Source organism: Cryptomeria japonica, chromosome 7 (assembly GCF_030272615.1).
Source record: "Cryptomeria japonica chromosome 7, Sugi_1.0, whole genome shotgun sequence".
NCBI lineage: Eukaryota > Viridiplantae > Streptophyta > Pinopsida > Cupressales > Cupressaceae > Cryptomeria > Cryptomeria japonica.
Genome location: NC_081411.1, coordinates 765,734,304 through 765,878,482, shown reverse-complemented (window position 1 = coordinate 765,878,482; position 144,179 = coordinate 765,734,304). Strand labels below are relative to the sequence as shown.

Below are 144,179 nucleotides of genomic sequence, written 5' to 3'. Positions count from 1 at the left end.
CAACTCCTTTCCACCCCTACTTGCCACTTTTGATAAACATTAGGCTTTATAAAATATCATTGATCTTGCCATAAAATTAAACTGCATTTTGGCATCCCACTATGAAGGTAAAATATTTTGCCAAATAGACTTAGGATAAAAAAATTATATCTCTTCTCCAAGTCATCCAAATCTTAATAAAATAAATATAAACCTTAACCATTAAAATATACCTTCTTCAATTACTGGCAACTGCCAATATTGAGCTGAGGCCAAAGTACAAAACTGCATTGCTAAAAATAGTCATCTGAGCTAGAACACAGGAACCTGCCAAAAATAGTACTTAGTATTAATAACATAGTGCTAAAAATAGTAAGTGTTTCCATAGTGATTTTTACCACATTGTTGAGAAACCGTGGCAACTTACTAAAAATAGTAAGTCCGAAAAAGTCTTCAGATTCATTTGCATGTTACACCATCGCGAAGCTCTCTGAAAACCCATAAAAACCTAGAGAAATACGCTGCCTTCGCTTCCATTTACTAAAAATAGTAAGTTTGCCAGTCTCCACTACTTGCAATGCATGTACCATCATTACGAAGCTTTTTGAAAACCCAGAAGGAATCCAAAACCAAAACTGACAAACTCCCACATGCAAGCCACCAAATATTCTAAAACATCCTCCCAAAGGTAGGAAACCCTAATTTATGCTTTCGACTAGCCTAAGGGTCTCCGTAATAGGCTAACGGTCAATTGAGATGATTATTGTTGAGAAGGGTATATTACAAACCTACCCTTGGGTCCAACTAACCACTGGTAAACATGGAAACTAAATTACAACGTGGACAAAGGTATAATCCAACCATAGAAATCATACTTAAGTCATTATTTAAGTCAGGGTGCAAGGTTTATTCATACTAAGACCTGGTTCAGACAAAATCACAACGAGCTTCACACAAAGGCCGAGACTCATAATTATAGAGTAGAGCCTTTCAACATGAATATACAAACTCTCTCTTACTTCCCTTATTACGGTTCATACAAGCTTAACTAGCTGTACATAATTACATTATCTTAGAGGAAAAGATTAAACCAATATAGATTGAACTTCCATTTACAATTGACAACAGTGAAACAACATAACAAAACTAACCAATGGAGTTGGTTTGCTTTAATCAAATATCAAACACTGATATAGAAGGATAGAACCAACAATGGAAATCGGTCTGACTTAACCCACATTTACAATAGAATATCATAACACCACAATAAAGAACACGGACTGTCTCAGTCTTATATCAACAAATATTTGATAGCTCAAGAACAAACAAGAAAATATGGTTACCTTAATCGAATTCATCCAAGATATACAAAACAAAACAAATCTAGTTATATGGTCCGTTTCCAGCTCAATATTAACAAGGTAGGCAAATTCATAAACTTCACAGCTCGATTATCGAGAATGCAGGTCTTCCTAATAGTGATACTATTAATTAGTATGTTGATAGGAAACCTTGCTATTAGATTACCATAAGGCAATATCTCACAACATCAGGCATATTGGAAATATACAACAAATCTAAGCCAACAATAGCTTTGCATTAATAAACATGCAATCTCATTCCTTTTGCTTCAACCACAAAATGCAAATAATAATGTTCTCAAAACATTCAAGAACAGAGACAGAGTAATGTATTTCTTACCTGAGAATTGGCAGAGAAGGGAAGAGAGAGCTCCAAGTCTCCCGTCGATCTTGACTCAATCAGTTTGAGACAATACAAGCAACAAGCTACCAAGCAATACTTCCACACAATCAAGAAACAATAATGCCACCAAATATCTCCAATATCCTAGCAGCATGATACAGAAAGCATAAATTTTTTTGCATAGCAACAATACAAAATCGCATATGATCAAGTCGACAAAATCCCTCAAAACGGGTTCCAAATGCCACATAAATAATCATATTGCTTGCTATCGAAGTGCTAGCTTGGTGAGCTAGCACTGACATTTTTAGCATAATCTCCAGCAGTTACAAAAAAGCCTCCACCATCAAGGTGGTGGCCACCTTGACCAAGGTCAGTGGTCTTAAAACATGGTGCAAGATAATAATGCGATACATCACATTATACACACATCCATCACAAAATGGATATACTCATATCCATACATGAGCGTTATCTATGTATGCATGTGGGTATGAACATCTCTATATACATAAATCCATAAAAATGCCTTTGATGGCAATCTAGAAAAATATAACTATATATATATACATACGTGTATATTACAATATACATATGTATATGCATATATATTTATATTTATATATTAATCCTTTCATATTGAATATAAATAAACACACGTGTGTATATATATATATATTTATATTTATATTTATATATTAATCCATTCATACTGAATATAAATAAACCCACGTATGTATATATATATATTTATATATTAATCCATTCATATTGAATATAAATAAACACACGTATGTATATATATATGTATATGTGTGTGTATATATATATGTGTGCGTGTGTATATATATATATATATAAAGAGAGACATTAAGAAGATAACCACAACATCAAGAGAATAAACTTAGACCAAGGATACCCAACTACCTCACGGTACAAGGGTGACAAACTGACTCTAGGTCAACTTCAGTAGGGTGATACAGACCTTACTCTACCAAGACCGAGATTCTCAAAGTGTACATCCGATTAATTGGACCTAGGACTCATTAGCAATGTTATTTTCTAATATTTGCGACCCTCTCCTTGATGATACTCCCTCCCTCCTGAGGATGTTGTGGTTCTAGAAAACACTTGGTCACAAGAAAATTCAGTTAGTCACATCTTAACAGGTTTGTCAGTTTCGTAAAATATTGCAATTAAATAACTTCATATATCAGTTACTATTCTAGATCCTCCTCAGGGATCTCAAATGTGGAACTTCTTACTCAGATGCAAAGTTCTTTTTCTCCCTTATTTAACATGGTTGGTTCATTATGGGAAAACAAATTTCTTTTCGGAAGACTCATGGAATGGCTTCCCTCAGACATAATTGAGGGTCAGGAATAAATAAAAACAATTTTAAATTCTTCTTGGGGGAAAAAAGTAAGTGATTATTTTTTAATTTCTTATCCACATGGCTTATGAAAAGTTCAATGGAAAGATGTTTGTAGTGTTATTGCTCTGTCTCATCAACAACAAAGACTTTCTCAAGAGCTTAGGAACAAAGTTGTTTACTTCAAGAATGTCAAAGATAAACTTATCTGGACACCTTCAAAAATGGGCTCTTACACTGTGAAACAAGGATATAAGGTTCTAGATGACAATGATGTAGCTCACCATTCTAGAGGTTTCTCTTTTTGCTAGAATGGGGTAGGCATACAAAAAGCAGGTTCTTTTGCTTGTCTTGTTCTTAAAGGGTGAATCTTAACAAGTGACAGATTGTCTCATCTAGGTATAGCTCAGCCTTTTAACTGTATCTTGTGTGATGAAGCTTCAGAATCAAGAGATCCTTTGCTTCTCAATTGCAACTTTGCTAAAAAATGTTGGAAATGGCTTCTTAATAAGCTCCACTAGTATTTGCCCCTTCATTCGGATCTATTCTTAGTTTTTGAAGCCTGGCCTAGACTATTTGTGGACTCTTTTTTTGCATCCATTTGGGAAGTTGCTCCTGCAATTCTAATTTGGAACATTTGGTGGGAGAAAAATAGGAGAATAAGTAGGAAGGAATCTTTTGATGTAGCATTAACTATAAATAAGATTGATTTTTCAATCTTTGAAGTGGTGAAGGCATTAATACTAAACATAAGAAGCTAGATTCCCCTTTTACTTCTTGGGATGACGACATACTAAAGGATTGGAAGTACTTAAACTTTCCCTTCAAAGGAAGTCTCCTTAATAATTCCGCTAAGAGAATCAATAGAAAAAAAATCAGTTGGAAGCTCCCAGAAGAGAATTTTTGTAAGCTAAATTTTGATGGCGCATCAAAGGGAAATCCAGGAGTTTCAGGTATTGGTTGTGTTGTTAGAGACCAAGTAGGTAGGGTTCTTATTGAAGGCCTCACAAGAATCCCTAACAGCACAAATAATGTAGCAAAGGCTTTGGCTTTGTTGTTTGGAATCAGGCTGGCAATCATAGGTAATGTGAAAAATCTGATTATAGATGGTGATTCCATGAACACAATTCTAGCCCTTAAAGGATTTGAGGCTCCAAATTGGAGAATTGATTATATCATCCAAGAAGCCAAAAATAAAGTGAGTAGCATGTATCCATCATTGTTCACTATTACAGAGAAGCCAATAGTTTGTAGACTTATTGGCAAACCAAGGTTGCCATCTTCCTCAAGGGGAAAAAATTCTCTATTAAAGTGACATAAGATCAAATTGAGATTTACTAAGGAGACTTAATGATGATCTGTCCAATGACACCTGATGAATTTCCGCACAAGACATTTCAAGTTATAATATTTTGATGACATCTCATTTATTCCTAATTTGTGTGTGCACTTGTACAATTTTAACATTCCTGTGGCTCATCTATAGTACTTGTCCTTAGCAATTTCACTTCATGTTGTTGTCTACAATCTGTTATGGGCAATGATTCCATTTGTAGTCCTTTTATCATCAACATGATGTGTGCTTCTTATGTGGAAGATGGACACACTGTTTTCAGTGAAGATGTTCTGTTTTTGTACAATGCCCTTGTGCCTTCCATGCCACCTTGCATTTTCTATAACTCCTCGTGTAAGCAAGATGCGTAGACTTTATATCTACACGGTTGCAAGACAGATGGCTCCCTTTGGCCATTTTTCATTCATGCTTGTTCAAAATTCTTCACGGAGGATGGATTACGCACTTTTGCCATATCATTTGCATGTGTAAGCTATGTTAAATAACAATGTTGAACCTAAAGTGGTATCGTTCATTGTTTCATCATGGATTTCAAAGTTTTGATTTAGGGTAAATATGTTGATGTTCAACTTGGGGGTAATATTCCACCTTTCACACTGTCTTTGGCCTTCTCTTTTCCCAGTCTTCGAAGGCAGCTTCAAGGTTTGCATTTGTGGTTATGGACCTCTCTTGGTTCGCGGATATTCCAAAGCTCCTTATTGGCACCTTTGTTCCAACATCATTGTTCACTTGGGAGGGTGTATCAACTGCTTTGGCAAAATATAATATTTTATTAGGTCCTCCTTTGATTGGTGGTTTTCTTGACAAGAATGAGATATTGGAAGAATCGACCCCAAGGTCAATTCTCATTTCCATGATCAATGGATTGAAAGCAAATTCAGCAGGCCCGTTTCTCTTTGTATGTGTAGAGTTGACAGATTCCCTTCTTTTTGGATTTCTTATATCAGTAATTGTATGGGGTGTTTGGTCTGTATATTAACGGTTGACAAATTTCCCATCCTTTTGGTTTTCCTATATCATATATGTAATCAATATTTTATATAATATGTTTAATATTTTAGGCTTCAGCCTTTTGCCCGAAAAAAAATAATAATAAAAAGTTAAATCATTTCCTTTTAGATAACAACTTCATTCATAGAAGAATAAGAAAATGTCGCCGATTAGCCAGGAACAAAGCATAATAAGCATTTTTCCAAAATCAAGAAAGATGGATGTAACATATTCCCCACCTTGTGAATCATTGTACTCGATGATTATTTAACATAGATAAAAATTCCAAATATATAAAGCAAGTTCATTATTTCTCATAGTGATAGTTCAATGGTTTTTAAATAGATGAGGAAGCTTCTAAAGGATTTCTTCATAATCCTCCTAGGTGGGATTGTCTTCTACATATTGGCCCCATTGGACCTTGCATTGCATAACCTCATGGTTACATAGGCACAACTTACGCATCTTGAGTATTCTAAGTGGTTTGATCATGACCACCCCTAGATCCCGCACCTGCAAGGAATTCCAATCAATCATGTACTCAAAATTTGCCACATACTTCTTAAAATATGAAACATCAAAAACATTATGCAATCGGGCGAGAATTGTTCAACAAGTCTATAAGCTACTGGGTTAATGACCTTCAGGATCTTGAATGATCCCACGTATCTCAAGGCTAATTTGGAAGCCTTTCCAAACTTGATGGAATATTTATGTGGTTTAACTCTGAGGAGGACCTTCTCCCCTACTATAAATTTTCTGGGAGTTTGTTTTGGCATCGACGTAACTCTTCTGTTAGTTGTTAGCCTCTGCTAACCTTTTCCTGATCAGCTTCACCCGATCTTCCATTTCCTTAAGCATTTCCGGTCCAAGGGTGATTTTGTCCTCTAGCCTATCCCAACTTATGGGGGTTTTGCATTTCATTCCATACAATGCTTCAAAAGGTGCCATCTTTATGGCAGATTGATATGAGTTGTTATAAGCGAATTCTACTAGAGGGAGGTATTCTTCCCATTTATAAAGCTGGTCCATGCAATACATCCTTAAGAGGTCTTCCAAAACTTGATTCACTCTCTTTGTTTCACCGTTTGTTTCTAGATGATAAGTTGAACTGATGTTTAACCAAAGCTGCAAACAATGTTTGCCTGAATCTAGATGTCATTCTAGCATCCCTATGAGAGATAATTTTTCTCGGGTATTCCATGCAGCCGAAAGATCTCTTGAACAAATTTTCGAGCAACTATATTTGCTCCATCTGTTAAATTTCTTGTTATGAAATGTGCTACCTTGGTAAGCCTATCAACTACCACTAGAATGACTTTATTTCTATTTCTTGTCATGGGTAGACCTTGCACGAAATCCATACTGATAATTTGCCACTTCCATTCTGGTATGGCATGGGATTGTAGCACTCCTGTTGGATGCTGGTGTTCTATTTTTACTTTCTATCACTTGAAACAACCTGCCTTTTATCTTGCAACATCCTTCATACCCTTCCAAAAGTATAGGGGCTTAACATTTGCTAATATCTTTGTCAGAAGAGGATGTCCCGAATTTGGCACCAAATGTACCTCTTTCCTTACTAGTTTCCTTAACTTAGGGGGATTGGGTATGTACTTTCTTCCATGGTACCTCAATAGTCTATCCATCTCAATTTTGTACCCATCATATTTGGGATCTAGGGGATTGCATCGTAAAGCCTCTTGTGCCTAATTACAATTGTCATTCTCTTCGAGATTCTGTAATTTCTCATGCTCTTAAATCTATGTTAACAGTTGCTATGGGTGATAAATGCCTTCGACTACTCAATCATCAACCACTCTATTCTCTTTACCCTTGATATAACTAATTTCAAATCATAATCTGAGATTGGCTCCAACCATTTTCTCTAGCAAGCATCCAAATTAAACTAGGTAAATATGTATTTAGTCCATGGTGATCTATCCTACGCTCAAATGGTTTTTCTTAATAATGTCGTCACATCATAGAGCATGCACAGTTGACTTCCAATTGTGGGTGCATAGTTTTGTTCATAATTCTCCAACTTTTTGGATTCATAGACAATTACTTGCCCATCTTGCATAAGGACCCCATCTAACCCTTCCCTGGATGCTTCCGTAACATCTATAAATGTCATTCAAAATCTAGCACTTTAGAATAGGTATAGTCGTCATCTTCTCTTTCATATATTCAAATATTTCCTGACATTTCTCAGCCTTCTGAAATCTTCTTCCCTTTTCCTAAAGAGTAAGTAATAGGATGAGATATTCATGAAAAGTTCATTACAACTTGTCTAAACAATTTCCTACACACTGTTCATCAAATTCTTAAATGTTGTTAGGTACTGCTGAGCATGGATGATAAAATAGTAAATTCATAGTGTCAATATCTTGTTCTAAATATTGTCTTATGAGTATCCTCTTCTTTCAATCTCAGTTGCTGATAGCCCGATGACCAATCTATTTAGATAATACTATAGCCCTTCTCAACTATTCCCACACCTTCTTCTTCATTATACATGGACTTTTCAACAACACCATATCATCATGATATATAACCTTTATGAATTCATTAATCTCCTCCATCTTGGCTGCAAACACTTGACACCCTTTTTCCTCTTTTTCTTTGCTTTTGCTGCAAGCGAAGATTTTCCGCAATTTAATTTCATGTTGAATTACTTGAATGTGAACTCTATTCCATAGGTTGTCCAAACATAGTCCGCTTGGCTCTATGCTTCCATAACCAATTCATACCTAGGATTGCATCGTAGGAACTTAAGGGTGCCCAATACTAAACAACCTTCATAGTGAATCCCTGAAGTTCTACCCAAACTTTTAACAAGCACTGCATTATCTTGAGCTCTTGACAACAATTTCCTATATACGGCTTTCAGTTATTTTTATTCCTTCCCCAACCTTTTGTTCCTTCCAAGTAGCTGCCTCATCCGACAGTTGATAAGCTTTCCATACAACTTAATATTGATAATGTAGTTCTTGATCGCAAGATACTTTTCCTTTCCTGCTAACCAAGCCTCAACGGTATCTTCTGATACTGAGTTTTCATTTAAGGAGATTTAATCTTCTTGATTCCTCTTTACATTCTAATTTTAGGGCATCCAAGCATTCTCCCTAGACTAGAATTCATAATGACCCACAATCTATCTTATTAGGTTAAGGATCTAATCTAGTTCAACCTTAGGAATATTGGCATCCACAAGTTCTCCATGATTAACTATTCTCTAGCTTTATTCATGATTTAATTAAGTTGTTCTATTTAATTTTCATACTTAACATACTCTACAAAATCTAACTTATATTGCTCAAGCCCAAGTGTGGACATTCTTATTTGCTAGTTATCGCATAGTTATTCTCTTATCTAGGAGTTACCATCATCCCCTGAGATAGGTTCTTGAATTCTTCCTGATCATTAAATCAGAAGGAATGAGACAGTATTCTGTAGTGAGAATCTGAGGGTCATTCTAACCTTCTGTCTCTTTTCTTTCCTTAGTCACTTTCTCAGTTGAGTTTTCAATTGACTCGGTTAAGGTGTACTTTCGATTGTTCCCTAGTTTGATGGGGCCATCCGCACCCCTCTTTCTCGAGTCATCAGATAGCTTCTGCTTAAGTCTCTTTATCGGATGGAAATGAAGAAAAGTAATCATACATGATTTCGATCATCCATAGTCAATTGATAGTCGAGTCATAGACCTTTTTTCGTTTTTTTCGTTTAAAGGTTCGATTCCATTTTCTAGATTCCCAAAATGCTTTGTTTCACATATTCTATTCTTAGAAGAAAATAGATTATGATCTATATAAAGATAAAACTTGAGCATTTCAAATAAAACATAACTACTTCAGCATAATAGGAATCTAATTGATTCATATGAAAGGAAGTTAGTTCTTTAACGATCAAAGCATTTAACATATAACATTATGCTAATCAATATGAAAAAGGTATTCAAATGGAAACTTTGATTTTCAAAGAATAGGTAAACGTTCAGAGATTAAAATCAATAATCTTCCCAATTGGAGATCTTCTGTATCAAGCCTCGACATATCTTGGAAGAGGAAGAGCTTCATCAAGGCCTTTCCTCCCAACCACGGACTTGGCAATCTCCTGCGCCCCTTCCTACTGGAAGCAGCCTAACCCTGCACAAGGGTGCAAACGAAGGATGAAACTTAGTTGCCATTTTGCCATCTAAACCTAGTGTTTAGAACCTACACACTAGTCAGTTTTACACTATGGGTACTCCCCAACTAGTAATGACCCTTTTGACTAGAGATGTATCTGGTTCATGTGAATTGATGGTCGCTTGCATTAAGAAGCACCACCTTGGCCAAGGTTTTAATATTGCAAGCACATTTAACACATTGTCAGTACTGACCACCCTTTCTCGACTTGTACAGACTAGAGTTCAACTAACTCACAAGACACATAACATTTGGGTATAGCTGACCCACTGGCTCTTTATCCATTTAGTTACAAATTGTCTTATGTTATCGACATTAACAGTCTACCACGACCTTCATGGTAACATAACATTAACGGCCAACGTATTGCTGTCTACTGACTCATAACAAACTCAACCATCTCAAGGTATTGTTAGTTGAGTTATTCATTACACTCTACTCTACTAAACAAGAAAATACAATCCCAATTATCAGGTAACTTGGCTCAGTTTTCTATCTAAGTTTCAGGTGGTGAGCCCAAGCTTCAGTGTCAAACCTGGTAGCTTTGATACCATATGTAACAACCAAAAATTCTAAAATGGAAAAATATTTTAACTTTTACTAATTCAAAGAAAAGAAATTGATTTCATTTAGGTTTAGTTGAAATTGAAATTGTTAATAACTAACTTAACTTCAACTAACTAACCATTTCAGCAAAGGAAACATTAACTAACCTCCAACAACTTCAAATCCTAAGGTAAAGAGAGAGAAGAGTTTAAGAGTTTACAGAGTAAAGAACTTTTTGATGAACAAATGCTTATCCCATTACAACTGGAAGAGGGAGAGCATCATCAAGGGCTTTTCCGCCCAACCATGGACATATGTCCCCTATGCCACTTCCTACTAGAAGGGCCCGACCCTTCACGAGGGTAGAAGATAGAGGATAAAACATTTTCCATTAAGCCCCTAAATCCGGTGATTAAAATCTACGTTGTCTAACCGGTCATACACTATAGGTATCCCCTAATTTTCATGACACTCTGGCTAGTGGTCTATCTGACTCTTGTGAACTGATGGACACATGCTAACTATACTGCCACTTTGGTCAAGATTCATAATAAGCACATAGAAGTGCAGTCGTCCACTACCCTTACTCGACATAAGGAAAGGAGTTGCATACTTGCAACCTACCTTTGGGTCCAAGTTTCCAACTGATCACTAGTAAACTTGGAAACTAAATTACAAGGTGGACAAAGGCATAATCCTACCATAGGATTCAAACATAAGTCCTTATTTAAGCCAAGGTGTTGGGTTTTATCATACTAAGACCCGGTTCAGACAAAATCACAACAAGCTTCACACAAAGGCCAAGACTCGGAATTACAGAATAGAGCCATTCAACATGAATATACAAACTCTCTCTTACTTCCCTTATTACGGTTCAGACAAGCTTAACTAGCTGTACATAATTACATTATCTCAAAGGACAAGCTTAAACCAATATAGATTGAACTTTCATTTACAATTGACAACACTAAAACAACAAAACATAACTAACCAATGGAGTTGGTCTACTTTAATCAAATATCAAACATTGATATAGCAGAATAGAACCAACAATGGAAATCAGTCTGCCTTAACCCACATTCACAATAGAATATCGGAACAGCACAACCAAGAACACAGATTGTCTCAGTCTTATATCAACAAATATTTGATATCTTAGGAGAATCAAGAAAATATGATTACCTTAATCGAATTCAACCAAGATATACAAAATAGAACAAATTCAGATATATGGTCCGCTTCCAACTCAATATTAACAAGGTAGGCAGATTCATAAACTTCACAACTTGTTTATTGAGCATGCATGTCTTCCTAATAGTGATACTATTAATTAGTATGCTTGTAGGAAACTCTACTATTACATTGCCTTAAGGTGATATCTCACAACAACATCAAGCATATCGAAAATATACAACAAATCTAAGCCAACAATAGCTTTGCATAAATAAACATGCAATCTCATTCCTTTTGTATCGACCATAGAATAAAAATAATAATGTTTTCCAAATGTTCAAGAAAAGAGATAGAGTAAAGTATTTCTTGCCTAAGAATCGGTAGAGAAGAGAAGAGAGAGCTCCAAGGCTCCCATCGAGCTTGACTCAATTGACTCGACACAATACAAGAAAAACATGCAATCTCATTCCTTTTGCTTCGACCATAGAATGAAAATAATAATGTTTTCAAAATGTTCAAGAACAGAGATAGAGTAATGTATTTCTTGCCTAAGAATCAGTAGAGAAGAGAAGAGAGAGCTCCAAGGCTCCCATCGAGCTTGACTCAATTGACTTGACACAATACAAGAAAAACATGCAATCTCATTCCTTTGCTTCGAGCATAAAATAAAAATAATAATGTTTTCAAAATGTTCAAGAATAGAGACAGAGTAATGTATTTCTTGCCTAAGAATCGGTAGAGAAGAGAAGAGAGAGCTCCAAGGCTTCCATCGACCTTGACTCAATTGACTCGACACAGTACAAGAAACAAGGTACCAAGCAATACTTTTGCACAGCCAAGAAACAATAATGCCACCAAATATCTCCAATATCCCAGCAGCATGATACTGAAAGCTTAAAGGATTTTCCAGAGCAACAATACAAAATTGCATATGATCAAGTCGACAACAATCCTCAAAATGGGTTCCAAATGCCACATAAATAATCATAATGCTTTCTATTGAAGTGCTAGCTCGGTGAGCTAACACCAACATCTTTAGCATAACGTCCATCAGTTACTAGAAATCCTCCGCCATCAAGATGGTGGTCACCTCGATCAAGGTCGGTGGTCTTAAAACATGGTGCAAAATAATAATGCGATACATTGCATATACACAAACCCATCACAAAATGGATATATTCATATCCATACATGTACGTTATCTACATATGTGTGTGGGTATGAATGTACCTCTATATACATAAATCCATAAAAATGTCTTCAAGGGAAATCAAGAAAATATACTCACAAACCACAATCAAATAAGAAAAAGAGAGACATTAACAAGATAACCAGCACATGAAGAGAATAAACTCAAACCAAGGATACTTGACTACCTGACGATACAAGGGTGACAAACTGACTCTATGTCAACTTTAGTAGGGTGATATGGAGCTTACTCTACCAAGACCAAGATGCTCAAAGTGTACGTTCGATTAAACCGGGCCCAGGACTCATTGGCAATGTTCTTTTCTAATATCTGCGACCCTCTCCTTGATGATACTCTCCCCCCCTGAGGGTGTTGTGGTTCCTAAAATCACTTCGTTACAAGAAAATTCAGTTAGTCACATCTTAACTGGTTTGTCAATTTCATAAAATGTCGCAATTAAATAACTTCATCAATTATTTCCTTTTAGATAACAAATTCATTCATAGAAGAATAAAAAAATGTCATTGATTAGCTAGAACAAAGCATAATAAGCATTTTTCTAAAATCAAGAAAGAGGGATACAACACTAGTTGCTTACCACTCTCCATAAATGCCATTACACTTCCTTGACTGTTGGAAACTTTCATTTTTATGGTTATAGGGCATGTGAAAAAGACATGAAACTTCCTAGGGCGTGGGAGAGGTTCTAGGCCCTAAAATTACCACATATTCAATTCATTAATACCTCCTTTATTCTCACATCTTCATCAAATATCATATGCTACAATTGGACCTCTGTTTCAGGAGATTCCTTCACAAAACAGTTCATTGTATTTGTTAACAAAGGCCTTGCCTACTATTATGCTATGTCTCTGCTATCTAAGAACTCTGTTGTTCACCATTTTCTAAACAGACTCGTCATGCACACATCCTTAATACTGCAACTCTTTGTTTACAGTATTAACAATAACCTCACGTTGTATATACAAAAATTTGCAGTATTAAGGATGTGTGCATGACAAGTCTGTTTGGAAAATGGTGAACAATAGAGTTCTTAGAGAGCAGAGACATAGCATTTAAGGATACTGCAACTCTTTGTCAGAGGCTTGAAGCGATGCACCATACTCCCTAGATGACTGTCATTTTGACCCTGTCATTAGGTTTTGTGTTTAGGTCCTTTGACAAGCCTCCGTCTCTTTCACAGTTTTGATCTGTCCTTCAATAACTGGTGCAGGAGCACCTAACCCAAACATACACCAGGAGGTTAAAGATCATGTCATGAATCATTTCACTCATATTTGAGTTTATATGGTCATTTTAATGTATTTTGAGTCATTTTGTGAAGCATTGTAAGACATTTGCTCAAGATGTGTATTTGAGTCCAAATATGGTCTAGGAGGTCACATTGTGCAAATATGCCCATGGAAGGGTAAATAGGATGAAAAAGTTTGTTTTGAGTCCACCTAAATGTATTTCAAGTGCACAAGCAAAGATTAGGGGTCATATTTATCAAAATGTCAAAATTGTCAATTGTGTCAAAAATGTTGTCAAGCACAAATTGCATTATAAAGTTGCAAACCAACAATGTAATTGGTCTTGGGTAGTTGTAACTGCCATATGGATGTGTGGAGGTTATAAAAACCATAATTTGGTCGAATCCAATGGGTGTGTGTAAGATTGGAGGAAGGAAATGAATAACATTTGAAGTTTTTACACACTCCACATTGTTTTCTGGATATTGCAGTCTCATCATTCACGTTTTTATTTATGAAAAATAATTTGTCTCGGTGCAGAGGGAATAACTTTCAAATGAATCGTTGGATCGTTCTCAATTTTTGATATAGTTTTAAAAACCTAGTTTTCTACAGCTTCACCGAAGCGATCTTCACAATGTTCACGGGTTTGAAAGTTATTAATAACTGAGTATGGGTATATCAGGCTGTCATAACTGGGACAACATAATACATTGTTTTGGTCTTGATTAATGTTTAAAGGGTTATAAAATGATATGATGGTTTTGATATTGGATTGGTTGGTTGATATTAATATTTTTAGATGCCTCAAACATATCAAGGTTGCAGATTGATGATTATTTTAGGTAATTGAGCACCCTAGGATTGGGACTCCATGGTTGATTTGGGGTTCTTAGTTGGTTTTTCCTAATGCTCTGCATCAAATTGGTATCAGAGCCCAGCAAAAGATTTGGGCTAGGAAAGTTGTTTATGTTTTGTTTGGTTGCAGGTGTTGGATCCACCTAACTACAGAGGAACAGGTTGAGGAGAGAACCTGGTTGTGGTTGCCAAAAGACTAGGGAGAGAGGAAAAAGAGACTGCTAGGTGAGGCAAAGGAAGTGTGAGTTTGTGTGGATGCCTGAGGAACACCTTGAGTTGCAGCCATTGGATACTCCATGGATGTGAGTATTTGAGAGGATGATTACCTTTTTGAAGTTGGTAGCAGGAGCATGAGGATAATGAGAGAATGATGAAAGGAAGAGGCAGAGATAAAGATGAAGACAAAGACAAAGTTTCAGTCCAAGACACAAAATTTTCTTGCAGGTTGTTTCCAAGGGACTTGGAAAGCTTTCAAGGTTGGTAATATGGTGCAGGAGCACCTAACCCAAACATACACCAGGAGGTTAAAGATCATGTCATGAATCATTTCACTCATATTTGAGTTTATATGGTTATTTTAATGTATTTTGAGTCGTTTTGTGAAGCATTGTAAGACATTTGCTCAAGATGTGTATTTGAGTCCAAATATGGTCTAGGAGGTCACATTGTGCAAATATGCCCATGGAAGGGTAAATAGGATATAAAAAGTTTGTTTTGAGTCCACCTAAATGTATTTCAAGTGCACAAGCAAAGATTAGGGGTCATATTTATCAAAATGTCAAAATTGTCAATTGTGTCAAAAATGTTGTCAAGCACAAATTGCATTATAAAGTTGCAAACCAACAATGTAATTGGTCTTGGGTAGTTGTAACTGCCATATGGATGTGTGGAGGTTCTAAAAACCATAATTTGGTCGAATCCAATGGGTGTGTGTAAGATTGGAGGAAGGAAATGAATAACATTTGAAGTTTTTACACACTCCACATTGTTTTCTGGATATTGCAGTCCGATCATTCACATTTTTATTTATGAAAAATAATTTGTCTCGGTGCAGAGGGAATAAATTTCAAATGAATCGTTGGATCGTTCTCAATTTTTGATATGGTTTTAAAAACCTAGTTTTCTACAGCTTCACCGGAGCGATCTTCACAATGTTCATGGGTTTGAAAGTTATTAATAACTGAGTACGGGTATATCAGGCTGTCATTAACTGGGACAACATAATGCATTGTTTTGGTCTTGATTAATGTTTAAAGGGTTATAAAATGATATGATGGATTTGATATTGGATTGGTTGGTTGATATTAATATTTTTAGATGCCTCAAACATATCAAGGTTGCAGATTGATGATTATTTTGGGTAATTGAGCACCCTAGGATTGGGACTCCATGGTTGATTTGGGGTTCTTGGTTGGTTTTTCCATGACTCGCGGCGAGTCACGTGAGTCATGCGAGTCAGCGGGTCGGGTGACCCCTGCCGGGTCACGGTGACCTTGACCTGGGCTCGGATGGGTCAAGGGGCGTGACTCGCCTGACTCGCCGCGAGTCAGCGAGTCACTCCCTGACTCGCCGAGTCTGAGGGTCGTGACTGGGCTGGGTGATGCATTTTGAGCGGTCATTTGTCATATTTGGATAAGAATTGAATTTTCTAGGCTGATCTCCCTACTCCAGGAAGCCTGTACATCTTGCCTTGGCACATGGGAGTTATAACAGGTCTGAAATCTGCTATTTGGTGGCTTATTGACATCAATCTTGGGTGCCTAATACTGCTGGTTAAGGTTCTATCATTGCTGGAGCAGATTTATATGAGTTTGGAGACTTGGAGGACCTTCATACCAATTGCCCTTATCATTTGAATGCCTAGCAGTGGTGTTTGAAACATTTCTGAGCAATCCTTTCATGTATTTGAAGACTATTCCAGGTCTGATTATGTTTTAAATCTGATTTATAATGCTACGTAAGAGTGTGATAAAGTCATGGATTTTATATACATTGGACAACATTTATAACTCTATATCTATGTTTTCTAATTCCTTCAGCTACAATTTACATTTCTACGCATGTGATGGATGTATGTTTATGTATGTGATCAAATTAGCTTCTATTTGATGATGTTATAGTGTCTTTAAGCTTAATTCAATAATGGGTGTATGAAACAAGTTTTAAATCGTTAAAAATCTCTAAAGTTCAAGGGTTTTCTTATTTTGCCGAGTCGTTGCCAAGTCCGAGCCGAGTCACGAGCCAAGTCAGCCTTGCCAAGTCAGAGCCGAGTCCGAGTCTAGGAACTTTGGTTTTTCCTAATGCTCTGCATCAATAACTGTCTTTTCACCTGTCTGTTTTTGACTCTGTGACTATCTTAGTTGCAATGACATTCAGCTCACGCCTTTTAGGAACTTGTGTAAAGGATATTGGTAGCCAAGGACTTTGTTCCTTCAATAGAATGTCTTCTTGGCACTGCCTATTCATCACAAATTGCCCTCATACACTATATGACTTTTGAAAGACTTGGCTTTAGCTCTATCTATTATCTCTAATATCTGCCACCCTGTCCAGATGATAATATCCATTAACATTGACATAGGCTTTGTATTTTAGCGTGTTCAAGTTCCTATCCTTAGTCTTGGAGTTTGTGACTGTCCTCTTAACACTGTCATTGAGACTGTATTGGGATCCAACTGTTATTTCATACCTTGAAAATATTGTTCCATAAGACCTCTATGAGATTTTGCCAAGATCAAGAGGCAATGGAAAGCACAAATAAGAGAGAACAAAATAGATGATAGAAATAAACTGTATTCTATGAAGATGCAAAATATGATCAACTGGATCATTACAAGATATAGATTGATTGCCCGTACAAACAATGTAGATGAGCCTTCTTATATACGCAAGGCTTATGGATATGTGAGCACACAAACATGACATGTGGCTCAATAAGAAACAAGGGTAGGTAGGAGAAATAATATAATAGTCCACATGAGGTGGATCACCCACTGAATGTGGAGTGTAACAACAAGATCAACACCATAAAAGGTGGAAATTCTCCTACACACACTATCCCAATGTGGCACAAACACCCAAGTGTCTCATACCCAAACTACTATGAAATGCATTTCCTACGTAAACTTAAGTAAGGTGTAATAATATCCAAGATGAATAATTATTTACACCAACACCCCCCCTTAAGTGCAACTTAGGGGAATGCACTAAAGTCTACAATGCAACTAAGCAATGCAAGATGGGTCCCGGCTACGAGGCCATGTTAGGTACCCATGTACAAATGCAAATGCATGCAAACCAATGCAATGAAATCTCTCACAAAGCAGGGAAAGAGAGAAAAACCCAATGGGAAAAAACCCTCCCCCAAAAGAGAGATGAAAACTAGATACAAAGAACTCTCATAGAAGTATGTGAAGGACAAAATCCCATGTGAGGAAAAAGTCCCCCCCATATGAGAGAAGAAGAAGAGAGACTAGGAAGCCCCCCCTCAATGTGGAATCTGCACCAATGATAGAAGCTTGAAGATGAATGAAGAAACTGCTCCATGAACGTCGAACCACATTCCTCCCCTTAGGAAGAAACAAAACCAAAGGTGTATCCAAAGAATCTCCCCAATCATGAAGGGAAGATGTATGAAAAAAACTCACGATGAATGGAATCTCTGAAAACTACCCAAGTGTCCCCATGTCGATGCTGAAAGATACCCTCTCCAAAGGTGGTAAACTGTGCCACACTGCTGAAAAAGGCACTCCAAGATCTAGTGGAGAAGGATGTAGAACATGTCCCGAAAACTCACATGTCTCCTCAAAAGATAAAGAGACCTCCTCCAACTGCTGTACATAAGTATCCACAATCATGTCAAGCTCAAAAGAATGATCATGTAGAGAATGAACAAGAGGGCCAGAGTGTGCCCTCACAACAATCGAAGAAGGATCATCTTCATCAAAGAGAAGATGAATGTCATCAATGATGTCTCCCAAATCTGCAATGTAGGATTCCACAAACAAACTTGCAATGTCTGTCAAGTAATCATCCCATGAATCTGAAGCTGGAAGACAATGAATATCCTGCTGCACTGAATCACTTGAAGGCAAAACTGTCGCACTATCCACATCATCAGGTGCAATAGGTGATGTGATATTAGTATGAGGAGATGAAATACAAGGCTCAAGAATGGGGTCACATGTGAGAATCCCCATGTTCAAGTGCCCAAAGTTCTCCTCAAAATATGAACCATCACAAGAAGTATGATCATCATGTGTAGAATCATCAAATGTGAAATCATCATCATCAACAAAATCTGAAAAGGAGTATAACCGAGATGCATGATCAACCACTCCAGTTGCAATGATAGCTCTCGTCTCCAAGTCTCTAATGAAAACTGACTCAGGTGTGAACTCCACAACTCTCTTAGTTGCGCCATGTGTGATTTGATAGATAGAAAGGAGATTGTTTGTCAAGTGGGGTACACACAACACATCATTGAAGGAGTTATCCCCAATGGCAATAGATCCTTTCCCAATCACATCCATGTATGTATGATTGCCCATCAAAATCTGCGGCATGGTGCAAGGCTCAAATGTAGAGAACATAGATTGCGAAGATGCCATATGATGAGAAGCCCCTGAATCTAGAAGACATCTCTCTAAATCATGACTGGTAGTAGCACATAGAGCTTTTCCTTTTCTCGTCCCAAAAGAGTGAGTCTTCCCACTTGTAGAAGCCATGAATGCTTGCCCTTTTCCTTTTGAATGTGAGGAAGTGGAAGTTGATGAATCACCCTTCTTGTAGACATTAGGCAAATCAATGTTATGCTTTTTGAGGATATGTGTAAGCTCATCAATCTTCTTAGAATGGAAACGACGCTCCTCATGACCAAACTTTTTACAATAGGCACAAGTAGGTCTCTCTCTCTTTGGTGAGTTATCCCTCTTGGAAGAGGATGTATCTCCTTGTTGTGGAGAGGATGATGCTTTGTCCTTAGGCTTTGATTGCCATTTCTTCTTGTTTGAGTTGTCCTTTCCTTGATTTCCTTTGTTCCCTTGATTTGCCACTAATGCTTGAGACTTAGAAGCCTTAAGAATGCCCATGCTTATCAACTTAGTTTGTTCCATCATCAACATTTCAGCGAAAGCATCAAAGGTAGGCATTGTTTAGCTTGAACCCATTGTCATCCTATGGGTTTGGAAACTAGAAACAAATGCTGCATATTCTTGTGGAAGCTTGCCCATCAAGTTGAAGATCAATTGATTATCCTTCTTATCAATGCCACAATCCTTGAGTTGTGCCCTCAACTCATTTGCCTTAGTGACATAATCTTGTATAGTATCAAAGTTCTTGGGATCTAACATGGTGAGATCACTATCAATTTGATATCCCCTAATCTCATCAACTTGACCATACAAGTCTTGAAACTTTTGCCAAGCATCCTTGATTAGAGTACACTTCTCAATATGAAAAATGAGATCTTTTGATACATACTATCTTAAGGTACCAATTGCCATGATATTTTTAGTGAGCCAATCCAAGTGACCAACTGGATCAACCTTAGGATCAGTGGGAGCAACAATAGTTCCATCAATATAATGAGTTAGTCCTTTTTCCATAAGTTTACTCCATGCATCAATTTTCCAAGCAGCATAATTATGAGCAGTTAATAGAGGAAACTTAGAAGAACCCATAGCAGCAAAAAGGAAGGAATACAAGAGCACAAAAGCACAAGAGACACCCCCCAAATTCACTCAATCAAAGTAGCCCCCCCAAAATGATGATTTTGGCACTTTATATGTAGTGCGTGTACAATAGGCCACTTGCAAAAATGGCAAGGTGGACTTCTGATTTTGTTTTACAACTGCACCAATAGGCTGAGAACTTCAAAGCAAAAGATCAGAAAGATAGATCTATGCAATACAAATGCCAAATTGGCCAAATAAGACCATATGATGAAAGTACAATTTCTACCCAAAATTGCTGAAAACTGATAGCAGATTATGAAAGTAGATAAAAAATTATGCACTTTAAAAAAAATGACACTTGAAAAGGAGTCCATATGAGCCCAAATGAAGCCTCCAAAGTTGTAAAAATCGGGATTTCATGATTTTCGAAAAACCTGTATCCGAAAATCGAAAAATCCTGCACCATTGTATAGATCACGAAATTCTACCCCAAAACAAAAAACATTGCTCGAAAAAAGGAGTCCGGATGAGTGAGATATCGCGATTTGAAAATTGCCTGCAAAATTATAATTTCTGGAAAATTTCCGCCGCGGCTTCAAACTTCAAATGCCTCTAGATTTGGCCTCCAAAGTCCTATTTGGATGAAACAAAAGGCAAAACTGACTTTCTTGGACCTCGTCAATCCAATGGTGTCCTCAGATTTGATCCATCAAGCTTCAATAATAACCTGCAATAGAAAGCTCCAAAATGCAAACCTCAAATAGCATCAAATTTCTCTCAATTGGCAAACCAATGACACTCTAATGGCTCTGATACCATGTGAGATTTTGCTAAGATCAAGAGGCAATGGAAAGCACAAATAAGAGAGAACAAAATAGATGATAGAAATAAACTGTATTCTATCAAGATGCAAAATATGATCAACTGGATCATTACAAGATATAAATTGATTGCCCGTACAAACAATGTAGATGAGCCTTCTTATATAGGCAAGGCTTATGGATATGTGAGCACACAAACATGACATGTGGCTCAATAAGAAACAAGGGTAGGTAGGAAATAGGTGGTGGTAGGTAGGAGAAATAATATAATAGTCCACATGAGGTGGATCACCCACTGAATGTGGAGTGTAACAACAAGATCAACACCATAAAAGGTGAAAATTCTCCTACATACACTATCCCAATGTGGCACAAACACCCAAGTGTCTCATACCCAAACTACTATGAAATGCATTTCCTAAGTAAACTTAAGTAAGGTGTAATAATATCCAAGATGAATAATTATTTACACCAACAACCTCTTTGCCTTTGACAGTCACAGTAAACCTACATGTTACTGTGACAGTCTTCATGACCGTCCTTATTCAAGGAATTTGTCTTAGTACTACCTCTGTGTTTTCCAAACTTTGTCTTTATTCAACCTTGCTACTTCATTGACCTTGTTTATATCATGTTCCTCTAGCCCCTATTACATGAAGCTTAAAACATGTGGTTCACATCATATTGAATGTCTGTCGTGCTTTAATCTCATGGTCATGACATTTTCTTGGCCAAGGGACTCTAACAACACCACACCTTTTCTCTTTTGTCCTTGACAGTGCAATAAAAACACAAAAACAGTGGACATATAATTAATTACCATAAACTCATGTTTACTAGCTCATGTGGCCATACAATCTCTTCTAACTAACACAAGAGGACGGTTCATCTTGTTCTTTTATGACTTTCCTTACAACTGCAATCCTGGACCCTTTTACTATTGCAACAAGCTCTGTCATTATGAGAGACCTGTAGCTTTTACTCTCTTCACAATCTATGTATGAAACATAAATATCTTCTGTTACTCTTTACCTTGTCTTTTGCTCTAGTTTCTAACTGGCATCTTGAAACTCTATTTTCTGCTTTTAAGACTGTCATTTAGGGCTTCAACATAAGTGTGACTGTGTCCTCTTTTAAAGTTTGCTATGTCTTCTATCACTGTGTCATGCTCTTGAACCCATGCATAAACAGTCATTATCCATTTGTGTTCGTTGTGATCACATTTGCTTTTGGTCTTTAAAATTTACCAAACTAGATGTAGGCCAATCAAAGGATTTCCTTTAAAATTGTTCATCACTAGTTTCCATTTGTGGCAAAACATTTGATGCCTCAATTTCTGAAGCTTGATATGTTCTTTTTCCAGTAAGATCCTACCCAAGATCCCAAATTTATTCACCTTTCTCTGTCTAGATTCCTCAGTACCTGGAGCATAACCATCTAGAGAAAGCTGCTTTACACCATAATCAGGGAATGTGTCACCTTGTCCTAAGTCCATATCATCCACCCAAGGATCACTCAATAGGCTCTTTGGAGAAACCAACTCAGAAGTATCGGAAGCCTTTAAACTCTGGAAGAGCACCTACATTTTGAGATTTTCAAGTGTTGGATAAAACCCTCAAAGATCCATTTGGGCATACAATTCCAACATATCCTTAAATGTTGACCACTGTGGCTGCCATGAACTTTAATAGTCTTTAATACCATCATACCTTCTTCTATGCTTCAGTCTTACACCTTCTAAATGTCTTTCAGGTAAAACATAACACTTTTCACTGCCATCTTTCCTAATGACTGTTATCATAGTCTCTTCCTTCTATGCATTGTTCCTTTTGGTTCTCATCATGTGGGATTTTTGATGTTAGAATTATTGATGTCAAAGGAAATCTGATTGCTGCAACTAGGACTGCTAAGGCATAATCCAGGGCCAAATGCAAAGTATTCATTTTCCAATGAAGACCTCAATCGTGGTCGATTACCTTATTTAGAGTTTTTCCATTTTCGTGCCCAAAATTAGAGTTTGAATTGCATTTAAATAAATAAATTTATATTTATTTATGTGGGCCAAACCATTTTTCTTATTGTTGGCCGACCCTTGCTGGCTGACCCATGTTTGGGGATTTAAATTTCAAAATTAAATTAATATTAATTTCAAAGGAGCTGACCCCTTAAGGTGAGCACCCAAGTGTGAAAGGGTGCATATAAATGTAATCTTCTCCTCCTTTGTAAATGGCATGTCTTTTCAGCAAGTCGTCCTCCTTCATAAAGATATAAAATATAGTCTGTGGAATGTGGAGAAGTGTGATTGTGGTAGATAAAGAGATATATCATATATTCACCAGAAAATTTGTGTGTGAAGGAAATATAGAAGATTGTCATGGCAGATTTTTTGAAGAAATTATTGCAGTTCTAAGAGGAGAATTATCGCAGACCTGTTAAGGTGACTTTATAGCATATCTAAGAGGAGAATTATAGTAGATTTGCAGAAATCTTTTTAAGGTGATTTTGTAGTATATTTAAGGCAGATTTTAAGGAGATTTATTCTTCAAGAAGAGTAAGATTTGTTGATCAAGAGGTTGGTGCCTCTCCATAGAAGAGATTGATGTCTTTTAATAAGTTGGTACTTAGTTGTGGGGATTGGCTACATATATAAGTAGGGGCTGGTGTCTCCAATGAGTTGGTGCCTACAAATATAAGTAGGGAATGGTGTCTCCGGTACATTGGTGCTTGCAAAATTTGTGAGAGAAGTATTCATATAAGAAAATATTTTTGTGTGGTTTTCTTGCAAAAGGGTTTTCACATTCTTCTTGTGTTCTTAATTGTTGATGTTGTGCAATTGATATTATTGTGGTTATTAATTTGAAAAAGTAAAATATTGTCTTATATTGATTCAACCCCCCCTCAGTATAAGCTTGTACTCATTAATTGGTATTACAGCTCGTTCTTTCAAAGTATAGCTTAATTGCTAGAAGGAAGATCTTAAGAGCACACATGGCTTGCCAAGAACGATTCTTCTACATTAGGGCTCCATTGTTTGATGGAACTGTTACCTATTTTTCACCTCTAGTTGAAAAATATTTAAGATATGCTTGTTTTTACTAAATGGAACAAGTATATGTTATTTCTGCTATATTGCATTCCAAGTGCACCAAGAAGATCAAAAGGAATTACATTATCAGATTGCATTCATCCAGATGAATATAATACAAGAGAGAGTGCAATTAATTTTGAGAAGAGAGTAAAGAAAAAAGTATCTTTATTGACAATATAAATGAATAATGTCTCACACAAGCCGTGAAACTAACCGCTATAATGCACATGAAAAATACATGATACATTTATAGGTGCTACGAAAATAAATTGCACAAGTAATGAAGGGTGACTCGTCATTGCCTGAATGACGAGTCCGGCTTGAGCTGCCCTGCATTGTCTTTAGTCTCCCCGTTTGCCTTGCATCCAGCTATTGCTTGCCTTGCATCCAGCTATTGCTCCATTGCTGCTCCGCATGCCTGCACCTGAAAGAGAGATTGCTGTTAGAGCAATGTCGGGTCATCAAACACTACTCATACACGCATCTATAAACATACAATCTGATCTTCACATGCATCATGGCAGCTAGCTTGTCATAGATGTCCAAGAAAGTAATAATTATCAAACATACTTATCATATGCCCATTTTTATCTAATGTGTTTGTTTCATGTGTAGATACAAGTGTCTTTTCATGCATAACACGTGGGGTCAAATGGGCTCCCACAACGGTTGAGCCCAGCGTGCTACAGGATAGCAAATGAACAAAGGAGGACAGTTCACACATGGTTTTAACAGTCCTAAAGCATTTTAAGAAAGCAGTGATCAACTTGTTGCACTTCAAGGATATCAAACAAGTAGCATGTAGAATGCAGTCCTGAAGCAATAAGGAGGCATCTGAGAGTAACATATGATCATATACTCTTAGATAAAGGTGAAAGATACATCTATATAAATAGGAGCAGCATTCAGATACACCACACATGGTTTTAACAGTCATATAAGCTTAAGGTCACTACAGTCACCATTCATGCTTAGTGGAGAATACGGTAATGCAAGGGTATACAAAAGCAAAGAGCCATTTTTATCACAGTTATATGAGAAATGGAGGAGTATTTGTTAACAAATGGTGAGTTACAACAGTCATATAAGATACTTGTAGCAATCTTCAGCCTCGCGAAGATAGTGAAGTGTCGCAGCAATATCAATAAGCAACAAGTCTATGAGTTATGAGTTGGCACAAAATTGTTTCATAGTGAATAGGTTCCATATTCACACTGAGCAGGGCAGTCATTAAGTATGCTTTCGAGATGATTTATTAGCAAAGGATCTCATGTAAAGAGCAAAAGTTTTCTAAAAGGGGCTGATGTAAGGGGACATTGCATTTAATATATACATTCATAAACTCAGTGAGAGAATATTATAAAGCCAAATACAGTGATTATTGTCCCCAGCCAAATAACCACTTACAGTCATGAATAATAACCCTATAATTCACTGTCAAGAGCAATCTCTGACACTGATAACAGTGCAGAGCATCCATTTAGGGATCAGAGAGGCTACGACATATAAAGCAATGCCAAAAGAGTAGATGGAATGAGTTCCAAAGCTATAATTCATTAAAGAATGATCAACATATATGTGATTGCAGATAACAAACTATAAAAGCTTTATTGCAGCCCATGCAGGGGCTAAGAGCATAGAATACAATGTCATAGTCATGTCATAGTGATAAACATTCAAAGAAGGATTTGCAGAATAGAATACAGCCATATCAGTGCAAGGTTAAGAAATAGGTTTACTGTTAATTACAGAGATAACTATGGATTATGCATTACCAGGTCCTTTCATGCCAAGGAAAGACAATTTTCAAATGAAATACAGAGAGCTTTGCAAGTGGCCGTAGTGTACGGGTTTTCTGCTTTTATAAGCTCATACACAGTCATACATTTAAGCCTGGAGTAATTTGCAATCAAATCATCATCATACTTGAAATTGTTGCGGTTATGATTTAGGAGGCATGGGACAATGCTAAACTCATCAAAACAATGAGCAACATGGTCGCAATAGTTTCAAGGATGGTGTGAACATCATGAAGGAGGTTAAAGATGTTTAAATCTGTCAATATATCTCAAGCCCAAAGATCAAGTTACAGAGAAGACGCTAATTTTTAACAAAAGGTTCATAATCTTCCTTACTCCCATTATGCAGTGAATAGCGACATCACAACCACTTCACAACATTGACAGTGAATTTCAAGCCAACAAAGATAGTCTACAACGGTCCTAGCCACAAAATAGGACAAAAGAAGCAGAAATACGGTAGAGAACTACAGTGTTTCACAAATTTTCAAATCAAGAAAATGTTCGAGTGGTAAAGCCATGTTTTATTTTTTCAAATCCAAGAATCCAGCACTCAGAATCCTGACGCTTGGAGGTCTTCTCTCCTTGTACCACTCTTCATTTTTCAGTGTTCTGCATTTGGCAGGGTTTACATCATACGCTGCTTGCGCTTCATCCATAGTTGTTGCTATAGGGTTGTTCGGGAAGGGGATGTCAAATGCGTCGCCAATGGCCTCAGGAGTGAAGTTAGCGAGGGTCATGTTCTCGAGGAGCACCAATCCGGAGCTTGGTTGGTAGTGTCGGGCAGCCTCTACTACTAGCTCATAATTTTGCACTGCTGGGGGAAATCCTGCTGCCTGGGTAATGCCGCTTTCCTTCATCCGCCTGGGCCTGCCATAGGCATTAGGGGAGAAGACTCGGTTTTTGAAATCTTGAATATCAATATGGCCTAGGTCAGTATCACCGACATTCTCCCAGACACTGAAATTTTGACTCCCTCAGTCCCCCTCTCTGATACTGATACTTCATCCTTTCGACTCTGCGAGGGATATCTGACTTGGATGCTCGTGATGTCTCGGCTGCAGCAGATGTCTTTGATGATTCTACCGCCGATTTAGGCATTTATCCTGCACAGCCAGACACAGATTACGAGGCAATTTATAAAGGAAGTAAAGCGGGTTAGATAAAGGATATGCAAGCATACAAGGATCAATTCGAAAACCGAATTTAAAGAACAACATCACGCCTTAGCTAAAAGCTTGATTGATTTAAACATGAATATTTATGAAGCTTTTCGATTATGAATTTATGCTTAGGCATTTTAGGATCAATTTTCAAAATGGACGATGCTTTAAAATTTTCCTAAGTCTGAAACTGTGTTTTCTAGCTGATTCTTAGGAGCAGACTCTGATTTCAATCGCATTGATGTCTTATACACGGGGAAAAGAGGTGTTTTCAGATTTGATCAGTTTAAATTTATTTTGCATACGCATCTATATGATTTTGCAAATATTTTGAATGATTCCGAGAGAGGCGAAGCACACTTACCTGGCGAAAATGAATGGCGATAATTTGCACAATTTGCCTTGCAAGAATGAATTCCAAATTTTGGATGGGGGAGTCTACGATTTGAATTTTAACAGTTAACTCCTTATTCAAATTTTCGTGCCTACGGTTTGGAAGGAAAATGCAGATTTAAACATTTAGACATAGCTATTCTTACGTTGGGCGAAATGGCGATTGAACTTGGATATTTGAATGGGTTTTGCTTTTTGACCAAACACCAAGCCTCCGCGGCTTTCTCTTCCAGTCGCCAAACTTGGACGTTTTGACCTTCGACGTCTAACCCGCGCTAACAAAAATCGCGGAATGCCCTTGGGTAGCGAACTTCGGAGTTTTGGAGGGTTTTGCGAGCTTTATTTTCTATGCACCTCTCTTCACAATGCGCCTTCGGCAATTTGAAGAGGTTTTAAACTTTTATCTTCCACGCACTTCACCCTTGTATGGTGAATTTCGGACATTTGAAGGAGTTTGCCAATTTCGGTGTTTTTGGGTGCTTTGCCAAGTTCACACTTTAACTTGAAATGTCATTTTCGGGGCTTTGACCCATTTTGAAAACTTCAGTACTTTGGGTGCACTTTCAAAACTTTGCATTTTACCTTTTCGCAACTTATCCTCTAAAATTGTGGTTTTCGGCAAATGGGGGGCTTTTGCGAACTTCAGCGTTTGGAGGTAGATTGTCAACTTCGGCGATTTGGAGAGGTTTTCCAACTTCGCACCTTTTAAACCTTTTTCAAACTTCGACACTTTAGGTGCGTTCACAAACTTCGGACTTTTCACTTTGCAAACTTTGGCGATTTTGAGGCTTTTTAAAACTTTGCTTTAACACTCCCTTTACTTAAAAGTGCGAACTTCGGCACTTTTAGTCTATTTGCAAACTCTTAACTTCAACGCAATTTCGCCTCCTTCGTGATTTTTGGGCTTTAGGGAGGATTTGAAAACTTTTTAAACTTCTCGCATTTGCACCTAAAAGTGCGAACTTCGGCGTTATGAAGGATTTTGCCAGTTTTGGCACTTTAAGAGTTTTTACAAACTTCGGACTTTTCACTTACTTTTGCAAACTTTTATCATTTTGACAATTTACCCCCATATGGTGAATTTCGGGGTTTCTACTCATTTTGCAAACTTTTTAACCTTTTATGCTCACCCTCCAAAATGCGAACCTGGGCGTTTTGAGGTGTTTTCAAACTTAGGCGATTGGAGCCATTGGAGGTAGTTTGAAAGTTTTAACTCTTTGCATTTTGCCCTTCTATATCCTTGACAAAAATCGACACCTTGGGTCTTCATGTAACCTTCAGACGGCCAACATGTAAATTTAGCAGGAGCATTATGAAGAGATTGAAGTCTTAAAGGGTAAGCTGCTTAAACTGGGTAAGGTATGTACAACAGTAGAAACGAAAGCATTTATTAAGCTTTCCCAAGACTTCAATGATGTTTTTGCATGGGAATATACCGACTTAAAAGGATTTGATCCTCACCTTGCCCAACACACTATAGAGCTCGAGCCTAATGCCAAACCTGTCAGGCAGAAGCAAAGGCCATTAAATCCTAAGCTTGAGCCTCTTATGAAGAAAGAATTAAACATGCTGATTGAGAGTAACATAATATTTCCTATCAAACATACCTCATGGGTTTCCAACCTTGTGCTGGTTAGAAAAAGAATGGAGAGATTAGGTTGTGTGTAGATTTTCGGGATCTAAATAGAGCTTCATTGAAAGACCGTCACCCTTTGCCTTCAATGGAGCAGATCCTCCAAGTTGTTTCAGGATCCAAGAGGTTTTCTTCGCTAGATGGTTATTCTGGTTACAATCAGATATTGGTTGAGGAGGAAGATCAGTTTAAGACAACTTTCACCACAAAATGGGGGACTATGGCTTACAAAAAGATGCCTTTTGGTTTGTCTAACGCTGGGGCAATTTTTCAAAAAGCCATGGATATGGCTTTTCAAGGCTTAATGTACAAATCTGTCTTAGTATACCTTGATGACATCACAATTTTTTCCAAAGAAGCTAAAGATCATCTAAACCACTTGAGGCAGGTTCTTGAGAGGTGCAGGGAATTCGGGGTGTCACTTAATCCCAAAAAGTGTGTATTTGTTGTCCATGAGGGCAGATTGCTTGGTTACGTGGTATCCAAACACGGTATTACTATTGATCCTGAGAGGATAAGTGCCATTCTGGCCCTTCCTTTACCAACTCACAAGAAAGGTCTGCAAAGCTTCATAGGAAGGATTAATTTTGTTAGGAGATTTATCCCTGATATTGCAGATTTGCTAAATCCTCTAACTGCTATGTTAAGAAAGAATATATCTTATAGCTGGAACAAGGAGGGCAAGAGAAGTTTTGAGTTGATTAAAGAAGCATTGGCTGCTTCTCCTACCCTTCTGAATCCTGATTTTTCTAAGGATTTCACTCTGTATGCTTATGGTAATGTTGATTCTATTTCAGCTATGTTGGTACAGCAAAACGATGAAGGCTCGGAACAACCTTTAGCTTTCTTCAGCCAAGCATTGAAATATTACGAGCTAAGGTACACTTTTGTAGAAAAACATGTACTTGTTGTTATCAGGAGTTTGAAGAAGTTCAAACACATGATGTCTAACAATAGCATTAATCTAATGGTTGCTCATCCGAGTGTAAAGGAGTTTCTGTTGAGCAAGGATCTCAATGTTAAGAGGGCTGGTTGGGTAACCAAGGTAATGGAATATGACGTCAAAATTCAGGTTACCAAGTTGGTTAGAGGCAAAGGTTTGTGTGAATAGCTTGCTGATGGCGTTTCTAGCACACCAAAGCATGTACAAGAAGTTGTTCTAACACTGCAAGATGACAAGCAAGAGGAGGTTTTAACTCCTACTACTGATTGGGTGCAGGAAATGGCACATTTTCTACGAACTGGTGAGTGTCCTAAGCTCCTGGACAGAGCTAAAAGAAGGTATTTCAGACTGCAGTCCATACCTTATGTGCTTCTTAATGATGTTCTGTTTCGTAAGGATTTTAATGGTGTGTTGCTAAGGTGTATCGGGCCTAACCAAGTAGAGAAAGTGCTGCATGATTTTCATGAGGGATCAGCTGGAGGCCATTTTTCACCAAGAGCAATAGCTCTTAAGGTGATGAAGGGTGGCTATTATTGGCCCACATTATTTAGAGATGCGCACATATAGGTTAGAAAGTGCCTTGTTCGCCGACAAAATGGGATTGGCAGCTTTACCTTTGTAGCCAATCCAGGTGGAACAACCCTTCATGAGGTGGGGTTTGGACTTTATTGGGGTGATAAAACCTTCATCCAGTGTTGGCCATAAGTGGATACTTACAGCCACTGACTATTTCACCAAATGGACTAAAGCAGTAGCACTCAAGGAGGCAAATGAGACTGCTGCTCTAAATTTTTATTAAGATCTGGTTGCCAGATTTGGGGTTCCTGAGTCCATCATTTTAGACAATGGCCTTGCTTTTGTTGGTCTTAAAATCTCTGATTGGGCTGTCAAGAAAGGGATCTACTTAAATACATCCTCCAACTACAATCTGCAAGGCAATGGCTAGGCAGAATCAACCAATAAAAATTTGATCAAGATCATAAAGAAGACCATGCAAGGTAACCAACGGATTTGGCATACTCTGTTAAAGTCAGCCTTATGGGTTGATAGGATCACCCCAAAAAGGTCCACAGGACAGTCACTTTTTGTGCTGGTGTATGGTAGGGAAGCAAGGCTTCCTATCTCATTCGAGCTTCCAGCACTTGACTACACTGGAGGAAGGCCCTCTAGCAGTGAGATTAGCTCAGTTATTTGAGCTCGAAGAGACTAGGAATGATGCTATGAACAAGATGGAGTAGCATTAGGCTCAGATGAAGTGATCTTTTGACAAAAGAGCATCTCCAAGAAACTTCTAGGAAGGAGACGTAGTGCTGAAATGGGACACCCTCAAAAGCAAGCCTAGAAAGCATTCCAAGTTCGATGCATTTCGGAGTGGGCCTTACATTATTTCTGAATGTAAACAACACAACGCTTTCCAGCTTTCCAAGCTGGATGGCAATATGGAGCCAATATCGGTCAACAGGATTCACCTCAAGCATTGCTTTTGAGGTATGATCAACAGCTTGTATATAATAGAGTAGGTTTTTGGTGCTAATAAGTGCTGCTGCACAATAGATTAGTTGCTGTTCTGTTTTCCCTACGCGCTTCGTGGGCAGTTCATTGTTAGTTGTTTCTGTTTTTACGGTGGTAAACTGCTATAAGGTGCTACGGTTCCGTAAAGTAGGCACCCATCATATGAAAGAGTGAATCAAATAATCACTATCACATAATGCATGTCTGCCTCACAAAACATTAACACTCTCAGCAGTTTCTAGGTGTTTTTCGAGAGGTATTTTGTGGTTGACCTGTCCTAATCTATCAATTACACATGTAGGATTCATGACAGTAAGGTGTCAAGCTAACTACCATAAACCACACACCTATACTCAATAGGTTAGGACATTTTTGGAAGGAGACTTTTTGTAAGTGCTGTGAACGTGTTTTTTTTAGTTTTCAGCAGTTTTTAGTGACTCTGTGCCCAATGGATAGTTTAAGGCAGCTAGTCAGCATGTTTAGCATGCAAACATATAGTAGATGTCGCCAAAAATGTTACCTATTTTTCACCTCTAGTTGAAAAATATTTAAGATATGCTTGTTTTTACTAAATGGAACAAGTATATGTTATTTCTGCTATATTGCATTCCAAGTGCACTAAGAAAATCAAAAGGAATTACATTATCAGATTTCATTCATCCAGATGCATATAATACAAGAGAGAGTGCAATTAATTTTGAGAAGAGAGTAAAGAAAAAAGTATCTTTATTGACAATATAAATGAATAATGTCTCACACAAGCCGTGAAACTAACCGCTATAATGCACATGAAAAACACATGATACATTTTTAGGTGCTATGAAAATAAAATGCACAAGTAATGAAGGGTGACTTGTCATTGCTTGAATGACGAGTCCGGCTTGAGCTGCCCTGCATCGTCTTTAGTCTCCCCGTTTGCCTTGCATCCAGCTATTGCTCCATTGCTGCTCCACATGCCTGCACTTGAAAGAGAGATTGTTGTTAGAGCAATGTCGGGTCATCAAACACTACTCATACACGCATCTATAAACATACAATCTGATCTTCACATGCATCATGGCAGCTAGCTTGTCACAGATGTCCAAGAAAGTAATAATTATCAAACACACTTATCATATGCCCATTTTTATCTAATGTGTTTGTTTCATGTGTAGATACAAGTGTCTTTTCATGCATAACACGTGGGGTCAAATGGGCTCCCACAAGGGTTGAGCCCAGCGTGCTACAAGATAGCAAATGAACAAAGGAGGACAATTCACACATGGTTTTAACAGTCCTAAAGCATTTTAAGAAGGCAGCGATCAGCTTGCAACACTTCAAGGATATCAAACAAGTAGCATGTAGAACGCAGTCCTGAAACAATAAGGAGGCATCTGAGAGTAACATATGATCATATACTCTGGGATAAAGGTGAAAGATACATCTATATAAATAGGAGCAGCATTCAGATACACCACACATGGTTTTAACAGTCATATAAGCTTAAGGTCACTATAGTCACCATTCATGCTTAGTGGAGAATAGGGTAATGCAAGGGTATACAGCAGCAAAGAGCCATTTTATCACAGTTATATGAGAAATGGAGGAGTATTTGTTAACAAATGGTGAGTTACAACAGTCATATAAGATACTTGTAGTAGTCTGTTGACGTGTCTAAAGTCGCATCGCTGCAAACTCCATCCGGCCAACGCAGAATAGAATGATCTCGCTGAGTATCCTATCCTCTCTTGAGATAAGGAAATCCCTAATGCTGTTTTTGCGTTTGATCAAAGGGGACGTCCTCAAGGTTTTGATTGTCAGGTCCTGACGACGGGATTGCTCAGTGGTTTGATGTGTGTTGCTGGAAACACAAAGGGGACTTACGGTGATATGGATAATTGTTGGATGAGTTCCCTAAAACTTTGACAGTCTCATTATCGATTGGTTTCAGTTGCATGATACTACTTCAGCAGGACTGCGGATTCTTGTCGGTAAAAAAAAGAAAAAAAAGGAGGGATAGGGAAAGAGAGGTACAGAAAGTCTAAATTATTTAACTAAGATAGCAGATTAAGAAAACAGACAGACACCTCCAAATAACTAGATTAAACATTACCAGCCATTTAAGCACAATATTTGTATGAATCTAGTGCGATCTTCAAGGGAAAAATGAATTTTCATGCTATTAAACACAACATCAGAACTTTAACATTCATTCCGTGAGTATTCAATAACCGAACTAAGCATATGAAAGGTTCATATTAAGCATGCAGAAGGAAAGACAATCAATCAGTCCCTAATGGTATGAACAACGAGGATTCTATCAGATGTTTATCTAGAAAATGCTATATAAATGAAAGAAACATAACTAAAAATTTCAAGTTAATCAAGAAGGAGACCATGCACTCACAAGGAAACTTGAAACAGTCTTAACTTTGCATTATATCCTGTAAATTTCGCCAGAGCTTCAGCAACAATTCGTTAACTTCTTACAAAATGAGGGAAAACCAGTCCCTTTAAATAGGCCTCAAAAAATGGATAAATGACCAAGATCTAATCTAAACAAGAAGCCCAGATTCATCCTTACAAAAAGGGTACCCATAGCCATAAATGGGGGGCAAATATCAGCAACTACCCCAAAGGGAGTAATAACTACCAAAAAGGTAATTAAAACTTATCCAAAATAATTCAAAAAGTGCACACACAAAAAGTTTTACATTTAGAGTTGACTTGAAAGTCAAATATGACCCTTTGGCCAAAAAGTGCACTTTTAAAAAAAAAATTAAAAAAAAAAGGAAAAAGCACATTAAGAAAGCCTATTTCCTTTGGGTGGAATAAATTGTTAACACTATAAGAGGCCTTGGTGAAACAGTTTAAGACTCAACAATTGTGCAAAGAGTTCTAAGATCTTTTCCTTTGAGATTTGATGTCAAAGTCTTCGCTATCAAAGAAATAAAATATTTAGATACTGTAACAATGCATGAGTTGCATGGGATCCCCATAGCATATGAAATGAGGATTGAAAAGGAGAAACTGTGTGTGAAGGAAATATAGAAGATTGTCATGGCAGATTTTGTGAAGAACTAATTGTAGATATAAGAGGAGAATTATCGCAGACCTTTTAAGGTGACTTTATAGCATATCTAAGAGGAGAATTATAGTAGGTGTGCAGAAATCCTTTTAAGATAATTTTGTAGTAGATTTAAGGCAGATTTTAAGGAGATTTATTCTTCAAGAAGATTAAGATTTGTTGATCAAGAGGTTGGTGCCTCTCCATAAAAGAGATTGATATCTTTTAATAAGTTAGTACTTAGTTGTGGGGATTGGCTACAAATATAAGTAGGTTTTGGTGTCTCCAATGGGTTGGTGCCTACAAATATAAGTAGGGATTGGTGTCTCCGGTAGATTGGTGCTTGCAAAATTTGTAAGAGAAGTATTTATATAAGAAAATATTTTTGTGTGGTTTTCTTGCGAAAGGGTTTTCACATTCTTCTCGTGTTCTTAATTGTTGATGTTGTGCAATTGATATTCTTGTGGTTATTAATTTGAAAAAGTAAAAAATTGCCTTATATTGATTCAATCCCCCCCCCTTAGTATAAGCTTGTACTCATCAATTGGTATTACAACTAGTTCTTTCAAAGTATAGCTTAATTGCAAGAAGGAAGTGTTGACGAGCGTTTTGACACACCCACCAACAGTCAGGAAGTTTATGCAAACACTCACCACCTCTCCTGAAAAGTAACGGGTTCGGAAGAACTCACTACCCCAAGGTCTCTGTAGTCGGGTCTCGACGGTGATGGACAACTCAATGGCTAATATGGTTATACCTGTAAAGGGGCCTGCTGGTTAGAACTAAATCCGGCTGGTTTAAGAACAATGGTACTTCCATTTTTTTTTGTATTTTACGATTTAAGATTCTCTGGGGAAATAAAATGCGAAGCGTAAGGGAAACAAGAAAGTAATAATGAAAATCAATATAATGACAACTCAATAAACTTATTCAATTAGTTCCTTGCAATTTGAGCAATTATCAAATATTATCCAAGTTAGCATCCAACACGAACTTCCATAAAACCTGCAAAACCATCAATTTCACAGACCTGTGGACATAGAATCATCAACAATATGGCCTCTCACAATAATTCCCATACACCACTAAAGTGCGCAATATGGTTCATATCAGGCTTGCAAAACTCGGCGAGCCATTAGAAAACTCGTGAGTAATCGCGATCCCTAATGGCGCGCGAGTTAATCGCGGAAAAACTCGCTGCGATTTTTCCATATAGTCGCTGCGATTTTATTGACAAATACTCGCCGTTAATCGCCAAAACCTGCCCGAAAACGCGGCACAAAACGTGAGAAAAATGCGACTTAAGTCGCAAGCAAAAAAAAAACCTAAGTCTTTATTCCATTTCACGCGACTCCGAAAGGCAAAAAACACAGGCAAAAAATGCCACGCGATTTCCAGTAGGGTTTGCATTTGCACGCGCGACCAGGTTTTTACTTGTTTATTCGTGATCTTTTTGTATTGTTTTATTTTGAATTCACAGTCATTTTAAATTTTAATCGACTATGTATTCACAGTCAATTAAAATGAGTCAAATGACTATGTTTTAAAATTTTAAATGACTGTGAATACATAGTCAATTAAAATGACTGTGTAATACACAGTCATTACAGTCATTTCAAATGACTGATGACTGTGTATGAAATGACTGTGTAATACACAATCATTTTCAAATGACTGTGTATTACACAGTCATCATTACACAGTCACAGTCATTTGAAAATGACTGTGTATTACACAGTCACAGTCATTTGAAATGACTGTGTAATACACAGTCATTTCAAATGACTGTGTATTACACAGTCATCAGTCATTTGAAATGACTGTGTAATACACAGTCATTTGAAATGACTGTGTAATACATAGTCACAGTCATTTGAAAATGACTGTGTATTACACAGTCACAGTCATTTCAAATGACTGTGTAATACACAGTCATTTCAAATGACTGTGTATTACACAGTCACAGTCATTTGAAAATGACTGTGTATTACACAATCACAGTCATTTCAAATGACTGTGTAATACACAATCACAGTCATTTCAAACGACTGTGTAATACACAGTCATTACACAGTCATTTCAAATGACTGTGTATTACACAGTCATTAGTCATTTCAAATGACTATGTAATACACAGTCATTTTCAAACTGTGTATTACACAGTCATTTCAAATGACTGATGACTGTGTAATACACAATCATTTTCAAATGACTGATGACTGTGTAATACACGGTCATTTGAAATGACTGTGTAATACACAGTCATTTTCAAATGACTGATGACTGTGTAATACATTAATGTACATTGTAATTAATGATTGTGTATTACACAGTCAATTGTGAAATGACTATGTAATACATACTCATAGTCATTTGAAATGACTGTCAACTGTGTAATGTCAATGTGTATTAAAGTATTTCATTTAAATTTAAATTTGAAGTTAAAAACTTAAAAAAATACACAACCAATTAAAAATTTTAATTTTAGATAGTCATCTATTAATAGATGACTGTAAATAAAATACAGTTATACAGTCGTTGTAATTTTTGGATGTTCGTGATTTTTTTTGTTAACAATGTTATTGATCTCTAAATGTTGTCTCTCTTTTGCTAGGTTCTTTTCCACATCTTTTTGAAAGAAAATGGATTCAGCTTCTACAGTTAAAGTTGGTGGCAAAAAGAGAGACCCTTGTTGGAAACATGGGAGACCATGTCCAAAACGAGGAGATGTTTTTTGCAACCATTGCAAAAAAATTGTAAAAGGTGGCATTAATAGGTTCAAATATCACCTTGCAAAAATTCAATGTCGAGATACCACAAGCTGTACGGAATGTACTGAAGAGGCTACGAGAGATGCAATAGTAGCGCTTGAAGCATATGATCAAAGGAAGGCAACAAAAAAGAGAACAGCAGAGGCAATGGCAGCTCCAAGGGCAGATTTGAGTTCCATAGGGTCACATACAGATGTGGGGACATCTGGTTCTTCCCTTGGGCCACGGATACGAGCAAAGGGAACTTTGGACAGCAACATGGAAAACTTCTTTATTCCACGTAACACTCCTGGTGCACAACCTAGATTGCTTGGCACTGCATGGAATAAAGAGGCTCACCAACAAGCCAAGGTGGCGTGTGCTAGATTTTTTATCTACAACGATGTTCCGTTCAATGCTATTTCTAGTCCATCTTGGGACCAATTGGTCACCGCGTTGACTGTGGCAGGTAAGGGGTTCAAGTCCCCAAGCCGTTATGAGGTAAGTGGACCGTTATTGCAGGATGAGGTCCAAAACACTCATGCATTAGTGGAAGAGCAAAGGACTATTTGGGAAAAGAATGGCTGCACCATTCTTTCTGATGGATGGACAGATGGTAGGAATAGGACACTCATCAACTTTCTAGTTGCTTCAGGAGGACAGTTAGTATTTTTAAAATCAATTGATGCCTCCAATGAAGTGAAGAATGTGGAGACCTTGTGCAACATGTTGGATGAGGTGGTGATGGATGTGGGAGTGCAGAATGTCATCCAAGTTGTGACTGATAATGCAGCTGCATATGTGGCTACCAACAGACTTCTAATGGCTAGACATCCGACATTATTTTGGAGCCCTTGTGCTGCCCATTGTCTTGACTTGCTCCTTGAGGACATAGGGAAACTAAGTTGGGTAAAGAAAGTGGTTGAAGATGGAAGGAATATCACCAAATACATCTACAATCACACATGGGTCCTGAATCTTATGAGAGAGCACACTGAAGGTAAGGATCTTGTGCGATCGGGGGTCACACGCTTTGCTACCAATTTCCTCACCTTGCAGAGCATACTTGCTACATTGCCCAACCTGAAGCGGATGTTCATGAGTGAAAGATGGTTGGGGAGTCCTTATGCTACAAAGCTTGAAGCAGAGAAGGTTGTGATTGCCATTTTTGATACTAATTTTGCCAAGATAGTGGAGGAGATCATCAATGTAAGTTTTGAAACTTTAATTGATGATTTATTATTTAATTTTCTAATATTTCAATCTGCTGATTTTGTTAGATTTTTTATATCTAGGTGTCGGAACCGTTGGTGAGGGTGCTACGAATGGTGGATGGGGATCATAACTCCATGGGATATCTATACGAGGCCATGGATAAGGCCAAAGAGGCAATTCAACACTTGTATGGGTCAAACAAGACCAAGTATGAACCCATATGGCGCATAATTGATCGGAGGTGGAACCATCAACTCCACCAACATATTCATGCTGCTGCCTACTTCTTGAATCCCAAGTTTTTTTACTCTCCGAGTTTCAGAGCAGATGCAGAGGTTAGAGTTGGCCTTGACACATGCATTCGGAGATTAGTTGATGATGAGATCCTTCGAGACCTGATACTTGATGAGTTGCAGAGCTATAAGAAGGCCTTAGGGGAATTGTTTTCTTCACCTGATTGCAAACGTAGGAGAGCCACCTTACGACCAGGTAAAAAAAAACATATGTTTAATTTTTACCATTTATTTCTCTCTTTAAGATTATTGAAATCTTTACAAGTTATAAATCACATTTTGTATCCTTGCAGATTTGTGGTGGGAAGATTATGGTGCCACAACGCCTAATCTTCAAAAGCTTGCCATCTGCATATTATCACAGCCTTGTAGTGCTTCTGGTTGTGAGCACAACTGGAGTGTTTTTGAGAACATCCACACAAAAAAGCGCAATAGGTTGACTCAACAACACTTGAATGATCTTGTCTATGTGTGGTACAACATTCGATTACATGAGAAGAAGGTGCTAGGGCAAGATTCACATGAAGCACTTGACTTGGATGACATTGATCCATATGCAGCAGAATGGGTTGCTTCTCCTGATGATGTTGATAATGATTTGGATCCATTCCTTACTAATGAGCAGCTGAGTGAGTTGGAGAGGGCAGGAGAGGAATGGGATGTGGAAGTGGCAGCACGTGAGGAGGAGCAGGAGGTTGATAATGCAGTAGAGGCACTTGTTAGTGTTGAGGATGTTGCCACTACTTCAGCACCACCCACCTAGCGGCTACAATCTGTTTTGAGCTTTAGTCGTAGACACAATTTATGATTTCTTATTTTCATTGATACCAAACTTTGAACTTGATATGTAATCAGAATTTATGAGGTTCTTGTTTTGTGGTCTATGACTCTATGACTCTATGAGTCTGTCACTATGATACGTTGATATGTATTGAACTCTTATTCATATGTTGCACTTGGTTTTTGGTTTATGCTATGATACTTGCATTTGTTGCTATGTATTACCAAAAAAATTTGATTTATATATCATGGAAATCATATATGTTATACAAATTTGGTGTAAATGTGTGTTTTTGAATTATATATAAAAAAAAAATGTATTTTCAAATGTTCGATAAAGTTGCCGAGTTTTGCCGAGTTTTGGCGAGTCCCGAGTTTTAAAATTTTTTTGGCCTTGCCGAGTTATTGCAAAATCCAAGTTTTTCAAGCTTGGTTCATATCATAATAGACAAAAAGATTACCACGTTGCTAACTCAAAGTAATAGACGTTACCAATTACACAGAACAATTTGGTAGAATATAGATGTAAATTAGGCAATCTACAAGCTGCTTTTCATATTAATCTCCATGAATGTATAGCAAAAAATAACTCAAACTTCTTAACAATATGCAAAAATCTCTAAAATCTCTAAATGGGCCATAAATCATCAATTTGGGGACCTCTACAAATGAATTCAACTTCTTAATTTATAGAAGTTTTTCACCCTATTATTTAGGAAATAACTCTACCCTAAATTAAGAACTAAAATTAGGAGTCGTGGTTAACTTGCAAGTTTCTGCCTGGACACTCCACTTAACAACTACGAAGCGGACGTTGCATGAGCACTATGAAGACCATGCTAGGTGAGCCATGTTTTCGTAACCATGCAAGAGTTTCAAAATTAGAACTTTGAGTAAGAAGAGCAGTTTCGAAATAAAAGAAAAGCTTTGCTATCTTTAGCAATTGCGTGCTTAGATTTTTTTATTTCTTGGTAAATGCCTTATAATTTTCAATTATGCATGCAACTGCTTGGATTGGCGGATTAGCTACATGCTTAATTCTAAATTTATATTTCTTCAAAGTCTCATCTACATGTGCTCCTTGTTCCTCTAACTCCTTTACTGTATCCGCCACCTCCTAACACTGAGTAATCAGCTGTGTGTATCTATCCATAAGAGCAACATCGAATTGCGCCGCAGGCCCTAAGTTTTGTGCCTCATATGCATCCCATTGATTCAAAACTTGTTGCTGGTCCATTATTCCGGTATCAGCTATTTTGAGGCCAAAAGGCCCTAATATATTCGTTACAAAATTCTCATATGACAAAATCTCTCTAAGAAGAGGGTCCCGAATATTAATCATCTCCTTAACATACTGCTGATACATCTCTACTTTCAGTTCCAAAATGTATATGTAAGATTGTAGATTCTCACAACTATCTCCTCCTAAGAGGTCCTCTTTCATTATTAGCTCTTCTCCTAACCGTAGTATCTTTTTCAAAATTCGGAGCTGTTTATTAAAGGTGTTTTCCTTCCATTCCCAGTGTGTGGAACAGGTTGCCAAATCTCCACCTGACTGTACCGCTTTACGGTATATTTCCATCGTGTCTTGTAGGAACAACCTAATTTTGGCTGCATTCACTTGAGCCCAAGACTTAGCGGCCGCAGCTACTCGTCTCACCTCTAATAGTGCCTTTACATCTCCTTCTGGCAAGGATGAGGTTGAAGGCAGGTCATCTGTCTTACAGGAGTCCAAAGGCTTGCACATTTCTACCAGGAGATGTTTATATTGTGCAAGTTGCGCTTTAAGTTCTACATTTGAACTATGCTCTTTTTCCACACGCCCTCTGACAACACTTGTGGCTAGCTCCAAGGTATCTAACTCTCCCCACTTGTTCTGCTTACCTAGGTTTACCTGTGATACTAGGTATTTGGGAGAAGTTTGTCCCTCGGCCTGCGATGGAACTGCCACATCAGCAATCACTTCACCGGAACTAGTTTTCGACAGGTGGTGAACTGTCTTTAACTTCTTAATTTTTGGTGGTTCCTCGGTGATTGCTTGTTGTAGAGTAACCTTGGGAAGTTCTGCTTTTCTCTTTTTCTTTCCAAAGGTAAACTCCAACCATTCTGGTATATCTTCAGCTTTGTCACCTTGATGTGACACAATCTCAAAAGTTATAACATGCACCTCTGCCTGCTCCTCTAGCTACTCTGCTTCAATTCCTGTTTGGCCAGGAACCTGGGATGATGAAATTTGGCGGGCTAAGTTAGCTTGGAGAGTTTGTTGTTTGTGTAACTCTCCTAGCTTACCACTAACTTCCTCATTGAATGCCATTTCTTCATTCCCTAGGTCCATCTCTGTTTGCCTGGCTTCTATATCCTTAAGCAAATCCTCTTGGTCTTGAGGAGTTAGAATTAACCTTTCATTCAGGATATCTTCTGCTTCACCTTCTTCTTGCTCACTACCTATAGGCTGTTGTTGGTCGAGATCCTCTTCCTCTTGGTCAAAGTCAGACTCGACATTTCTAATATCCACTTTCTCAGTAGTGGGTGTAAAACCTTGTACTCCGGAGTGCCCTGTAGATACATTAACAACTGATGGTGTGGGAGCAGCGGTGTCTAAAAGATTTGTTTTACCTGTGGAGGGTGGCTGAGCAGGTACTTCCTTGGTGGCTTCTAGGTTCTCTTCTTGTTCTTGAGTACCTTCTTCTTCCATGTGGCCTATAGTAGTCCTTGGTGGGAGAACTCTGGCAAGTGGAACCGCTCCTAGTCCATCGGTCACTCCTAGGTCTGCAGCCTTCTTTAGTAGTTCAGACTCCATCCTTTCTTGGAGTTTCTTCAACAAATCCTCAGTGCTTTCTTGAGGCTTATCTTCCTCACCTGGGTCAGTGGAGGTATTCTGTCTTGAAGCTGACCTCATTTTCCGAGCATACTCTTTATGACCTCTTGATTGCGGCATCCCTGAGGTGGATTCTTTTTGTTTTGTTTTTGATGCACTGGGTCTGACCCTATGGCTTAACCATTGCTTAGTCCTATTGATGACTACTTGGGAGACCTTCTCTATGTCTATATCTTCGCTTGCGGACCATTTCACTGGGGAGAGGGGCCTCTTGTCTATTCCTGATTCTTTATAGATTGGATCGAGTAACTCTCCATCATCCCTCAGGGTCTTTAGGGAGGTTAGTCTCGATGCCAAAGTCTCTGACCTGCGGTACGGACAACCTGTTATAATTCTTCTCCCTGACTTCAAAGCTGTCTTGCAAATTGGCCCAAAAGTCTTCCAAGCTGGGCCAATGCCCCTCATATGCCTTAGGCATAGCTTGCTTAAGTTTCCCGTAGGGATCATAAAATTCCCTAGTATGATTATATTCCTTCAGGTTCAAATCCTGAAGCTCTTGCTCGGCCAATTTCGCCACTTGTATTTTAGAACAGGCAAAATACCCAATGGACACTGAGAAGTCAATACCTGTTTTATGTTTAGAAGATAGCAGTGATTGGAGACCAAGAAGTTGTCTTACATACTCGAGTAGGATCACTCTATCGTTGCAATAACGAGGCAGCAGCATTGGATTCCCTGTGAATCCTGTAACTCTGATGTAAGTGGAGGGTGGGTTCTGGATGAACCAACACGCCCACTCTTGGATAATAGCCATGGCCTCTGGGCTTATCCGATACCCTGCGTCTCCAGTTAACTTAATGATTATGGGAAAAATAAAGGCATCATTAACCCTCTTAAAATGTGTCTTTGCATTTGTTAGAGTGAGCTGGGAATAATATTCCCATATCTTCTTCTGTCCCTCTTTCTCTCCTAACTGCCCTTCTACTTGTAGGCCTGGAAACTTTCCGGCTCTGGCAGCTACCCATATGACATATGATGTGAAGAAGAATTTCTGTGTTTGCTGCACTTCTTTCATTTGCTTACAAATGTTGTCAGAAAGGATTTGCGGCCAATGAAAATATTGCTTTCCTATTAGTATGGTACTCATAAATTGGAACATCCAAGGGTGGAAATGTTTGCAGTCAGGCTTGCCGAAGGCCCCGCTGAGCATGATAATTAAATCCCTCTGAGGCTCTTTGAAATCTGCCCTGAGGATCTCCATAGCCTTGAGCCCTATTTTTCTCTCCTCTTCCAACCAATTGGAATTCATGTGTCTTTTGCTAGCTGCCACCTTCTCGTTCCATGTTTTCAAAGCCTCTTCTTCTGTTAATAAGAATACTTCTTCCCTAGTTGGGATTCCGAAGACGAAGCCTAACATATCCGGTGACAAGTCAATCACAGTCTTTCCCTATGCATCCATACACTTTCTTGTCTCTGGATTATAGAATGGAGCGATGGTCATGATAAACTCAGGTGCTTGAAGGGACTGCAGGAATACAGTAGCTTCCACAAGACCCGACATCTTTATTCTTCGATGGAGAGCATCTAGGTTCGGTTTATCCAATTGGGTTGCAATATCCCCAATCTCTATGTGTCCCACCTTGGTGTCTGTGACCCATCTAATTTGATCATCCAGCTTCGAAACATGAACCTGTCCTTGATATTGGTACTTCATGGTGGCTGAAAGTCTATCAATTTCTTTGCCCCTCTTGTTGGCGGATGTGTCCATCTAATCACTGGAACCTGTAGGCAAAACACAAGTCTTAGTCCTCAATATTAAACATGAATCCTGATATGAATCCTGATCAACTTCGGGACTTCGGGGTCCCAGGGTGGAATGGAAGTGAAACTCGGAACTCCGGAGACCCAGGGTTCCGAGGTGGAATGGAAGAGAAACTCGGAACTCCGGGTACCCGGGGTTCCGAGGTGGAAGGGAAGAGAAACTCGGAACTCCGAGGACCCGGGGTTCTATTGACGTGGATGAAATCGCATTGCTGCAAACTCCATACGGCCAACGCAGAATAGAATAGCCGACTGATTATCCTACTCTCTCTTGAGATAAGGAAGTCTCTAATGCTGTTTTCTAAGTTTGATCAAAGGAGACTACCTCAAGGTTTCTTTTGTCAGGTCTTGACTGCGGGATCTCTTAGTGGCTTGATGTGTTTATGCTGGAAACACAAGGGGACTTACGTTAAATTGGCAATTCTATGTATAAATTCCCGGGGACCTTTTACGGTCTTTTTCTTCAGGTGATGATGGTTAATTTGAAGCTGATTTAGCAGGACTGCAGATTTCTAAAAAAGATAAAATAGGGAGGAAAGAAAGGAAGGATAGGAAGAGAGATGAACTGTAAATTCTAACTAGGACAGTAGATTCAATCAAGCAGACAGACACCTCCAGGAAACTAAATTAGGCATCATCAGTCATTCAGACGCAATGTTTGCATAAACTTAGTGCAATCTTCAAAGGAGAAACCAGATTTTCATATTACCAAATACGATATTAGAACTTCTAAATTCATGATATATATATTTGATAATCGAACTGAATCATAAAATAGTCCAGATTAACCATGCAGAAAGGAAAAGCAGTCAGCTATCCTCTAATGGTATGGACTGTGAAGGCTCTATCAGATGCTTGATAAAAAAAATTGCTGTGCAAAATGAATAGACATAATTAAAAGCTTTCAAAATTAAGTGAAGAAGGAGACCATGCACTCACAAGGAAACTTGAAAATAGTTTTAATCCATTGTATTAATTCCTGCAAATTCCTTCAGAGCTTTCGCAACAATCCAAGAACTTCTTTCAAAATGAGGGAAAACCAGTCCCTTAAATAGACTTCCAAAAATAGATGAATGGCCAAGATCTAATCTAAACAAGTGACCCAGATTCATCCTTACAAAAGGGTACCCATACCCATAAATGGAGGGTAAATATCAACAACCACCCCAAAGGGAGCAATAACTACCCAAAAAAGGATAATTACAACAGTTGGAATAATCCAAAAAAAAGGTGCATAAAAAGCTTTACAATTTGTTGACCAGAAGTCAACTGTCACCTTTTTGGGACAAAAGTGCAGTTTTAAGACTTGGAGGGAAAAAGGCATTTTTGAGAAACTACTTTCTCTATTTTGGTTTCACATTCTTTCTTTAGAAACTGGTCTTCGTCATGCAGGTATTCCCGCCATAAATCACGACCTGCCGCTCGTTCCTTGCGAACATATTCCTGAAATTTGATACATAACTGAAAGAGGAGGCTGAAAGGTGGCATGGGAGGGTGGCGAATTTTGTACTGCATGCCCTCAAGATACTGTTCCACGTGCCTTAAACCGTCCTTCCAGCTGGAGCGATTACGCTCGAAGCACAATATGTCTGAATGGAACTGACCAGCAAAACTCAAGTCTTCAATGGAATAAGAAACCTTATCTGCTCCCAACCTTTCTTCCCAATCCGGCCGGATTACACTGTCGGATAGGTCATTTATCCACCCTGAAACCATTGATCGGAGGATGGTCTTGCCTAGTTCTTGCATGTTCCCCAGAATTGCCTCACATTTGTCATTTTCTTTGTCAATAATTTCTTGGGCATCGTTCTTCATGGTGACGGTCCAGTACCATTCTTTGAGAACACTGATGCCATGGGGATCTAGGATGTCAGGCAGTGTGGGAATCTGTGTATGTGTCCAGAAAAGAGCTCTTATGAGGGGAAGGGTAGAGGCCGCTACTTCATGCATGTGAAGGGATTCCCTCTTTACCTCCAACAGCCTGACTAGAGTGAGCTCTCGATGGAGAGCCATTTCCTTTACTTCTCTAAGGATTTGTTCTCCCTTTTTCTTGATGTCCTGCATCCATTCCTTGACGGCCTTTGCGGTATCCCGAATTCCTTCAAATTCAGTTGTGGTCCTTTGCGCCAATGCTATTGGGGGAATATGGGATTCAGAGGGGTTGTGTAATGGCCGTAGGAGCTTATCGATGTATCCCTCGGCTTGCTCAGCACGAGCCCGATACATATCCTTTTCGGCAGTGATTTCCTCGAGCTGTCTGAGTATGTTCTGCACTGAGTCCTTAAATTCCTCCTTTTCTTGCTCTTTTGTAGCTCGTCCGATGGGGACAGTCGTAATGCTATAATCTGCCAGTGTTATTTGATCTGCTGGCTTGTCCACGGGCGGGGTGGCAATATGAAGAGTGCGGTTCCTTTGCTCATCCCTAGTTATCTTAGAGTATGTTCTTGGTTTCTTCTTCCCTTTAGCTTTTGCTTGATCCATTCGTGAGAAGATGTCCTCTAGATCGATGGGTGCCTTGGTGGCGGCCCTGCGCTGAGCTCTAGCGATCAGCCACTCTTGAGGCACTGTCTGGGTTGAGGATAGGGTTAAGTTAGCACCTTGTTCTCCTATGCTCTCAACCGGCTGATCACAAATTAGCAGCTGCCCTGCCATCGGAGGGGTGAAAGAAGGAGGAAGCTCCTTGCTTGCATCTGAGTTCTCCCCTATTTCACTGAACAATTGTCTGATATCCTCCTGTGAAGGTTGCTGCTTGGTTCTCTCGAGCTCATGAATCTCGTCTGTTCTTTGTTCCCCTTCGACGGTCGAGTCGTCCTTGGTTGTATTGAGGAGTAGCAATTCGTGACGGCTCTGCTGGGTAGGTTCATGCACTTCAATCCCCTGGGTGGATGGGATTTCTCCTTCCTTTATTTGGTCGGCCAGTTTGGTCGACTTGGGGCCTTTTGGCTCGGTGTCAGGTATATCAGGTGCAGGAGGATCATTGGCCTCGAATGCATCGATGTCGCTCTGGGAAGGCGGAGCAGGTACGCAATCCAATTCTATGGCGTCGTCGGACGAACTGGGGCCCTTTGAAGATGAAGTGGCCTCTGGCCTCCTTATGGGAATCTTCTCCCTTCTTGTTCTTTTGGACGTCCGAGTCCCTCTGCAGGCCTTAGCTTTCTTTCTTTTCTCTGGTTTCTCAGCTGCTGTCCTTTTGTCTTCGGAAGACTGAGAGTCGAGACTGCCCATCAAATGGTAAGTGAACTGGACCCCCTCATGGACTAGCCTCTCGATCTGGTGATGCAACCATTGATCTGTATATCTTGCCGGGGCTGCCATAACTGCTTCGAAATCCGTGATTGGGTCTTGAGACCAATCAACGCCTGGTAAGAGGTGCCTTACTACCTCGAATTCTCGGACTTGGAGGCAGTTCCCCGAGTCCGTGAGCTGATCTGGGACCTGACGGTATTCAAAGAGTCACATCTGCTGCACACTCAACCTAGAATATTCCCGTCGCCTGACTTCGTAGTCATCGGAGCAATTTTTCCAATAGTCTTCAATTGACTCCTTTGCTCTGTAGCGCCTACCGTAGGCTCTCTTCGCCAAATTGTCATGATCAAAACATTTCCTTGGGAAATGTTCCTGTAGGCCATAAGAGGCTAGCTCTGTAAGGGACTCCTCTGCTAGGGTGGGGGTTCTCAATTGGACATCATGGCTGCCTATGATCATAGGAAATGTGAATCCAGCCTGCTTGCTCTCTCGCAGTAATATGCCGGCGGGGCGTGATTGCCTTGCCACCTCCATGAGGACTACTTTATCGGTTGGGTATCGCGGAAGTCGAAGGGGGGCACCATCGAAGCCAGCTATTCGGATGTAGGAGAACCTTGGGAACTGAATGAACCAGGCCCCATACCTCTGCACTAAAGTGGTAGCTTGCTCCGAGAGCCTTATGTGTAACCCTCCCTGCATTAGCCTGACCAGGCGCATTGTGAAGGCGTCGTTGACGCGTTCGTATTGACCAACCGCGTAAGCCGGGCTGTTCTTTTCCCTTTGAGCTATATCCTGGTAATGCAGCTGCGGGTAGCAATCATAGACCTTCACCTGACCAGGCCCATTCCCGATCTCACCTTTCATTATTAACCCTGGCAGTGGCTGGTTCTTTGCGAACATATAGACCAAATAGGAGGTCATGGTGAAGTACTTCTTTGTTTCGAGCTCGATCAGCTGAGCGTGGATGTTATCGCTTATGATCTGGGCCCAGTCAAACTTAGACTTTCCGGCAAAGACCTGCTCTGTAAAATAGAACATCCACTCTTCAAAGTAGCTGGACTTAGGAAGTCCCATGACTCGGCTGAGTAAAGTGACCATATCCCCATGCTCATTATGAAAGTCACTTCTGGGGGTCTTTTTCACAATCCTGGTGTTCGGAGGCCTTTTCTCCTTGAACCATTCTTCGTTAATCAATGCCCTGCATCGGGCTGGATTCATATCATATGCCCCTTGCGCCTCGTCCATTGTTGTAGCTATGGGATTATTTGGAAAGGGGATATCAAATGCATCACCGATAGCCTCAGGGGAGAAGTCGGTGATAGTCATATTTTCCAGAAGCACTAATCTGGACTTTGGTTCGTAATGCCGAGCAGCCTCCACTACTAATTCATTGTTCTGGTTTGCTAGAGGAAAACCTGCTGCTTGGGCGATGCCACTTTCCACCATTTGCCTAGGCCTGCCATATGCGTTGGGTGAGAAGACCCGATTCCTGAAGTCCTGAATGTCAATGTGGCCAAGGTCGGTGTCACCAATGTTGTCCCAGACGCTCTGGACCCTCGACTCTCTCAATCCTCCCCTCTGATATTGATACTTCATTCTTCCAACTTTCCGCGGGATGTCTGATTTGGATGCTCGTGAAGTTTCGGCTGCAGCGGGTGTTTTTGATGATTCCGCCGCCGATTTAGGCATCTATCCTGCACAGCCAGACGCGGATTACAAGGTGATACAAGAACGATAATGCTGGTTAGATAACAACAGAAGTGTTTCAGCAGGCCGGGATTAGCTTAAATATCATTTTAGCTAACAACTTGATTAACTTTAACAACATCATATTCCTGAAGATTTACGACTACGCATTATCACTTTCGGATTTTGGATTAATTTTCAACAGAGGCAAAACATGAGAAATTTGAATTTGAAAAGAGATGCAGTTTCTGGCTAAACCTCGGGAATGAATTCTAAATTTCAAATGTTTGAATAACGCTTTATAAAAAGGAGATGCAGACTTCAAGAATTCAAGCATTGTGATCAAATTTCGCGCATTTGCCTATTTGATTTACACATTTCAAATGACCATACGCGTTAAAGCGTACTTACCTGATGGGAGCGAATGGCGAGAGATTACCCGACCTCGTCGCGTGAAGTGAACGGACGATCCTGCAAAGTTTGAATCCCAACGGTTATCCTTTCTATTTAAATTTTCGCGGCTTGGCGGATGAAAGAGGATTTAACAATTTCACACGGTTCTATCCTTGGCAATCTGAATTTAAATGGTCGACGGGGAGGGGATGCGGCTTCTTACCTCCTTGTTTTCGAATTTGAGAGCTCTTTCAAATTTTGAATTGCATTCTCTCTAACTTTGGATTTTGACAAATTTGGAGGCTTTGGATTTAACCTGGCTTCACTTGGTCTGCACGAAATTCGGAGTTTGGACGCTATTTGCAACCATGGAGATCTCAACCTGCTGGCGAATTTCGGAAGCTTCTAGGGTTTAGGCGGGCTGGAGACACTTTTGAAGCTGGGAACGCCTTTTGAAGCTCTTCAAAAAAAAACTCGGACCTGAGCGCTCACCTTGCGTGCCTTGGCAACTTTGGAATTTCGGAGCTGGGAGCGCTTTCGAACCTCGGCAAACCTTGGAGATCCAACCTGCTCGTTCAAGCCTTGGCGAATTTGGAAGGCTCGGAGGACTCGCCGTCTATGCTGAATGCCCGCCCAAACTTCGGGGCTTTTGCTTTTTTAAAAAAACTTTTTGCACTTCCTCTTCGCGACTTCGGACCTGGGTTTAACTTTGGCTTCGCGACACGACCTTCGGCTCCGCGGTTTAAAACTTTGGCTTTGCGTTTTAAGCTTTGGCTCCCCGCGTTTAAAACTTCGGACCTGAGGTTCGAAAATAAACTTCGCGTTACCTTTTGGCTTCGCGTTAAAACTTTGCTCTTCGTTAAAAGTTCGGACCTGGGGTCCGAAAAGGAGCCTTGCGTTTTACCTTCGCTTTCCTAAAGGATCCGAAATTCGGACTCCAACGCGTTTTACCCTTGCTTTGCGTTAAAACTTTGCTCTTCGTTAAAACTTCGGACCTGGGGTCCGAAAAGGAGCCTTACGATATAACTTTATCCCCACGTTTAAAACTTCGGACCTGAGGTCCGAAAATAAACTTCGCGTTACCTTTTGGCTTCGCGTTTTAAACTTTAGAGCTTAACGCGTTTTTAAAAGAAGCCGCAACCTCGGACCTAAGCGCCTTTTCGGGCTTTCGGACCTTATGCGTCCCTTTTCACTTTTCGCCCTCTGCTAAAACTTTCTTCGGGGGGGCCGAAAATAGAGGTTTGCTTTCAAACTTCGGACCTGGGGTCCGTTTTACGTTTCGCGATATAAACTTTAAACTCCGGGGTCCGAAAATGGCTTTTATTTGACTTTCGGAGCAAAGCACCCTTTGCTTTAAAATATTGCACGATTTGAACTTCGGACCTGGGGTCCGAAAATGGCCTTATTTGCCTTTCGGACTTTCGGACCTTATGCGTCCTTTTCAGAACATTCCGTCTTCATTAAAAAACTCGGACCTGAGGTCCGAAAATCGTTTTTTTGTGATCTTGGGGGGGGTGGAATCTGCTCCTCAAAGAATTTTGGAAACTCGCACAGAATGTCGGACCTCCCACCAGCTTCGCCAGACTCCACAAATCTGGACTTGGGAGGCATCAAAATACCGAGGCACTCGGCCGAGCAATTTGATCTTTAGGAGGCGAAAATCATCTCTTGCCCAAACCTTGCAAGGGTCGGGTAGCAAACTTTATGCAATCGGCCTTATAGCTCTGGCTTGGCGGGGTCCATTAGTTCCTACCATCTTACGCCTATCCAAGGCAATCTTCAAAATTTTGGAACAAAGCTCTTGGCATTCATGCCTTAGAGCTGGACCAGTCAGAAGGACTCACTGGTCCATTACTCCAACGTCAATCGGTTTACGGATTGGTCACGAACTCGCTCGAAGAGACACGAGAAACTCCGCTTGGATCCTCAGGACAACGATCGAAAACTCAAAACAGGAAAGGGGGACCCTGTCGGCGACAGGGAGCGTGTGCAACGCACAACAGGTTCCAAGGTGGAACGGAAAAGAAACTCGGAACTCCGGGGACTCGGGGTTCCGATGTGGAATGGAAGAGAAACTTGGAACTCGGGGGACCCGGGGTTCCGAGGTGGAACTAGGGCACGCCCCCCAAAAAAAAAACATGAAAGGAAAACAACAAAAACAAAAGAAACAAAAAGACAACTAAACAAGAAAAACACGCGAGGAAAGATTCACCAACCTGGTGAATCGAAAAACCAACAAACCCTGAGAAAGAGAGAGCTTCGGAAAAGCGGAGGTTCGCAACTTAGAGCTAGGGAGGAGAAGTTCGATTGCACAAATGAACTTAAAAGTTCGTTAACTCTTATATATAGCCTCCCGAAAATACGTCCGTACGAAAACCATAAACACGACCTCGGGACTCCGGGGTCCTGGGGTTCCGAGGCCAAACGAAAGGGAGAACAAAACAACCTCGGTACTCCAGGACTCCAGAGTTCCGAGGTCAAAAGACAAAGAGGACCTCGGGACTCCGGGACTCCGGAGTTCCAAGGTCAAAACGACAAAGAACCTCGGGACTCCGGGACTCCAGAGTTCCGAGGTAACACAAAAAGAACCTTGGGACTTCGGGACTCCGGAGTATCGAGGTAAAACCAGAACGGAGAAAAAAAGGAGGGGGCCATATTTTGACTCAGGGAGACCAAATGGGGAAACAGATATGCTAGCCATAACAGGAAGATCTTAAGAGCACACATGGCTTGCCAATGGGGATTCTTCTCCATTAGGGCTCCATTGTTTTATGGAACAAACTATGCTTTTTGGAATAAGGATGTGCACCTACTTAAGGGCTCTTGGATTTGATATTTGACAATTAGTGGTAAGTGGATATGAACCTCCATCATCACCTATAATTGTTCTGGCAACAAAGAAGGGAAGGCAGGTGAAAATAATGCCAAAGCTATGAATGCAATTTTGTTTGGACTATCAGAATAAAAATTTGTCAAAGTAATGCATTGTGTGTTGGCGAAAGAAATGTGGGAGAAAGTTCAGAAAACTTATGAAGGAGATTATAAGGTAAAGAAATCCAAGCTTCAAATACAAAAGACAATTCGAAAGTTTAGAAGAGAAGGATGATGAAAACATTGCAGCCTATTTCCTTTGGGTGGATGAAATTGTTAACACTATAAGAGGCCTTGGTGAAACAGTTTAAGACTCAACAATTGTGCAAAGAGTTCTAAGATCTTTTCCTTTGAGATTTGATGTCAAAGTCTTCGCTATCAGAGAAATAAAATATTTAGATACCGTAACAATGCATGAGTTGCATGGGATCCTCTTAGCATAAGAAATGAGGATTGAAAAGGAGAAACAGTCTTCAAAGCCTCAAAGAAGATGAAGAATAAGGAGCCCGAGCCAAGCAATAGTTCCAATTATGAATAGATGAAGAGGAAGCTCATTTTGTAAGGAAGCTAAAGAAAGGATCCAAAAAGTATAAAGGTAAGTTACCTTTTAAATGTTTTAATTGTGGAAATATAGGACACTTTGCAGCCAAATACCTATATGCAAAAATGGGAAGTATTGAAGAAGAAGAATTGCATGATGTAAAAAGAAGTGGCAAACATAATCAACATAAACAAGGCTACAAACATGGCAAATTTGAGAAAAAAGAAGAGCTTTTTTAAGAACAAGAAAAGCTTTTAATCCAAGGAGGAATGTAGTTCATTTAAAGAAATTTTCTCTATTAGTGTTAGAGAAGAAATTCTTTTTACAGAAATAGAAACAAAAAATGATGTCTTGGAAAGTGAAGAAAAGGTAGACCAGATAGAAGGGGAAGAGAATGATGAAATGCACGGGGAAGTAGATTTGGAAGAGGAACTTATTTGTGCTCTAAATGAAATAAAGAAACTTAAGAAGAAGAATTTGAAGCAAAAATTACAGCTTCAAGAGGCCGACTGTGAATCTAAGGCAACAGTGTGACAAAGACTTGAAGAATTAGAGAAAACAAATTGAGGAAGACATGAGATTATAATTGAAGGAAAAAGAAGAAAATTGTAAGATGGTTGAAGTCAAAATTGTTTCCTTGAGGAAATAATAAATGTTGCAAAGTCTTGAGGAATTGGAGAAAATGATCATCAATCTAAAAATTCAAATTGAAGTGGCAAAATAAATTGAGTAAGAAATGAGAATATAATTAAAGGCAAAAGAAGAAAATTGTGAGAGGCTTAAATTCAAAATTCTTTCTTTGAGGAAAGAATTAGTGAAAACAATGGCTAAGTTAAACAAGAGCCTCAAGTTTGAAAAGAGTACCGAGATACTGAATCATATTATATATGAGGAAAGGTCACCATTTATAAAGATTGGCCTTGGATATGAAGAGAGTCAAATGGCCAACAAATATGATTCCAAAGAGCTGTCAAAGAAGACAAATAAAGAAAAACCAACAAATTATGTTGATGCCCTCATTAATCCCATCAAAAGTGGAAGCAATAAGGAAAAGGAGAGTGTATGCCCCATTCCAAAGCTCAAGCTCTACAACTTCCTGCTCGTTGAAACTTCAAATTTCTTGGTGTGTGGGAAATGTCAATTGGGGAGGTGAGGCTTTGTTGATACCTTAGGATATGCATTTTAACCTAGGAGACAATGTTGTCTTTGATGGCATGAATTCTCTCCAAACAAGGTTGGTGCTGGAAATAAGGTTGATTTTGTCATGCTTGAAAAAGTCGCTGATGTATGCACAGAGGAGAATGTGGATCTTTTGAAAGAAGAATTGTTCTTTGGAGGGGTGGACCAAACCTCTTGGGTGGATAAACTCATCAAAAGAAGCAATGTTCCATCTAACTAATTTGCCTCCTCTTTGGTCAAGGTTTTGGGAGAAAGTATTGAGATTTCTTTGCTAAATTCATTCATGGATGAAACTACATTGGATATATCTTCAACTCTTGTTGGTAAGTTCTATACCTTTAGACCTAATGTGGATCTTGTTCAACAATGGGCTTTTGATGTTTGGAAATTGAAGGGTAATGTTTTGATTAGTGCTATGACGGAAGGGCTATTCCTTTTTAAATTCACCATTAAAGAAGACATGATTAAAGTTCTCTTGGAAGGCCTTTGGCTCTTTAACAAAGGACAAAGGAATGGCCTTTCCCTTTGTAGATGGAAACCGAGGTTTGACCCAAAAATGGGCTTGGGAAGAGTTTCCCCTACTTGGGTTTGCTTATTGGAACTCCCTTTGGAGTATTGGAGCACCAATACCCTAAAAACTATTGTTGATTCATTTGGATCATTGATTACCATTGACAAGTTACTCTACAAAAGACCTTGCCAATGTGGAAATGAACAAGCCTCTTCCCTAGAGTGTTACTCTTAATTCCAATTTTGGGAAAGGGTGCCAACCTATTGTCTATCAGAATGTGGGGCTCTTTTGTCAAAACTATTCTAGATTTGGCCACCTTATTGATAAATGTTGCATCGCTCATCATAATCCTTTAAAAAAGGGTAGAGAAATCTCTACATATACCAATAGCCAACTATTGCTTGGGGAAATCTCGCTTCTTGTTGTGAAGCCTCCTCCTCCATCCAAGGATGTTTTTCCCTTGACAGAGAAGGAAACATCCCATTTCTTGGAAAGGACCAATGGTCTTGATGAGGGAGACATTCTAGTAATAAAATTTCAACAATAGACTAATGAGACAGTCAAAACTGACAAGGTGACTAACAACGAAGAAAAAAGTAAGGAAGCTCAAGGAATGATGGAAGAAGAATTCAGTAATATAGAAGATGCCTCCCTAGATGCAATGATATTGTCTCCCTAGTTGGGTTAGAGATAAACCCTAAGGACATGACTCAGGATAGGACAGTCCTAAATTCAAAGGAGAAAGAATATGCGTGTGGGGAAACCCTTTTGTCGAACACCTCTCATATTTTGGGAATGACTATCTCTCATACCTAGTTAAAGGAAAGTAAGGAATCTAAGATAATAGAGAGTCCATTGGATAAGAGTGTTGCTCCTTCAGACACAAACTTGAAGAATAAGCAGATAGATGCCCCTAGACTCACAATAAAGAAAAAAACACAGTTGAAGTGTTGCTTGACATCAACAACTCTCTCGAATCCCCCCTCTCCACTCAGGATAAAAACTATACTATGGTTAATAGTAGAAGTGGAAGAAGAGTTGGTGACAAAAAAGTTTACATAGGATCAAAACTAAAACAAGGAAGACATCATATGGCTACAAGGTAGAGAGGAGTACCAAAGGAAATAGCTTTGGGTAAACAAGACACCCTTGACGATGTGTCGAGGGTGAAGAAAACTAGGTAATGGAGATCTAATCTTGGAATATTAGAGTGTTGAATATCCCTCATAAACAATACATTTTAATATGTATGATTATTGACAATAATATTAATATTCTGATGCTTCAAAAATCTAAGATGTCAGATTTAGCCATTGCTCAAATTGCTGGGAAAGTGTGGTCTAATGGAAAGTGTTGTAGTAGATTTGCTCATGGTGCGTTAGGAGGGATAATCACTATGTGGAATCCACTCTCTGTTAGACTGAATATGATCTTGTCCACTGCAAAAATAGCCTTACGGTTGCCTTTACTATGATATCCTCCAAAGACAATTGGAATATCACTAATGTCTATGCACCAAATACCAGAGCTATTAGGAAGGCTTTATGGGACAAGTTAACCTCCCTAATGAAATCACGGTTGGATTGTTATTGGATGATCTGGGTGGAGATTTCAATACCGTCCTTTTTCCTTTTGAAATTATGGGTGGATTAGAGGACAACTTTGACAGTATGATGGATTTAGTAGACTTTTTAAGGAATACTAGTTAGCTAGATGTTGTCCTTAAGAACACCCTCTTTACATGGTCAAATAGGAGATTAGGAGCTGATCTCATCCAAGTTAAGCTGGAAAAATTTATCATCTGTAATGGGTGGAACATACTGCCATATCTTACCCTTAATGCCCTTCCAAGGATTGGGTCTAACCATAATCCACTTTTGTTGCACAAGGAAATCACCCCCACGCGTGAGCCATTTCCTTTCAGGTTTGAAATCATGTGGTCCTTACATCCAAAATTTTGAGATTTGGTTGAGGCTTGGTGGGAGAGTCCTATAAATGGAACACCTATTTTTAGAGTTGCTTTTAAGTTGAAGGAAATTAAAATGAAGGTCAAGGGTTGCAACCGATACACCTTTGGCAACATTTTCCTCAAGAAGGCTCAAATTTCAGAGGATCTAAAAGAGATATAGGGCATTATGATTATGGGGAACATAGAGCTGGAGACTTACCTAAAAGAGAGACAACTAAGAGAGGAATGGCATTGTGTCCTTGAAGAGGAAATCCGTTGGAAATAGAAATCACACATATAATGGTTACAAGAAGGTGATAGGAACACCCACTTTTTTCATCAGTCCACCTTAAAACATAGGAAAATGAATAGAATCAGGAGAATTACTAATACAAATAGGAATGTTTGGGAGGATGAGGAGCAGATTGATCAATTTGTTGTTTCCTTCTTTAAGGATACTTATACGGATCTGACTTGAGCTGTCGATCATGAGGACATTTTTTTTTTGAAGTGATCACTAACATTTTAATTGGTTAGTGTAGAACACAATCTTTCTACTAAGAGGGGGGGGGAGGGGTGAATCGATAGTAGATGCAAAACTTATTAACTTTAGTGCAATTAAAAAAATTTAATCTTCAAACTGAAATCTGTTGCAAATGTGAAGTAGATTGATGTTTCAATATGGTTTTCATTGATGTCAACATACTAATTCTGTGTTTTAGTGTTTAGTTTTTTCTCCAGATGTTCTGAATTGTTGCAGATGTTGGCATTTTGAGTTTATTGGTATTTTGCATAGAGATTGCATTAATGATATGTTGTCATTGATGTCAATTGAACCGGTAATGGTATTCATGTTATTGCTGATATTGTTGTTTTTGATATTGGCTAGTAACTGGTAAGGAGAGCTTTGTGGAAGATGTTGTAAACCGGTATGTTAAGTTTGTAAGATGAATTGGTGAACCGGTGTAAAGGGTTAAACCTTTCTATGTAATGTAACCGGTAAACCCTATCAGCTGTTAAACCCTAACCGATCAAGTTTGATGGTTTATTATCTGATAAGCGGTAATGATGGAGACGCGTGTGATCATTGAGTGAGGATATGTTCAAATTGTTTTGGCGCGTTTGTTTGTGTCTAGGGAAGGAGCAAAGTGGATTGCATCTAATGCATAGCATGTGATGAGTCACAAAGTCCGAAGAAGCGGTTGGAATTTTCTTGAAGAATGTGAAGAGATTGTCCTAATTTCTAATGGTCAAGATTGTATCGACTTGTTTGTAATCTCGATGATGAGAATTAGGTTTTTGTTGTGTTACCGACCTAATTTATTTTATATTTAAGGTCAATGAATTTGTTTGTAAAGTTTGTTGGCAAGATTGATGAAAACATGTTGAGTGTGTAGTTGCCTAACTTGTGAATGGATTTGCACTTTGAGTGAAGGCAGATTGAAGCTTAGAAGGATCTGATCAAGCAAATATAGTGCTACTCAGGCAAATCAAGAAAACCTGTTGTTTTCTAACAATTACAATAAAAGTTAAATCCCTTAACTGGATAAGCTCTAATAAGCTTGGTTACTCATTAAATCCTCTAACAAGGTGGTCCATTAGCTTGGATTCTTAAATCCTCCAGCGAGGTTACTCCTAACAGGGTATTGTTCTTTTAATCAAGGCATATTTGTAAATCCCTTAACCAGGTGATTCCTAACCGGAATTAGTTCTTAACAGGACTTATTGTAAAGCTTTAACAAGCTTGGCTCCTAACAGGGCGAACTTCAGAAGAGTTCAGATAGCTATCCTTGTGAGTCTCTTCTCACTGTGGTTTTTACCTATTTGGGTTTTCCATGTATAAACATTTGTGTCAAGTGGTGAATGCTTTTGTGGTTGTGATCTTATTTGTTGATGTGGTTAATTTCTGATAAGGCATGTTATGGAGAAGCATTGAGAGATGAATACGTTGAGTTATGATTAAGCATTGTTAATGATTACAAGATTGAAGTTGTTTACTGTTTACGTTGTCATAATAGTTAAACTGGTTGATGTCATGTATTCTTATGAATATTGATCTTGACTGAGATATGTTTACTTTGTTTGACTGAGTTTGAGTTTGGGAACTTTGTATCAGTTTTTCAATATACCGATTCACCCCCCCCTCTCTCAGTATTCTACCGGATACTTATTCTTTCATCATACCATCAATTGGTATCAGAGTATCTTAGGTCCTCTTAATCTAAAAGCCTAATAGCTTGAGGAAAAGATCTTGTAGACTATGATGAAGAAAGAAGGTCCGAAGTTCAACAAAGATAACTATAAAATATGGAGTGACAAAATGAAGAATTACATTAAGGGTCTTGGTAGTCAGGATTGGGATCATATAGGAAATAAGTATACTACACCTACTGGACCCTTGACTGATGATCAAAAGAAAGAACAACAAGAAAATCGCCAGGCATTAGAAGCTATTATCAGTTCCCTGTCTGATGCTGAATATTTAGATGTTCATGGTCTTGAAACTACATATGAAGTATGGAAAAAACTAGAAGAGATTTATAGCCGTGATGAACATGTTAAGATTGCCAAAGAGGAGAGTTTAAGAGGAAAGTTTGACGACATGAGAATGTCTGAAGGTGAGAATATCCAGTTGTACGGTCAAAGGATTAAAGAGATACTTGGTGAGATAAAGAGTGCAGGAGGGAAAGTGGAAGATGCCACAGTAATCAATAAGGTACTGAGAACCTTGCTACCGGTCTATGCTATCCGAGTTGCAGCTATTCAGGAGCTAAAATCCATTGACAAGACAAAGGTAACTCTTGACTCTATTATTGGCAAACTTACTGCTTTTGAACTAAATGGCTATGATGGTAGTGTACAAAAATCAAAATCTGCATTTAGAGCTTCTGTCTCTAACCTATCTGTGAGAAGAAGTAGAGATACCAGCCATAACTATGAATCTACATCTAGCAGAGATGCTGAAGATGACTTGCATCTAGTCTCCTCTCCATTCGGTTTTTACCACAATGCAATACACTTTTGCCCTTGTACCTTCGAGATGTACATGCCTTTAACATCAAAATCGCTTGTGTACCCTTGGAAGGGACATGAGCGAACCTAGGAGATGCTGAAGTTTTATCACTGTTTGATGAAGGCATGTTTAGTTCTTATGATTTGCATGAGGCTTAGGATATTTGAACACTTGAAATCACCTTGAAGAAAACTATTAACGCACCATCATTAACATAACAATGAACCTTAATGTAATTCGTTCCTGTACCCTTGGAAGGTACATGAGCGAACTATGAGTTGCTCTTAGTTTTCTCACTCATTTACTGAAAAACACACTTAATCTTCATGATCATTAGAAGGTTCATGATGCGGCAAAGGCTTAAATCACCTTCAAGGAGGCTTGTCTAGATATCTTCATTAGCAAAACACTCCTCTTCAAGAAATTTTGCTCCTGTTCCTATGGAAGGTACATGAGCGATCTTGACAAATATGTCTTAGGCTTTGATCAAACACTCACTTCTCTTCCTTGCTCACGCCATTTCAGCCTTGAATCATCCTGAGAAGGCACCTTGGGGGCAATTTTGTTTGGAATTTGGGAGCAAAGTCGCTGTTTAGCAGATTCGCTTGGGTACCTTTGGAAGGTACAGTCTCTTAGGTGATTCGCTCCTGTCCCTTTGAGAGGTACAGGAGCAAATTATGAACTTATCTCAAATTTCTCATGATCGCTCACTTTTCAATACTTCAAACTTCAAAATTGTGCTTCCTCACTGTATAGACAAGTCATTTTATCCATATAAAAGAACTTGGAAAGAGGGATTTGTCCAGCTTAGGTGCTACACATGTGCCTTGGAGAAATTTGCTCCTATACCTTTGGAAGGGTCAGGAGCGAATTTCTTCCTCTAGGCTCAATTCATACTTCTTTTCACTTAACTTTGTCCTAGACTTGACCTTTGAATCCTTTTCTTGCCATGTTCAAGTCAATTTGCTCTTTCTATTGCTCAAAATGACAATCATTCAATGTCTTTGGTGAGGAATTAGGTCCTTTGAAGGATTTCGCTCCTGTACCTTTGGAAGGGTCATGAGCGAATTTCTTCCTTTACTCAATTCAGCTCTCATTTCCTTCATTCCACCTTAGACTTTTCTTTCCAATCCTTCTCTCATCAAGATCATGGTAATTTGCCCTCAAATCTGCTCCAAGCGGGATCCATTCAATGTTCTAGGTGAAGAATTAGGTCTTCTCAAGAATTTCGCTTTGGTACCTGTTGATGTGTCTTTTGTACACGATCAAACACAGAATAAAATACCCAAAGGTATCCTATCCTCTCTTGAATAAATTTCCCGAATGCTGAAGATTTCGCAGAAGGATCAATCTGAGAAACTCCAAGGTTCTGTTATGTAGGTTCTCTACTCATGGATAAGCACCAGTGGTCGTTGTGTTTGCTGTTTTACAAGGGGCCTTACGTACTTTCTGGGAAAGCTTGTTCTTGCAACTACTTCTCAATGAGGAAACTGAATTCTCCTAATACTAATTGATGTTTCAAAAAAGGCAAAAGATAAGGGCTTTTAAGGAGGCGATACTAAACTAATCCTAAGAATGGCTATATGAGGATTGGTCTTAGCAAAACTCTACCAATTTCAGTATTGCCAAAAGATTACAACTCTGTTGGAATTGGTGCGATCTTCTAAGGAGACTCAATGATTTTCAAATCATCAATGGGATAGATACTATCACTAAGATACATATCAATATCTCCAATAATGATTGAACTCTTAAACAATCTTAATATCTCCAGTTGACCACACAATGTGTGCTTACAATCAGTAAGAAGCTAGTGGTTTGGACTATGAGATTTACCAAAGATCAAACACAACATTTGTCCTTCGATATAATTCTAAAACTTAAGTAGTATTTCTACTAAGAGTGATTCAAGAAGATAAACAACCATGAAGATAGCCACAAGGATTGCAATAAAACACCATAGCTTCAATATTTCATTGATCTCAGCAAAATAAAACAACAATTGTTCAATCTTTCTCTCTTCACTACTTCTTTCTCTGCTGCTAACAATCTTAATCTTATTTCTCTTTTTTTCTGACTCTAATTCTCTAACTCTTTAAAATGAATTGAGTGTGGGCTTTATAGCACTCTCAAATACAATGAATGGCCTGGATCTAAAGAAGATCAATGGCTGAGATTTTGACACCTAAACCCTGATTACGGATTATTACAAAAAGAACCCCATTAAGATAAATATTATCAATCCATAGCCAATAAAAATTGGCACAAATAACGAGGAAACATAGCCCAATGGTAATAAAGTTGCCACATCATCTTACAACAACTTCTCATCTAGAATTTTGTTCCCTTTTCTATGCTCTTTTCTGTCATATTCAATGAATTTGGACGTAATCCTCTCAATCTCAGCAATGGGAATCTCATGCAGGTTCTTCATTCATTCTTCAAGGTGAAGGACTTGATCAAAAGTTGCGAGAAGAGTCATCTCCCATCCAGGCTCTAGCTCTTTTGTCTTCTCGATCAGGAACATAATAGCATACATCTGATCTCGCTGCTTTTCTGTGACCATGTTCTCCTCTTTGCAAAAAATAATCTTGATCCTGTCTTCCAATTCTTGGATATCCACATCTGTTTCGATCTCTATCCTTCTGTTAAGGATTGTACATAACACATCAAACACCTTATCCTGGATAGGGTGTATAGTGCCTTCAACTTGGCTACATCTATTATTGATGTCTTCGAAAAGAACTTCCTTCATTTGGAGCAAAGTTGACCATTGCAGAAGGTTATGGGTTCCTCCATCCATTATCTTCTCTTGTGCTAAAATCTGCCTGGACGTCCTTCTTATCACTTGCAAGACTAGGATGACAATGTCTCTAGTGTGAGTGAATGCATCCACAGTTATCAACAGATTATGAATGATTTCAAGGACTTGGATAGCCCGATGAACTGTCTTCATCATTCTTGTTACAAATTCAATGGCTACCTTGTAAGATTCATCAATCCATGAACTCATGAGTTGGGCTAAGCTCTTCATGTTTCTGCTTCATTTATTGATTCAGGAGGAAGTGCATGCAAAGGTGATATTGTTGGATCCTGTCGCCTTAATGGTTGATTAAGGTGGCTAAAATAATTCCTCCAAGCACTAACCTCCCTTTCTAGCTTCTTATTCTTTTCCATTTCTTCTTTGAGTTTTCCATTAAGTGCTCTCACTGAATTAGTTGCTTATTCCATGGCCTGCTCTGAGGTAAGTGGACCAAGATCAAATGTCTCTAGATCATACTCCTCTACCATAATCTCATCCTCATATTTGTCCACTACTGGTGTGGCTACCTGTATCTTCCTGGATCCTGCATCATCTCTAATTACCTTTGACATCTTTGTGGCCTTTTTCTTTTCGATTTCTTCTTGGGAATTTCCTATGAGACTTTCCAAGTCGAATACTTGTCAGTCTTTCTTTTAGCCAATCTGGAATGGAAGACTTTCTTTCCCTTACCTGTATTTCCTTAGGCAGAGGTCTATCGTCTCTGAAAGGAGATGTTGCTTCATCATCATTCTTTTCTTCTTGTTGTACATTAGCACCAACCTAGAGAGATTGACTTGATGAGTGCTGAGGTGTTCTTCCCTTGCCTTGTTTATCATTTTGCACCATGGATTCCATAGACTCATCAATTTCATACACTATCTGTCTTTGATCTTCTCCTTGACTTATCTATTTTTCATGTCTAGAAGACGTATTCGGTGGACGATCAGGATTCACCTTTTGTTTCTTCTTGGAAGGTTCTCTCTTCTCAGGTCCTCCTTTTCTTTTCGACCCTTTGGAATGAGAAGTGTTCTCACTCACACTTGCTTCCCCTTCTTCTGTTCTTGTTTCTAGGGTGAATGTCATGGCTATATTCTACTCCTTCAATTTTTGATGTTGTACGTCCACCCATCTGCGAGTGCAATTTAAAACAGGGTCCATCAATGCTCTTAGGTCTACAACTTCTTGCTCATTCCAATCTATCTTCACTTCTTTGTCTTCCTTCTCATAAGACGATTGGAGATATCTACCACTGTCCTGGGCTTGATTGTCTACTCTATAAACTTTACATTTCCTAATAAGATCCAAGGGTAACCTAGAATGCATCTTTCTTTTCACCTCTACATGATCCTGGACATTCATCCAGAAGTCCTCCACTTGAAACTCATGTTTGTACTTCTTCCCAACTGTCTCTTCCATATGGCCATGCGGATCGAAATTCTGTTTGGAGGCAAAGGACGTGAATGAATACAAAGAATTCCTTTTCTGCATCTTCTGCGGCTTGAGAATTAGGACACACTTCAATTGAATTTACCAGTAAAATAGGTACGGGAATACCATTTCCATGCTTATGTCTTGATGCTTTAGCATACGCTGCCAACTGTCTAGTCACTTCCAGTAATATTTTTTTGTTTGTAGGATATCTTGGCAACATGTAGGGAGGTGAAGGACATCCATGGACCTTGATGTAGGTGAATTTTGGAAATTGGATGAACCATGCACCATGTTTCTTCACAAGCTCTTGTGCCTCGGTAGACAGTCGATGGTGAATCCCTCCTTGCAATGTCCTAGTGATATACATTGTGAAGGTGTCATTGACTAGCTTGTAGTCATTCCTTGGCGGATGATGTACTTGAACATAAGAATCACATGCTCTTATTTCTCTGGGTCCTCTCCCAACAATTCCTCTGTGTGGTAGCCGTGCATACTCAAAACTTCTTACTAAGGAATATATAACATATGAACTCATGTGGAATGACTTAGTAGGGACTAGCCTCCTCAACTGCACGTCTAGATTGTTGCTAATGATTCTAGCCCGATTGAGCATTCCTTTTCCTTGGATGATCACCTGAATAAAGAAGAACATCCACTTGTCGAAGAAGAAGGCCTGAGAAGCACCTATAACCCGATTGCGCATGGTTATCAAGTCCCTGATTCTTCTTGGAAATCAATTATGTGCGTTGTATTGGGTATCTTGTTCAAGCAAGGCCTACTCTTGAGTAACCAATTCTTATTGATGAAGTTCAGACAAGTATCAGGATCATCTTCGTAGATGGACTTAGCTCCTTCCAAGCTCTTGTAGATCATATCTCTCGGCTCTGGTAGATGAAAGGCTTCACTTATAGCTTCTTCTGAAAGATATGCTAAGACAGTTCCATCCTCGGCTACGATCATCCTTGAATGTGAATCATAGTGCCGGGCACATTCAATCATTAGCTCGTGACATTTGACTGTGGGAGGGAATCCTGTGGCCTTGATGATGCCACTCTCAATTGTCTTCTTAGCTATGGGTGATGGCTTGCCGATGTAGGGTGTTTCTCGAAACTTCCTCACATTGAAGTTCCCCAAGTTGGTGTCTCCGATATTGCTCCATTTGGACACAATCCTGGTCTCCAAATCATTGTTCTTTTGATCTTCTTTGATGAGAGCCTGTCGGGTAGTGGATCCACTTGCCTTTGGGGTCGTCATTTGATACCTACAAAAAGAGGCTTAAGTTAGGTTTAAGTATAATACCCAAGATAGGAGATTTGAAACCTTTAAAGAAATGATTAGATTACAATTTGAAAATAAAGTGATAAACCCTTAAAATTATGAATTTTCAAATTGATAGCACTTATGAATCAAACCAGATTTTTGAAGACTTAACCTCAAAAAGGATTGATATAGAAATTTGAATCAGATCTTCAATATACTTTCAAAAATCTGATTGTACATACCTTTTCCTTGATTTCTAGCTATCAACTTGAAAAGATGGATAAAAAAATGAAGATTTGTGCTGGATGACAGATCTTTGATCTGCACTTTAGGTTCGCCCTTGATGATTTAGCCTTTAATCAGTCTTCCTCAATCAGAAATTCGCCTATACCTTCTGCAATTCGCTCCTCTAATTCTGCTCCTCAAATTCGCATAGGAAAGAATACAAATGAATGAATGACGCTTCACAAATCTCTTCCCCTTTATATGGCGATTTCTCCATTTTGCCAATAGGCCGACTTGCATAAATAAAATAAAATAAAAATGAAATCACTTCCAAGCTGGCCGACTTAGCTAAAAAAGATATAATTTGGCGCCAAAGAGTAGATTTTTCTTTTTTTAATTAATTTCAAAGCCCAAAGGTCAATTTAGCCAATTTTAACAATTGTTTAGTCAAGGCGTATTTGCTTTATTTATCAAACATAAGGCTTAATGAGCGATTTAAGATAAGAAAAATGTGCCTTGAAGAAATTCTCTTGTGGATTCTTTAAAGAGACAAGGTAAACCTAGAAGATGTTAGAGTTTCTTCAAAATTTTATGAAGGCACACCTAGTTTTCATAGTCAAAAGAATGTTCATGGTGTGAGAAAGGCTTAAACCACCCCAAGGAGGCTTGCTTGAACATCTCACCTAGGTCCATTTACTTCATCTTTCAATACCTTCACAATGTTGATTTTTCACTATTCCATGCTCTTGTCATCATGACCTTGCAACCCGCCTTTGCCTAGTTGAAACAAGGTGAAAAAATAGGTATTTCAAAGGATTTCACCCTAGAACCTTTGGAAGGGTTATTAGCGAAATTCATCCCTTAGCTCAAAATCCTAACTTCTTGCACCCACAACTTACTCAAATGCATGATTGTGGCAATCCTTAAGTCCAATCCACCTTGATCACTATCATGGCCTAGCACAAACTTGAAGGAAAAATGATATTTTGTGAATTTTGCTCTAGACCCTTTGGAAGGGTCAGGAGCAAAATTCAATTTTTAGATTTGATTCTTCATCTCCCTCACTTCAATTCATCTTGCAAGGTGAACATACATCACTCCTTGTCTAATCACACCATAGGGATCAAGGCTTTGGCTTCACACAAGGAGAAAATAGGTGATTTGAAGAATTTCGCTCTGGACACTTTGGAAGGGTCAGTAGCGAAATTCTTGACTGAGCTCAAATTCCATCATTTTATTATTTCAAAATGCCTCCAAGACAAGCATATGCTAGCCTTCTCTTCTCCAAAGCCTAGGAATCCTCAACTTGACCTTCATCATGAGCAAATTAGGTGGAATTGAAAATTTCGCTCTAGACCCTTTGGAAGGGTCAGGAGCGAAATTCATGACTAGCTTGTTTTCCTTCACCTAGGTCTATCCTTCTCACTTTGTTTCCACTTGACTCCCTCATTTGGATCCATCTCTCAACCTGACAACATTTTCTTGACCTCAAAATGACTAGAAAGGAGAATTTCGCTCAAAATCATGGCCAGGGAGAGGACCTATCTACGATTTCGCCCTGGACACTTTGGAAGGGTCAGGAGCGAAATCCTTGTCCTAGTCTAAAATCTACATTTCTGGTGGCCAAAACCCATTCCAGGTTAATCCTAAGGACATCTCCCAACTTGGTCTAGGCTTGGCTTTGCACAAATTTTGGAAGATAGGATACGTTTTAGACTTTTCGCTCTGGACCCTTTGGAAGGGTCAGGAGCGAAAATCTTGTTTTGAGCTTATTTATTCATTCTTTCGACCTCAATCAACTTCAAAAGCCAAGGACACACCTTCTCACTTCCATCCATGCCATAAAAAACAAAGACTTGACTTGCTTTGAAGGGAAAATAGGTGATTTAAAGAATTTCGCTCTGGACCCTTTGGAAGGGTTAGGAGCGAAATCCTAGTTTTTGCTCAATTTCTTCAAGTTTGAAGATCACCAACAAGTCAAAGTCATGCCTAAAGACATCTCCTATCTTAATTTACCCTAGCCCATACTTGACTTAGCATAAAATTGAAAGAAAAGAGTGGTTTTGTGAAATTTCGCCCTGGACCCTTTGGAAGGGTCAAGAGCGAAATTTCCCCCTCTAGGACAAAATCTCCACCTTTTATTGCTTTCAATCATTCTCCAAGGCAGGAACATGTCCATCTTTCTTCCAACATGCCCTAGACACTAAGAACTTGGCCAAACAAGGAAGAAAATGAGGTCCATGGAGATTTTTGCTCTGGACCCTTTGGAAGGGTCAGGAGCAAAAATCATGTTCTAGGCTTGATATTTCATCTTTTCAACTCCAATCTTCTCTAGAAGGAAAAAATACATCACTCTCCTTGCATCCACTCCATAAGAACCAAGGTCTTGACCTTATCTAAGGAGAAAATGGATGTTTTCAAGAATTTCACTCTGGACCCTTTGGAAGGGTTAGGAGCGAAATTCAAGTTTTAAGCTAAAATTCTTCATCTCCTCCACCTTTAGTCACTCCCTAAGGAAAAAAACATGTCAAAGACTTCCCAACATGCCTTGGAAACTAAGAACTTGGTCTGAACAAGGAAGAAATTGAGGTCTATAGGGATTTTCGCTCTGGACCCTTTAAAAGGGTCAGGAGCGAAATCCATGCTCTTGGTTGGTCTCCCACTTCCTTCATCACCCCAAATCTCCTCTCAAAGACAAATGTGCATCAAAGCCTTCCCATCACACCTCAGAAGTCAACAAAGTTGGTCATATCAAAGAGCAAAGTGGAGGAAAAGTGGATTTCGCTCTAGACCCTTTGGAAGGGTCAGGAGCGAAATCCATGTCTTAGGTCAAAATCTTCATCCTTTAATGTGTCCAACCACCTTTCAAGCCAAGAACATACCAACCCACCCTCACTTCATGCCTTAGAAACCAATGCCTATCTAAAACAAGGAAGGCAATGAGAGTTATAAGGATTTTCGCTTTGGACCCTTTGGAAGGGTCAGGAGCGAAATCCTCTTTCCAGGTTGATTTGGCACTTCATTCATCCAATCCTTCCTCAAACTTGCTCAATTCAACTTCCTTCCACCCCAATCAAGGCAATCCACCATCAAAACTAGCTCCAGACAAGGCTAACCTAGGTCTCAAGGCAAAAAGGAAGGTCAAATGGAGGATTTCGCCCTGGACCCTTTGGAAGGGTCAGGAGCGAAATTCCTAGTTTGGGTTGATTTTCACTACTCCATCGTCTCAATTCACCTTTCAAAGGTAAGAACACATCAAATTCTTTCCAATCATGCTTAGAAGTCAACAAAATTGTCCATAACAAGGAGCAAAATAGAGGAAATGTGAATTTCGCTCTGGACCCTTTGGAAGGGTCAGTAGCGAAATTCCTAGTTTGAGCACCTTTCTCACTTCCTTCCTCCTTTTCATGCTTTGGACATAACTTCTCAATCCTCCTTCAATCATCACCAAGTGAATTTGCTCATCAAATTAGCATTTAGTTCAAGATTTTGTGAAGAAATATGGTCATACAAGAATTTCGCTCTGGACCCTTTGGAAGGGTCAAGAGCGAAATTCACCCTTAGGCTCATATTTTGACTTCATCTCTCATATTTCTTCATCCAAACAAGTGTTTTGTCCTAGACTCAACTCTTGGTGCATATCCTTCCACATCCTTACCAATTTTCTCAACAATTCCTGAAATCGCCTCTTGAATCTTCCCTTTGCTATTGGCTCTGCCTAATCGACTCTGACTTGATGGAAGACCAAACTTTGACATGAAAACCAACAATCCTGTCCTACCTTGACTTGAGACTTTTATCTCTTCTGCACAATTTATCCATCTTCAATCTCCTTAAAGGTAAAACCCCTCTAAGATAACCCTAGGGTTCAAGACAGACAACATATGACTTCCCAAATCCAGGCTACACTCAACTTTGAAAGAAACCCTAGGGTGAGCACTTTGAGAGAAACCCTAATCTACCCAGCCCAGGCGACCACTAACTCACTCTAAACACCTAGCAAGCAGAGAAAAAACCTAGCTAAGGGAAAGCAAAACTCAAGAAAAAGAGGGGGTCCCCATCCTGATGGGGCGATGTGTGAAATGGTCAAAACAGTACCTTAGCAAGGTACATAGTCTCTTAGGTGATTCTCTCTTGTCCCTTTGAGAGGTACATGAGCGAATTTAGCAATTTGGCTCAAATTCTTCCTTTTCCATTATTGAACTTTATTTCAATTCACTTTCAAAGACATGTATAAGTCAATTTCTCCTTCATCAAAGCTTCGGAGCATGAGTTTGATCCAAATTGGAAGCAAGAGGGAGGCTTTGGAAGAATTCACTCTGATTTGAGAGCAATGTACATAGCTTAGGGTGAAAATTGCTCCTGTCCTTTTGAGAGGTATAGGAGCGAAATGCCAAATTCCTCATTCAATCTTTTCACTTGCCTTTGCTTCATTGAATCCTACCTTAAGCATTTGAACCGTTTGAATGAGAAGACATATCCACTTGACCCTTGAGAATGCACAAAGAGGAATTCCGCTTGGATCTTAATGCCAGGGGCCTGAATCTAATGAAATTCAGTCAGGTTGCTCTTGTTTGTATTTAGTGATCAGAATAACCTCCTTTGCACTTCTCAACTTGATCAGTTTTTGAACACACCCCTTTGCAAACCATAACTTGGATTGGTTAAATTATATACTTGTCATCTTGGGTCTGATTGACTGCTTGTAGGTCTGATTTTGAGCATCCATTTGTTCTATTGTTGGAGTTGTCTCTCAATCTGCACTATTTGATGTTTGAAATGAATAACCTATTCTCCTTATCGTAGCTAAACATCAAATCAGAACTTGGAAATTCTCATTAATAATTCCTGCCCTTTTGCTTTTACCTGCAAGACAAACAATAAGATATCAAACATTATAAAGTACATATTATCCTTATCTGTCCTCCTTCTATATGAATAAAAGAGATCTAATTTGAATGAATTGAGTGCTTCTGCTTCTAATCAGACCCGATTTTTAACCCTGCATCAGTCAAATCATATCCCTTACCTCTGATTTTTTGTGATTCTTCACTAAATCTGATCAAGAGTAGGATAATATCATTCAATAAATTCACTGTAATTGAAGAGATTCTGCTCTGTGGAAGATGAATATGCTGCTTTTTGGAAGAGTCTGGGCTATTCAATGATGTTATTTGCTGATGGATATGTCTCCCTTAAATGTGCATTGGATATTAGGGTCTTTCTTGCTCTATCTCTATCAAAGTGACACATCTGCACTCAAAGGCCAGCTCTTTATCCTTTTATTGCCACACCTTGCCTCATGGTTTAACGTGGATTGAAAGGGCTTAGGCATGTTCTGGGGATGGTGAGGTGGATGCTCTCTGTTTTACCTTATAAATATGCCTTAAGAAACTTTTTCTTCACTCCAAAATTCCGGTGGGGCCATGCAATGCCAAAGACCCGAAAAAAGAGAATTTACATTTTCAGCCAGTGGTTGGTGGGTCCCAACAATGATGTGGCAAAGACATGTGAAAACTTTTAAAATTTCCATCTCCGATTTTGTGGGGCCCAGCAGGAGAGTCCTTAACAGACTTATTTAATTCCCCATTTTAGAGTGTGTGCGGTCCAAAAAGGTGATGAGAGGAATGTGAGGGAAGTGGTAAGGGAAGCTGCTACGGAGGAGGGGTAGGGAGGTTTAGGATGTGGGAGGTATAAGGGGTAATTGAAAGTGGATACGGGGTTATAGGAAGTGTTGAGGTGGGAGGTAGGAGTTAGGAAGGGGGATAAAGGGTAGATGGTAGGGTGGAAAGGGTAGGTTAATAGGTGTGTGGTAGAGGTAAGCTAAGGGAAATAAAGGAAATAAGACTTATGGGATGTGGGTTAGAATAGGTGATTTTAGGGGAATAAAGGGGTAAAGGGGTAGGTAGTGTGGATGGTAGGTTAAAGGGAGTGTGAGATAGAAGGTATGAGGGGTAGGGAGATGTTAGGATAGAATAGGGGTAGAGGGATATTAGGATAGAATAGGGGTAGGGGTAAGGTGGAAAGGAAGTTAGTGAAGGGAGTTTAGGGTGTAAGATGGAAGGGTAGGTTTAAGTTAAGTGAAGGGAGGTTTAGGATGGGATGGAGGTTAAGGGGTGTAGTGGTAGGAGATTGATCGAGTTTGGGCACCCACGGACAGTGCTGGGAGAAGTGGAAGTGATAAAACCTTGACTGGGCAAACGAAGTGTCGAACCTCGGTTCATCTGAAAGAGACAAACTTGGTCAACTTCTGACCTCTTGACCCACTATACCTCTTCAATGCAAAGGTTCATAGCGAAAGACTCAACACTAACCTAGAACTAAGCTAAAAAGACTAATCCTAGAAAGCTAAAAAGACTAATCCTAGAATGCCAAAAGTAGGTGTCCACATTTGCAATGGGGTGATGTGTGAAAACGTCACAACAGACCATAGGTTAAAAACACTGGCACTGTTTCCCAAGTAGAAACTAATTGCAGGATCGCTATACGAAAACATAAGTCTCCGCCTCAAGGCAGGGACTAACAAACTAAGTGTTAGCCTAAATATTTTAATAAAATGTGATTTTTAAATCTTCGTAAATCTAGATACAAATCTGGTCATTTGTAAGTCTCTTGTAATTGGATTTTTTACTGTTGTTCTAATTTATTGTTTATCAGTTTATCTTCATGAAACGGGCTGAATTAAAATAGGGTTGCTTGTAGTGTTCATCATACTGTCATATAGATCTGTGCTTTTTAACATAATGAACATATAGAAACCAAAAAAAATACAAACAAGTAGAATAGAATTCGTATAAGTCTGTCTGAGAATTAGAGGTATTACTCTGGTTATAACAGACATTAATATAATAATAGCGTGAACCTGTTCTTGAAAGGGCAGATTAAGTTTTTAAAATTATGATATTAAAAATAATCACTTGATCTCAATGTATAGGTATTTGATAGACCTTTAGATTGTACACCATTATCTTTTGTGTGTGTTAATTTGTCTTAAAAGTATATCCACAAGCCTGAAAATTTAGGAGTTCTTTGGTTCTGATAAAAACCCACAAATAGTGAACTTATAAGGCCAAATAAAGAGTAGTCATGGTGGTTAACTTTAAAGTAGATATCCATCCCTATCCTATATTTAATGTTGGTTTTAAGCTTGAAGCTTACTATTTATGTTTGTGATATCAATTTTAATTTTTTCTCACATTGTGCTTGATCCGCTTATCTATATAGTAGGGTGCTTATTCGATGGAAATAGGCAAGATAGGATAGATCAAATGTAGCATATTCAAATTTCAAATCACTTGTGCATGTCTTCAGGAGAAAAAAAGGTTGAAATAGAAAATATTGAGGAAAATTAGTAGAGAACTCTAAGACAACATGAAGTAAATTGTAATAAAATCAATTTGAAGTCTCATTTCTTTAACATATAGAGGAAGGAGAACTTTCCCAAATAACAACTACAAGATACTGGTGCATGAGGAAAAGCTTAAGGTAGAGCACCTTATTTAGGTTGTCATGCTTCAATATCATCTGCAACTCAGAGTTAATCTAGAAGAGAAACATAAACCAAAATCAAAGACAAATATGTCTTCTAAAGATTTGAGGCACATGATCTGAGATCTTTTTGTATTATAACCAAATCACATTTTATTCCACTACATACACTATTGAATATAAGTTTGTTAGAGTCTACAAAATAGAGTAAGGAAGTTTGTAAACCCTACGATGACGGGGAAGAAGAAATTTGGATCTACAAAAAGGCTTTTATATCTAGATCACCTAAATTTAAATTAAGAAATGAACTAAGTTTTTCTGAAATTGCTCGGAATTGTAATTATGAACTAGGACATACATCTGAATCTAGAATTATTTATAGAGTACAACTATGAACCAATGACATAAAACTTTGTTAACTAATGAAAAGTACATGTAACTAGCATTTAATTTGTAATTAAACAAAAAAAACTAAAAAATAAAAAAATTCATCTTGAATATAGAAAAAGTTAATCAAAGAGTTGAAGCCATGGGCAATTCCGGTGTAAGCTCAATTTGTAGCTTTACTCAATAAATTGATAGTGGTTGTGATCTTTTTTGTTGTTATCCTCAGTTTATTCAGGTTCTCACCACATCATATTGTCTAACAAGAGAATGTCAATAACTTTTAACAGTCATAGAGCTCGTGGAAATCATTTAGTAGAGGAAAAACCATCAATCGTAGACATGTTAGTTGGTTTGAACAGAGAGCTTTTTAAAGCTCTACTAATAGTTGTGTATGAAGTAGAGCAAAAGAAAATTGTGCTGGAGTGTGCAGTTTACTTGTTGGAGTTCTAGGATAATGAAAAAGGTAGGAAGAATTGCCCAAATCATTAGGGTTTGGAAAAAGGGCTGAAACTAACAAAGCAGAAGTGATAATGACACTCATGAAGAGCCTACCAAGAAAACGAGACTAGCTTCTACCAAGGATTCACAAATCATGATAGAGGCATGCTAGCTAGTCATTTTATCACCTAATCTCTTCCAAGAATTTATCGAGTGAGATCTTTGGTAATTGTTGCAAATATTAGGAAAAATCTTGGCAAGGATGGGAAAGGAAAGTTGAATCCCATTTTTCTTGAGGAAAGGCCTAACTATGTAGGATTTGGGTATAAGGAAAGAACAAACAAAGATTAGAGAACACTCTAGTGCTGCCTATACATAAGTAATTTTGATGGACAAGGATAACAAGCTACATCTACATCAAAACCATCTCAAACCCAACAATCTAATTGCTTATTGAGACAAGTAGGTGACAACTCATACTTGAAGCATAAGCCACCACGTTAGTTTTGCCACTCACATGTTGTACCACAAATGTATCTTTGGAAAAGGAGATCTATTTGACTTTGTTAGGGGATAATTTGTCTTGAGATTTGGTATATTTTAGTGCTTGTATTGTGAGGCACAAGCCTTACCACTAATGAACCCTTATCATGTTGAATATTGGATCTCTCCTTGTTTCGTCTGATAGATTGGAAGAATGAAGGCAGCGCAAGGAATGGTGATTGCAAACAAACAACTTAAAATCCAATCCTTGAGGTCTAGTTTCAGAGGCAAAGATAAACCTTTGGGTTTTGAATTCCTGTAAAAGGAATGTGTTTGCACATGAAACTAATATTTTTTTAAATCCTCACCTGCATGCAACGTAATATGCTAATCGCCAATTGCTAGACACTATTGTTTTACCAGCCAAGTGTCCTCTATGCATCTATGTCCTCTCTTGTTTTGAAGCCTTGAAACTGCTGCATTCCTGCAGAAGCCGAAAAATTGGCGAATAGCTTTAATCTTAAAAACCCTACAATCGAAAGACTAAAAACTTTCTTGCCATTTTGCAACCTAAAGAAATGTGTTCTCTCCCATCAAAAGTCTAAAAAACTTTCCTATCATTCTGCAACCGTAACAGAGGCCAATAATAGAGTGCCAAAATTTTTTAAGCTAATACTGGCCTTAACAAATATGCAACTTTACTAAGGCAACTAGCCTCCAAAAATAAACCTTGGGAAATACTAAATCCTGATTGGCTATTCATGCTTAGTTTAATCATTGTTTAAGCACTCTGCCCCTCTGCTATAATTCCATGCATGGATGGAACTAATAATCCTCAAGTAGTGAAAGATATTTGATAGTTGATTGTACCTTCCAGGGTGTTAGTAGCTTATTTGGCATGCGCGTGGCATTCTGGGCCATTGTGGTGAGCTGTTATGTAGTCAATATTTGAAATTAGGGAATTGAGGATCAGGGTTGAGGATTAACTCTTCCCTCTTAAGGTATGCAAGGCTTTAGATTAATAAGGATGACGACACACCAAGAAACAACTATGAATGAGGAAAGTTTGACAAAGGAAGGGCACTCGAGGAAGAGTTTTTAAGCATAACTTAAACATGGTATCGATATAGATAATTGATTATATTATGATAATAATAATATAAAATAGCCATCTACCTTTGATGCTGTCAGCCCTGGTTTATTCATCCTTACTATTATTATCTTTATTGCTTTTGACATGGCTTACTCTCTATGCCATTACGATGATAATAGTGAGCATCACATGTTAGATCTATGATGTAATTCAATGTTTTGATAAAATTAGTATAAATTTGTAGATAATAAGTTTTAGATTTGACCACTTCAAAGGATATTTTTCTTTTATTCTTTAAGTTTTCACACTGCGTTTTATTTTTCTTGAGAATAAATATTTTGATTTGTTTTAATTTCTTATAGATTGACTCATATTTATGTTTCAGCCATTCATGGCACTGACATTGGATTCATGGGTGGGCCCATTTCTCATGTTGGTATTAGCACTTCTCATAGGCCATTGACAACAGAGGATTACAGAGCGGCATCGTCAACTTAGGTTTTTCCTTTTGCCCTTTTCTTTTTCCTTATTTAAAAACTTAGGGTGTGGAATTTTGTCTTTTGCATGTATTTTTGTATTTATTTTATTTTATTATAAGTACTTTTTTGTCAAATTGTTATGATTGACAATCAGCTACTAGGATTTTCCATGGATGGTAATAATTACAAGGAAGTTGCTATCATTAAAGTTGATGTGTTTGGTGAGGTTGATGTGAATGATTAAACATGAAACCTGGTATGTACATGTGCTTAATGTTTAGATTGTTTTCATGATCACTTTGTGTGACCACCGTGCTTTGTTCTGTGTTTTTTGTTTATACCCCTCTATGATGAACATTTAAGAGTAATTTTATAGATTTTGGGTCTTTAATATTGGTATGCATTTCATTACTTTATTTTGTTGCTTTGAATATAAATGAACTACAATAAAAATTGAGATTGATAGATTAAATCATTTATGTGATAATTTATTACATTATAATATTCTTTCCTTTATATCTATAAAAGATGTCCAACACACATCTGTTTTGTCTTTTAGATTGAAAACCCTTTAATAAAACATTTCTCATATTGACTATAATACAAATCACATTGAGAGAGAGAGCCTAATATGCAACAAGTACTCCCTTGATCATAATCTAAGCAAGCAATAACAAATTCAAACATGTTTATTTTTATTTTGCAAAACAAAACTTATCTTACAGTTTGCCATGCTGTAAACATCATTTACATTAAAACTCTCTAAACACTTGTTCAAAATAGTTTTCAATATATTTGAAATTGCAACAAAGAAAACTCTGAAATTAGCCCATAATATTTGTCTACAACAAAACTCTCTATGTCATGAAGTATTAAGAAGGAAAACTATTGTTCTTTTATTGAAATTGGAAGGAATTGTTGATGCAAATCTGAAAATGCTTCTAAAAATTTGCATTACAATGTTCCTCATCTTGAAAGACCATAGAAAAGCTACAATAGTAGCTGAGAGAAAGAAAAGAACTAGGAAAGAATATAAAAGAAGCCTTGAGAGTAATTGAAGAGAAGCTGATGAAGAACTGTTTGTGCCTCTCCGGAGTGAGCTCTAACTGATTGTCCTTTCATGCCTCTATCTTTATCTTGCATAATTGATTCAGCCTGGGTCGAATTTGGTGAAGAATGAGATAGAGAAAGGCCTATAATAGTTGCAAACTGAGAGTTTGTGGGCTCAAACCTCTCCTTGACCCCATGCATTATCCATGTGGGCTCCTAAACTGATGACAAACTACTGCATTATCTTCCAAAATTCCCAATTTTCAGACCTCAAACTGAAAGCTCCACCTTTGCCTCCAAAACTGATCATGAACTGATTGTTCGATACTATCAAGTGGTTGCATTATCCTTGATTAGTGAATGATCTAGGAGCTTAATGACTTAACCTAGAGTTTGCTTTAGTCTTCTTTTCTCTCAACACTCTTAAATCATTGTCTTTATACTCATTAAAACCATTGTCTTTATACTCATTATGAGGCTATGGACTTTCTTTTAGACCTTCTTTTAATTGCTGGCAAAAAGATAAACTAGGATGATATGACTGTCCCTAAACGATTGCTCTGAGAAATGGCTTTTATTGGGATTGTTATAACAATATTGCTACTCTATACCCTAGAAGCCTTGTCTTAAATCTTTTTGGTAGTTTTGACTTTGCTCTCTTGTCTTTCTCTCTATCAAAGTCACTGTCTCCCCTTGACAGTACTCCCCTTGCTAGGTATTCCTTGAATGGACTGCATCTTTCTCCATTGCTTCATTGTCTTCATAAAGAATGGTCACTGTATTTACTGTTCATTGGTGTCTTTATCATGTGCCCTATGAAATCAGCTTCTATCCTTTGTCGCCTGGCTCTTTCTTGCTGTCATAGTCATGAGGTCCTTGCTTCTATATTTGCATCATAATATTGAACTTCTCTCAAGTTTTGTAAAGAAAACATCCCTAACCTCTGAATGCTCTGTGACCTTTAATAGCTCTGGAAAAGATACTAGGACAGTGATTGTTTGCTTTGTTCTTTTAGACTGAGTATGGCTATCTCTATTATCATTTAGACCTGTTGTCACTGCTTTGTCTTCGAAATGACTATCTGTTGTGACCATTTCACACATCGCCCCATCGCAAATGGGGACCCCCTCTTTTTGCTTGTTTTTTGCTTGTTTTCGCTTTCGTTTTTAGGGTTTTGTTAGTCAGTTAGTTGTCTGGATTTAGGGCTAAGCCTTAGGGTTTTAAATTTTGCCTTTTCAAGCCAAAATCCAGTCATTTTTGAGAGCTTTTGAGCTTTCTTTTCTAGAATGCAAATTTTGAATGCAATGATTTCGCCAAAATGGTCTAATTTTTTTTCAATTGGAATGTTCATGCAGAGCTTAAACTTGTCTAAGTGTTGACCGTCAATATGAATTTTTGTCTGATTGAATGTTTTGACCAAATTTTGACTTTTTTGAACATTGATCCTAGGCATTGGAATTGATTTGTTTTCGCCTCGTGAAGTGTTAAAATGTGAAAAATCTTGTTATTTTGGCCTGTAGGAGCAAAATCGCTCCTGTCCCTCAGTGAAGGACGGGAGCTCATTTCCAAAAATCTCATTGTCCTTGCAGAGTCCAGACAAAGTTTACGTTTGAAGTGATGGAGAACGACGAGACCTTTCCATTGAATATAAATTGAAGATTTTCATGAGCACAGAAATGCCTCCAGGAGGAAAATCGCCCCTGTCCCTCAGTGAAGGACCGGAGCTACGATTCAAATTTTGCCTTGTCCTTGCAAGATTTTGAAAACTTAATGATTTGAGGACGTCCGAAGGAAGATACTTTGCCAAATGAATATAATTTGAGATGCAAAAAACGAAGGAAAATGACCTATATTGACTAAATCGCTCCTGTCCCTCTCCAAGGGACCAGGGCGAGGTACCTTGTAGCTCTCGTCCCTCTCCCAGGGACCAGAGCGATTTCCTTCATTTTGCAAAATCCAGACAAGGGTCGAGGCAAGTTTACGTTCAAAAACAAAGGAGAACACGAGATGAGCACATTGAATATAAATTGAAGATTTTTGGGACGTCCATACCACTGTTAAATGCCTAGTTCGCTCCTGTCCCTCAGGAAGGGACCAGAGCGATTTTTGATATAATTGCCTTTTTTGCAAAATTACAAATGATGTCAAGGCATGGGCGGATAGAGTAAAGAAGGACGAATCCGTTGAATATAAACTTAGCGCATGGCAAAGTGAGATGAAAGCCACAAGGGAAGGATCACTCCTGTCCCTCTCCAAGGGACCTGGGCGATACAATGGTGATGATGCGTCCCTCCAAAGTTCAAGGTCGTCCCTCCAAGGTTCAAGGCCGATCCAAGTCAGGACGAAGGGTGGCGAGGACATTTCAAGGCATTTCCATCAAGCGCAACGTTGCAAAAGTCATCACATGGAAGGATTTGCACTCTAAAGACCTAGATCGCTCCTGTCCCTCTCCAAGGGACCAGAGCGATATCTACATAATGGCGTAAATTTCAAAAGGCAAACAAGTTTTAAGTTACCAAGAGGGTCGAAAGGACATCATTCCACGCAATGAAGATAATTGCAAGTTGGTACAAGCAAGAACAAGCATGTTATGATGAACTTCGCTCCTGTCCCTCAGGAAGGGACTAGAGCGATATTGATATATTAGATTAATCCATGCAAGATTTACGTAAAGACAAAGATACACAAGGTTACATATGCTCCAGGACATCTTTGAAGATAGTTTGCAAGAGTTTTAAACGTCCAAACATTGCTAATCGAGTTAAAAGTCTCCCATCGCTCCTGTCCTTTGGACAAGGACCAAGGCGATACTATTAAAACACTCCCGTTCCTTCAAAGATCAAGGCGAGGCGAGGTTAGGAAGTGCGAAGGACGACATTTGGAGGACATTGCAAAGAGGATCGAAGTTTAAAAGTCGCCAAGATCAAGGAGAAATAATGGATCGCTCCTGTCCCTCTCCAGGGGACAAGGGCGATGGTCCCTTTAATGTATCAAAACACATGATATTCTTTGAAAATCAAGGACGCACAGGGTTTTAAATGACATTCAAAAGATGATGCAAGGAAAGGATCGTACCAAAATGAAGAATTTCAAGCAAAAACATGGAGATCGCTCCTGTCCCTCTCCAAGGGACCAGGGCGATAATGGTCATGGGATGCATTTGCTCGCACAAGAAAAGCAATCAAATTCGAAGGACCACCAGATGATCGATTTGGGACGTGGAAATGAAGGAGTTAAACGTTGAAAATGCAAGAATTTAGACCAAAATCATCGATCGCTCCTGTCCCTCTCCAAGGGACCAGGGCGATGAGGTACGTCCCTTTGTTTTCCAGTTTTGGCGCCAAATTAAAACAATTCGAATTTACTTTAAATGCTAAATCAATTTAAAAATTAAAAATCCATTTTTTATTGGCATTTAATGTGGCGTTAAACATTTATTAATTATTTTTGCCTTATTTAAAAATCGAAATTTGCAATTTAAAAAACGCAAGGCATTAATAGTTAATTATTTAATTAATAAAAAATCGATTTGAGCGCTCATATATGGAGGTCGGCCTTGTTATGTCATTGCAAATCATTTAAAAAATGGTTTTATTTTTATTAAGTCGGCCTAAGGGGTAAAGGATGCAAGCGCTATATAAGGGGAGTAGAATTATCATTTTCTACATCATTATTTTACCTTCCTTCATGCGAGTTGACAAGAGGCGAATATAGTGCGAGTTTTATTTATCCAAGGTGGCGAAGACATTCCAAAGGTGGTGCGATTTCAATTGAAGACCAAGGGTGGTGCGCTTAGACATTCCAAAGGTGGTGCGACTTCAAACCATGGTGGCGTAGACATTCCCAAGGTGGTGTGAGGCGTGCGAAGTGTGTTTGAAGAGGTGCGAATTGCATTGAAGATCAAAGGTGGAGCGAATTTGAAGATCCATCCAAGACCACGCCTAAGGCGAATTTGCTAAGGACTTGGAGATTTGTTTGTGCGAATTTGAAGATCACATTCTCTCCAGAGGTGGCGAAGTCAAATTTGAGGGGATCATATTGAAGATTATCTTTATACCTCAATTTTGCCTAGGCAAATTTTGTTTTTGCATTCTAGAGTTAGCTCTCTATCGAGGTATGGCGATTTAATTATTATTGTTTTATTCATTCATCGTCATATTTCAAATTTTGAAATTTTGATTTTTTTAAATCTCTTAGCTCAATCGTTTATTTTAGGAAATGATAACTCTAGAGACTTATCATGAGGTTTCCTAAAATCTATCTCTCTTATTTGCGTTATTTATTGCAAAATCTATTTCTTATAATGAAATGTTGTGTAGGTATGGTGACCCCAAAGGCGGGAGCATCCACCAGTCGCTCGGCTCTCATGAAAGAAGATCAGAAGACCGAAGAAGTGGAGACCAAGATCGTGTCCAAGTGGAGCAACGTTGGAGATACAAACTTGGGAAACTTTAGCACGAAGAAGTTCCGAGAGGTCCCTTACATCGGCAAGCCATCACCTGTCGCCCGGAGAATAATAGAGAGTGGCATTATCAAGGCGGCCGGTTTTCCTCCAGCTATTCAGTGCCACGAGTTGATGATCGAGTGTGCCCGTCACTATAATCCACAGTCCAGGACAATTGTGTCCAATGAGGGAAACACTTTGGCGTACCTTTCAGAGGAAGCCATAAGTGAAGCCTTCCATCTTCCAGAGCACAGGGACATGATATACAAGAGCATTGAAGGAGCCAGATCAGTGTACGATGATGATCCAGATGCTTGTCTAAGCATAATCAACAAGAACTGGCTACTCAAGAGTCGTCCCCGTCTGAGCAAAGTACCGAACACACCACACCGGATTGATTTCCAAGAGGAGTACAGAGATTTGATTACCATGCTCAACAGAGTTACAGGAGCACCTCATGCCTTCTATTTTGAGAAATGGATGTTTTATTTCATCCAGGTGATTGTTCAAGGAAAAGGTACAATACATCGGGCTAGGATAATTAGCCATTGCTTAGACGTACAGTTGAGAAGACTCAGGGCTACTAAGTCCTTCCACATGAGTTCATACGTCATCTATGCCTTAATCAGGAGCGTTGAGTACGCAGGACTACCTCACAGAGGAGTGATTGGAAGAGGACCCGGCGAGGTCAGAGTTTGTGAATCCTATACCTACTTGCATCATCCGCCAGGGAAGAACTACAAGTTAATCAATGATACTTTCACGATGAACATCACCAGGACGTTGCAAGGAGGGATTCATAACAGATTATCTCAGGATGCCCAGGAGTTAATCAAGAGGTACGGTGCTTGGTTCATTCAGTTTCCCAAGTTCACTTACATTAGAGTGTATGGATGTCCTTTACCTCCATACATGTTGCCGAGGTACCCTACAGATAGAATTGTGTTACTTGAAGTAACAAGGCAGTTGGCAGCATATGTGAAGGCATTCAGACACAGACATCAGAATGGAGTTCAGGTACCTATTATTTTGGGTAATTCAGTTGAGGTATGTCCCAATGTCTCAGCCATGGATGACGCAGAGAGGGAGTTAGCCTTGTATCCTTTTTCATCTTTTGCTTGGAGGAATAGTTTTGATCCTCATGGACATTTAGAGGAGACGGTCGGCAGAAGATTTAGACATGAGTACCAGATTGAAGATTTTATGATGAACCTCCTAGATGATCTCGAAGTAAAACGAAAGATACATTCTAGATTGCCTTTGGATTTCATCAGGAAATGTAAGATTTACAGAGTAGCCGACCAAGCTCAGGACAACGGCAGGCACATCCAATCTTCATATGATAGGGAGAGCAAAACAATAAGTTTGAATTGGAATGAGCCCGAAGCCGTGGATTTAGATGATTTGATGGCACCAGTCTTGTCTTGTACTCGCAGATGGGTAGACATTCAACATCAGAAGTTGAGAGAACAAGGCATAGCCATGTCTTTTACTTTGGAAGAAAAGCCAGCCGAAGGTGGAGCCAGTGTTAGTGAAGGCAATCCTAATCCTAGGAATTCAGGTGAAGGTAACCTTCGATGTGCCAGTGAGGGCAATCTCCATCCGAGAGGTTCAAAGAGAAAGGAAAGATCAGAAAAGAAAGAGCCTTCCAAGAAAAAGCTAGGTGCCAACAAAGATCAAACACCAGGTACTTCTTCCAGACCAGAAGATAGAACAGTTCGAGTGGAAGAATCCATGGAATCGATGGTACAGAATGACAGACAGGAGGAAGAACAGGCACAGCATGTTTCATCCGATGGATCTCTCCAAGACTATGATTTAGATAACGATAATGAAGTAACATCTCCTCCCAGACAGGAAGAAGTAGTACACAAAGAAATTCAAGTTCAAGAGACAAGATCAAATATCCCAGATTGGTTGAAGGAAAGATTGACTAAGGTGATCGTAATTGAGGACGAGGACAGTGCAATTGATTTAGAGAGCCTTGTTGGACGCTCACATATGACAACAGAGAAGAAGAAGGCTACAAAGATGTCCAAGATGATTCGAGATGAGACTGGATCTAGAAAACTGCAGATAGCTACACCGGCAGCAGACAAATATGAGGGTGAGATCCTAGCAGAAGACTATCATATACAGACTATTGAGTTAGGACCATCCACAGCAGAGCAGACTTTAGATGATGCCACCGACACATTTGAGGCATTGAAGGATAAGTTTAGAGAAGAAGTAGAAAAGAATAGAAAGCTTGAGAGAGAGGTCGGTGCATGGAGGACATATTTCAGTCACATCAATGAACCTTTGGGACGTCAGGATCCAGTTAGATCACCATTGCAGGCATTGCCCCTTCAATCAATTAATGAAGCAGAAAGATTCAGGAATATGGTCCAGCGTACATGTAATTGGATGGATAGATCTCACACGGTGGCCATTGAGTTTATTACAAGGATGTCGAAGATCACCCATCAGGCTATCCAAGTTCTTGAGATAATCCACAGATTGATGGCAACAGTAGCTGCATTTGCCCATACCAAGGACGTTGTCATCCCTGTCTTGAAAGTTATAAGACATACATCTAGAAGAATTTTAGCACAAGAGAGGATCTTAGAAGGTGATTCTCACAGTTTGTTTCAGTGGTCAACCTTACTCCATATAAAGAGTGTTCTCTTTGAGGACATCAGTGTTAGATGTGGTCAAGTTGAGGAGGTGATCAATCCGATCCAGGACAGAGTATTTGAGGTACTTCGTACCATTCTTGGCAGAAGGATCGAGGTCGAGACAGATGTGGATTTACAAGAGTTTGAGGATAGAATCACTATCATCTTTCGCAAGGACGCAGATGTTACAGATGAGCAGTATGATCAAATGTATGCCACCATGCTCCTGATTGATAGAACAAAGGAACTTGAACCTACTTGGGACACAGCTCTTCTAGATGCATTTGATCAGGTTATCCACTTAGAAGAGAGTATCAAGAATCTTTCCGAGATTCCAATCACAGAAATCGAAGGAATCGTGACAAAGTTCATTGCATATGCTAAAAAGGAAAATTGGAAAGGGAATAAGATTCTAGATGAAAGGTTGTTACAGATGACATGACATCTTATTTCTCATTGGTTGATACCTCCTAGATTTTTGTGCCAAATTTAATATTTGGCTATGTATTTAATATTGTTCAGTAAAAAGGAGGTCATTTGTAACAAACCCTAATTAGGGTTTAGGTGTCATGATCTTGTCCGTTGATTTGCTTTCGATCTGGACCTTTCATTGTAATTGGGGATGCTATTTATACCCCCATTTTCCATTTCATTTGTAATAGTCAGTTAATAGAGAATAGAGTTAAGAGTGAAATAGAGAGATTAGAATTGTAAGCAATTTTTATTTTGTAGCAAGATTGAGTCTTGAAGAGAGAAGTTCAAGCAATTGTTGTATATGATGACTTGGAAATCAATAAAATATTGAAGTTATGGTGTTTTGTTGCAAGTTTCTTGAGTTATCTTCATGGTTGTTGGATGTACTTGAATCACGCTCAATCAAAGTAGTTTGTTAATTAGAAAGACTAAGTGTGAGATTTGATATTTGGTAGGATTCACAATCCAAACCACTAGCTTCTTGCTGATTGTAGGAACGCCTTGCGTGGTCGACTGGAAAACACTTTGAGTCCTTAACCTTCAAGCATTTTCGCATCTAGGATATGTACCTTCGTAGTAGTGTCCTTGGTCTTTGATGCATTGAACACCATTATTACCTTAGAAGATCGCACTAATTTCAGTTGAGTTGTTATCTTATGGCAAAATTGAAATTGGTTGAGTCTTGCCAAATCTCATTCATGCTAAGTCGTTCCTAGGGTTAGGCTAGATTAGATTTACTTAAACCCTATCCTTTTTCCATTTTTTTGAAAGTTCTTTTTAGATTAGTGAAATCTTCGAACCATTGAATCCGTAAGAAGCCTTGAAGGAAACAGCAAATCACATCATACCACTAAAAGCTTGTCCACACGTGGAGACCCCACTAAAAGAACCTTGGAGTCCATCTAACTGATCCTTTTTGCAGATCTTCAGCAGTTAGAGACTATTTTCTCAAGAGAGGATAAGATGCCTGTCGGTATTTTATTCTGTGTATGATTGTGTACAAAATACACGTCAACACTATCCTCTTTACCTCATGCCTTAGATCTAAGGTTAGGTCTGCTCACATTTTTGAATTCGGCTCTTTTGTCTTGTAGAAGAAACAGTGTGATTTGATAGAGATAATTTTGTGAAAAATTGATAACCCCCTTAAAGCTTTTGACTGAGCTTTTGGATTATTGTGTTTTATACATTCTTTACTTGAGCCTTTTTGATGGATAGGCTATCATTAGGGACTACTATGATTACTGAAAGTAATCCTGCTTGCTGCTAAAAGGGCTTGTCAAGGCATTGATTGCAATGATTTGTGACTAAAAATTTTTTCTCATCTGTCTGTGTTCTTTGTCCATTGAAATGCTTAAAACACTTTCACAATTCTGGTAATTCCTTTGTATAGGGCTTTCATGACCCTGAAGTTGCCTTTGTTCAATGATTTGGTGTTACTTTGAGGCTTTGATACTATGCTCTGTTTATTTGACAGTGATGTATCTTTATGACTGTGTATGTAATGATCCTTGGTGAACATTTTATGTCATGCCTCCATGATATCTAGTAGGATTGACTGTGTTCTACCACAAATGCTACAATAGTATAATGCATCCTCTTTAATATACACCATATACATTAAACTATGACTTCAATCTTGATATCGCAATGATTACCCTGTGCTCAATCCTTTATGTTGACTGTCAATCATCACTGTCATGAACTGTACCTTCTGCTTCTTAGAATTGTCTTTTTGGGGCTTTTTATGACTAAGGCTGCCTCTTTATGCCTTGAGAATGAACTACTCTTTACCTCTTTTGATGGTGAACTCTTGATACTTGGGTTCTTAAGCATTAATATTTCTGAGAAAAAATCACCCTTGTATTTACTGTTATTGCTTATCAACTTTCAAGTCTGCTCTTTAATCATGAAGAAATTCATTGTCACAACTTTTATATACTGCTCTATTTACTGTTAAGACCTTCCCTATTTTTCTCTCGAATCTATTATTTATTTCAAAGAGACTAAAAGGGACTGCAGCTTGATAGTTTTATTGTCTTTTCTTGTAAAAAATAAATGCATACATGTCATTTGATACCTATCTCTATTTTGTGAATCATCTATGCTTTGTGTATGTTGATTAAGATTAGCATTGGCCTTGTGATTCTTGATGCTGCTGCAACCTTTATTCACTGTCACCTTTGGTGTTTTAATATCCAATCTACTCAAACAAAATAAATCAATTCTTCTCTTCGTCTTTCATTATGATCTAGGGCTTCTCGTTGTTTACCACTATAATAAACTTGTTTATTGGGTTGTATCATAGGCACTCTATGTAGGCTGCTCACACAACCCTTGTTATTCACTTTTGACCTTATCATACTATCTTTATGACTTTATCACTCTATTTTTCTTTAATAGTGTCTGTGTGAGATCTACAACAAAACTCTCCGTGTCATATAACCTTTGTAAATGAGTATTCATGCTCGTTTAATATCCTTGGACTGACTTGATAGCCATATATGCCTCGAAGTTGATCCTTCTATCCTTTGCTTGAGATTTTTCAGACTTTGAGGGTTGCAAATTTCTCTTTATTTATTGACTTGATTCTTGTGGATGATATGTTCCTTGTGCTGCTACTGCTTCATGAAATCATGAGGAGACTTTTGCAACAACTCTGCTTCAACAACTGCAATTTTCCATAATACATGTAGCCTTCAAGTATATAACAAATCACATTACTGCTATGATTATCCTCCGTATGTTTGGGACAAAATATTGCTTTGTATCCTTATCATTTCACTGTGAAGATGATCCATTCTTGATCACATCTCCTTTTGTCACAATATTGACTACATATTTATGCTCTGTTTAAAAATGCAACAACAATGAACATTGTTCAATTCTTCGTTCTTTTTATATAGATGCTGCTCTCTTTGTTTCAGGTAGGGTTATGTCATTGTGTGCTCAAAGGATGCTTTTTTTATAGTGATATATGTTCTTTGTGGACTAGAATGGGTTGTGCTATTGTTGTCCTTGAATAGGTTGACTTAGTGCTTGCCATGGGCTGTCCTTCCATCTTTAATGGTTGCCTTTGACTGTCATTTATCTGTGTATATCTCTGATTGGACTCTCTTTGTCTTGTAGAAGCTTCATATGACTGTCTTCTCCTTAATCTTGATGTGCTTGTATGTGGAGGCTTGGAAATAAAAAATGGACTGTTATTTGCTCATGACTTAAAAAAATTATCAGCAAACCTTCCCTATTCCTATGATAGTCTAATACATGTAGTTGCAAGAAGTAGAAATAGAAGCTTACGTATAGCTAGTCCTATTACTAAGTGGGATTATGACTCAGGTAGTCATGATGTTGATTGGATGGCCTGCTTGATCAAGTTACTTATGCATTTAAGATTGATGCAAAATTTATGTAGGTAGAATTTCCCATAATCTTTGAAACGTTTGAGAATCGAGTCTGACATTCTAACAAGCAAACCATTTGGAGGAAGACAAATTCCAGTAAAAGCCTCCATTGTCCTCTCTGTTTTAAATCTAAAAGTGATAAGAGGCAAATACTTATATATTTATATCTGTAATCAATTCTGATTCATAACTCTGCAATAGAAACCAATGCCAAAACATAATAGGGGAAATTGAGTGCATCTATTTAGAAAGGAAAATATACAAGCTGAATTTAACCAAACACAATGCCAAAAAAGAGGTTTGATATAATTTTCTGTCACAATTTTCTGAGACTATCAAACATTCATGCTTGTGGTCTAGGAAATTTTAAACATTCAATTGCAATGCTCTGCTTAAAATTTTACAGAATAAGCCAAACTAATGAAAAGCTTTAAAAAGATATTGGCTGGAATCATAGTCCGTGCTTCCATATGATCCATACACAGTACTATGCCCTAGCTTCACTCCCTCATTTAGATCATCAAGAGAAACATCACCTTCCAAGGCTCGAGCTATTTGGAGAACATGGCTACTTTCAGTCCAGGCACTCAAAACAATAGCATTGAAATACAAGCATATTGTACACACAATATAATTCAAAGCTTGACAAATATATCTCACTAGAAGTAGACAACATACCTGTGACCATACGAGGGTGTCTTCTTGCAAAATATTGAACAGAAGAGGCTGCACATGCAACCAGTTGCATCATCTTATTTGAATTTTAGTTCTGCAATTGGCGATCAACAAGTTCATCAACATTGCCATCTTCAAGTGCTCGAGTAAGGGTGGGTTGAGCCTGCACAATGATAAATCCTCGTATCAGTTTTAAACCATGGATATTTGATAAATGGGCATAAGATTTTTGTCAGTAATAGTATCACATTATACATTATAATCACAGCTATGGTACTAACCCAATCCATTAGACTTCCTTTAGTAAATGATGCAGGTGAATCTACTGCCCTAAGACCAGTAATCAACTCAAGGAGCATGCTACCAAAAGAAAAAAACATCTTATTTGTTTGTCAATTTACGACTTGAAGCATATTCAAGAGCCAAATACCTGCCCATACAAATGATAAGTTTCCTTGAGTTAGAAAGAAAAAAGGTAGCAAATAGATTCGGATGAAATGAAGGGTAGGAGAGAAAGTGGGAAGCACAATTGACTATGCAGTTGAAATATTTGTACCTAAAAGTTCCAATAGACGTTGTAGAGACATTAGTAAAGCCATCAAAAGCAAGCTTTGCAAGTCCAAAATTTGCAATCTGAAGCCAAAAACCATCAAGATCAGTTGGATTGCATATTTAAGGTTATAAAATAGAGTTTGTTGCTCAGTAGCCTACCTTAAGTTCAAGGTTCAAATCTAGAATAATATTGGATGATTTGATGCCACGGTGAATAATCTTGGGATAACCTGGAAACCAGCATAAATTTAGAACCTTATGCCATATAGTAAGTCTACAAGAAGATAGACAATAAGAACAACATAACTAACAATCTTCATTTAGATAAACAAGTCCACGGGCTGCTCCTATTGCAATCTTCATCTTATGTTGCCAATCCATCATTGTCAGTTGTTTTTTCCATGTGATGGGTAAGAAGAAAGGGGATTGTGGAGATGTGAGTAAAGCCATCAGAAGCAAGCTTTGCCAATCCAAAATCTGCAACCTGAAGCCAATGACTATCAAGACCGATTGGATTGCATATTTAAGGTTATAAAATAGAGTTTGTTGCTCAGTAGCCTACCTTAGCTTCAAAGTTCAAATCTAGAAGAATATTGGATGATTTGATCCCATGATGAATAATCTTGGGATAGCCTGGAAACCAGCACAAATTTAGAACCTTATGCCATATGGTAAGTCTACAAGAAGATAAAACAATAAGAACAACATAACTAAAAGTCAATATTAACAAGGATGGTCAAGGTCAGCAAATCAAGATAGTTTTGATGAGAGGTTTGTAATAGAGTGGTGACATGGTGACAGCCCTAGTAAAGCCAAATAAATGGAGTCTTAAAGATGACAATGACAAACATAAAATCTCTTCTATATGTTAGTAATAAATTATAGAAGGATATTATGAAATCCTTTTAAGACAATTAAGATGGCAGTGAAGTACAGGGCATTAAGGAAAACTTAAGGAATTCATCATATGCATAGACATTAACATGGGGGTTGATAAGTAAAGAGAACACTACATGACAGAGGTTACTACTGATGATAGATAAATGGTAGTTATTGAAGGAATTTAAAAGGCAAGCACTAGCTCAATATTTTGAGTAGACAAGCTTGATATTATGGCTTTCCTCTGCTATCTCAAATTGTGTCTAGTCAAAATTAGGCAGATCTGGTATATTCTTATGTCTATAGCATTGGATATGGTTGCTGCTTTGACCACTCATCTGGCGTAACAGTAAAATACCCTCTTTGGATGAAAGCCTCAACAAAATAAAATAGATTTAAAGGTTTTTTTTTTCAATTAGATGATGTTTGTGAGGAACTAGAGTTTACAGAGAATTAACAAATCTGGTTTATTCAAAATTTATTGTGAACACATGGAATGTTGCAATTGAAATTTGAGCTGGACAATGGGACTATTCCCCATGTGAATTGTTCTCTTCCTATACCTTAAAATGTCTAGAAAAATAAGATACTAAAATAAATGTAGAATACCCAAAACAGAGTGATAGTCATGTTTTGCAAGATGCCATTGCTAACAAAGAAGTTGAAGTCTGTAAAGTTAGTGTATGGAGAGAATTTTCGAGCAGAGAAGGCAAAAGGCCATCAGTTACAATTTTTAGCAAATGTGGTTCTAGTTAACAACCGAAGCCATTCTAATTGCTATGACATTAAGGACATGGATTATATCTTCCCTGGGGCCTAATGCTGTTGCAAAGCACATTGTAGAGTTAGTAGAAGCCTCAAGCATACATACTGGTAGTTTAAAGAACCATGACAATGCAAAAATATTTAGATAGTTTTTTATGGCAATGCAACGAGATTTAAATTGTATCAGATAAACAATTTAATCATAAACTGAGAATAGAGCATGACTTAGATAAGTGTAAAATTGATAGAATTATTGCCAGCTGTAAAGAAGAAAAGGGAAAAGGTGAGAAATTTAGATAACATGGAAAATATTATGTACAATAAACTGTTAAGTCTTGTGGTGTAGGCGTACAATGCACTGTTGATTATTGTAGTGTGAATGGGTTCTAGGTAAATAACTGCAGCATAGTAGCCTGATTTGTATGTGTTTGAAGACTTGTACGTGAGCTCTGCAATCATTGAAAGAGTAAATTTCTTAGCAATATCCATTATTTAATGGAATCGAGTCGTGGTGCACTAGCAATGGGAATACTTTTGGAGCATCTCAAGATTATTATACAAAACAACAATCAGGTTAGACAATAACAATAACTAGTAAAATAAATTTATTCTAATTCTTGTAATTTTATTCATTTTTAAATGGATAAATAATTGTCATATGAACTTAATTCTATGCCAAAAACTAGACCAGAATCAATTGCAACTATATATATTTTTTCAAAACTAAGTGTAGATTAAATCAATTAAGTTTATGAAAAAAAATTGCCTAGTAAATGGAGGTACGTACATTGCAAACCAGAGTCAACTGCAACTATATATATTTTTTCAAAACTGTGTAGATTGAATCAACTTTATGCAAATGCATTGCACAGTAAATGGAGCTACCTAAATTGCAATTGCGGTGACTATAACTAGAGTTGTAGTGATATTGCAAAGTGGTCTGTCCAGTATGTATCTAGTACAGTGAGGTTTACAAGAGCAATATCGATATTACGTATCCAAAAATGATCCAACAAACTGCCTGCGTGTGTTGTTGGCTTGTCAATAACCAATGAAAGTCTGTGATGTTGCATAAATTCAAGGAGCATTGTTTGTGTCTTTATGGAATGTAGCATGTTAATGTTGAAGTCTCCAGCAATAATTAGTTTGGAATTGGGTGGCAGTGTGTTTGATGATGATCTGTACTAGGTTGAATAGATCAGCAATGGGTGCAGTTGGTGTTAAATACAGATTTGCGATGAGTAGAGGAATTCCAAGGTGCAAAAGGTCAACTGTTATTGATTCTAGATGCTTTGTTGCAAAAGTTTCAGTTTTTTGCAATGTGGTTGTTTTCGTGCAACATGTTAGTAGGCCATGAATAGCTAGCAAAGGATAGCATCTGAATTTTGCATTGAGCAGTTTAAGATGTTCAAGAGTCCTATCTTTTGTTTCTTGGAAGCAAAGCACAGTCGCTGCAAGCAGATCATAGTCATGGGCTATTTCTTGTGCGTGCAATTCAAAGCTACGTGTATTCAAAGAGCATATAATGATCTGGTTTGACGGTACTGAAGAAAGGTTGTATTGGAGTTTCCATTGTGCTGAAGTTCGAAGACGTTGCATTTCGTTGTCCACTTTTTGACATACTTTGAAATTTGAGTGTTGCAATTGGTGCATTAGGTACAATGATTCGATGTTTCTTACACGTGACAAAGCAGTGTAGACAAGACCATGTTGATAGACTTTAGAAGGGTCAAAAGAAAGTGCACCCATTGTCAAGCCCTGTGCTCTGTGGATTGTTCGTGCACATGCTAATTGGAAAGGGAATTGTGTTTGAGTGACTATTTTTGTACCTGTTTTGACTCTTCTAGCAATTCTCATTATTGGTGTCCAGGAAGGCAAAATACAACTTTTGTATAGACTTTGCATTCTTTGGCGACGAAATTTCCCAATTGTAGGGTCATTGAATTGAATCCAAGCAATATCTTGTTGCTCAGTTGTGTGCAATTGGAAAATGCCATTAGCGCCATTGACTAGTCCATCTTGTGTATTGAGGTTTGGATGCCAATGGTAAGTGTGTATAGCATTATAGTGTCATCTACAACATCCAATTTGGTAGAAGTAAAATGTAGACAAATATTAAAACAAATTTTTTTAATTTTCATTATTGACCAAGCTACAAGTAAATCACAAGGCATGCATCAAGCTGTAAACATTGAGTCTAGCTCTTGAAGACAACCCAAAATATGAGATAGTGTTACTCACGAATATTTCTAACACACAATGAGCATTTATTCCTATCTCCCCAGTCGATTTTTTTTGGGTTTGGGCTTCATCGAGTTTGCATCAATCTTGTTTGGAGCATCTATTTATTAATACTTCATTTACAACATCCTCAGCGAGGTCAACTTCCTTTGCCATATCCTAGACAAACACACTGTCATTGTCTTGCTACCCAATGCTAACTACTAGTTTAATATCCCAAGTACTTGTCCGTAGTCTTAATATGAATAGAACCCAAAGAGATTCTAGATAAGTTGATAACTGTGCCAGAGAAGGTTGAATGACATTTTCATGTGATTCTTTAAAGATAAGCAACATGAATACTTGTTTTTCAGGTGGATTTTCCATCAACAAAGCAAACCTTTCTGACACCTTGCTTCAAGCCTTGCTCTGCACTCCCTAGCTTCCAACCTCTGCAGATGGTCAAGTAGGTCCCAAGGAGCCTTCTTCATCACCTCTAATGAAGAATTCATTGTTATTTTCAGCAACAGTTACACTTTCTTTGTGATCCTTTACATTGAGTAATGCATCAACATCTTCCTTCCTGAGTCATCCTTCTTAACAAACCTCTATGGTCAAATGTATTCTAAATCAATTAGAGGTTTTTCATCTTCAACGGGCGCTGTCATTTTGAATCCTCAAAAGCAAAGTTTCTCATGATATACAAAATAGGGTTACTGGTTTCTTGTTTGTAAAGCTTAGGAATTCATAAGGGACCTTTACAGAACTTTCTATTTTTAAAGGCCAACCTAGTTAAGTGTGCATTGAAAGTAAACAATTGGCATAGAACTTTAGTGCAAAAATCCAGTTATCTGTGTCTATTGGCAAAGCGTATGGGCCAACTACCAATTCAAACAGTAATGTAGTGAGACCTATCTATATACCACTATGTAATTTTTTGGCCTTAAAGGAGGATATATTTGATTTATTGTTTGCTTATTAAAAATTAAGATATATACCCTTTGCACATACCTTTCATGCTGATCAACAAACATCATATAATCCTCACTACTAGAATATGTATACTGTTTTTATCCTTATATTGGATTCATAGCCTAACAAATCTATTCAAATTTGAAAAATGACATAAGTATCTGAGCACCTAATAATACCTGAACTTCAACACCTGTTCTGTAAGTCCTCATTTGCAAATGTAGGATTTCAGCAAATAACAGAGGCCCAATTGTGCATGCTTGAGCACTAGATGCATCAAAGATTCACAATCAAAATAGGGATCATAAATTGATTTACATGAGCTCCATTTGTTAACACGACTTGTAAGAGTATATTTATAATATCCAATATATTGTACTATTATATGTGGCAGGACATCTACATCTGAAGATTTATTATTCCAACTATATAATTTCTTCTCAAGATATTTCTGCCAATTGTGGATTTGATATTGGTGAGTTGTACACCAATCGATAGATCATTCCAGGATAAATACAATATAGTCCCTAGTTTTTTCAACATCAACATAGCTTCATTGCCCATAGTCCTAGTAATAGCTCTATTGGTATTAGGATTATAGTGATAGATGAACCATTCTGCAATACCTGGAATTTTCTATAGCTTAGAGACCACCATTGGAACAATAAAACTATACCATGACTGTTTGGAGTTTGTATTACTTTTCATGTAAAACTTGTCATGCAGATCTTTTGTAAGTGTTCCTGCCTCACAATCTCCAATTCTTTGCTAATCATCATTCATTACATCCTCGAGCCTCTTTGTGATGCCCACTTGCTACATTTATAGTTACTTTGTCTGATTTTAGTCAACCTGCCTATGACTCTAGGATCTTCCGTGTCTTGAAATGTTAATTTCATTTTAATTGAGTTTGAGGAACTCTTCTTGTTATTTATTCCCATAAAACCTTGAGAGGATTTTGCACTAACATGTTTTATAGCCCTCCATACTTTTGTAATTTTGTCTACTCTGGACTCTGTTAGCTTGATATTTTTCAAGGGTAAGTCTATTTTCCCCCTCTTAGTCTTGATTCTGAAATGTCAATGTTGTCATTTTATGACACCCTCAGTCCATCAGTGAGAACCGATCAGAGATATGTTCCATGGACCAGCGCTGCCCAGTTGATCAAGGAGAAAAGTAGTGAAATCATGGTTTGAAGTGTTGTCTTGTCGAAAGTTCCTTGGCCCTCTCTTTCTCTAGCCTGGAACTTCGGAACCCTGAGCTTCCGAGTTTCTTTGCCTTAGCTTTTCTTCTGTTCTCTACCTCAAAACTCCGGAACCCCCAGATTCCGAAGTTCCTAAGTCTTCTACCCCGGAACTCCGGAACCCCCAGGTTCCGAAGTTCCTTAGTCTTCAACCCTGGAACTCTGGAACCCCCAGGTTCTGAAGTTCCTTGTCCAACTACAGAGACCTCGATCCTCGAAGTTCCCCAACTACGGAGACCCCTGTCTCTGAAGTTCCCCAACTACAAAGACCCCGGTCTCCGAAGTTCCCCAAGTTCCTAAGTCTTCTACCCCGGAACTCCGGAACCCCCAGGTTTCGAAGTTCCTTAGTCTTCAACCCGGGAACTCCAGAACCCCCAGGTTCCGAAGTTCCTTGTCCAACTACGAAGAGCTCAGTCTCCAAAGTTCCCCAACTACGGTGACCTCGATCCCCGAAGTTCCCCAACTACGGAGACCCCAGTCCCCGAAGTTCCCCAACTACGGTGACCCCGGTCTCCGAAGTCTTCTAATCTTGCTTCCAACTTGCAACACTTCCGGATGGCGTGATCGACACTCAAGGCTTTAAATGCTCCGACAGTTTGGTGACTTGTGCACTTTTTTGTGGAGCCACAAGGGTGCATTTAATGTTTTTGGCAGGATTTCCATCAAGGGAGGTACGGGGCCATGCTTGTTGACTTATGTCATGCCCGACTTTGGAAGGTCAGTCAATCTATCCTCCTGAGAATTGCCTTTGGAGGTATGGCTAGGTTGCTTGCATGTACAAGTCAGGTGCATGCACTTCCCTGCACTTCCAGACTGACATGCAGGGGTCATGATCACCATTGTAACCCATTTTTCTATATAAGGCTGTTAAGCGTCATTGTAAAGGATTCTCTCCCTTTTGCCTGGAGTTTTCTTATGCTCTCCTCTTCTCTTGAAGACTTGTAATCTTTGCATTTCTGCAACTGTAAGATTGGCTTTTGGCCTTATGATTAATTGAAGAACACTATTCTTGCCTCCTTTCAACCTATATATGTTGTGTATGCTTTCTTACCTTCATCATAGGTGTATGTTGTGGCTCTTTCTCTTCATATATGTTGTGTTAACTAGTTTTCTGAGTGTGACTTGTGGGAATTCTTCTCCCCTCTTGGCATTTAGTGGATTCTAACCTTCATCTATGCATTGGGGTTACTCATACAACTGAAGGTTGTGCATCTTCAGGGTGTTTCAGTTAATTACTTGTGTCATTTCAATAGGGAGAGGAACTATCTCTTCTTGGTGCATGACCTCCCTTTGTTTTCAAGCAATTTCTCTCTTCTCTTTTCCTCTGCAAGTTGTTAGGGTAGGCTTAGGAATTAGCTTTGAAGTGTTGAGTTGGTTCAACGCTTGCACCTAGATAGAGAAGGAAGCCGGCCTTCTCCGGAGATTCAACCCCCTTGCGCAAGGTCCCACACTTCGGGGTTGTTTCCATGTTTCACAAGGTTGCTGAGTTGATAGCTCAGCAAGGGTGCAAGCTTTTGTGATAACAGTTTTTGGCATGCCTGGTGGGACTTATTCAATTCACATGCTAAGGATTTAGTGCTATTCTTAGTGTTTTGGCCTTTTGAGGTAGTCTTCTCTCAAGCACTTGGCGACTCTGCTCAAGGACCAGTTCGTGCTCACACAAGGTTGATAACTCTGGGACTCCAGAACCCCCAGGTTCCCAAGTCATCATAGCTCTGCTTACTCCGCAACCACGGAGCCCCCAGGTTCCAAAGTCAGTGAAGCCATCTTACTCCGGAACCCCGGAACCCCCAGGTTCTGAGCTCCCAAGCAACCGCACTCTGGACATCTGAGCTCCTAAGATGCCGAAGTGGTCATACCCCGCAACTCCGAACCTTGGAGCTCCCGAGGGCGGTTGCAGATTCCATGCCCAGAACACTTACAAGGGCATCTTCTAGGGGCAGTTTCCAATTCATAGAGCTTCCATCTGCAGGCTCTAGAAGGAGGAGAGGTAGACCTTCATTATCACCAGTCAGGGGTGACGAGGTTGTAAACACTCCATCTCCCAGGTCTCGTTCTACTCCTCCATTTACAAGACCTTTTCTATCAAGGGCTCCCACCACTCATATCAATAGACCATTGTTTCACATGGCGAGAAATCAAGTCTTTGTTACCTTCAATGGGGGGAGTCCCCTTGTTTTGACTCAATGGAATGACATACCAGTGGCTACGTTGAAGAGTATACCATACTTCACCGGTGAAACAACTACTACACCAATTGAGCACATTCAAGACATTGCAAACATCTGCTCCGTCCATAACATCACTCAGGATGATGTTGCTATTAGACTCTTGGCCACATCTTTGAAAGGCAAAGCCTTGCAGTGGTATAGAGGGTTGTCGTCTAGCTCCATCCACAATTGGGACAAATTGGGGGAGAAATTGTGCAACCATTTTGAAGACAAAAGTGATCACCTATCACTTGTGGAGCAGTTAACTACGATCAAGAGGGCACCCCATGAGTTCATGGGAGACTTCAACTTTAGATTCCATAAGACATGGAATAGGATTCCTGCTCTAGTGAAGCCATCCCCAAATCATGCCTTCTTGTATTATCTTAGAGCTCTCAACAACGATATAGCTATCATGGTACAATTGATGGGTGGAGCCTCTCTACCGGGTGCATATGACATAGCCATAAGAGCAGAAAATTGTTTGATCCAGGTTGGGAAGATAGCTCCAAGGCCTCCAATTCCTCTCTTCCCAGAAGCTCCTACTCAACAGCCAACCTTGGCTACTATTCCCATGGCATCTGCAAGTCAACCATCCACGCCATCTACGTCCTCTAATGAGCTCCATGAGGTCAAGGCTCTATTACAAAACTTTGGCAATGAATTGGTGGCACTAAAAAGACAACAAACTCAGTATAACAGACCTTACCAAGCACAAGGTCAGAATTATCAGCAAAGCAGGCCACCCTTTCAAGGGCAAAACCAATGGAGCAATGTCAGGCCTTTGAATACTGTGAACCCACAAACGCAAGCAACTCAAAGGCGATAGTTCCAATGCAAAATAACCTTGCCCAAGAGCAAGATTGGTGTCAACCATGTAATCAGCCACACAACCAAGGTGTATGCCAAAATGGAGGGTTTGCCAAACCTTAGTAGTGCAAGATGAGCCAACCACTTCTAGCCAGCAATATGACCCAAATCAGCCTAATGTGGGTCCCCAGGCTCACTTACAAGGGGATTCTACCTTTATCAATTGGCAGGAGGCGGAATTTTGTGGTTTGAACCAAACAAATGGTGAGTCCATGCTGCAGTATGCGAGGTCAAAGAAGAAAGCCATGGAGGCTACCTCACCTTCAACATCAGTCCAAGCTCCAACACCCAATGTAGCTGTCCATGATACAAGCCAAAGTACCATGCAAGGGAACAAGAGGCATGAAGATGTCCAAGTCGTCCAAAGAGCAAAAGTAGACCTTGTAGCCTCAAAGGGGCCTCTAAAGTTAGTTGGTGTTCCTTTCAACGTAGTTGATCAGATGAAGAAGGCCAACCTCAGCGTCACTATGTGGGAGGCCCTTTCAATCCCATCCCAAAGGGATTTGCTTAAAGAGGCATTAAAGGATGTCAATTAGTCAGGTGGTGAGGTAGCAGTCAGCGAAAAGGCAGCCTCCACCAGCTTGGTGCAGCCCAAGGAGGAAGAAGATTCAAGCAAGATCAGCAAGCCTCCCCCTTTCTATCTCTCCTTAATCATAGGAGACAACTTGGTTCACAACTGCATGATAGATTCAGGAGCTAGTAGCTCAGTCATGCCTAAGAAGGTAGCTGATCTTCTTGGCATAGAATATGAACCCGTGACCAAAGGGGTGGTCCAATTAGATGGTACTTCTATTAAGACAGTAGGGGTGGTAAAAAAATTGAAGTTGACCTTGCATGCATGCCCTGGTTGCACTGTCTTGCAAGACATATCCATCATCGACCTCCCTGCCTTCTTTGCCATCTGCCTATCTAGAGACTTCACAGCCAAGATAGGTGGGTACTTGTCTTCCAACTGGTCCCATATGCTATTTCAAACAAGGTATGGTACCAAGGTCACCATAAGGGCAAAGCCCATTGCCCAAAACCACATTGAGCCCTACACCCCTAGCCCTATAAACATGAATTGCACTTTGCATGAAGAGGGGGAAGAGTGTGTTGTTTGTGAGCCTGCTACACTCTTGCAAGAGGTTCCTGATTGCTTGCTGGATGAATGGGCCAACGCTTTTCAGTTTGATCCATTAGCTGAGACTGAAGAGACTGGGCTTGGCACCTATTGTATCCATGAAGAGGATACCCCTATCCCTAACCTCATCAAGATGCAAGGAGATTCGGAGGGGTTATGGAGCATGTTTTTTGATGGTTCAAGAAACAAGAATGGTGCAGGCGTTGGGGTAATGCTTGTTTCTCCTGAGCAGGAGAAATATTTCTTCTCTTTTAGGCTTCAATTTGGTTGCACTAACAATGTCGCTGAGTATGAAACTTTGATCCAAGGTCTCCAACTTGCAAAAAGCATAAAGATCAGATCTCTGCAAGTATTTGGAGATAATGAGTTGGTTGTTAATCACATCCAAGCCCAAAGTGTAGCAAAAAACAACCTATGAAAGATCTCTGATGGATCCCCTTGTTGATCTGCTGTAGTTTTTAAATTAATAAACTATATTTTCCTGTGTTTCCTTTGATGGTTTTAGAGAATAGACAGAAGTTGCAGAAGGTTTGTTTATTTTTGTGTTTTTGATAGTTTTTCAGCAAGTAATAATTGAAGAACAAGTACATGAAAAGAATACTGGAAATAAATGTTCATACATAGCCAAATCAGAATCGTACCAAGTAGATTTCTGATTATTTAAATCAAATAATTATCCAGATAGTGATTCCAAACAATTCCAGGAAGATTACAATAAGCAATGAGTCCAACCTGGATGAAGAGTGAATACTATAATCAAGAAGGAGGCTGCGGCAAACATCCAAAGCTCTTACATAGCTCCACGTGGGAAGAGAAATGGTTGCAAAGTACAGCCGTACGGCTGTTAGGTGATGCCAAGTTGGAAACCCCAATCTCCACACTGAACCCTAACTCTGTTCACTGAATCCTCCAGAAAAGATGTCGTACCAACTCTAAGGCATTGGAAACTGAATGCAAGAACCAAATAACCATTGTGCTGGGGGCTACGTCCCAGACAAGCAAGACCCTGGGGTTTTCGACCCAGATGCTGAATCGCTCTCCAGAGCAAATTCTCCAAATCAAAGATGAAATGTGTAAAAGATAATGAACAATTAGGTCTTCATCTCCTTATATCTCCTTTCCTTTCCAAGCCAAACCTTAAAAGTGTATGAAAAGTGCGCTTTAGGCTTATAAAGTCTTATTTCTCATTTTTAGTCACCAAGTATAGAGAAAACGCCACTTTTTTAATATAAAAGAATTCCGTTCATCAAAAGGGTCCCTAACAAATGGGAAACATTTAGAAAAGTTCAAGACCTTTCCAACGAGCTATAACACATGGGCATATGCATCCAGATGAAGCCAAAAACCCCCTTATTACTCCAAAATGGCTATAAACATAGCCTTATTTAATTAATTAAACGTTAACTTAGGAAATATTTAAATATATTAAAAATATAACCCAAATAGCTGCAGAAGGCTCAAATCACACCAAAAGCCTGAAACTGAACTTGTCACCTGTCTGTGACTAATGTTGGAAATCATGGATCAACTGGCAGTCTCATCCCTAAAATCTAGGGATGCTCCTAGAAACTAGGAAACACACCCAAATCTCCTGAAACTGAAACCATCTGAAAGGTCATGAATAACCTCACAACTGGCAACTGTCACGACCTCCTAAAATTTAGGGATATCCCCTCAAATCTAGGAACTGCTCCAAACTGGCTCCAAATTGCCTGTAAAGCCAAAATCCAGTCACTATATGCACTGAATGAGTCCCAATCAACCTCTGCTAGCCTATGAGACTCCAATGATAGGCCAACTCCTCCATCTCTGATGTCCACTCTAGAAAGGGGACATGACAACCTACTCAAATCATACAAACACAGGGTTTGGGACTTGATTGAAGGATTCGAGGCCTTAAAAATCCAAAGCATTCCTAGGGGTCAGAAAAAGCATGTTGATAGGCTTGCAGTAGTTGGTGCTCAATTCGACATACCAACGCATGTTGCACGAGATTTGGCTTACGTAGATTAATACTCCCCTTGCTAGGTATTCCTTGAATGGACTGCATCTTTCTCCATTCCTTCATTGTCTTCATAAAGAATGGTCACTGTATTAACTCTTCATTGGTGTCTTTATCATGTGCCCTATGAAATCAGCTTCTATCCTCTGTCGCCTGGCTCTTTCTTGTAGTCATAGTCATGAGGTCCTTGCTTCTTGTTGGCGTGTTTTTTATGACAGCGTTGAACATAGAATAAAGTTGCCTAATGGTCAGTTCACTCCCTCTTGATCAAAGTAGGATTGCATGCTAAGATTGCAAGAAGTTCATACAATCGACTCCGAGGTTCCTTTATGCTACGAACATGACTCAGTTGGTTGATGTGTTTGTTGGTAATCCAAGGGGCCTTACGTTTGCATCATTCTTTCACTTCTTTGTTGTTGTTGGAACTCCATCATCGGATATAGCGAATCTATGATGCTTCTACTTTGAACGCACTAAAATGAATTGAAAGTAAAGGGGAAAGGGTTAAGAATGATCTAAATCTACTCCTAAGGGAAGTGATAACAATGAATAGTGCTTTGGTGGACAAATTCCAAATAAACCAAGCTCTGCTTCGCCAAGATCAACTACAACTCCGCAAGAACCGGTGCTATCTTCTGGGGATGCTAGAGGATTTTCCAATCAATAAAGTACATTTGAACACCCAAAAACGGCGCAATCCAAATGACCGTCCACAATCAAAGTTAGCACATATTTAGGGGGTTCAAGCTAACTTTACACTGCAACTTACAATCAACAAGATGCAAAAAGTATGAACCATGGAAATTCATCAAACACCATTACATTCTCCATTGAAATCAAAGCACTATACTACTTCTACTCTAAGTGAGGAAGGTGAAACCATGCAAGCTTTGAAAAAATAACTTAAGTGGACACCATCAAAGAACCATGTTTCACTGTTATTATCTCAAAACTTATCGCAACAATTTCATACAAGGCTCCCTCTTTTTACAAATGAGGGGGGTCACCCCTTTATATAGGCTCCAAGCCCTGGCTACATGCAAAACCCTAATTAGGGTTTTCTCAAAAGATTCTCCACTCAAGATGCAACAAGGTGGGAATAAACAATAAATACCCCATAAAGCCCATATACAATTAATTATAATCCTGCTAAAAATGGCACCCATAAAGCATTAATTAACCATTACATTTAAAAAGTGCCCACTATGCAATGAATGTACCCTCACGCAAAAATCACCAATAATGCCATAAATGCACCATCATCTCTTAAACATGATGACTCCATGCAGAAAGAATCTACCAAAAATATAACATACAATGACTGGGTCGCCATTTGGTCAAATATTTTGATAATGAATGCGTCACTCTACTGCCACATGTTCAATAGATCCTTGCCATGCAAGTGGACCCTGTCGTCGTATATCTGCTCTTGCACATCTAGAATTGTTGGAGAGAGAAAATTTGATTCAGGAAGAATTTTGTTGAAGTCTCTTCAACTTTCCTTGCTTGGAGAAGGGTTTCCATCAATTTTCAACATCTCCTATTTTTTAAGAATTTTGCACAAACTAGGGTTTCCTTGCTTGGAGGAAGAGAGTTCTCCTATGAATCCGAATCTGTAAAAATTTTGAAATTTGGGTGTGATTTGATGCCCGAGAATGGATTTTTCAAATTTTTCCCTGGGGGAAAATTTCTTGTTCAGTTCATCGGCATCCCCGATTCCTTCCTTGCCTTAGAAATTTTATCTTCAATTCATCCTTGGGTGCGATTTCATGTTGTGAAGGAATTCTCCTTTGGAAAGAAATTTGTTCCTTAGCCCTGAGGAAGGAAATTCTTCATGCCTTAGCCAAATTTTCACCTTTTCCAAGAATTTTGTTGTGAAGGAAGGAATTTCCAACACTTAGCCAAATTCTCACCTTTTCGAGGAATTTTGTTGTAAAGGAAGGAATTTCCATCACTTAAGTCAATTTTTTCACTTTCTTGGAATTTCTTCTTCTTGGGCGCAATTCTTCCTAGAGGAAGGAATTTTTGTGTTCTTTGAATTCATCATGTTTGCAGGGAGCTTTTCAATCAATTTTCACATCTCCTATTTTTTAGGAAATTTCTTAAAATTTAGGACCCGAGTCCAGGAGAGAGAATTCTCCCACGAGTCCAAATCTGCAAAAAAAATCGGATTCTAATAAGATATGGTGCCTAAAAAATTGAAATTTCAAAAAAAAATCTCGAGGGGATTTTTTCTTTTCCATTCCTCTTTGACCCTTGGATTTTCTATATCTTAGAAGATTTTCTGAATTTTCAATCCTAGGCATGAATTTTTCATTGGAGAGGGAATTTCATCAATTTTGTGAATTCTCCATGACTTCTTGATTTTGGCGTCGAGCTGGAGAGTAGGGTGGAATTTTGCATTGGTGGAGGATTTAGTGAATTTGTGAATCCTCCATGCCTTCTTCATTTTGCAACCTGTCCTTCATCTTGGGCGGAATTTTCCACTGGTGGAGGATTCGATGAATTTGTGAATCCTCCATGCCTCCTTGATTTTGGCGCCTGTCCTTGGCCTGGGGCAGAATTTTGCATTGGTGGAGGATTCAATGAATTTGTGAATCCTCCATGCCTTCTTCATTTTGGCACCCAGCTGTGGCTTGGGGCGAAATTTTGACTTGTGGAAATTTCAGTGAATTTGTGAATCCTCCATGCCTCCTTGATTTTGGTGCCCAACTCGAGAGTAGGGCGGAATTTTCCACTATTGGAGGATTCAGTGAATTTGCGAATCCTCCATGCCCCCTTGATTTTGGCGACTGTCCTTCATCTTGGGCGGAATTTTGCAGTGGTGGAGGATTCAATGAATTTGTGAATCCTCCATGCCTCCTTGATTTTAATGGATTTTGAGCCCCTTCCGGATCAAGCCACCACATAAGGATTTGGAATGATTTTCCCAGACTTAGAGAAATTTCCCGAGCTTTCCATTTGAGGAGTGGGCTTCCAGCACTCGACCATTATCTGGCTTTCTCTGTCTGCTTTCTGACTTTCTGGAATTAGAAATAGTTGCAAATGCCTGATCTTTGTTGCCTTGCCTAGATGGTCCTGTCAGAACAAACTTTCCAAAAATAGAAACCTTTAAAGTGTTAGCGTTAGACCCCTAGACAGGACACAAGAATGACTTGCTATAAATAGAAACTTACTAAAAATAGTAAGTTTGTTTTTTTGGCAAAATGATGACATTCTGGGACTCAGTAAAATCCCTAAAAAATAGGAACTTTCAAAAAATAGAAAGTTGCTCCGTTTTGGCTCGAATTTTACTGGGAGGTTCCTTGAAAGGTCCTGATTCCAGTCGTATGTTCAGTTTTTCCAAAACCCTAACATAAACCCCTAAAAAAAGACAAAACATGCCCTAGACTTCACCAAACTCGCCCAAACGAAAAGCAGACTTGACCAATATGACCTTCAAACACTTGCAAAGCAGAGAGAATGACAAGACTGTTGCGAAAAGACCCAAGAAACAAAGCCAAAAGACCGGAAGGGCCTAAAAAGTGGGGGGTCTCCATTTGCAATGGGGCGATGTGTGAAAATGTCACAACACTTCTATATTTGCATCATAATATTGAACTTCTTTGAAGTTTTGTAAAGAAAACATCCCTAACCTCTAAATGCTCTGTGACCTTCAATAGCTTTGGAAAAGATACTAGGACAATGATTGTTTGCTTTGTTCTTTTAGACTGAATTTGGCTATCTCTATTATCATTTAGACTTGATGTCACTGCTTTGTCTTTGAAATGACTATCATCTTTACTGCATTCCTTAGATCTAAGGTTAGGTTTGCTCACATTTTTGAATTCAGCTCTTTTGTCTTGTAGAAGAAACATTGTGATTTGATAGAGATGTTTTTGCTAAAAATTGATAACCCCCTTAAAGCTTGTGATTGAGATTTTGGAGTATTGTGTTTTATACATTCTTTACTTGAGCCTTTTCGATGGATAGGCTACCATTAGGGACTGCTATGATTATTGAATGTAATCCTTCTTGCTGCTAAAAGGGCTTGTCAAGGCATTGATTGCAATGATCTGAGACTAAATTTTTTTTCTCATCTATCTGTGTTCTTTGTCCATTGAAATGTTTAAAACACTTTCACAAGTCTGGTAATTCCTTTGTAGAAGGCTTTCATGGCCCTGAAGTTGCCTTTTGTTCAATGATTTGGTGTTACTTTGAGGCTTTGATACTATGCTCTGTTTATTTGACAATGTTGTATCTTTATGAATGTGTATGCAATTATGATCCTTGGTGAACATTTTATGCCATGCCTCCATGATATCTAGTAGGATTGACTGTGTTCTACCACAAATGCTACAATAGTATCTTTATAATGCATCCTCTTTAATATACACCATATACATTAAACTATGACTTCAATCTTGATATCACAATGATTACCCTGTGCTCAATCATTTATGTTGTCGGTCAATCATCACTGTCATGAACTATACCTTCTACTTCTTAGAATTGTCTTTTTGGGGCTTTTTATGACTAAGGCTACCTCTTTATGCCTTGAGAATGAACTACTCTTTACCTCTTTTGATGGTGAATTCTTGATACTTGGGCTCTTAAGCATTAATATTTCTGAGACAAATTCACTCTTGTATTTACAGTTATTGCTTATTTACTTTCAAGTCTGCTCTTTAATCATGAAGAAATTCATTGTTTTTTATTAAGAAAAAATAGGTTTTAAGGGACCCGAAACTCGCTTACAATACGAAAGATGGGCATGAAAGAAACAAGACAAAACAACTGCAAAAGACCAGCACAAAAACCAGCAGCTAAGACAAAAAGACGGCAAGGAGCAAACAAGAAATTGGCATCCAAAACCCAGCATTACATATCAATTGAACACTTTTATAGACTCCTCAGCATTCTGAACCAATAGCACCATCGCCTTGGCCGCTTCCCTCAGGTCATTGCTCTCCTGTCTCAGCTGGATTTCTTTCGTTTTGGTCTCCATCTCAGTGGTGTTCTGCCTAGTCCTTCACCTAGAAATTTAATGGGTGGAGCTGGAGGTCGGTACATCTTCAATGATTACCAAGTTCTTATCCTAATTTTTCCTCTCTAAGTGATCCACCAATGCATTCATATTTCGGATGAAACTTTTAGGACCTCAAGACTGTGGTTCATGAAACTTTTTCAAAGCCTTCTCAGTGTGAGCAACCCAGGTATTGATATTGTCTTTATCCTCCTCAGCCTGTTCTTTCACAATTCTGATAACATCCTCCAAATGTTTCAAATCCCCTTAAATCGGGTCTTTTTTCAACTAGTCCTCCATCTTGATTTCCTCCTCGGCTTCACTAGTTTCCGTCTCCTCATTCTTTTTCCCCGAATTTGTATCCTTAATCAAATTGTTTATCTTATTTTCCAAATCCCTCTGTTTGCTCTGAATGCTAGTAATGTTGTCAATAACCCATTTCTGGAAGTTGAAGGATTCCAGAGTATAGTTATGGGCAGTATTCAAAATAGTATTCGTTGAATCCCTACCCTGCTCAGTGCCCACAAAATTAGGGTTGTCTTCCTCCTTAGAGTTCAAAGCGATATTCCTACTGTCCGAGCCCATAGGGTTAGGGTAAGGGTTTTCAGAGTTACCCCGTTCTTCCTCTTCACCAACGTTCTCATCCTTCTCACTCTCCATTTTTGTCTCAATATTCTTCCCCTTTTCTTCCTCCACATCACAGTGTACCTCCGTTTCCACATTATCTATATCAGCTCTCCGTTTTTTATGGGTAGGAGCATTAGGTTGATCCTCATCCGAATCAGAATCTTTACAACTCTCAGAAATATGTGCATTAGTAACCAAGGGATCATCTTTGGTAGCCCTAGCTTTTTCCTTCAGGTATTCATAAATGAGCAATATGAGCCCCTGATGGGCTATAGGGTAAGAATTAGGCTTTTTAGCATGATCGACTAAACTCTCATTCAAATAGGACGCTAAGTAATAAGGCAGGGAGATTTTAGCCCCATGGTGGAAGTGATTAAGAATTGCAAAATGATAGTTATAGATTTTAGTGAATCTACCATCAACAGTGAGAAACTTCATTAAAACCCTTAAAACTTTCTGCCAAAAGGGCTTTACCTACTGGGGAATGTAGTAGGAGATGTTGTCTTTCTTGACAAGCTTGACCTTCTCCTCCTCCGATTTCGGGAAGTTTTTGAGCGCTTCGGCTGCATACTTCCGGTCTCTATAGAATTTAGTACCCTCCTTCTGAAGACCCGTGACTTCCACAACCAGATCCTCATCAATTTGCCATATCTCCCTAAACAAGGTGACTCTGTTGTTGTTCCAGCCTCTAGCAAAACCATATGACACCGAATTTCTGCTTCTGTGTAGCTTTTCCATATAGTCAGTAAAGCCATACCTATGAAGTCTTCTCCAGACTTTTCGTTCACTCTTCCAATTTTCGTAGCCAGGGGGCTCATTCCTGTTTAAATTACCACCCATTTTGAACAGCAAGTTGAAGTACCCAAAGATGTATTTCACAGTCCGCAGGTATAACCCCAAGTTCTTGTATTAAATTTTGGAGTAACAGAACAGAGTCTCTTTCGTAGTTTTGAAGCTTATGTTAATGTCCGCACAAAACCAACATTTATTATTATAATCCTCCTCACACATTTGATCATAGAAATGATGCCTAAAGGCAATCATTAACTGACAGTTAATCTGCCCCCAAACTCTATCTTTGGAATCCGGACCCCAAAAGATAATTATGATATTAACTTGACCCATTGATGCGATCAAAAAATAATTGCTCTCTAACCTCCCTTTTACAACGGGTCTCTCCAATATTTTTAACATCAACCTCTAAATTGACCCCTTCATTAGCTAAGATGTCTGCAACCTTATTGCCTTCTCTTAGAGTATGAGTTATGATAATACTAACATAGTTATTTAATAGTTTTTTTTAATTTCAACTAAGTTAGTAATATTCCAAGAAACATAACTAGTACCTTTAAGGGCTTGGATGATATTTAGGGAGTCCCCTTCCAACCAATTTTTTTAAAATTTAAATCCTTGAGCAAGCTAGAGGCTTTTTAGCATGGCCAGAGCTTCAGCCACATAATTATTTTGGACCCCAAAAGGAGAAGCATTATCCGCAATGCAGACACTTTGAGCATTTCTGATGACTCCTCCACCACCAAACTTCCCAGGGTTGCCTTTAGCCGCCCCATCGAAATTCACCTTTATCCAATCATGATCAGGAAAACGTCAGACAATATTATCTCTCCTATTCTTATTGTCAGATCTGCAAACTTTGTGTATTAATTTCCATTCAATGAGGATACCTTTTTCAATTTCATTCATATCAGTAACAAACCATTGCTTATTATTCCTGCTAGGAATATTAATATTCTCTTTTATAGCCCTGCAAATTTTTTCAAAGACCACCTGAGAGGTGCACTTAGCTTCCCTAAATATTATGTTATTTCTCTCTTTCCAAATTCCCCAGCAAGTCATGGGGAGGGTCAGGGACCAAAGGTTCTTGATAAGATGACAATTGGTGGGGAAAGTCCATTGCCAAATAATTTCCTTGAGACTCTTGTTCATGACCCAATCAACTTTCCATTTCTCCCACAACTTACTCCAAATTTCCCAGGTAAATGAGCGGTGGAAAAAAAGATGATCAATTGATTCTTCCTCTTTTTGGCACAGCTCGCACCTGTTAGGGAATTTAAAACCTCTTCGGACCAAATTGTCAATAGTTAGGATCCTATTATGAGTAGCAAGCCAAAGGAACATATTGACTTTAGGGATCAAAATTCTGTTCCAAACTTTACCCCAAATGGGGTTACTGGTCTGAGAGAAAGTGTTTTTGTAGGCAGAAGCAACCGTAAATTCACCTCTAGGATTACTTTTCCAGAGAAAAACATCATCATAGTCTTTGTTAATAGAAAAAGACAACAACTCTTTTTGGAGTAGGGAAAATCCAGCATGTATAACATCAAGCCTCACCCATTTGTTCTCCTTCCAGTAGTCACATACCATAGGTCCAAACCTCCTTTTACATTCCTCAATAAATTGACTGTTGCCTTGATCAAAGAGAGATTCACTCTTCATCCAAGGATCCTCCCAAAACCTTATTTTGTCACCTTTTCCAAGGACCCATCCAGCTCCAGCTTTGGCCACTTTTATGGATTTGATAATACTATTCCAAATGAAGGATCCGATAGGGATGTCTTCAGAGTTAAGGACCTCTTGGATAGGTTGATTCTGAATATATTTGTCAAACCAAATTTGGTTCGAATATTTCTTGGTGTCATAAGCTCTCCATAATTGTTTTGCTAGGAGAGCTTTATTAAAGGTTTTTAGAGCTTTAATCCCAAGCCCTCCTTTGCTCTTTGGTTTACACACTTTGTCCCAAACAACCAAGGATATCCTCTTTTTTTCTTCAACTCCTGACCATAGAAATCTCTTCTAGATTCTTTCCAATGCTTCAGAAAATTTAGCTAGGATACCAAATAAGCTGAGAGCATAAACAGGGAGATTCTGGAGTGTAGCTTGGAGAAGCTGCAACTTCCCAGCCTGAGATAAAATGGATCCTTTCCATCCAGCAAGTTATTTGTTGAGTTTGTCAATAAGCATATTCTAGAAGGATTTTGGGGGAACTAAACCCAAGGGGAGACCCAGGTAGGTGGAAGGGAGCATGTCCACCTTGCAACCAATAATTTTAGCAATTCTCTGTTGTCTTATGACCAGAGTGTTCATGAAGTATATAGCTGATTTGTCCCAATTGACTTGCTGGTCAGTAGCCAAAGCATAAGAATTAAGAGCAGTTTTGAAGGCATCAGCCTCCCCAACAGACATATATCCCATAACGAAAGTATCATCAACAAATTGTTGGTGAGAACAAAAAACATTAGCAGAGGAAGGTTGAAGGCCTTTGATGATTTTATTCACTTTCAAATTATGGATCAATCTACTCATGCTCTCTGCCAAAATGGTGAAAAGGGATCTCCTTGTCTGAGCCCCCTTGACGATTTAAAGAATTTTGTAGGAGATCCATTAATAAGAATTGAAAACATAGGAGTGGAGATCAACTCTCTGATAATTTTGATTATCTTCTCATCAAATCCAAAAGCCTCCATGATTCTAAAAAGAACTTGCCAATCCACTCTATCATAAGCTTTTGCCAGATCCAACTTTATCAAAAATCCTTCTTTATTAGCAGCATTGAGGGAATGAATATTCTCATGCACAAGAATGATAGAGTCCAAAATTTGCCTGCCAGGAACAAAACCTTTCTGCTCCTCAGAGATGATGAAGGGGAGAACAGCCAAAATTCTAGTAGTCAAGACTTTGGATATGATCTTATAGAAAGAGTTACATAGACTTATTGGCCTAAATTTTTCCATTGAATCTGCCCTAGCAACTTTAGGAATTAAGACAATAAACGTGGAATTGAATTCCTTAAGGATTCTTCTAGAGCCGAAAACTTCTTTTACCGCATTGACCGTGTCTTCTCCCACAATATGCCAAAATTCCAGGAAGAAAAACATAGGGAAGCTATCAGGACCCGGAGCTTTATCCCCTTGAAAAGAAAATACAGCTTTTTTAATTTCTCCAGCAGAAGGAATAGCAGAAAGGGCCTTATTCTGATTAGCATTAATGATCTTGGTAATGATATTAACCAAATTTTGTTGTTGGGTATAATCAATGTCCTTGTTCCTTGTCAGAAATTCATTGTTACAACTTTTATATACTGCTCTATTTACGGTTAAGACCTTCCCTATATTTCTCTCGAATCTATTACTTATTTCAAAGAGACTAAAAGGGATTGCAACTTGATAGTTTTATTGTCTTTTCTTGTAAAAATAAATGCATACATGTCATTTGACACCTATCTCTATTTTGTGAATCATCTCTGCTTTGTGTATGTTGATTAAGATTAGCATTGGCCTTGTGATTCTTGATGTTGCTGCAACCTTTATTCACTATCACCTTTGGTATTTTAATCTCCAATCTACTCAAACAAAATAAATCAATTTTCCTCTTCATCTTTCATTATGATCTAGGGCTTCTCATTGTATACCACTATGATAAACCTCTTTATTGGGTTGTATCATAGGCACTCTATGTAGGCTGCTCACACAACCCTTGTCATTCACTTTTGACCTTATCATACTATCTTTATAACTTTATCACTCTATTTTCTCTTTAATAGTGACTGTGCGAGGTCTACAACAAAACTCTCTGTGTCATATAACCATTGTGAATGAGTATTCATGCTCGTTTAATATCCTTGGACTGACTTGATAGCCATATATGCCTTGAATTTGATCCTTTTATCCTTTGCTTGAGATTTTTCAGACTTTGAGGGTTGCAACTTTCTCTTTATTTATTGACTTGATTCTTTTGGATGTTATGTTCTTTGTGTTGCTACTACTTCGTGAAATCTTGAAGAGACTGTTGCAACAACTCTGCTTCAACAAGTACAATTTTTCATAATACATGTTGCCTTCAAGTATATAGAAAATCATATTACTGCTATGATTATCCTTTGTTATGTTTGGGACAAAATATTGCTTTGTATCCTTATCATTTCACTGTGAAGATGATCCATCCTTAATCACATCTTGTTTGTCACAATATTGACTACTTATTAATGCTCTGTTTAAAAATGCAACAACAATGAACATTGTTCAACTCTTCATTCTTTTGATATAGGTGTTGCTCTCTTTGTTTTGAGTAGGGTTGTGCCATTGTGTGCTCAAAGGATGTTTTTTTATGATGATATATGTGCTTTGTGGACTAGAATGGGTTGTGCTATTATTGTCTTTGAATAAGTTGACTCATTGCTTGTCATGGCTTGTCCTTCCATCTTTAATGGTTGCCTTTGACTGTCATTTATCTATGTATATCTCTGATTGGACTCTCTTTGTCTTGTAGAAGATTCATATGACTATCTTCACCTTGATCTTGATGTTCTTGTACGTGGAGGCTTGGAAATAAAAAGATGGTCTGTTATTTGCTCATTATTTAAAAAAGTTATCAGCAAACCTGCCCTATTCCTATGACAATCTAATACAAGTTATCAAGCATTCTTTCCTTCAAGGGTTTAGACTGTCAAAGGTGTGAGTCCATATTTTAAAACATATGAACTACTCTTCAAGAAATTTCATTCATTCTTTATAATAGATTTTGGACTGATTTGCTTTAAAAACACAGAAACAAAGGGGTAAAATCCTCTATATACATGCAAAAATTAATCTTTGTCATGAAACACAAAGAGGGTGTGAATGTAAAAGAAGAACCTGCCTGAAGCTTGCTAAGCCTTTGCATGATATGGTCCTTTGTAGTTGGCACATGGCTTCTCTTAACCTTTTCATGCAAACTCCTTCATTAAAGAGGCTAACTTCACATTCAAACTCTTTGAAGTAACCCTTTGACTGCTCCTTCATTTTATGACTGCTCTCCTTTACGCATGACCCATTACGAAGATCAGATGACTGCCCTTTTGTAAATCTTGAGATATTTATCTTTGATGTTGTAGTAGACATGTGAAACTTTGCATGAGAACCTACTCACAACAAGACTTCATTCTCATGAAAGAACTCAGAGTAGACATAAAATGAATTCCTAAATGCATGCAAAATTGTAATGTACCCTTTTGAAATTTATCTTAATTTGGTCCTGAATCAACTATTCTAACTTAAAATGAGATTTGTAATACATTCATAAATATAATTTAGTGGATTATAAAGATATTTTTACTATCATAATGCTAAGAATAATTTTAGAAGATGGAACTTATCTTGATAACTTTCCCTGATTATGCTGATCATAAACCTCCCCCATAAAATGATTATCATCTTCTTACAAACTGCTCTAGAACTCTTACAATCTCCTCATTAATCTTTCATAAAATTCCTCACTATCTACTCCTATATTATATATTGATTTCCATATGCTTATAAATCTCTCATTGCACAACTTGTTTCACCCTTCAATGTGGAGCATCAATATAGTATTGGGTCCTTTTGAGCATCAATATAGTATTTGGTATTTCTATCGTCATACTTGAATAAAATAAATATATAAACTCTTCTATCTTCCCCCATTAGAATGATATTGATGTCTCTTAAATAAGAAGCGAAAAGATGTGAATGTGAACAGTTGCCCTCCCGACATGAGATCACATCCCATATGAAAAGCTAACTGACGCTAATAATTAGTTAATTAATGTAAGCATCTATTATCTTTCCTTGGCCATGAATGAGGGAATGCTTCTGCATGTATCGCTTGTTATTGATTAGTATATTACTTATTAATTATAATCTGATGTTCATAATTAATTATACGATTGGTCTTTGGGTTTGATAAGGCATATCGATTGGTTTGATGCTGCCAACTACAATGTTAATCTATACTTTACCAAGTTGATAATTATTTTCATCTGATAGATGTCGTCTTAGGGAATATATTGGTTTATTAATCAGATCGTTCTCAGTGATGATATTAACCTTCATTTCCCTTAGTCCCTCTTGGTGTGTTTGCGTGTGTTACTTGATTAATACTTGACCTTGTCATGAAGAAATCGTACCTCTTCGAGGTAATCGATGTTTATTATCCATATATCCTGATTCGTGTTTTTCCTAACATTCCCCCCCATTGACAAATGAGAGATGGATCCTAATATATCTCTGCCCCTCAATGGAATGGTTGCTTGAGAGGGATCACATCTCTTCCAATATCCATCGCGCATTTTAATAATTTATCAGTTGGGTATCAATCATCGTTTGCCTCATCGACTAAGTCAAATCTAACTAGTTTTGATTACATTGTTGCCTTGTCAATATTCCAGTGTTTATTGTCCTCTACCACCTCATGTTTGCTAATATATAACATTCCTTGTGAAACGTATGTATTCTTCCTTTCATGATACATTGCCTTATGAATCCACTCTCGTTGAATATCACTATCTATTGTTGAGGGGACAACCTCTGATACCAATAGTTTGCTTAATATTTGATATAAAAAACTTTATTTATTGATCAAAATGAGTGCTATTCTATATATATATATATATATATATATTGAATATTTGTTTTCTAAACTTATTTATTATTATATTTGTTTCTAATTACATTGTTATGGGAATGAATGTTTAGTTATTAATTAATTATTGATCAATTACAGTTACACACTGTTATTGATCAAACATTTAAATCACTATTTATTTAATATATAATATTTATTTATAATATTTTCAAATATAATATTAGTTTTATTTTATTTTAATATATCAAGAATATTAATTAATAAATATTATTAAATAATAATATTTAATAAATATTTAATGATTTCAAGTAATCATTTGTTGATAATTTTTATATTAATCAATAATAATTATTTCATTTAGGATATAATAATGATCAAGGAGGGGACATGACAAAAACTGATGGCTTTCAACTCTAACTTCCCTCCAAATCTCAGAAGATGCTTTTTTGCCTTTATTCAACATGAAAATACATAAATTTGGAGAGTCAAAGCTTTTAATCAAAATGATGAGGAAATTTAATGTTTATGACTTGATATATAGGGACTAAAGGTATTTTGACAATAATTTTTGACCTGAAGGGAGAAAAATAGGTAACAATTACTTTTAACGTTATTATTGTTTGAGGCTTTTGTTCAGGTTCATACACCCTTTCATTCATGCTGATATTCTTTAAAATTAATTGGTTTTTATTTTCCCATCGATTTGTCTCCCAAAGCAATGGGATGGACTATCTTCACACTTGTTTTTCCCCAATAATGTCACTGCCTATGGATTCTTGATCTTTTCTTTTCACATCCCATACCTGTCTATTTTGCTATGACCCTCATGATTGTCTCTATCTCACACATGACATCATTAATAATTATTTACCTTTTTAAATCTTACAAATCTTCTTTCCATTTAGTACATAGACCCTAGATTGAAAGTCATTCCACATAGGAAAAATGCAGATGCCACAACGATCCAATAACTCATATTTAATTACAAAATATTTTATTGTTTTATATCAGTGCATATAAATGTTGAATGCCAGACACTTGAGAATGAACCCTATAATATTTCAAGGCCCATCTATAGTTGCTAAGTCATTTATAATAGTGTTGTTCTTGGGAAATCAAAACAACACAGGTGATGAGACACTAGATATATGACTGAGTGCGGTATAGATGTCTAAAAATATGGAAAACACTTTGGCATGCAGCATGAACAAGGCCTAGGATGAATAATTTGCTCAATTTAGGTGCATAATAAATTATTAACATTCCTTCAAGAAGTTGAACAGATTTCCCTTTATGTGAGCCATAGAGTATAGTCTGACTGATTAATAATAAATGTAAGAGAAAGGTCCATATCCAAATCATGTTACCTTTGTTTCTATTCTGACTAATGTAAGAGGATGTTACTACAATCTTTTAAGTAATGCAACTCTAGTGTCAAAGAATGCAATGCTTTGATGTTATGATTCAAAATTTCTATATTGCACCCATAGTAGAACATTTGTTATGATAAAAATAAGATATTATTTGTTACTTTTCAATATGAATACAATGCAAAATTGCTATTGATTATTTGTTCAAAACTTAACCTACTCAAAATGACTTTTTCTTTTAAGTGGAAGTTTTTTTTATGACCTTGTTTGAGATTTGTTTGTCTGATGCAAAACTAAAGATTACTTAATAGGATATAAACTTCTCCTTCCTCCAATGACTTTTACTTTAGGTTGGATTTTTGTCAAGGCCCATTTTGAAATCTGTTTCTATTACAAAGTAAAGATTTCCTAATAGGATATACACTTCTCCTGCTTCCAATGACTTTTACTTTAGGTTGGAGTTTTGTCAAGGACCTTTTTGAAATTTGTTTATCTATTACAAAATTAAAGACTCATTAATAGCCCTTTTGCTTCTAATTTCATGAGGATTTATTTTTGGTTTACAAGTCTTTCTAAACAATTTAATTTATAGTTTGTGTTTTGTCGATTTGTTGAACATTTAATTTTTTTTTTCCTTTTAGCAACTAAATTTCTATGAGCTAGAAGATTACAGTTTAGTGGTTCACCAATATGATTTGAATATTATAAAGGGCATGTGTGGAGTGACTGGTTAGGATAGCTTATTCTTTGCATAAAATTTGTTATGAGCCAAAAATAGATTGTCTTGATAGGAAGGTTATTTGTTGAGATCATGTTTTCTAACAGCTTAAATAATTATCAATAGGCCAAAACCATTTTTTAAGGCTTGTCTCATTTTCTTTGTATTTTTTTTAGTTTATGTTTTATTTAAGAAATTATTAATTTTGATTTCAACACTAAATTATAAAAATCATAATTTTGAAAATAAATTATAGCCCCCTTCCTTCGCTTCAAAACATAAACCCCCTTCCTTTGCCCCATCTCCCTTTTTACCCCAACTTGGCAGTAAGCAAAACCAAGGTAAGATAGACAAGCCTTGGGCAAAGTCACGAGGATACTCTCAAGGTAAAAAATAAAATATAAGCCTCCTTCCTAAATGTTTAATGAATATTTAGAAAAAGAGTATTTATTGTTACTAAAATAATGCACAATCGATAATTATAAATACCCTCGCAACATAAGCCCCTATCCTTCATCTCAACTTCTTCCTGACCCCAACTTGACAGTAAGTCGGACCAAGGTAAGACGAACACGTGTTGGGTTGTGCCGTGGGCAATGTTTCTAATTTTCAAAAAATGATAAGCTTCCTTTTTAATATGCCAAAGTCATTTTTTGAGGTTTGTGTCTCGGTTTTTTGCATTTTTTTTTAAGTTTTTGTTTTATTTAAAAAATTTATTAATTATGATCTTAACACTAAATTTAAAAATCACAATTCTGAAAAATAAATTTTAGCCCCCTTCCTTCGCTTCAACTTCTTCTTGACCCCAACTTGGCAGTAAGTAAGACCAAGGTAAAACAGATGGGCCTTGGGCTGAGTCACGCAAATACTCTGGAGGTAACAAAAAAAACACAAGCCTCATTCTTAAATGTTTTATGAATATTTTTAAAAAAGTATGAATTGTTACTAAAATAATGCACAATCAATAATTTTAAATAACCCTTGCAACATAAACCCCCTTATTTCACCTCAACTCCTTCGTAACCCCAACTTGACAGTACCTAAGACTAAGGTAAGGCGGACAGACATTGGGCTGGGTCATGGGGAATGATTCTAATCTAAAAAAAACATAAGCCCCCTTTTTAATACGCCAAAGTCATTTTTTAAGGTTTGTGTCTCATTTTTTTTGCAATTTTTTAATTTATATTTTATTTAAAAATTTATTAATTTTGATCTCAACACTTAATTCAAAAATCACAATTCTGAAAATAAATTTTAGTTCCCTTCATTCGTCTCAGTTTCTTCTTGACCCCAACTTGGCAGTAAGTAAGACCAAGGTAAGGCAGATGAGCCTTGGGCCAAGTCACGAGGATGCTCTAGAGGTAAAAAAAATATAAGCCCTCTTCCTAAATGTTTTATGAATATTTAAAAAAAAAGTATGAATTTTATTAAAATAATGCACAATCGATAATTATAAATAACCCTTGCATCATAAGCCCTCTTCTTTCGTCTCAACTATTTCCTAAGCTCAACTTGGCAGTAAGTAAGACCAAGATAAGATAGACAAACGTTGGATTGGGTCATGGGGAATGTTTTTAATTTTTTTTAAAAAGATATGCCACCTTCTTACAAAAGTCATTTTTAAAAATTTGCGTCTCGTTTTTTTACATTTTTTTTATTACATGTTTTATTTAAGATTTTATTAATTTTGATCTCAACATTGAATTAAAAAATAACAATTCTGAAAATAAATTTTAGCCTGCTTCTTTCACCTCAGCTTCTTTTTTACCCCAACTTGGCAGTAAGTAAGACCAAGGTAAGGCAGACGAGCCTTGGGTTGAGTCACAGGGATATTCTAGATGTAAAAAAAAACATAAACCCCATTTCTAAATGTTTTATGAATATATTTTAAAAGAAAATATGAATATAACTAAAATAATGTACAATCGATAATTATAAATAACCATTGCAACATAAGCTCCTTTCCTTTGCCTCAATTCTTTCCAGACCCCAACTTGACAGTAAGGAAGACAAAGATAAGACAGACAGGCGTTGGGCTGGGTCGTGGGGAATGCATCCAGTTTTAAAAAAACATAATTCTCCTTCTTAATAGGCCAAAACCATTATTTAAAATTTGTCCAATTTTTTTTGCATTTTTTTTTAGTTTACGTCTTATTTAATGAATTATTAATTTTGATTTCAACACTAATTTATAAAAATGACAATTTTGAAAAAAAAAATTAGCCCCCTTTCTTTCACCTCAAAACATAAGTCCCTTTCTTTTGCTCCAACTCATTTTTTAACCCAACTTGGCAGTAAGTAAGACCAAGGTAAGGTAGGTGGGTTTTGCGTCGAGTCACGGAGATACTTTAAAGGTAAAAAAAAAATATAAGCTTCCTTCTTAAATGTTTTATGAATATTAAAAAATAAAGTATTTATTGTTTTACTAAAATAATGCACAATCGATAATTATAAATAACCCTCGCAACACAACCCCTTTTTTATGCATCAACTCCTTCCTAACCCCAACTTTGTAGTAAGTCAGACCAAGGTAAGGCGGACAAAAGTTGAACTGTGTCGTGGGCACTGTTTCTAATTTTCAAGAAAAGATAAGCTTCTTTTTTAATAGGTCAAAGTTTAAAAATCACAATTCTGAAAAATTTATTTTAGCTCCTTTTCTTTCGCTTCAACTTCTTTTTGACCCCAACTTGGCAGTAAGTAAGACCAAGGTAAGGTAGACGGACCTTGAGCTGAGTCACAGGGATAATCTGAAGGTAAAAAAAAAAACCACAAGCCCCATATCTAAATGTTTTATGAATATTTTAAAAAAAATATGAATTGTTATTAAAATAATGCACAATTAATAATCATAAATAACCCTCGTAACATAAGTCCATTTATTTTGCCTCAACTCCTTCCTAATCCCAACTTGACAGTACCTAAAACCAAAGGTAAGGTGGGCAGACATTAATTTTAAAAAAACATAAGCCCCCATTCTTAATACAACAAAGTCATTTTTTAAGCTTTGTGTCTCGTTTTTTTTGCATTTTTTTAATTTATATTTTATTTTAGAATTTATTAATTTTGATCTCAACATTAATTCTTCTTCTTAATAGGCGTTGGGTTGGGTCGTGTGGAATGCATCCAATTTTTAAAAAAACATAATTCTCCTTAATAGGCCAAAACCATTATTTAAGATTTGTCTCATTTTTTTTGCATTTTTTTTTAGTTTACGTCTTATTTACGAAATTATTAATTTTGATTTCAACACTAAATTATAAAAATCACAATTTTGAAAAAAAAAATTAGCCCCCTTTCTTTCGCCTCAAAACATAAGTCCCTTTCTTTTGCTCCAACTCATTTTTTACCCCAACTTGGCAGTAAGTAAGACCAAAGTAAGGTAGGTGGGTTTTGCGTCAAGTCACGGAAATACTTTAAAGGTAAAAAAAAATTATAAGCTCCTTTCTTAAATATTTTATGAATATTAAAAAATAGAGTATTTATTGTTTTACTAAACTAATGCACAATCGATAATTATAAATAACCCCTCGCAACATAACCCCTTTTTTTATGCATCAACTCCTTCCTGACCCCAACTTGGCAGTAAGTCAGACCAAGGTAAGGCAGACAAGAGTTGAGCTGTGTCGTGGGCAATGCTTCTAATTTTCAACAAAAGATAAGCTTCTTTTTTAATAGGTCAAAGTTTAAGAATCACAATTCTGAAAAATTTATTTTAGCCCCCTTTCTTTCGCTCCAACTTTTTGACGCCAACTTAGCAGTAAGTAAGACCAAGGTAAGGCAGACAGACCTTGAGCTGAGTCACAGGGAGAATCTAAAGGTAAACAAAAAAACCACAAGCCCCATATCTAAATGTTTTATGAATATTTAAAAAAAAGTATGAATTGTTATTAAAATAATGCACAATTAATAATCATAAATAACCCTCGTAACATAAGTCCATTTATTTTGCCTCAACTCCTTCCTAATCCCAACTTGACAGTACCTAAAACAAAAGGTAAGGTGAGCAGACATTAATTTTAAAAAAACATGAGCCCCCATTCTTAATATGACAGTCATTTTTTAAGGTTTGTGTCTTGTTTTTTTTGCATTTTTTTAATTTATATTTTATTTTAGAATTTATTAATTTTTATCTCAACATTAATTCTTCTTCTTAATAGGCGTTGGGCTGGGTCGTGTGGAATGCATTCAATTTTTAAAAAAACATAATTCTCCTTAATAGGCCAAAACCATTATTTAAAATTTGTTTGATTTTTTTTGCATTTTTTTTTAGTTTACGTCTTATTTACGAAATTATTAATTTTGATTTCAACACTAAATTATAAAAATCACAATTTTGAAAAAAAAAATTAGCCCCCTTTCTTTCGCCTCAAAACATAAGTCCCTTTCTTTCGCTCCAACTCATTTTTTACCCTAACTTAGCAGTAAGTAAGACCAAGGTAAGGTAGGTGGGTTTTGTGTCAAGTCACGGAGATACTTTAAAGGTAAAAAAAAAATTATAAGCTCCCTTCTTAAATGTTTTATGAATATTAAAAAATAAAGTATTTATTGTTACTAAAATAATGCACAATCGATAATTATAAATAACCCTCGCAACATAACCCATTTTTTTGGGATCAACTCCTTCCTGACCCCAACTTGGCAGTAAGTCAGACCAAGGTAAGGCGGACAGAAGTTGAGTTGTGTCGTGGGCAATGCTTCTAATTTTCAACAAAAGATAAGCTTCTTTTTTAATAGGTCAAAGTTTAAAAATCATAATTCTGAAAAATTTATTTTAGCCCCCTTCTTTCGCTCCAGCTTCTTTTTTACTACAACTTGGCAGTAAGTAAGAACAAAGTAAGACAGACGGACCTTGAGCTAAGTCATGTGGATACTCTGAAGGTAAAAAAAAAAAAAACCACAAGCCCCATATCTAAAAGTTTTATGAATATTTTAAAAAAACTATGAATTGTTATTAAAATAATGCACAATTAATAATTATAAATAACCCTCGTAACATAAGCCCATTTATTTTGCCTCAAGTCCTTCCTAATCCCAACTTGACAGTACCTGAGACCAAGGTAAGACGGGCAGACATTAATTTAAAAAAAAACATAAGCCCCCTTTCTTAATACGACAGTCATTTTCTAAGGTTTGTGTCTCGTTTTTTTTGAATTTTTTTAATTTATATTTTATTTTAGAACTTATTAATTTTGATCTCAACATTAACTCTCCTTCTTAATAGGCGTTGGGCTGGGTCATGGGGATTGCATCGAATTTTAAAAAAAACATAATTCTCTTTAATAGGCCAAAACCATTATTTAAGATTTGTTTCATTTTTTTTTGCATTTTTTTTTAGTTTACGTCTTATTTAATAAAGTATTAATTTTGATTTCAACACTAAATTATAAAAATCACAATTTTGAAAAAAAATTTAGCCCCTTTCCTTCGCCTCAAAACATAAGTCTTTTTCTTTTGCTCCAACTAATTTTTTACCCCAACTTGGCAATAAGTAAGACCAAGGTAAGGTAGGTGGGTTTTGCGTCGAGTCACAAAGATACTTTAAAGGTAAAAAAAAAATATAAGCTCCCTTCTTAAATGTTTTATGAATATTAAAAAATAAAGTATTTATTGTTACTAAAATAATGCACAATCGATAATTATAAATAACCCTCGCAACATAACTCCTTTTTTTTGCATCAACTCTTTCCTGACCCCAATTTGGCAGTAAGTCAGACCAAGGTAAGACAGACAGGAGTTGAGCTGTGTCATGGGCAATGCTTCTAATTTTCAACAAAAGATAAGCTTCTTTCTTAATAGGTCAAAGTTTAAAAATCACAATTCTGAAAATTTTATTTCAGGCCCCTTCTTTCGCTCCAACTTTTGTTTGACCCCAATTTGGCAGTAAGTAAGACCAAGGTAAGGCAGACAGACCTTGAGCTGAGTCACGGGATACTCTGAAGGTAAAAAAAAAAACCACAAGCCCCATATCTAAAAGTTTTATAAATATTTTTAAAAAACTATGAATTGTTATTAAAATAATGCACAATTAATAATCATAAATAACCCTCGTAACATAAGCCCATTTATTTTGCCTCAACTCCTTCTTAATCCCAACTTGACAGTACCTAAGACCAAGGTTATGCGGGTAGACATTAATTTAAAAAAAAACATAAGCCCCCTTTCTTAATACGACAAAGTCATTTTTTAAGATTTGTGTCTCGTTTTTTTTGCATTTTTTTAATTTATATTTTATTTTAGAATTTATTAATTTTTATCTCAACATTAATTTTTTTTCTTAATAGGCATTGCGGTCGTGGGGAATGCATCCAATTTTTAAAAAAAACATAATTCTCCTTAATAGACCAAAACCATTATTTAAGATTTGTCTCATTTTTTTTGCATTTTTTTTTAGTTTACGTCTTATTTAAGAAATTATTAATTTTGATTTCAACACTAATTTATAAAAATCAAAATTTTGAAAAAAAAATTTAGCCCCCTTTGCTTCGCCTGAAAACATAAATCCATTTCTTTTGCTCCAACTCGTTTTTCACCCCAACTTGGCAGTAAGTAAGACCAAGGTAAGGTAGGTGGGTTTTGCGTTGAGTCATGAAGATACCTTAAAGGTAAAAAAAAAATAAGCTCCCTCAAATGTTTTATGCATATTAAAAAATAGAGTATTTATTGTTATAAAAATAATGCACAACCGATAATTATAAATAACCCTCGCAACATAACCCCTTTTTTTTGCATCAACTATTTCCTGACCCCAACTTGGCAATAAGTCAGACCAAGGTAAGGCGGACAGGAGTTGAGCTGTGTCGTGGGCAATGCTTCTAATTTTCAACAAAAGATAAGTTTCTTTCTTAATAGGTCAAAGTTTAAAAATCACAATTCTGAAAAAATTATTTTAGCCCCCTTCTTTTGCTCCAGCTTCTTTTTGACTTCAACTTGGCAGTAAGTAAGAACAAAGTAAGGCAGACAGATCTTGAGCTGAATCACAGGGATAATCTGAAGGTAAAAAAAAAACCACAAGCCCCATATCTAAATGTTTTATGAATATTTTTAAAAAACTATGAATTTTTATTAAAACAATGCACAATTAAAATTCATAAATAACCCGCGTAACATAAGCCCATTTATTTTGCCTCAACTCCCTCCTAATACCAACTTGACAATACCTAAGACCAAGGTAAGGCGGGCAGACATTAATTTTAAAAAAAACATAAGCCCCCTTTTTTAATATGACAAAGTCATTTTTTAAGGTTTGTGTCTCGTTTTTTTGCATTTTTTTAATTTATATTTTATTTTAGAATTTATTAATTTTGATCTCAACATTAATTCTCCTTCTTAATAGGCGTTGGGCTGTGTCGTGGGGAATGCATCCAATTTTTTAAAAAAATAGAATCCTCTTTAATATGCCAAAACCATTATTTAAGATTTGTCTCATTTTTTTTGCATTTTTTTTTAATTTACGTCTTATTTAAGAAAGTATTAATTTTGATTTCAACACTCCATTATAAAAATCACTACTTTGAAAAAAAAATTAGCCCCCTTTCTTTCGCCTCAAAACATAAGTCCCTTTCTTTTGCTCCAACTCATTTTTTACCCCAACTTGGCAGTGAGTAAAACCAAGGTAAGGTAGGTGGGTTTTGTGTCGAGTCACAGAGATACATTAAAGGTAAAAAAAAAATATAAGCTCCCTTCTTAAATGTTTTATAAATATTAAAAAATAGAATATTTATTGTTACTAAAATAATGCACGATCGATAATTATAAATAACCCTCGCAACATAACCCCTTTTTTTTACATCAACTCCTTCCTGACCCCAACTTGGCAGTAAGTTAGACCAAAGTAAGGCGGACAGGAGTTGAGTTGTGTCGTGGGCAATGCTTCTTATTTTCAACAAAAGATAAGCTTCTTTCTTAATAGGTCAAAGTTTAAAAATCACAATTCTGAAAAATTTATTTTAGCCCCCTTCTTTCGCTCCAACTTCTTTTTGACCCCAACTTGGTAGTAAGTAAGATCAAGGTAAGGCAGACGGACCTTGAGTTGAGTCACATGGATACTCTGAAGGTAAAAAAAAACCATAAGCCCCATATCTAAAAGTTTTATGAATATTTTCAAAAAAGTATGAATTGTTATTAAAATAATGCACAATTAATAATTATAAATAACCCTCGTAACAGAAGCCCGTTTATTTTGCCTCAACTCCTTCCTAATCTCAATTTGACAGTACGTAAGACCAAGGTAAGGCGGGCATACATTAATTTAAAAAAAAACATAAGCCCCCTTTCTTAATAGGACAAAGTCACTTTTTAAAGTTTGTCTCATTTTTTTTGCATTTTTTTAATTTATATTTTATTTTATAATTTATTAATTTTTATCTCAACATTAATTCTCCTTCTTAATAGGCATTGGGCTGGGTCGTAGGGAATGCATCCAATTTTTAAAAAAACATAATTCTCGTTAATAGGCCAAAACCATTATTTAAGATTTGTCTCATTTTTTTTTGCATTTTTTTTACTTTACGTCTTATTTAAGAAAGTATTAATTTTGATTTCAACACTAAACTATAAAAATCACAATTTTCTAAAAAAAATTTAGCCCCTTTTCCTTCGCCTCAAAACATAAGTCCCTTTCTTTTGCTCCAACTCATTTTTTATCTCAACTTGATAGTAACTAAGACGAAGGTAAGGTAGGTGGGTTTTGCGTCAAGTCACGGAGATACTTTAAAGGTAAAAAAAAAATTTAAGCTCCCTTCTTAAATGTTTTATGAATATTAAAAAATAAAGTATTTATTGTTTTACTAAAATAATGCACAATCGATAATTATAAATAACCCTCGTAACATAACCCCTTTTTTATACATCAACTTCTTCCTGACCGCAACTTGGCAGTAAGTCAGACCAAGGTAAGGCGGACAAAAGTTGAGCTGTGTCATGGGCAATGCTTTTAATTTTCAACAAAAGATAAGCTTCTTTCCTAATAGGTCAAAGTTTAAAAATCACAATTTTGAAAAATTTATTTTAGCCCCCTTTCTTTCGCTCCAGCTTCTTTTTGACCCCAAGTTGGCAGTAATTAAGACCAACGTAAGGCAGACGGACCTTGAGCTAAGTCACAGGGATAATCTAAAGGTTAAAAAAAAAACCACAAGCCCCATATCTAAATGTTTTATGAATATTTTTTAAAAAGTATGAATTGTTATTAAAACAATGCACAATTAATAATTATAAATAACCCTCGTAACATAAGCCCATTTATTTTGCCTCAAGTCCTTCCTAATCCCAACTTGACAATACTTAAGACCAAGGTAAGACGGGCAGACATTAATTTAAAAAAAAACATAAGCCCCCTTTCTTAATACGACAGTCATTTTCTAAGGTTTGTGTCTCATTTTTTTTGCATTTTTTTAATTTATATTTTATTTTCGAATTTATTAATTTTGATCTCAACATTAATTCTCCTTCTTCATAGGCGTTGGGCTGGGTCGTGTGGAATGCATCCAATTTTTAAAAAAACATAATTCTCCTTAATAGGCCAAAACCATTATTTAAGTTTTGTCTTTTTTTTTTTGCATTTTTTTTCATTTTACGTCTTATTTAAAAAATTATTAATTTTAATTTCAACACTAAATTATAAAAATCACAATTTTGAAAAAAAACTAGCCCCATTTCCTTCGCCTCAAAACATAAGTCCCTTTCTTTTGCTGCAACTCATTTTTTATCCCAACTTGGCAGTAAGTAAGACCAACGTAAGGTAGGTGGGTTTTGCATCGAGTCACGGAGATACTTTAAAGGTAAAAAAAAATTATAAGCTCCCTTCTTAAATGTTTTATGAATATTAAAAAATAGAGTATTTATTGTTACTAAAATAATGCACAATCGATAATTATAAATAACCCTCGCAACATAACCCCTTTTTCTTGCATCAACTCCTTCCTAACCCCAACTTGGCAGTAAGTCAGACCAAGGTAAGGCGGACAGGAGTTGAGCTATCGTGGGCAATGCTTCTAATTTTCAACAAAAGATAAACTTCTTTCTTAGTAGATCAAAGTTTAAAAATCACAATTCTGAAAAATTTATTTTAGCTCCCTTCTTTCGCTCCAGCTTCTTTTTGACCCCAACTTGGCAGTAAGTAAGACCAAGTTAAGGCAGATGGACCTTGAGCCAAGTCACGGGGATACTCTGAAGGTAAAAAAAAAGACTACAAGCCCCATATCTAAAAGTTTTATGAATATTTTTAAAAAACTATGAATTGTTATTAAAATAATGCATAATTAATAATCATAAATGACCCTCATAACAAAAGCCCATTTATTTTGCCTCAACTCCTTCCTAATCCCAACTTGACAGTACCTACGACCAAGGGAAAGCGGGCAGACATTAATTTTAAAAAAAACATAAGCCCCCATTCTTAATATGACAAAGTCATTTTTTAATATTTTTGTCTCATTTTTTTTGCATTTTTTTAATTTATATTTTATTTTCGAATTTATTAATTTTGCTCTCAACATTAATTCTCCTTTTTAATAGGCATTGGGCTGGGTCGTGGGGAATGCATCCAATTTTTATAAAAACATAATTCTCCTTAATAAACCAAAACCATTATTTAAGATTTGTCTCACTTTTTTTGCATTTTTTTTCAGTTTACGTCTTATTTAAGAAATTATTAATTTTGATTTCAACACTAAATTATAAAAATCACAATTTAAAAAAAAAAACTAGCCCCATTTCCTTCGCCTCAAAACATAACTCCCTTTCTTTTGCTCGAACTCATTTTTTACCCCAACTTGGCAGTAAGTAAGACCAAGGTAAGGTAGGTGGGTTTTGCGTCGAGTCACGGAGATACTTTAAAGGTAAAAAAAAAAAATAGGCTCCTTTCTTAAATGTTTTATGAATATTAAAAAATAGAGTATTTATTGTTAATAAAATAATGCACAATCGATAATTATAAATAACCCTCGCAACATAACCTTTTTTTTTTGCATCAACTCCTTCCTTACCCCTACTTGGCAGTAAGTCAGACCAAGGTAAGGCGGACAGGAGTTGAGCTGTCTCGTGGGCAATGCTTCTAATTTTCAACAAAAGATAAGCTTCTTTCTTAATAGGTTAAAGTTTAAAAATCACAACTTTGAAAAATTTATTTTAGCCCCCTTATTTCGCTCCAGCTTATTTTTGACCCCAACTTGGCAGTAAATAAGACCAAGTTATGGCAGACGGACCTTGAACTGAGTCACGGGGATACTCTGAAGGTAAAAAAAAAACTACAAGCCCCATATCTAAATGTTTTATGAATATTTAAAAAAAAAGTATGAAATGTTATTAAAATAATGCACAATTAATATTTATAAATAACTTTCGTAACATAAGCCCATTTATTTTGCCTCAACTCCTTCCTAATCCAAACTTGATAGTACCTAAGACCAAAGTAAGGTGAGTAGACATTAATTTTAAAAAAAACATAATTCTCCTAACTAGGCCAAAACCATTATTTAAGATTTGCCTCATTTTTTTTGCTTTTTTTTTTATTACGACAAAGTCATTTTTTAAGGTTTGTGTTTCGATTTTTTTGTATTTTTTAATTTATATTTTATTTTAGAATTTATTAATTTTGATCTCAACATTAATTCTCTTTCTTAATATGTGTTGGGCTGGGTCGTGGAGAATGCATCCAATTTTTAAAAAAACATGATTCTTCTAACTTGACCAAAACCATTATTTAAGATTTGTGTCAATTTTTTTGCATTTTTTTTTAGTTTACGTCTTATTTAAGAAATTATTAATTTTGATTTCAACACTAAATTATAAAAATCACAATTTTGAAAAAAAAATTTAGCCCCCTTTCTTTCGCCTCAAAACATAAGTCCTTTTTTTTTGCTCCAACTCATTTTTTACTCCAACTTGGCAGTAAGACCAAGGTAAGGTAGGTGGGTTTTGCGTCGAGTCACGGAGATACTTTAAAGGTAAAAAAAAAATATAAGCTTCTTTCTTAAATGTTTTATAAATATTAGAAAATAGAGTATTTATTGTTACTAAAATAATGCACAATCGATAATTATTAATAACCCTCGCAACATAACCCCTTTTTTTTGCATCAACTTCTTCCTGACCCCAACTTGGCAGTAAGTCAGACCAAGGTAAGGCGGATAGGAGTTGAGCTGGGTCGTGGGCAATGCTTCTAATTTTCAACAAAAGATAAGCTTCTTTCTTAATAGGTCAAAGTTTAAAAATCACAATTCTGAAAAATTTATTTTAGCCCCCTTCTTTCGCTCTAGCATCTTTTTGACCCCAACTTGACAGTAAGTAAGAACAAGGTAAGGTAGACAGACGTTGAGTTGAATCACGAAGATACTTTGAAGGTAACAAAAAACACCACAAACCCCGTATCTAAAAGTTTTATGAATATTTTTAAAAAAGTATGAATTGTTATTAAAATAATGCACAATTAATAATTATAAATAACCCTTGTAACATAAGCCCATTTATTTTGCCTACACTCCTTCCTAATTCCAACTTGACAGTACATAAGACCAAGTTAAGGCGGACAGACATTAATTTTAAAAAAAATATAAGCCCCCTTTCTTAATACAACAAAGTCATTTTTTAACATTTGTGTCTAGTTTTTTTTGCATTTTTTTAATTTATATTTTATTTTAGAATTTATTAATTTTGATCTCAACATTAATTCTTCTTCTAAATAGGCGTTGGGCTGGGTCGTGTCGAATGCATCCAATTTTTTAAAAAACATAATTCTCCTTGATAGGCCAAAACCATTATTTAAGATTTGTCTCATTTTTTTTTCATTTTTTTTTAGTTTACGTCTTATTTAAGAAATTATTAATTTTGATTTCAACACTAAATTATAAAAATAACAATTTTGAAAAAAAAAATTAGCCCCCTTTCTTTCGCCTCAAAACATAAGTCCCTTTGTTTTATTCCAACTCATTTTTTACCCCAACTTGGCAATAAGTAAGACCAAGGTAAGCTAGGTGGCTTTTGCGTCGAGTCACGGAGATACTTTAAAGGTAAAAAAAATATATAAGCTCCCTTCTTAAATGTTTGATGAATATTAAAAAATAGAGTATTTATTGTTACTAAAATAATGCACAATCGATTATTATAAATAACCCTTGCAACATAACCCCTTTTTTTGCATCAACTCCTTCCTGACCCCAACTTGGCAATAAGTCAAACCAAGGTAAGGTGGACAGGAGTTGAGCTGTGTCATGGGCAATGCTTCTAATTTTTAACAAAAGATAAGCTTCTTTCTTAATAGGTCAAAGTTTAAAAATCACAACTTTGAAAAATTTATTTTAGTCACGTTTCTTTCAGTCCAACTTCTTTTTAACCCCAACTTGGCAGTAAGTAAGAGCTAGGTAAGGCAGACGGACCTTGAACTGAGTCGCAGAGATAATCTGAAGGTTAAAAAAAAAAAATCACAAGCCCCATATCTAAATGTTTTATGAATATTTAAAAAAAACTATGAATTGTTATTAAAATAATGCACAATTAATAATTATAAATAACCCTCGTAACATAAACCCATTTATTTGGCCTCAACTCCTTCCTAATCCAAACTTGACAGTACCTAAGACCAAGGTAAAGCGGGCAGACATTAATTTTTAAAAATACATAAGCCCCCTTTCTTAATATGACAAAGACATTTTTTAAAGTTTGTCTTTTTTTTTTTTCATTTTTTTAATTTATATTTTATTTTAGAATTTATTAATTCTGATCTCAACATTAATTCTCCTTCTTAATAGGCATTGGGCTGGGTCGTGGGGATTGCATCCAATTTTTAAAAAAACATAATTCTCCTTAATAGGCCAAAACCATTATTTAAGATTTGTCTCATTTTTTTTTGCATTTTTTTTAGTTTACGTCTTATTTAAAAAATTATTACTTTTGATTTCAACACTAAATTATAAAAATCACAATTTTGAAAAAAAAATTTAGCCCCCTTTCCTTCGCCTCAAAACATAAGTCCCTTTCTTTTGCTCCAACTCATTTTTTACTCCAACTTGGCAGTAAGTAAGACCAAGGTAAGGTAGGTGGATTTTGCGTCAAGTCACGGAGATACTTTAAAGGTAAAAAAAAAAATATAAGCTCCTTTCTTAAATGTTTTATGAATATTAAAAAATATAGTATTTATTGTTACTAAAAAAATACACAATCGATAATTATAAATAACCCTCGCAACATAACCCATTTCTTTTGCATCAACTCCTTCCTGACCCCAACTTGACAATAAGTCAAACCAAGGTAAGGCGGACAGGAGTTGAGTTGTGTTATGGGCAATGCTTCTAATTCTCAACAAAAGATAAGCTTCTTTCCTAATAGGTCAAAGTTTAAAAATCACAATTCTGAAAAATTTATTTTAGCCCCCTTCTTTCGCTCTAGCTTCTTTTTGATCCCAATTTGGCAGTAAGTAAGACCAAACTAAGGCAGACAAACCTTGAGCTGAGTCACGGGGATACTCTGAAGGTAAAAAAAAAACCACAAGCCCCATATCTAAATGTTTTATGAATATTTTTAAAAAACTATGAATTGTTCTTAAAATAATGCACAACTAATAATCATAAATAACCCTCGTAACATAAGCCCATTTATTTTGCCTCAACTCCTTCCTAATCCCAACTTCACAGTACCTAAGACCAAGGTAAAGCGGGCAGACATTAATTTTAAAAAAAACATAAGCCCACATTCTTAATACGACAAAGTCATTTTTTAAGATTTGTGTTTCGTTTTTTTTGCATTTTTTTAATTTATATTTTATTTTAGAATTTATTAATTTTGATCTCAACAATAATTCTCCTTCTTAATAGCCGTTGGGCTGGGTCGTGGGGAATGCATCCAATTTTTTTAAAAAAAACATAATTCTCCTTAATAGGCCAAAACCATTATTTAAGATGTCTCATTTTTTTTGCATTTTTTTTTAGTTTACGTCTTATTTAATAAAGTATTAATATTGATTTCAACACTCAACAATAAAAATCACAATTTTGAAAAAAAAAATTAGCCCCCTTTCCTTCGCCTCAAAACATAAGTTCCTTTCTTTTGCTCCAACTCATTTTTTACCCCAACTTGGCAGTAAGTAAGACCAAGGTAAGGTAGGTGGGTTTTGCATAGAGTCACGAAGATACTTTAATGGTAAAAAAAAATATAATTTCCCTTCTTAAATGTTTTATAAATATTAAAAAATAGAGTATTTCTTGTTACATAATAATGCACAATCGATTATTATAAATAACCCTCACAACATAACCCCTTTTTTTTGCATCAACTCCTTCCTGACCCCAACTTGGCAATAAGTCAGACCAAGGTAAGGCGGACAGGAGTTGAGTTGTGTCATAGGCAATGCTTTTAATTTTCAACAAAAGATAAACTTCTTTCTTAATAGGTCAAAGTTTAAAAATCACAATTCTGAAAAATTTATTTTAGCCCCTTCTTTCGCTCCAGCTTCTTTTTGACCCCAACTTGGCAGTAAGTAAGACCAAGGTAAGGCAGACGGACCTTGAGATGAGTCACATGGATACTCAGAAGGTAAAAAAAAAAACCACAAGCCCCATATCTAAAAGTTTTATGAATATTTTTAATAAAGTATGAATTGTTATTAAAATAATGCACAATTAATAATTATAAATAACCCTCGTAACAGAAGCCCGTTTATTTTGCCTCAACTCCTTCAAAATCTCAATTTGACAGTACGTAAGACCAAGGTAAGACGGACAGACATTAATTTTAAAAAAAACATAAGCCCCCTTTTTTAATAAGACAGTCATTTTTTAAAGTTTGTGTCTCATTTTTTTCGCATTTTTTTAATTTATATTTTATTTTAGAATTTATTAATTTTGATCTCAACATTAATTCTCCTTCTTAATAGGCGTTGGGCTGGGTCATGTGGAATGTATCCAATTTTTTAAAAAACATAATTCTTGTTAATAGGCCAAAACCATTATTTAAGATTTGTCTCATTTTTTTTGCATTTTTTTCAGTTTACGTCTTATTTAAAAAATTATTAATTTTGATTTCAACAATAAATTATAAAAATCACAATTTTGAAAAAAAAATTTAGCCCCATTTGCTACGCCTCAAAACATAAATCCTTTTCTTTTGCTCCAACTCATTTTTTACCCCAACTTGGCAATAAGTAAGACCAACGTAAGGTAGGTGGGTTTTGCGTCGAGTCACAGAGATACTTTAAAGATAAAAAAAAAAAAAAAGCTTTCTTAAATGTTTTATGCATATTAAAAAATAGAGTATTTATTGTTACTAAAATAATGCACAATCGATAATTATAAATAACCCTTGCAACATAACCCCTTTTTTTTGCATCAATTCCTTTCTGACCCCAACTTGGCAGTAAGTCAGACCAAGCTAAGGCGAACAGGAGTTGAGCTGTGTCGTAGGCAATGCTTCTAATTTTCAACAAAAGATAAGCTTTCTTAATAGGTCAAAGTTTAAAAATCACAATTCTGAAAAATTTATTTTAGCCCCCTTCTTTCGTTCCAACTTCTTTTTGACCCGAACTTCGCAGTAAGTAAGACCAAGGTAAAGCAGACGAACCTTGAGCTAAGTCACAGGTATAATCTGAAGGTAAAAAAAAAAACCACAAGCCCCATATTTGAATGTTTTATGAATATTTTAAAAAAACTATGAATTGTTATTAAAATAATGCACAATTAAAAATCCTAAATAACCCTCGTAACATAAGCCCATTTATTTTGCCTCAACTCCTTCCTAATCCCAACTTGAAAATACCTAAGACCAAGGTAAGGCGAGCATACATTAATTTTAAAAAAAACATAAGCCCCCTTTCTTTATACGACAGTCATTTTTTAAGGTATGTGTCTCATTTTTTTTGCATTTTTTTAATTTATATTTTATTTTAGAATTTATTAATTTTGATCTCAACATTAATTCTTCTTCTTAATAGGCGTTGGGCTGGGTCATAGGAAATGCATCCAATTTTTCAAAAAACATAATTCTCTTTAATAGGCCAAAACCATTATTTAAGATTTGTCTCCTTTTTTTTTGCATTTTTTTTACTTTACGTCTTATTTAAGAAAGTATTAATTTTGATTTCAACATTAAATTATAAAAATCACAATTTTGAAAAAAAAATTTAGCCCCCTTTCTTTTGCCTCAAAACATAAGTCCTTTTCTTTTGCTCCAACTCATTTTTTATCCCAACTTGACAGTAAGTAAGACCAAGGTAAGGTAGGTGGGTTTTGTGTCAAGTCAAGGAGATACTTTAAAGGTAAAAAAAAAATATAAGCTCCTTTCTTAAATGTTTTATGCATATTAAAAAATAGAGTATTTATTGTTATTAAAATAATGCACAACCGATAATTATAAATAACCCTCGCAACATAACCCCTTTTTTTTGCATCAACTCTTTCTTGACCCCAACTTGGCAGTAAGTCAGACCAAGGTAAGGCGGACAGGAGTTGAGCTGTGTCGTGGGCAATGCTTCTAATTTTCAACAAAAGATAAGTTTCTTTTTTAATAGGTCAAAGTTTAAAAATCACAATTCTGAAAAATTTATTTTAGCACCCTTCTTTCGCTCCAGCTTCTTTTTGACCCCAACTTGGCAGTAAGTAAGAACAAAGTAAGGCAGACAGATCTTGAGCTAAGTCATAGCGATAATCTGAAGGTAAAAAAAAAAACCACAAGCCCCATATCTAAATGTTTTATGAATATTTTTAAAAAACTATGAATTTTTATTAAAATAATGCACAATTAAAATTCATAAATAACCCGCGTAACATAAGCCCATTTATTTTACCTCAACTCCCTCCTAATACCAACTTGACATTACCTAAGACCAAGGTAAGGCGGGCAGACATTAAGTTTAAAAAAAACATAAGCCACCTTTTTTAATACGACAAAGTCATTTTTTAAGGTTTGTGTCTCGTTTTTTTTGCATTTTTTTAATTTATATTTTATTTTAGAATTTATTAAGTTTGATCTCAACATTAATTCTCCTTCTTAATAGGCATTGGGCTGTGTCGTGGGGAATGCATCCAATTTTTTAAAAAAACATAATTTTCTTTAATAGGCCAAAACCATTATTTAAGATTTGTCTCCTTTTTTTTGCATTTTTTTTTAGTTTACGTCTTATTTAAGAAAGTATTGATTTTGATTTCAACACTCCATTATAAAAATCACAATTTAAAAAAAGAAAATTAGCCCCCTTTCCTTCGCCTCAAAACATAAGTCCCTTTCTTTTGCTCCAACTCATTTTTTACCCCAACTTGGCAGTAAGTAAGACCAAGGTAACGTAGGTGGGTTTTGTGTCGAGTCACGGAAATACTTTAAAGATAAAAAAAAAATATAAGCTCTCTTCTTAAATGTTTTATAAATATTAAAAAATAGAGTATTTATTGTTACTAAAATAATGCATGATCAATAATTATAAATCTCACAAAATAACCCCTTTTTTTTGCATCAACTCCTTCCTGACTCCAACTTGGCAGTAAGTTAGACCAAGGTAAGGCGGACAGGAGTTGAGTTGTGTCGTGGGCAATGCTTCTAATTTTCAACAAAAGATAAGCTTCTTTCTTAATAGGTCAAAGATTAAAAGTCACAATTCTTAAAAAATTATTTTAGCCCCCTTCTTTCGCTCCAACTTCTTTTTGACCCCAACTTGTTAGTAAGTAAGATCAAGGTAAAGCAGACGGACCTTGAGCTGAGTCACATGGATACTCTGAATGTAAAAAAGAAAACCATAAGTCCATATCTAAAAGTTTTATGAATATTTTCAAAAAAGTATGAATTGTTATTAAAATAATGCACAATTAATAATTATAAATAACCCTCGTAACAGAAGCTCGTTTATTTTGCCTCAACTCCTTCCTAATCCCAATTTGACAGTATGTAAGACCAAGGTAAGGCAGGCAGACATTAATTTTAAAAAAAACATAAGCCCCCTTTCTTAATAGGACAAAGTCACCTTTTAAAGTTTGTGTCTCATTTTTTTTGCATTTTTTTAATTTATATTTTATTTTAGAATTTATTAATTTTTATCTCAACATTAATTCTCCTTCTTAATAGGCGTTGGGTTGGGTCGTAGGGAATGTATCCAATTTTAAAAAAAACATAATTCTCGTTAATAGGCCAAAACCATTATTTAAAATTTGTCTCATTTTTTTTGCATTTTTTTTAGTTTACGTCTTATTTAAGAAAGTATTAATTTTGATTTCAACACTAAACTATAAAAATCACAATTTTGAAAAAAAAAATTTAGCCCCCTTTCCTTCGCCTCAAAACATAAGTCCCTTTCTTTTGCTCCAACTCATTTTTTATCTCAACTTGACAGTAACTAAGACGAAGGTAAGGTAGGTGGGTTTTGCGTCGAGTCACGGAGATACTTTAAAGGTAAAAAAAAAAAAAATTAAGGTCCCTTTTTAAATGTTTTATGAATATTAAAAAATAAAGTATTTATTGTTTTACTAAAATAATGCACAATCGATAATTATAAATAACCCTCGTAACATAAGCCCATTTATTTTGCCTCAACTCCTTCCTCATCCCAAATTGACAATACCTAAGACAAAGGTAAGGCGGGCAAACATTAATTTTAAAAAAAAACATGAGCCCCTTTCTTAATACGACAATTATTTTTTAAGGTTTGTGTCTCATTTTTTTTGCATTTTTTTAATTTATATTTTATTTTTGAATTTATTAATTTTGATCTCAACATTAATTCTCCTTCTTAATAGGCATTGGGCTGGGTTGAGTGGAATGCATCCAATTTTTAAAAAAACATAATTCTCCTTAATAGGCCAAAACTATTATTTAAGATTTGTCTCATTTTTTTTGCATTTTTTTTCATTTTACGTCTTATTTAAGAAATTATTAATTTTAATTTCAACACTAAATTATAAAAATCACAATTTTGAAAATAAAACTAGCCCCATTTTCTTCGCCTCAAAACATAAGTCTCTTTCTTTTGCTCCAACTCATTTTTTACCCCAACTTGGCAGTAAGTAAGACCAAGGTAAGGTAGGTGGGTTTTGCATCGAGTCACGGAGATACTTTAAAGGTAAAAAAAAATTATAAGCTCTCTTCTTAAATGTTTTATGAATATTAAAAAATAGAGTATTTATTGTTACTAAAATAATGCACAATTGATAATTATAAATAACCCTCGCAACATAACCCCTTTTTTTGCATCAACTCCTTTCTGACCCCAACTTGGCAATAAGTCAGACCAAGGTAAAGCGGACAGGAGTTAAGTTGTGTCGTGGGCAATGCTTCTAATTTTTAACAAAAGATAAACTTCTTTCTTAATAGATCAAAGCTTAAAAATCACAATTTTGAAAAATTTATTTTAGCCCCCTTCTTTCGCTCCAACTTCTTTTTGACCCCAACTTGGCAGTAAGACCGACCAAGTTAAGGCAGACGGACCTTGAGCTGAGTCATAGGGATACTCTGAAGGTAAAAAAAAAAACCCACAAGCCCCATATCTAAATGTTTTATGAATATTTTTTTAAAACTATGAATTGTTATTAAAATAGTGCAGAATTAATAATCATAAATAACCCTCATAACAAAAGCCCATTTATTTTGCCTCAACTCCTTCCTAATCCCAACTTGACAGTACCTAAGACCAAGGGAAAGCAGGCAGACATTAATTTAAAAAAAAAATAAGGCCCCATTTTTAATACGACAAAGTCATTTTTTAAGATTTGTGTCTCGTTTTTTTTGCATTTTTTTAATTTATATTTTATTTTAGAATTTATTAATTTTGCTCTCAACATTAATTCTCCTTCTTAATAGGCGTTGGGCTGGGTCGTGGGGAATGCATCCAATTTTTATAAAAACATAATTCTCCTTAATAGACCAAAACCATTATTTAAGATTTGTTTCATTTTTTTTGCTTTTTTTTTCAGTTTACGTCTTATTTAAGAAATTATTAGTTTTGATTTCAACACTAAATTATAAAAATCACAATTTTGAAAAAAAAACTAGCCCCATTTCCTTCGCCTCAAAACATAAGTCCCTTTCTTTTGCTCCAACTCATTTTTTATCCCAACTTGGCAGTAAGTAAGACAAAGGTAAGGTAGGTGGGTTTTGCGTCGAGTCACGGAGATACATTAAAGGTAAAAAAAATATAGGCTCCTTTCTTAAATGTTTTATGAATATTAAAAAATAGAGTATTCATTGTTAATAAAATAATGCACAATCGATAATTATAAATAACCCTCGCAACATAACCTTTTTTTTTTGCATCAACTCCTTCCTTACCCCTATTTGGCAGTAAGTCAGACCAAGGTAAGGCGGACAGGAGTTGAGGTGTCTCGTGGGCAATGCTTCTAATTTTCAACAAAAGATAAGCTTCTTTCTTAATAGGTCAAAGTTTAAAAATCACAACTTTGAAAAATTTATTTTAGCCCCCTTCTTTCGCTCCAGCTTATTTTTGACCCCAACTTGGCAGTAAGTAAGACCAAGTTATGGCAGACGGACCTTGAACTGAGTCACGAGGATACTCTGAAGGTAAAAAAAAAACCACAAGCCCCATATCTAAATGTTTTATGAATATTTTAAAAAAAAGTATGAATTGTTATTAAAATAATGCACAATTAATAATTATAAATAACCTTCGTAACATAAGCCTATTTATTTTGCCTCAACTCCTTCCTAATCCGAACTTGACAGTACCTAAGACCAAAGGAAGGCGAGCAGACATTAATTTTAAAAAAAACATAATTCTCCTAACTAGGCCAAAACCATTATTTAAGATTTGCCTCATTTTTTTTGCATTTTTTTTTATTATGACAAAGTCATTTTTGAAGGTTTGTGTCTCATTTTTTTGCATTTTTTAATTTATATTTTATTTTAGAATTTATTAATTTTGATCTCAACATTAATTCTTTAAAAAACATAATTCTTCTAACTTGGCGAAAACCATTATTTAAGATTTGTCTCATTTTTTTTGCATTTTTTTTTAGTTTACGTCTTATTTAAGAAATTATTAATTTTGATTTCAACACTAAATTATAAAAATCACAATTTTGAAAAAAAAAAATTGCCCCTTTTCTTTTGCCTCAAAACATAAGTCCCTTTCTTTTGCTCCAACTCATTTTTTACTCCAACTTGGCAGTAAGTAAGACCAAGGTAAGGTAGGTGGGTTTTGTGTCGAGTCACGGAGATACTTTAAAGGTAAAAAAAAATATAAGCTCATTTCTTAAATGTTTTATAAATATTAAAAAATTGAGTATTTATTGTTACTAAAATAATGCACAATCGATAATTATTAATAACCCTCGCAACATAACCCCTTTTTTTTGCATCAACTTCTTCCTAACCCCAACTTGGCAGTAAGTCAGACCAAGGTAAGGCGGACAGGAGTTGAGCTGTGTCGTGGGCAATGCTTCTAATTTTCAACAAAAGATAAGCTTCTTTTTTAATAGGTCAAAGTTTAAAAATCACAATTCTGAAAAAATTATTTTAGCCCCCTTCTTTTGCTCTAGCATCTTTTTGACCCCAACTTGACAGTAAGTAAGAACAAGGTAAGGTAGACGGACCTTGAGTTGAGTCACGAAGATACTCTGAAGGTAACAAAAAACACCACAAGCCCCATATCTAAAAGTTTTATGAATATTTTTAAAAAAGTATGAATTGTTATTAAAATAATGCACAATTAATAATTATAAATAACCCTCATAACATAAGCCCATTTATTTTGCTTCAACTCCTTCGTAATCCCAACTTGACAGTACATAAGACCAAGTTAAGGCGGACAGACATTAATTTTTAAAAAAATATAAGCCCCTTTTTTTAATACGACCAAGTCATTTTTTAACGTTTGTGTCTAGTTTTTTTTGCATTTTTTTTATTTATATTTTATTTTAGAATTTATTAATTTTGATGTCAACATTAATTCTTCTTCTTAATAGGCATTGGGCTGGGTCGTGTGGAATGCATCCAATTTTTAAAAAAACATAATTCTCCTTGATAGGCCAAAACCATTATTTAAGATTTGTCTCATTTTTTTTTCATTTTTTTTAAGTTTACGTCTTATTTAAGAAATTATTAATTTTGATTTCAACACTAAATTATAAAAATAACAATTTAAAAAAAAAAAATTAGCCCCCTTTCTTTCGCCTCAAAACATAAGTCCCTTTATTTTATTCAAACTCATTTTTTACCACAACTTGGCAGTAAGTAAGAGCAAGGTAAGGTAGGTGGGTTTTGCATCGAGTCACGAAGATACTTTAAAGGTAAAAAGAAAATATAAGCTCCCTTCTTAAATGTTTATAGAGTATTTATTGTTACTAAAATAATGCACAATCGATTATTATTAATAACCCTTGCAACATAACCCTTTTTTTTGCATCAACTTCTTCCTGACCCCAACTTGGCAATAAGTCAGACCAAGGTAAGGTGGATAGGAGTTGAGCTGTGTTGTGGGCAATGCTTCTAATTTTTAACAAAAGATAAGCTTCTTTCTTAATAGGTCAAAGTTTAAAAATCACAACTCTGAAAAATTTATTTTAGCCACGTTTCTTTCGGTCCAACTTCTTTTTAACCCCAACTTGGCAGTAAGTAAAACCTAGGTAAGGCAGACGGACCTTGAGCTGAGTCACGGGGATAATCTGAAGGTAAAAAAAAAAAACCACAAGCCCCATATCTAAATGTTTTATGAATATTTAAAAAAAACTATGAATTGTTATTAAAATAATGCACAATTAATAATTATAAATAACCCTTGTAACATAAGCCCATTTATTTGGCCTCAACTCCTTCCTAATCCAAATTTGACAGTACCTAAGACCAAGTTAAAGCGGGCAGACATTAATTTTTAAAAAAACATAAGCCCCCTTTCTTAATACGACAAAGGCATTTTTTAAAGTTTGTGTCTCTTTTTTTTTGCATTTTTTTAATTTATATTTTATTTTAGAATTTATTAATTCTGATCTCAACATTAATTCTCCTTCTTAACAAGCATTGGGCTGGGTCGTGGGGATTGCATTCAATTTTTAAAAAAACATAATTCTCTTTAATAGGCCAAAACCATTATTTAAGATTTGTATCATTTTTTTTGGCTTTTTTTTTAGTTTACGTCTTATTTAAGAAATTATTAATTTTGATTTCAACACTAATTTATAAAAATCACAATTTTGAAAAAAAAAATTAGCCCCCTTTCCTTCGCCTCAAAACATAAGTCCCTTTCTTTTGCTCCAACTCATTTTTTACTCCAACTTGGCAGTAAGTAAGAGCAAGGTAAGGTAGGTGGATTTTGCGTCAAGTCACAGAGATACTTTAAAGGTAAAAAAAAAATATAAGCTTCTTTCTTAAGTGTTTTATGAATATTAAAAAATAGAGTATTTATTGTTACTAAAAAAATGCACAATCGATAATTATAAATAACCCTCGCAACATAACCCCTTTTTTTTGCATCAACTCCTTCCTGACCCCAACTTGACAGTAAGTCAAACCAAGGTAAGGTGGACAGGAGTTGAGCTATGTTATGGGCAATGCTTCTAATTCTCAACAAAAGATAAGCTTCTTTCTTAATAGGTCAAAGTTTAAAAATCACAATTCTGAAAAATTTATTTTAGCCCCCTTCTTTCGCTCCATCTTCTTTTTGACCCCAACTTGGAAGTAAGTAAGACCAAAGTAAAGCAGACAGACCTTGAGCTGAGTCACGTGGATACTTTGAAGGTAAAAAAGAAAACCACAAGCTCCATATCTAAAAGTTTTATGAATATAGTTAAAAAACTATGAATTTTTATTAAAATAATGCACAATTAATAATCATAAATAACCCTTGTAACATAAGCCCATTTATTTTGCCTCAACTTCTTCCTAATCCCAACTTGACAGTACCTAAGACCAAGGTAAGGTGGGCAGACATTAATTTTTTTTAAAACATAAGCCCCCTTCTTTAATACGACAAAGTCATTTTTTATGGTTTGTGTCGTGTTTTTTTTGCATTTTTTTTAATTTATATTTTATTTTAGAATTTATTAATTTTGATCTCAACAATAATTCTCCTTCTTAATAGTCATTGGGCTGGGTCGTGGGGAATGCATCCAATTTTTTTAAAAAAACATAATTCTCCTTAATAGGCCAAAACAATTATTTAAGATTTGTCTCATTTTTTTTTTATTTTTTTTTAGTTTACGTCTTATTTAATAAAGTATTAATATTGATTCCAACACTCAATTATAAAAATTAGAATTTTGAAAAAAAAAATTAGCCCCCTTTCCTTCGCCTCAAAACATAAGTCCCTTTCTTTTGCTCCAACTCATTTTTTACCCCAACTTGGCAGTAAGTAAGACCAAGGTAAGGTAGGTGGGTTTTGCGTCGAGTCACGGAGATACTTTAATGGTAAAAAAAATATATAATCTTCCTTCTTAAATGTTTTATAAATATTAAAAAATAGAGTATATATTGTTACTAAAATAATGCACAATCGATAATTATAAATAACTCTCGCAACATAACTCCATTTTTTTGCATCAACTCTTTCCTGACCCCAACTTGGCAGTAAGTCAGACCAAGGTAAGGTGGACAGGAGTTGAGTTGTGTCGTAGGCAATGCTTTTAATTTTCAACAAAAGATAAACTTCTTTCTTAATAGATCAAAGTTTACAAATCACAATTCTGAAAAATTTATTTTAGCCCCCTTCTTTCGCTCCAGCTTCTTTTTTACCCCAACTTGGCAGTAAGTAAGACCAAGGTAAGGCAGATGGACCTTGAGATGAGTCACATGGATACTTAGAAGGTTAAAGAAAAAACCACAAGCCCCGTATCTAAAAGTTTTATGAATATTTTTTAAAAAGTAAGAATTGTTATTAAAATAATGCACAATTAATAATTATAAATAACCCTCGTAACAGAAGCCCGTTTATTTTGCCTCAACTTCTTCATAATCTCAATTTGACAGTACGTAAGACCAAGGTAAGACAGGCAGACATTAATTTTAAAAAAAACATAAGCCCCCATTTTTAATAGGACAAAGTCATTTTTTAAAGTTTGTGTCTCATTTTTTTCGCATTTTTTTAATTTAAATTTTATTTAAGAATTTATTAATTTTGATCTCAACATCAATTCTTCTTCTTAATAGGCGTTGGGCTGGGTCATGTGGAATGTATCCAATTTTTAAAAAAACATAATTCTCGTTAATAGGCCAAAACCATTATTTAAGATTTGTCTCATTTTTTTTGCATTTTTTTTCAGTTTATGTCTTATTTAAGAAATTATTAATTTTGATTTCAACACTAAATTATAAAAATCACAATTTTGAAAAAAAAATTTAGCCCCATTTGCTACGCCTCAAAACATAAATCCCTTTCTTTTGCTCCAACTCATTTTTTACCCCAACTTGGCAGTAAGTAAGACCAACGTAAGGTAGGTGGGTTTTGCATCGAATCACGGAGATACTTTAAAGATAAAAAAAAAAAACTCTTTTCTGAAATGTTTTATGCATATTAAAAAATAGAGTATTTATTGTTACTAAAATAATGCACAATCGATAATTATAAATAACCCTCGCAACATAACCACTTTTTTGCATCAACTCCTTCCTAACCCCAACTTCGCAGTAAGTCAAACCAAGGTAAGGCGGACAGGAGTTGAGCTGTGTCATGGGCAATGCTTCTAATTTTCAACAAAAGATAAGCTTCTTTCTTAATAGGTCAAAGTTTAAAAATCACAATTTTGAAAAATTTATTTTAGCCCCCCTCTTTCGCTCCAGCTTTTTTTTGACCCGAACTTCGCAGTAAGTAAGACCAAGGTAAAGCAGACGGACCTTGAGCTAAGTCACGGGTATAATCTGAAGGTAAAAAAAAAACCACAAGCCCCATATCTAAATGCTTTATGAATATTTTTAAAAAAACTATGAATTGTTATTAAAATAATGCACTATTAAAAATCCTAAATAACCCTCGTAACATAAGCCCATTTATTTTGCCTCAACTCCTTCCTAATCCCAACTTGACAATACCTAAGACCAAGGTAAGGCGAGCATACATTAATTTTTAAAAAAACATAAGCCTCCTTTCTTTATACGACAGTCATTTTTTAAGGTATGTGTCTCATTTTTTTTGCATTTTTTTAATTTATATTTTATTTTAGAATTTATTAATTTTGATCTCAACATTAATTCTTCTTCTTAACAGGCGTTGGGCTGGGTCATAGGGAATGCATCCAATTTTTAAAAAAACATAATTCTCTTTAATAGGCCAAAACCGTTATTTAAGATTTGTCTCCTTTTTTTTTGCATTTTTTTTACTTTACATCTTATTTAAGAAAGTATTAATTTTGATTTCAACACTAAATTATAAAAATCACAATTTTGAAAAAAAAATTTATCCCCCTTTTCTTTCGCCTCAAAACATAAGTCCCTTTGTTTTGCTCCAACTCATTTTTTATCTCAACTTGGCAGTAAGTAAGACCAAGGTAAGGTAGGTGGGTTTTGCGTCGAGTCACGAAGATACTTTAAAGGTAAAAAAAAAAAAATTAAGCTCTCTTCTTAAATGTTTTATGAATATTAAAAAATAAAGTATTTATTGTTTTACTAAAATAATGCACAATCGATAATTATAAATAACCCTCGCAACATAACCCTTTTTTTATGCATCAACTCCTTCTTGACCCCAACTTGGCAATAAGTTAGACCAAGCTAAGGCGAACAGGAGTTGAGCTGTGTCGTGGGCAATGCTTCTAATTTTCAACAAAAGATAAGCTTCTTTCTTAAT

The 144,179-nt window shown here is 36.9% G+C and overlaps 1 pseudogene; it reads right to left on the bottom strand.

Annotated features, from left to right (window-relative positions):
- Positions 1-88,181: 88,181 nt before the first annotated feature.
- On the bottom strand, positions 88,182-89,470 carry LOC131059967 (proline-rich receptor-like protein kinase PERK1; annotated as a pseudogene).
- Positions 89,471-144,179: the final 54,709 nt, after the last annotated feature.